Source organism: Amia ocellicauda, unplaced genomic scaffold (genome assembly GCF_036373705.1).
Source record: "Amia ocellicauda isolate fAmiCal2 unplaced genomic scaffold, fAmiCal2.hap1 HAP1_SCAFFOLD_36, whole genome shotgun sequence".
In the NCBI taxonomy this organism is placed as follows: Eukaryota; Metazoa; Chordata; class Actinopteri; order Amiiformes; family Amiidae; genus Amia; species Amia ocellicauda.
Window position 1 is genome coordinate 755,033 of NW_027102931.1, and position 134,708 is coordinate 889,740.

The window sequence follows — 134,708 nt, forward strand, 5'->3', positions numbered from 1 at the left end:
TGGTTGGAAACGTTTTAAGATTATTTATGAAGTGTAAAGTGGATTTGTCTCAGTTCTCCGTAGTTTTCAATGTATGTGCCATTCAGTAGCGTTCATGTTACAGATGTGCCCTATGCAGTGGTAGGGTCAATAAAATGTCAGTAAAACTTTATTTTAGCAATTATGGAGGGGAAGAACTGCAAATAGAGGGTCCCCACTAATTATCTAACTTACCAACAACGTTTCAAATTAGGTCTTGCGAAGCTGCCAAATAATGCTGTATAATCGTATGTGTCTTCATACACCGGCTGCTATAGTCTGATAGCTTTGATTATATATACATATTTTCTCGTGAACCACAAATGCTATTTGCTTGATTTTTACAGAGTATGTTATAAATACCATTGTTATGAAGCCTGACAAATTGTATGCTGTAATTATGAATATTTTCAAATCATTTGTTTGTTTTTCCTAACATGTTACAAATGTTCCCTATGTGAAAGATGCATTATATCTTAATAACGTCTAAACAATTAAAGATATACAGATTATTATTTTTGGTAAAGTTATAATACATTGCTATTAACTATGTGTGTCAGTAAAAGTTTAAATTTCCTAAAGGATTTTTATTGATCTTGCAAAATAGGTGTTTAGGGAACATTTGTAACATAGAGGTGGGTTAGCCACCGGCTAAGGGCAGCGGCTCCGGCTCCAGCACCGTCACCATGTCGCTGGAAAAGCGCTAAGTGAGCTCACAGTGAGCTCAGTGTAATGTCTGCTCTGGTGAGCTCACAGTGTGACCTAGTCGTGAGTTCACGTCTTCACTGGGTAGTCCTTGACAACTTAATTGACTCAAATCTTGGGCTTAATTGGTCAAAATGACCATTGGTTGAAGGTACTCAGGGACTGATGTGTAGAGAGACTTATTAAACCTGCAGGATTGTGGTTTTCCCAGATCAGAATTAACCAGATCACCACAAAGGAACATGGTAGGTGCTATTGCAACACAGATTACACAAATACATTGAAATCCAAGTTTGCAGTGGTCCTTGGGCCATTGGGTGGTGATCCAGATCACTTCAGCAGGAATTTTGCAGTGGTCTGGACTACAACTCTCTCTCTCTCTCTCTCTCTCTCTCTCTCTCTCTCTCTCTCTCTCTCTCTCTCTCTCTCTCTCAATTCAATGCATTTGAATTGTCAAAGCAATTGGACATGCATACATACATACATACATATACACTCACCTAAAGGATTATTAGGAACACCTGTTCAATTTCTCATTAATGCAATTATCTAACCAACCAATCACATGGCAGTTGCTTCAATGCATTTAGGGGTGTGGTCCTGGTCAAGACAATCTCCTGAACTCCAAACTGAATGTCTGAATGGGAATGAAAGGTGATTTAAGCAATTTTGAGCGTGGCATGGTTGTTGGTGCCAGACGGGCCGGTCTGAGTATTTCACAATCTGCTCAGTTACTGGGATTTTCACGCACAACCATTTCTAGGGTTTACAAAGAATGGTGTGAAAAGGGAAAAACATCCAGTATGCGGCAGTCCTGTGGGCGAAAATGCCTTGTTGATGCTAGAGCTCAGAGGAGAATGGGCCGACTCGATTCAAGCTGATAGAAGAGCAACTTTGACTGAAATAACCACTCGTTACAACCGAGGTATGCAGCAAAGCATTTGTGATGCCACAACACGTACAACCTTGAGGCGGATGGGCTACAACAGCAGAAGACCCCACTGGGTACCACTCATCTCCACTACAAATAGGAAAAAGAGGCTACAATTTGCACAAGCTCACCAAAATTGGACAGTTGAAGACTGGAAAAATGTTGCCTGGTCTGATGAGTCTCGATTTCAGAGTCAGAATTTGGCGTAAACAGAATGAGAACATGGATCCATCATGCCTTGTTACCACTGTGCAGGCTGGTGGTGGTGGATGTAATGGTGTGGGGGATGTTTTCTTGGCACACTTTAGGCCCCTTAGTGCCAATTGGGCATCGTTTAAATGCCACGGCCCGTTGTTTCTGACCATGTCCATCCCTTTATGACCACCATGTACCCATCCTCTGATGGCTACTTCCAGCAGGATAATGTACCATGTCACAAAGGTCGAATCATTTCAAATTGGTTTCTTGAACATGACAATGAGTTCACTGTACTAAACTGGCCCCCACAGTCACCAGATCTCAACCCAATAGAGCATCTTTGGGATGTGGTGTGTAGCGTTATGTTGGGTGTATTTGGATAAGAGTATTTGGGCTCTGAGCTGAAGCACGGATCTAAAGAAGACCTCTCCCCCCCAAAGTTATCAGATTTCCTTAGCTCATCAGCTTGGAACTGGTTTGCATCAAAGTGACAGTTTTGGGGAGGATGGCACCGAGAAGAGGCCAAATAGTTTGGAATTCTGCTATGAGATGTCTGGAGAAAGGGGCCTGTAGGTGATAAAAACTCTTTGAAGTGGATGAGAGCCGAAATCCCGACATAGAGCTACGAACCCAGGCCAACCGGCATTTCCAAAAGATGGCATGGATTGACATCAGTCATAAATCCAAAGTCACAAAAGATTAAGTCTGTTTTAGTTACTTGTGATAAATTGTTGATATCCTAAGCGTTGGCATTAGAGTCATTAGGTGATTAATCGAGTACTGTTCTGTTGGGTTGTTACTGAATAGCCAAAACAATGATTACCCAAATGTCCCCATGTGAAGCATTGATTGTTAAGGTACCAGGAACAGAGATTCCTGAATTCCTTGGACGCCTAGGCAGTTTGGACTTTGAAGTAGAGTCGCGTCGAACTCAGTTGGTAAACGACACTACGACGCAACTCGAAAAAGAGTCGATAGAGGTGATGAAAGTTATGGCTAGCTTAGCACTTGCGAGCTCAAGGGTAGTGAACTGGATCATAAGCAAGTTTGAAAAACTGAAAAAGCTAGGAGAAAAGTATGCTAAAGCGAAAGAAGAAAGAGCCAAACGGCATGGAATGGTTTTAGAATTTGAAGGAAAGCTAGATACTTGTGGAAAACAAGTCATTGTGTTGAATGCTGAAAAAGAGGACTTAATTGAACAGAGAGAGCAATTAGGAAATGATTTAAGACAATGTCAAGTTGAATTGGAAACAACTCTGATCCAAGTAAAAGGTCTGCAAAATGACAGATGTAAAGCGGTTGAAAATGAAAGGATAGTTTTGAAGGACCGGGATGTTTTGGAAATGCGTCTTTGCAAAACAGTCAGGGAGAAAGATTTGGGCACTGTAAAAATGGAGATACTCGAAGGCGAGGTCATACATTTAAAAAGGGACAGTGAAGAAATGAGGAGAGTAAATCAGGTGCTTAGGGGAGAACTCAAATCAACTGAAGTTGAAAATGAGCGTCTCAAGCAACAAATAGGGGCCCTGAAAGCTGCCTCTTGGTGGGCTGCAAAGCTGACACCTGACAGCATAAAGGAACAGCCGGAACCGGCCAATGCACGGAGTCGCACACCGTCTCCACATTTAGGCCTCGGGTTGCCTCGTCCTGATCGTACCCCTCCCTGTAGTCTTTCTCCATCCAGGGTAAGAAGCTCGTCGCACAGACGAACTTCCTCTCCCGAGAGTCCAGACCGAAAGGTTAACATGCGCCAGTTGAGAGAACTGGCTAAAGATTGTGAAACCTTTAACCCAGCAGACAAGGAAGGAAATGTGGAAGCGTATATTAAGGACATTAAGTATGCTTTGAGTTTCTATCCTGAGGCTACGGAGAAGGAAAAGGTTCTCCTAATCCGCAAAACTACCTCTCGCCAAGTCCATTCTTGGATGGAGAGGCAAGGGTCCATGGTCTGCGATAGGTTTCAACGCTTGTGCAGAGCATTAGTTAGGGACTATTCCAGGTTCATTGATCCAGTGGCAGCAGTGACTGCCGCACACCAGATCAAACAGGGTAAGCATGAGTCCCCCCGTGATTACTATGAAAAGCTTAGGAAAACCTATTTTGCGGGTCAAGATCGACCCGGGGCCGAGGAAGAGGTGAGCTTTAAAGGGTTGTTTGTTGCTAATTTGTTCCCAACGATTAAGGAAATGATCATATTACATGCAGACGCAACGTATATGAACATAGCTGAAATTCGAAAAAATGGCACAGAAAGCTTGGGAAAGCAAGTACAATAGCATTTCTGATCGTAAAGATTCAAGCACCCAAGTACTGGCAAGGCGCTCTGAGAGCCCTATTTCTCCACTGGAGTTAGAGGGGACAGAGATTCAAAGAAGGAAAGAACCTCCCAAGGATGGAATCCAAGACACCCAGGCTTACAATAAAAAAAAGAAATCTGCTCCTAGCCTAGGTGGGTTAACTCAGTCTCTGAGCAATGTTGCAGTTTCTGAGCTACTGCTACGCTTAGCTCTGCTCCCTTTGCCCCCTCTTCCCAAACTGGAAGTTAGTAGCCAGGGTAAAGGGCCGGACTCGCCACCTAAGGAATGACTAGCTCTGGAACCACCCCCTGTCCCCGCCTCTGTGTTTTTGATTGGATGTGAGGAACAGCAGGGGGGTTTCTCTGACACATCAGCCCACTGGGACCTCCCAGTGGGGGAAGTTGCCTGCAGGCAAGCTGAACCTTTGGTGATGTTACTGGGTGATCTGACACAGAGAGGCAGAGCCAAGCAAGTTTACATAGAAGTGACCATTGAGAATGTGTGGGAGTGAGGAGCCTTGTTGGACACTGGGGCTGAAATTTGTTTAATGTCTGCCACCACAATGGGCAACCTGAAACAAATTATGGAAACCTCAGACCAACGACTGAAAGTGGAAGCTTGTAGTGTGAACATTACAAGTTACACAGAGACTAAGGCACAGCTCACTCAAAAGGCATTGTTAGAGTTCACCTTTGGGAAGATTAAGTTGGTTCATCCAGTTTATATTTCCAAATTTGAAACAGAGAAGTTGATCATTGGTCAGGACCTATTGAACAGGTTGTGGGCTCAAGTTGAATCACCAAAGCCTGTGGAATTGAATGACAGATATGATACAGCCACCAAGGTACAACTTCCCAATGAGACCATTTTTTGTGCATGTCCCTAAAGGGGGCACCGGCTTACCATGTAAGCCAACCATTCGAACCCAGGTCCCTACCAACTATTATAGACATAGTGAAGGTCAGGTGCCTGAATAACACCTGAATTCCCAGTCACCTCCCTCTGTTAATCAACTTCCACCTATTGGTTACCGTCAGTAACCATACTCAATACTGAGTAATACCAATTGTTTTTTTGTTTTAATGTACTTGTGTTATAATATGTAACCTGTATATGTGCTAGTATAGGATTGTCAATTTGATTGGAATACATTCTGCTTAAATAATGAACTATTAGTTTGTTTTCTTTGATTTCTCGGGGTCATGAATGGTGAAGTCCACTGTTGAATTCTGTTACATAACTTTGAGATAAATGCTTAACGTCTTATTTTGTCTTGAAGGGGATAACGCCCTAGTCGACCTCAGTCCCATTCAAGAAAGGGGGTATGTAGCGTTATGTTGGGTGTATTTGGATAAGAGTATTTGGGCTCTGAGCTGAAGCACGGATCTAAAGAAGACCTCTCCCCCCCAAAGTTATCAGATTTCCTTAGCTCATCAGCTTGGAACTGGTTTGCATCAAAGTGACAGTTTTGGGGAGGATGGCACCGAGAAGAGGCCAAATAGTTTGTTATTCTGCTATGAGATGTCTGGAGAAAGGGGCCTGTAGGTGATAAAAACTCTTTGAAGTGGATGAGAGCCGAAATCCCGACATAGAGCTACGAACCCAGGCCAACCGGCATTTCCAAAAGATGGCATGGATTGACATCAGTCATAAATCAAGCCCCCCTCCAATAGGACACTGGGGGCTGAAACCGAAATCCAATCTCAAGAACTCAGGAACCAATCACCTATTGATCTGACAGACTATAAAGGACAAACACGGCCTTTCTTTCTCTCTCTCTCTCACCTGAACCAGTAACTCGCTGCCACAGCTCAACCTGTAGCTCTGTTGCCCGAACCGGAACCAGAAACCAACCAAGTCTTTGCCGGCAACAGAAGAGTTAAACTGGGAGAAGGAGATTGAGCCGTACAAAGAATTCTTTTAAAGGACTTTATTAAATAAAGAACTTTACAGACTGCGCTGCCCGCCTGTGCCCACCTGATCAGTGGAGTTTTACAGCTGGACAAATGACTAAGTCGACTGAATACGAAAGTGTCAGTCATTTAAATAGCTATTTGAGTTTTAAGAAACTTGACCCTTGGAACAAACAGGGCCCTGCTTTCCTCAAAGACTTTGTCTTCAAGTAACTACGGGGGAAACCTGCTTACAAAGAAGATTTTGTGCACAACCTTGGAGCCTTCAAACCAGTGGAAAATCTGTTTGGAAACGACTCTACTTTCGCGAAACCCCAACTTCCAGGTGCATCGACTGAGTGGAAGTTCTTGGACAAAGCCGAACCGGACTGCCTTTGTTCCAAACCACACGGACCTTGTGCCGTGTGCTGTTATCTGAGCCCGAAGCCAGAGAGGCCTCTCTGCGACGAAGTTCAGATAAGTTTAACAGTTTGGAGTTCATGATTCATGACATTTGAGAAATCAATTAGAAATGTTAATCTGTGATTCATAACTCTAGAATGTGTAATATCATTTAGTTTTCTTAAATATAAATGTGTGTTGCATTAAACTGTTTTGTTGATAATTTTAGAAATAAAATCTGTCAACGCCGAGAAATATCTTCTCATTCCTGTTTAACTGTTTAGTCTGAAATTGACACAAGTTAATAGACACCAGATTATAGGTGGCCCTGCCTATCCTTAATCATTGAATAATAATCAGTTAAGGGAAATTGTGGTAACAAGTAATGATAGGGTCTTTCTCTCCACCTAAACGTTAATGAGACTGATATATATATAACGAGAAGTTACCTGACATAAATACTAACCTGCGTAGTTATTTAATGTCTGACTAATAATACTAACAAGAGACTCACCTTCATCTTACTAACTGGTATTGTAGTCAATGTGTTTATAACCTCTTTTGTTTAACGATTTGTGTTATCATATGCGATCCCATGGTCTTTGATTTGGTCACGGAAGTGATTTGTCTTTGATTTGTTGATATAGAGTTGAATTTTAATTAGTTTTTCCCTTTTGTATAATTAGTGTAGTGCTACATTTAGTCTTTGTTTTGAATAAATTTGACAATTTATATCTTTGGAATTGGTGTCTGTGTCCAATTATTACAGAAATTGAGTTCTACAAGATTCCAGGATTCGTGATTCGTGATACTATAAATTCACTTCTTTAATTGAAATTTATAAGTGTACCTTACGCTACAGGTGGAACGGGAGCTTCGTGCCCTGGATGTGCATCCCACAAATCTCCATCAACTGCAAGATGCTATCCTATCAATATGGGCCAACATTTCTAAAGAATGCTTTCAGCACCTTGTTGAATCAATGCCACGTAGAATTAAGGCAGTTCTGAAGGCGAAAGGGGGTCAAACACAGTATTAGTATGGTGTTCCTAATAATCCTTTAGGTGAGTGTATATGGAAAAGGAACAATATGTGTACATCTCTGCATATGGTGCCCTAACAGATGTGCAAGTTACATGACAGACAGACACTCACACACACTTTCAAAGACAGACAGACAGACAGACACTCACACACACTTTCACACACTCACTTTCACAGACAGACAGACACAGACACAGACACACTCACTTTCACACAGAGACAGGCACATTTTCACACAGAGACAGACACACAAACACACACAAACAGACACAGACACATACTTTGACAGACAGACAGACAGACAGACACATGCATATTATGGGTCTTTGTTGGGTAGTGAAATGGGTAGCATCAGTCGCAGTGTGGGTAATGTCAGGGAGCCAATCATAGTTATTTGCATATCGTGGCGCAAAGCATTCTGGGAAAAGCAACTAAACACGTTTAGTCATGTATTTGTCCATAGTTTACACATGAGATGAACGAGACAGTATGACGTATTGAGCACCTAGGATTCCTCATGTGTATGTGAGGGGCAGAGGAACCGGATCCCAAGTGTGCGTCCCAGGTGCTATAGGTTTCAAAGCATGCAGGGGAATAGGCACCCCACCCTGACACGTATATAAGATTGGATAGGGAGATATAAATAGCAATGGGGAGACTCTTGTACTAGGTGTGGCTCTATCCATATAGTGGGGCCAGCAGCCACTTAGCAGGTGCAGCAATAGAAGCTCAGCCTGGGGAGACTGGATTTAGCATTTCCTCTCCATTTTGATAACTATCCATAATCATTTCTGCAAAATACTTCTATGATACCTATGTATGTTTTTTACTTGTACTATATTATACTATCAAGTATCAGTGTACACATACAATGTGACCTGTTACATTAATACAGAGGCCACGGAAGGCCAGATCACTAATAGCCACTGTCCCCTGATATTACACTTTTTTACAATCACTTTGGCACTCATTTCAGAACCTTGATGTCATTTTTCAAAACTCTAGACACTAAACTCACACCCGATGATCAAAATGCACATTTTTCAAAACTCTAACACTTTTTTACAATTGCTTGGATACAATACACATCAACCTCAGATCATTTGTTCATTGAACTAAAATGACACAACTTACATCAAAGTATTACCATTTCAAAATGCAATTCACACATTACATCTGAGATCACTGTCTATTCATTTCATTACAAAGATCTAACTATCAATTGATACAGCTGCTCAAAATGATAAGTGACTGTTGCATTACTCTTAATGCATAGTTTTATGGAAACTGACAAACAGTATTCCATGTTTCGATCATGAAAGTTTCAGGATAATGAGATCCATTGACACCAATAACCGAGGAGCATGGTTTCTTAGGGTTACCATAGACTTGACTGTGTCTTCTTGTTTGTGAAGGAACAGGACTGTGTTTTCCTGTCTGGGTTCCCGCAGGCTTAAGTGGGTTTGACCTACTATTAGAAAAAAAAAAAAAAAGGAGCGCTAATTAATTGTTCAATATCTGATACGCCGGTGATAATATAAAATAACGTGTTTATAGTTTATAGAAGTTTATAGTGTTTATGGTAAATGAAGAAAAGTCATTAAGTTATATACAAGTTCTATAAATGCAAACATTGAAAAGCATGTTTGTTGTTATTCCTATATAGGATTTAGTATTATTTGTGTTTTCTTGTTTTTTGCTATGTTTTCTCCCCTGTCGTTTATTGTTATTTTGCGGGCTTGCACGCCTTGGTTGTTGTGTACAAAACGATACATAGAAAATGGGAAAACGTGTTACTGTGTGGGAACAGCTCTAGTAAGACGGGCGACCCGCCACTTAAAGGTACACATGTAAGGTACATGTATGATAACTATGGAGTGAAGCGGTGCGTTTGACTGGACAATAGGTGACAGAAAATTAAGGTTTCCAGAAGATGGGACTTTTGATTCAGATAGACTTGAGCACCTAAAAACGGTTTTGCAAAATAGGAATACAAAGCATTAAGAAATGAGAAACCAAAGCTAGCTATCTTAAAACATTTGTTAGAGAAAAGAAAGAAAAGACAACAGGCATAATTCAATCTGAATGCCCCGAAGACAAATTAAAAATATATATATATGTTTTTCAGTATAAATGACAGTCCTCAAGATACTGAAGGAAAATTACTAGATAAGTAATAAATAAGGGTAGTTTGAGACACTGCAGGTCAATATAACATGCCAACCAAAACCATGGTATCTGAATTTACTATGGATATAAATTAATATGTGTCTCTTTGTATGTTTGTACGTTTTCAGTTTGCGCAAGGTAAATGTCCATATTTTGACTTTTTCATGTACTGTATAGTCCAGAATATGACTAAGAGAGTCATAAGTCACAAATAGTTACAGAATGATAGCTAAAAAACGCCAGTTAAATATGTTGTAATAACAGACCTACAAGAAAGTCAGCATTTAACTGTACACAGAATGCTATTGCAAACAGAAATAATAATACAAAATTAAGTTATTTAAATAGGTCTTACGAATACAGAAGTTAAAAGTAACATGTTAGAAATGGAATTAGAGCCAAATTTAGAAATAGGAATCCGAGGCAACCACAAACATTCGGTGAAGGTTTCTTACATATTGATAAATAGATAACCAGATACTCCAGGAAATTAACGATGTGCTCATTTGGAAGCTATGAGTTCCACAATGAAGAGTTTTTAAATCCCTAGTAATAGATCCCTAAATACAATGTGTAGGTAAGAAATTAACTATTGATCAGTTCAATCTGGATTCGGGAACAGTTCTTCTGAACCTGTACTGGTGTAGATTGGACTTCAATAGGAGGAAGTGACACAATAAAGACATGAGCCACGCAGGAGGACAGTCTTAGTGCCCACGCAGGTTCTTAGTTGGGGAAATCATTGACTGGACACATTTTTTGAAAATGTGCTTTCCTGAAGTACCTGGACATCATTATTCAGATCAATGAAAAGGCTTATTTTCCAAAGATTAAATACATTCATTAACTACAATAATGTAGTGAAATGTATATAAATAGTAATAATACAAATCGATCAAATATAACTTGCATTTTCTTGTAAGAAATTAGGAATAGGAGAAAGAACAGCTGTTGGGATGCAGTGCGATGTTATCCAAAATTGAAAGCGGTTGAGAAAGGAGAGTTTGTTCTGTGTGAGACAAATGTACTGCCACGAGAGACTCTGATGGTGATTGACTGGAATATGAGGGAAAATAATGAAGTTACTACAGGTATAACTAAAGGTGTAACATAACTAATTTAATGAAACATAGTCATGGCAAGTTATAAAACTGTTTGGAAATAGTCCTTTCACAAACAGAAATACCCTATCAATTAGGAAGAGGGGGGCAGGGGGCAAGGGCCGTATGTGCTCCTCTGCTCCCCCTGTTCGCCTGAGCAGACAAGCAGCCTGAGATGAGAGAGAGAGAGAGAGAGAGAGAGAGAGAGAGAGAAGTCAGAGACAAGGCAGAGACTGTAAGTACGTGTAAGGGTTCATAACTTATTACAAACAGAGCAAGAGTGTAATGAATGGTAATTTACACTGCTTGTATTAATAATGATAATAATATTGATGTTGATACAGACGAATACGTCACATACTAGATGACAACCGCATAAAACTAATAATAATGAAAATAGGAATAATAGGAGTATGGAAATAATTTCAAATTATGGTTTATTGGTAAAAAATGAATTGAGAAACAAAGATTAATAACTGCCATCATTTACCCAACTACTATTAACTATGGTGTTGAAGGAGCTGCTGTAATAGTTATTGTAATGGTCTCAGGTATTTAAGTTAGATAAAAGGACAAAGATAAGCACATTGTTTTGAAACTTTGACAACTCCACACAAAAAGAGTATCTACACTAGGAAGTAAAGCTGATTCAATAAACACAGGAGATATGATGCTGCTGACGACAGCTGAGTGCTGTACTGAAATAATTTGATAAATGAGATAAATTGGAATCAAGATTATTATTATTTTGAATTGTCCCTTTACTAGAAACCTTATAGATTGTGCGAATGTCAACTAATGTGATAGAGATGCCTTTTATAAGGACGATCTCTGATGTTGTGTGAACCACACATTGTGTCTTCAGACTGATTTATTCCACATGGCAGATATGCATATTATGAATCGTGTCCTGAAGGAACCGATGTCTGACCCATATGGAGAAGATGCTGGTGTTCTTGTTGAGACACAGTAGGCCAAGGGCGCGGCTTTAAAGACAGCCTCACAGCAACTTGAACAGACCAATGCTGAGGTCCACTACGCTGAAGTGATGCTTGACTCAGTGGAGAAATAAGTTAAAATACTATAATTAAAGGTTTTCCAGATTATAGGAATCTACAATATATTGTGAAACTGCTCAGATGATGTCCGCAGTAGCACATATTCTTCTATTGATAGTTTAATTTATAATGTACTATTAGTGGAGATGTCACATTATTCAAATGAATAGAATGACAGCCATGAAGTCAGAATCAGTCCATTGCCCTTCACTTAAGATTTGTACAATGTATAATGTTTATAAATCAAAACGCAACAAATATATGTACAATACAGTTTACAAACTGAATTTGTAAAAAAGAATGTTTTGCTGACTTTTGTATTCTCTTTGAAGCAACAAAATGTATGTGTTATGTATGTCGTAACTAGGGTTTGACTTTTATGACCTGGGGCTGGATGAAATTTAATTTGAGATGCACTGTAAAAGCTCCAGGAAATTGCAACTGGCCACTGCACCTTCCATAAGAGAGCTCAAACATTTGCTAATGCATTGGTTGCCTCACAGGCACTCTTTCCCTGGTTTGCCCATGTGGCGCATGGTGTTGGCCACACGGGCAAAGGGGGGATGTGTGCATCAGTCTTTTAAATTGGTTTGCCCCAGGTTTTATAGTAACAGCTTAGCAATATTGTAGAACTTGCCACATTTGTCAAGCTCATAATCCTGCAATATGCAAATAGATTGTGTTCAAGAGCTTAAATGTTGTGGATATGAATATATACTTGTAATAATATATAGGTGTTCTAAATGGGTTGAAGCCTATCCCGTAGGAAGGCTGAAGTAGTAAAAGTAGCAAAAATACAGTTAAGGGATGTTATATGTAGATTTCGCATTCCAGGGAAATTTCCAGTGATAGGAACACTCACTTCACTGGGACAATAGTGCAGGAACTATGCAAAGCCCTGCGAGGTAAACAACATTTTCACTGCCCCATCAGGCTCAGTCAGCTGGAGCAGTGGAGAAACAAAATGGGATATTAAAGAATAAGCTGTCTAATATATGCAAACAAACAGGACTCAAACGTCCAGATCCCCTTCCTATAGTCCTAATGACAATGAAATCGTCAGCAAATTGAGAAAAACAGGTCTTTCTCCGTGTGAGATTATTATGGGATGACTTATGAGACTCTCCATCACTCCTCCATTGTCTGTAAGGGAAATGGACATCCACTTGATGGATGATGCTATGTTGTCTTTTTGTATGGGACTAACACGTGCTTTCGAAGCTGTCCATTCACAGATGAAAGCCGCCCAGACTGAACCATCCCAGCAGGTTTACCACCCCTTCCAGCAAGATGACTGTGTATATCAAAGCACACAAGAGAAAGTCCTCCCAACAGCCCAGGTGGACAGGGCCCTACCAGGTGCTCCTGACCACCCACACAGCTGTGAAGTGCCTAGGAACGACGACATGGATCCACTCCTCACACTGCAAACTTGCCAATCGAGGCGATCAGCACAACCCTGGTGGAGAACAGAGGGATAAAGGAATTGTTCTTCCACATCAGATTTGACATTACTGTATGTATGCAGGCCCTTGTAATTGCTTTTCCAATACTGCCAACTGGTTATTGATGATTGATTTCACATTGTGGTACGAGTATCGAGTGAAATGCGTGCTATCCACCTCAACAACACAGCGATAACATGGAGCCGGCAGGTGATCCAGGTCACAATAGAGGTCAAGCAGTGGGAGGAGGAAGACGTGGTGGTCAAAGGTGTAGCGTAAGGTACACTTATAAAATTCAATTAAAGAAGTGAATTTATAGTATCACCTTATCACGAATCCTGGAATCTTGTAGAACTCATTTTCTGTAATAATTGGATGCAGACACCAATTCCAAAGATATAAATTGTCAAATTTATTCAAAAACAAAGACTAAATGTAGCACTACACTAATTATACAAAAGGGAAAAACTAATTAAAATTCAACTCTAGATCAACAAATCAAAGACAAATCACTTCCGTGACCAAATCAAAGACCATGGGATCGCATATGATAACACACAAATCATTAAACAAAAAAGGTTATAAACACATTGACTACAATACCGGTTAGTAAGACGAAGGTGAGTCTCTCGTTAGTATTATTAGTCAGACATTAAATAACTACGCAGGTTAGTATTTATGTCAGGTAACTTCTCGTTATATATATATCAGTCTCATTTACGTTTAGGTGCCGAGAAAGATCCTATTTGTTACCACAATTTCCCTTAACTGATTATTATTCAATGATTAAGGATAGGCAGGGCCACCAATAATCTAATGTCTATTAACTTGTGTCAATTTCAGACTAAACAGTTAAACAGGAATGAGAAGATATTTCTCGGCGTTGACAGATTTTATTTCTAAAATTATCAACAAAACAGTTTAATGCAACTCACATTTATATTTAAGAAAACTAAATGATATTACACATTCTAGAGTTATGAATCACAGATTAACATTTCTAATTGATTTCTCAAATGTCATGAATCACAAACTCCAAACTGTTAAACTTATGTGAACTTCGTCGCAGAGAGGCCTCTCTGGCTTCGGGCTCAGATAACAGCACACGGCACGAGGTCCGTGTGGTTTGGAACAAAGGCAGTCCGGTTCGGCTTTGTCCAAGAACTTCCACTCAGTCGATGCACCTGGAAGTTGGGGTTTCGCGAATGTAGAGTCTTTTCCAAACAGATTTTCCATTGGTTTGAAGGCTCCAAGGTTGTGCACAAAATCTTCTTTGTAAGCATGGTTCCACCGTAGTTACTTGAAGACGAAGTCTTTGAGGAAAGCAGGGCCCTGTTTGTTCCAAGGGTCAAGTTTCTTAAGACTCAAATAGCTATTTAAGTGACTGACACTTTCGTATTCAGTCGACTTAGTCAATTGTCCAGCTGTAAAACTCCACTGATCAGGTGGGTCTGTGAAGTTATTTATTTAATAAAGTCCTTTAAAATAATTATTCGCTCAATCTCCTTCTCCCAGTTTAACTCTTCTGTTGCCGGCAAAGACTTGGTTGGTTTCTGATTCCGGTTCTGGCAACAGAGCTACAGGTTGAGCTGTGGCAGCGAGTTTCTGGTTCAGGTGAGAGAGAGAGAGAGAGAAAGACTGTCCGCTGTTCCTTATAGTCTGTCAGATCAGTAGGTGATTGGTCCCTGAGTTCTTGAGATTGGATTTCGGTTTCAGCCCCCAGTGTCCTATTGGAGGGAGGCTTTATTTATGACTGATGTCAATCCATGCCATCTTTTGGAAATGCCGGTTGGCCTGGGTTCGTAGCTCTATGTCGGGATTTCGGCTCTCATCCACTTCAAAGAGTTTTTATCACCTACAGGCCCCTTTCTCCAGACATCTCATAGCAGAATTCCAAACTATTTGGCCTCTTCTCGGTGCCATCCTCCCCAAAACTGTCACTTTGATGCAAACCAGTTCCAAGCTGATGAGCTAAGGAAATCTGATAACTTTGGGGGGGGAGAGGTCTTCTTTAGATCAGTGCTTCAGCTCAGAGCCCAAATGCTCTTATCCAAATACACCCAACATAACGCTACATATGTATGTATGTATGTATATATGTGTAGAAGGAAAATTAGAAATTATTTTCTTACACCTGTTTTTCTCTCTTGTATACTTAAGAAAGATACGGTCAAGCTAGAAGGTCAGCCCAGAAGATAGTTTGATTTCTGTTTGTTATTTACGATGAGAACCTTGGAGACATTGTCAAACGGTATGACCTACGTGCCTGTTCCCTAAAACCATGTGTTGACCTATGAACTCTGTTCTATAATGATATATGTTCTGCTTAGTTAGCCTTTAAGATAACATTGTAATGACTTTCTAGCATGTATGGATGTATGTATGTATGTATATATATATATATATATATATATATATATATATATATATATATATATATATATATGTATGTATGTATGTCCAATTGCTTTGACAATACAAATGAATTGAATTGAGAGGAAGAGAGAGAGAGAGAGAGAGAGAAAGAGAGAGAGAGAGAGACAGACAGACAGACAGACAGACAGACAGCTCAGTGATGACATCACGAGCCTCTCTCAGCTGACTGCTATGACATCACAGAGCACGTACATTCCATTGCTTGTCGTCTGTCAACCACTCAGTCACTGCTAGCCAGACTGTCCCTAAGACAAAGTGTACAATACTTCAATTATATCTCCTCCAGACAGATAAAGAGTATTAAGAGCTACGATGAAGTTACCCAGGAGACGTAAAAAGCTTGCATCACCTGGTATTTCCTGGAGGTCACCCATCCAAGTACTAACCAGGCCCTGGCCCGTTTAGTTTCCAAGGTCTGACGAGATCGGGCACGTTCAGGACGGTGTGGCCGCAAGCCGAGATGCCTGGCTGCATGATGTCTCTTAAAGGCTGGCGGGTATTGACGGAATTTCCAGCAAAAAATAAAAAATAAAAAAATAAAAAAATGGAGGGAAAAATAACAGTGCAGGAAAGGGTGTTGAAAGTAGCCGGGAACGTGTACAATTCTTCAATTATATCTCCTCCAGACAGAAAGAGAGTATTAAGAGCTACGATGAAGTTACCCAGGAGACGTAAAAAGCTTGCAGCACCTGGTATTTCTAGGAGATCTCCCATCCAAGTACTGACCAGGCCATGCCCCGTTTAGCTTCCGAGATCTGACGAGACGGGGTGGGTCCAGGACGGTGTAGCCGCAAGCCGAGAGGCCTGGCTGCATGATGTCTCTTAAAGGCTGACGGGTGTTGACGGAACTTCCAGCAAATAAAAAAAGAAAAATGGAGGGAAAAATATCAGTTCAGCAAAGGGTGTTGAAAGTAGCCGGGTACGTGTACATTTCTTCAATTATATCTCCTCCAGACAGAAAGAGAGTATTAAGATCTACGATGATGTTACCCAGGAGACGTATAAAGCTTGCAGTACCTGGTATTTCCAGGAGGTCACCCATCCAAGTACTGACCAGGCCCTGCCCTGTTTAGCTTCCGAGATCTGATGAGATCGGTCGTGTTCAGGACGGCATGGCCGCAAGCCGAGAGGCCTGGCAGCATGATGTCTCTTAAAGGCGGGCGGGTTTTGACGGACCTTCCAGCAAAAAAAAAAAGAAAAAAGAAAAATGGAGGGAAAAATATCAGTGCAGCAAAGGGTGTTGAAAGTTGCCGGGTACGTGTACATTTTTTCAATTGTATCTTCTCCTGACAGAAAGAGAGTATTAAGAGCTACGATGAAGTTACCCAGGAGACGTAAAAAGCTTGCAGTACCTAGTTTTTCCAGGAGGTCACCAATCCAAATACTGACCAGGTCCTGCCATGTTTTGCTTCCTAGATCTGACAAGATCGGGCGCGTTCAGGACGGTGTGGCCGCAAGCCAAAAAGCCTGGCTGCATGATGTCTCTTAAAGGCTGGAGGGTATTGACGGAACTTCCGGCAAAAAAAAAAGAAAAAAGAAAAATGGAGGGAAAAATATCAGTGCAGCAAAGGGTGTTGAAAGTAGCCGGGTACGGGTACAATTCTTCAATTATATCTCCTCCAGACTGAAAGAGAGTATTACGAGCTACGATGAAGTTACCCAAGAGACGTATAAAGCTTGCAGCACCTGGTATTTCCAGGAGGTCACCCATCCAAGTACTGACCAGGACCTGCCCCGTTCAGCTTACGCGATCTGACGAGATCAAGCGCGTTCAGGACGGTGTGGACACAAGCCGAGAGGCCTGGCTGCATGATGTCTCTTAATGGTTGGCGGGTATTGACGGAACTTCCAGCAAAAAAAAAAAAAAAGAAAAACGGAGGGAAAAATATCAGTGCAGCAAAGGATGTTGAAAGTAGCCAGGTACGTGTACAATACTTCAATTATATCTCCTCCAGACAGAAAGAGAGTATTAAGAGCTACAATAAAGTTACCAAGGAGACGTAAAAAGCTTGCAGAACCAGGTATTTCCAGGAGGTCCCACATTCAAGTAATGACCAGGCCCTGGCCCGTTTAGTTTCCAAGGTCTGACGAGATCGGGCGCGTTCAGGACGGTGTGGCCGCAAGCCAAGAGGCCTGGCTGCATGATGTCTCTAAATGGCTGGAGGGTATTGACAGAACTTCCAGCAAAAAAAAATGAAAAAAGAAAAATGGAGGGAAAAATATCAGTGCAGCAAAGGGTGTTAAAAGTAGCCGGGTACGTGTACAATACTTCAATTATATCTCCTCCAGACAGAAAGAGAGTATAAAGAGCTACGATGAAGTTACCCAGGAGACGTAAAAGCTTGCAGCACCAGGTTTTTGTAGGAGGTCTCACATTCAAGTACTGACCAGGTCCTGCCCCGTTTAGCTTCCGAGATCTGATGAGTTCGGGCGCGTTCAGGACAATGTGTCCGCATGCCAAGAGGCCTGGCTGCATGATGTCTCTTAAAGGCTGGAGGGTATTGACGGAACTTCCAGCAAAATAAAAAAGAAAAAAGAAAAATGGAGGGAAAAATACCACTGCAGCAAAGGGTGTTGAAAGTAGTCGGGTACGTGTACAATTCTTCAATTATTTCTCCTCCAGACAGAAAAAGAGAATGAAGAGCTATGATAAAGTTACCCAGGAGACGTAAAAAGCTTGCAGCACCAGGTATTTCCACGAGTTCTCACATTCAAGTACTGACCAGGCCCTGCCCCGTTTAGCTTCCGAGATCTGATGAGATCGGGCACATTCAGGACAATGTGTCCGCATGCCAAGAGGCCTGGCTGCATGATGTCTCTTAAAGGCTGGAGGATATTGACGGAACTTCCAGCTAAATAATGAAGAAAAAAGAAAAATGGAGGGAAAAATATCAGTGCAGCAAAGGGTGTTGAAAGTAACCGGGTACGTGTACAATACTTCAATTATATCTCCTCCAGACTGAAAGAGAGTATCAAGAGCTACGATAAAGTTACCCAGCAGACGTAAAAAGCTGGCAGCACCTGGTATTTCCAGGAGTTCTCCCATCCAAGTACTGACCAGGTCCTGCCCCGTTTCGTTTCCGAGATCTGACGAGATCAAGCGCGTTCAGGTCTGTGTGTCCGCAAGCCGAGATGCCTGGTTGCATGATGTCTCTTAAAGGCTGGCGGATATTGATGGAACTTCCAGAAAAAATAAAAAATAAAAATAAAAATGGCGGGAAAAATATCAGTGCAGCAAAGGGTGTTGAAAGTAGCCGGGTACGTGTACAATTCTTCAATTATATCTCCTCCAGACAGAAATAGAGTATTAAGAGCTACGATGAAGTTACCCAGGAGACGAAAAAGCTTGCAGCACCTGGTATTTCCAGGAGGTCACCCATCCAAGTACTGACGAGGCCCTGCACCGTTTAGCTTCCGAGATCTGATGAGATCGACCGCGTTCAGGACGGTGTGGCCGCAAGCCAAGCAGCCTGGCTGCATGATGTCTCTTAAAGGCTGGCTGGTATTGACGGAATTTCCAGCATAAAAAAAAAAAAAAAAAATAGAAAAATGGAGGGAAAAATATCAGTGCAGGAAAGGGTGTTGAAAGTAGCCGGGTACGTGTACAATTCTTCAATTATATCTCCTCCAGACTGAAAGAGAGTATTAAGAGCTACGATAAAGTTACCCAGGAGACGTAAAAGCTTGCAGCACCAGGTATTTCCAGGAGGTCTCACATTCAAGTACTGACCAGGTCCTGCCCCGTTTAGCTTCCGAGATCTGACGAGATCGGGCGCGTTCAGGATGGTGTGGCAGCAAGCCGAGATGCCTGGCTGCATGATGTCTCTTAAAGGCTGGCGGGTATTGACGGAATTTCCAGAAAAAAAAAAGAAAAAAAAAAAAAAAAAGAAAAACGGAGGCAAAAATATCAGTGCAGCAAAGGGTGTTGAAAGTTGCCGGGTACGTGTACAATACTTCAATTATATCTCCTCCAGACAGAAAGAGTGTATTAAGAGCTACGATAAAGTTTCCCAGGATAAGTAAAAAGCTAGCAGCACCTGGTATTTCCAGGAGGTCTCCCATCTAAGTACTGACCAGGCCCTGCCCCGTTTAGCTTCCGAGATCTGACGAGATCGGGCGCGTTCAGGACGGTGTGGCCGCAAACCTAGAGGCCCGGCTGCATGATGTCTCTTTAGGCTGGTGGGTATTGACGGAACTTCCAGCAAAAAAAAAAAAAAAAAAAAAAAAATGGAGGGAGAAATATCAGTGCAGCAAAGGCTGTTGAAAGTAGCCGGGTACGTGTACAATTCTTCAATAATATCTCCTCCAGACTGAAAGAGAGTATTAAGAGCTACGATGAAGTTACCCAGGAGACGTAAAAAGCTTGCAGCACCAGGTATTTCCAGGAGGTCACCCAACCAAGTACTGGCCAGACCCTGCCCCGTTTAGTTTCCGAGATATGATGAGATCAGGCGCGTTCAGGACGGTGTGGCCGCAAGCCAAGAGACCTGGCTGCATGATGTCTCTTAAAGGCTGGCAAGTATTGACGGAACTTCCAGCAAAAAAAAAAAAAAAAAAAAATAGAAAAAGGGAGGGAAAAATATCAGTGCAGCAAAGGGTGTTGAAAGTAGCCGGGTACATGTACAATTCTTCAATTATATCTCCTCCAGACAGATAGAGAGTATTAAGAGCTTCGATAAAGTTACCCAGGAGACGTAAAAGCTTGCAGCACGAGGTATTTCAAGGAGGTCTCACATTCATGTACTGACCAGGTCCTGCCCCGTTTAGCTTCCGAGATCTGACGAGATCGGGCGCGTTCAGGATGGTGTGGCCGCAAGCCGAGATGCCTGGCTGCATGATGTCTCTTAAAGGCTGGCGGGTATTGACGGAACTGCCAGCAAAAAAAAAAAAGAAAAATAGAGGGAAATATACCAGTGCAGCAAAGGGTGTTGAAAGTAGCCGGGTACGTGTACAATTCTTCAATTATATCTCCTGTAGAGAGAAAGAGAGTTTTAAGAGCTACGATGAAGTTACCCAGGAGACGTAAAAAGCTTGCAGCACCTGGTATTTCCAGGAGGTCACACTTCCAAGTACTGACCAGGCCCTGCCCCGTTTAGCTTCCGAGATCTGACAAGATCGGGCGCATTCAGGACGGTGTGGCCGCAAGCCGAGAGGCCTGGCTGCATGATGTCTCTTAAAGGTTGGCGGGTATTGACGGAACTTCCAGCAAAAAAAAAAAAAAAAAAGAAAAATGGATGGAAAAATATCAGTGCAGCAAAGGGTGTTGAAAGTAGCCGGGTACGTGTACAATTCTTCAATTATATCTCCTGGAGACAGAAAGAGAGTATTAAGAGCTACGATGAAGTTACCCAGGAGACGTAAAAAGCTTGCAGCACCTGGCATTTCCAGGAGGTCACCCATCCAAGTACTGACCAGGCCCTGCCCCTTTTACCTTCCGAGATATGATGAGATCAGGCGCGTTCAGGACGGTGTGGCCGCAAGCCAAGAGACCTGGCTGCATGATGTCTCTTAAAGGCTGGCAAGTATTGACGGAACTTCCAGCAAGAAAAAAAAAAAAAAAAAATAGAAAAAGGGAGGGAAAAATATCAGTGCAGCAAAGGGTGTTGAAAGTAGCCGGGTACATGTACAATTCTTCAATTATATCTCCTCCAGACAGATAGAGAGTATTAAGAGCTACGATAAAGTTACCCAGGAGACGTAAAAGCTTGCAGCACTAGGTATTTCCAGGCGGTCTCACATTCATGGACTAACCAGGTCCTGCCCCGTTTAGCTTCCGAGATCTGACGAGATCGGGCGCGTTCAGTATGGTGTGGCCGCAAGCCGAGATGCCTGGCTCCATGATGTCTCTTAAAGGATGGCGGGTATTGACGGAATTTCCAGCAAAAAAAAAAAAAAAAAAAAATAGAAAAATGGAGGGAAAAATATCAGTGCAGCAAAGGGTGTTGAAAGTAGCCGGGTACGTGTACAATTCTTCAATTATATCTCCTCCAGACAGATAGAGAGTATTAAGAGCTACGATAAAGTTACCCAGGAGACGTAAAAGCTTGCAGCACGAGGTATTTCAAGGAGGTCTCACATTCATGTACTGACCAGGTCCTGCCCCGTTTAGCTTCCGAGATCTGACGAGATCGGGCGCGTTCAGGATGGTGTGGCCGCAAGCCGAGATGCCTGGCTGCATGATGTCTCTTAAAGGCTGGCGGGTATTGACGGAACTGCCAGCAAAAAAAAAAAAGAAAAATAGAGGGAAATATACCAGTGCAGCAAAGGGTGTTGAAAGTAGCCGGGTACGTGTACAATTCTTCAATTATATCTCCTGTAGAGAGAAAGAGAGTTTTAAGAGCTACGATGAAGTTACCCAGGAGACGTAAAAAGCTTGCAGCACCTGGTATTTCCAGGAGGTCACACTTCCAAGTACTGACCAGGCCCTGCCCCGTTTAGCTTCCGAAATCTGATATGATCGGGCGCGTTCAGGACGGTGTGACTACAAGCCAAGAGGCCTGCCTGCATGATGTCTCTTAAAGGCTGGCGGATATTGACGGAACTTCCAGCAAAAAAATAAAATAAAAAGAAAAATGGAGGGAAAAATATCAGTGCAGCAAAGGGTGTTGAAAGTAGCCTAGTACGTGTACAATTCTTCAATTATATCTCCTGGAGACAGAAAGAGAGTATTAAGAGCTACGATGAAGTTACCCAGGAGACGTAAAAGGCTTGCAGCACCTGGTATTTCTAGGAGGTCTCCCATCCAAGTACTGACCAGGTCCTGCCCCGTTTAGTTTTCGAGATCTTACGAGATCGGGCGCGTTCAGGACGGTGTGGCCACAAGCCGAGAGGCCTGGCTGCATGATGTCTCTTAAAGGTTGGCGGGTATTGACGGAACTTCCAGCAAAAAAAAAAAAAAAAAGAAAAATGGATGGAAAAATATCAGTGCAGCAAAGGGTGTTGACAGTAGCCGGGTACGTGTACAATTCTTCAATTATATCTCCTCCAGACAGAAATAGAGTATTAAGAGCTACGATGAAGTTACCCAGGAGACGAAAAAGCTTGCAGCACCTGGTATTTCCAGGAGGTCACCCATCCAAGTACTGACGAGGCCCTGCACCGTTTAGCTTCCGAGATCTGATGAGATCGACCGCGTTCAGGACGGTGTGGCCGCAAGCCAAGCAGCCTGGCTGCATGATGTCTCTTAAAGGCTGGCGGGTATTGACGGAATTTCCAGCATAAAAAAAAAAAAAAAAAATAGAAAAATGGAGGGAAAAATATCAGTGCAGGAAAGGGTGTTGAAAGTAGCCGGGTACGTGTACAATTCTTCAATTATATCTCCTCCAGACTGAAAGGGAGTATTAAGAGCTACGATAAAGTTACCCAGGAGACGTAAAAGCTTGCAGCACCAGGTATTTCCAGGAGGTCTCACATTCAAGTACTGACCAGGTCCTGCCCCGTTTAGCTTCCGAGATCTGACGAGATCGGGCGCGTTCAGGATGGTGTGGCAGCAAGCCGAGATGCCTGGCTGCATGATGTCTCTTAAAGGCTGGCGGGTATTGACGGAATTTCCAGAAAAAAAAAAGAAAAAAAAAAAAAAAAGAAAAACGGAGGCAAAAATATCAGTGCAGCAAAGGGTGTTGAAAGTTGCCGGGTACATGTACAATACTTCAATTATATCTCCTCCAGACAGAAAGAGTGTATTAAGAGCTACGATAAAGTTTCCCAGGAGAAGTAAAAAGCTAGCAGCACCTGGTATTTCCAGGAGGTCTCCCATCTAAGTACTGACCAGGCCCTGCCCCGTTTAGCTTCCGAGATCTGACGAGATCGGGCGCGTTCAGGACGGTGTGGCCGCAAACCTAGAGGCCTGGCTGCATGATGTCTCTAAAAGGCTGGCGGGTATTGACGGAACATCAAAGAAAAAAAAAAAAAAAAAAATAGAAAAATGGAGGGAAAAAAATCAGTGCCGCAAAGGGTGTTGAAAGTAGCCAGGTACGTGTACAATTCTTCAATTAAATCTCCTCCAGACATAAAGAGAGTATTAAAAGCTACGACGAAGTTCCCCAGGTGACGAAAAAAGCTTGCAGCGCCTGGAATTTCCAGAAGGTCTCACATTCAAGTAATGACCAGGCCCTGCCCAGTTTAGCTTCCGAGAGCTGACGAGATGGGGCGCGTTCAGGACGGTGTGGCCGCAAGCCAAGACGCCTGGCTGCATGATGTCTCTTAAAGGTTGGCGGGTATTGACGGAACTTCCAGCAGAAAAAATAAATAATAATAAAATTTAAAAAATTGATGGAAAAATATCAGTGCAGCAAAGGGTGTTGACAGTAGCTGGGTACGTGTACAATACTTCAATTATATCTCCTCCAGACAGAAAGAGAGTATTAAGAGCTACGATAAAGTTACCCAGGAGACGTAAAAGCTTGCAGCACCAGGTATTTCCAGGAGGTCTCACATTCAAGTACTGACCAGGTCTTGCCCTGTTTAGCTTCCGAGATCTGATGAGATCGGGCGCGTTCAGGACGGTGTGGCCGCAAACCTAGAGGCCTGGCTGCATGATGTCTCTAAAAGGCTGGCGGGTATTGACGGAACATCCAAGAAAAAAAAATAAAAAAAAAATAGAAAAATGGAGGGAAAAATATCAGTGCAGCAATGGGTGTTGAAAGTAGCCGGGTACGTGTAAAATACTTCAATTATATCTCCTCCAGACAGAAAGAGAGTATTAAGAGCTACGATAAACTTACCCAGCAGACGTAAAAAGCTTGCAGCACCTGGTATTTCCAGGAGGTCTCCCATCCAAGTACTGACCAGGCCCTGCCCCTTTTAGTTTCCGAGATCTTACGAGAGCGGACGCGTTCAGGACGGTGTGGCCGCAAGCCGAGATGCCTGCCTGCATGATGTCTCTTAAAGGCTGGCGGGTATTGACGGAACTGCCAGCAATAAAAAAAAATAGAAATGAAGGGAGAAATACCAGTGCAGCAAAGGGTGTTGAAAGTAGCCGGGTACGTGTACAATACTTGAATTATATCTCCTCCAGACAGACAGAGAGTATTAAGAGCTACGATGAAGTTACCCAGGAGACGTAAAAGCTTGCAGCACCAGGTATTTCCAGGAGGTCTCACATTCAAGTACTGACCAGGTCCTGCCCCGTTTAGCTTCCGAGATCTGACGAGATCGGGCGCGTTCAGGATGGTGTGGCCGCAAGCCGAGACGCCTGGCTGCATGATGTCTCTTAATGGCTGGCGGGTATTGACGGAACTTCCAGCAAAAAAAAAAAAAAAAAAAAAGAAAAAGAAAAATGGAGGGAAAAATATCAGTGCAGTAATGGGTTTTGAAAGTAGCCGGGTACGTGTACAATTCTTCAATTATATCTCCTCCAGACAGAAAGAGAGTATTAAGAGCTACGATGAAGTTACCCAGGAGACGTAAAAAGCTTGCAGCACCTGGCATTTCCAGGAGGTCACCCATCCAAGTACTGACCAGGCCCTGCCCCGCTTAAATTCCAAGATCTGATGAGATCGGGGGCGTTCAGGACGGTGTGGCTGCAAGCCAAGAGGCCGGGATGCATGATGTCTCTTAATGGTTGGCGGGTATTGACGGAACTTCCAGCAAAAAAAAAAAAAAAAAAATGGATGGAAAAATATCAGTGCAGCAAAGGGTGTTGACAGTAGCTGGGTACGTGTACAATACTTCAATTATGTCTCCTCCAGACAGAAAGAGAGTATTAAGAGCTACGATGAAGTTACCCAGGAGACAAAAAAGCTTGCAGCACCAGGTATTTCCAGGAGGTCACCCATCCAAGTACTGACCAGGCCCTGCCCCTTTTACCTTCCGAGATCTTACGAGATCGGGCGCATTCAGGACGGTGTGGCCACAAGCCGAGCGGCCTGGCTGCATGATGTCTCTTAAAGGTTGGCGGATATTGACGAACTTCCAGCAAAAAAAAAAAAGAAAAATGGAGGGAAAAATATCAGTGCAGCAAAGGCTGTTGAAAGTAGCCGTGTACGTGTACAATACTTCAATTATATCTCCTCCAGACAGAAAGAGAGTATTAAGAGCTACGATAAAGTTACCCAGGAGACAAAAAAGCTTGCAGCACCAGGTATTTCCAGGAGGTCACCCATCCAAGTACTGACCAGGCCCTGCCCCTTTTACCTTCCAAGATCTGACGATATCGGGCGCGTTCAGGACGGTGTGGCCGAAAGCCAAGAGGTCCGGCTGCATGATGTCTCTTTAGGCTGGTGGGTATTGACGGAACTTCCAGCAAAAAAAAAAAAAAAAAAAAAAAATGGAGGGAGAAATATCAGTGCAGCAAAGGCTGTTGAAAGTAGCCGGGTACGTGTACAATTCTTCAATAATATCTCCTCCAGACTGAAAGAGAGTATTAAGAGCTACGATAAAGTTACCCAGGAGACGTAAAAGCTTGCAGCACTAGGTATTTCAAGGAGGTCTCACATTCATGTACTGGCCAGGTCCTGCCCCGTTTAGCTTCCGAGATCTGACGAGATCGGGCGCATTCAGGATGGTGTGGCCGCAAGCCGAGATGCCTGGCTGCATGATGTCTCTTAAAGGCTGGCGGGTATTGACGGAACTGCCAGCAAAAAAAAAAAAGAAAAATAGAGGGAAATATACCAGTGCAGCAAAGGGTGTTGAAAGTAGCCGGGTACGTGTACAATTCTTCAATTATATCTCCTGGAGACAGAAAGAGAGTTTTAAGAGCTACGATGAAGTTACCCAGGAGACGTAAAAAGCTTGCAGCACCTGGTATTTCCAGGAGGTCACACTTCCAAGTACTGACCAGGCCCTGCCCCGTTTAGCTTCCGAAATCTGATATGATCGGGCACGTTCAGGACGGTGTGACTACAAGCCAAGAGGCCTGCCTGCATGATGTCTCTTAAAGGCTGGCGGATATTGACGGAACTTCCAGCAAAAAAATAAAATAAAAAGAAAAATGGAGGGAAAAATATCAGTGCAGCAAAGGGTGTTGAAAGTAGCCTAGTACGTGTACAATTCTTCAATTATATCTCCTGGAGACAGAAAGAGAGTATTAAGAGCTACGATGAAGTTACCCAGGAGACGTAAAAGGCTTGCAGCACCTGGTATTTCTAGGAGGTCTCCCATCCAAGTACTGACCAGGCCCTGCCCCGTTTAGCTTCCGAGATCTGACGAGATCGGGCGCATTCAGGACGGTGTGGCCGCAAGCCGAGAGGCCTGGCTGCATGATGTCTCTTAAAGGTTGGCGGGTATTGACGGAACTTCCAGCAAAAAAAAAAAAAAAAAAGAAAAATGGATGGAAAAATATCAGTGCAGCAAAGGGTGTTGAAAGTAGCCGGGTACGTGTACAATTCTTCAATTATATCTCCTGGAGACAGAAAGAGAGTATTAAGAGCTACGATGAAGTTACCCAGGAGACGTAAAAAGCTTGCAGCACCTGGCATTTCCAGGAGGTCACCCATCCAAGTACTGACCAGGCCCTGCCCCGTTTAAATTCCAAGATCTGATGAGATCGGGGGCGTTCAGGACGGTGTGGCTGCAAGCCAAGAGGCCGGGCTGCATGATGTCTCTTAATGGTTGGCGGGTTTTGACGGAACATCCAGCAAAAAAAAAAAAGAGAAATGGAGGGAGAAATACCAGTGCAGCAAAGGGTGTTGAAAGTAGCCGGGTACGTGTACAATTCTTCAATTATATCTCCTGCAGACAGAAAGAGAGTATTAAGAGCTACGATGAAGTTACCCAGGAGACGTAAAAAGCTTGCAGCACCTGGTATTTCTAGGAGGTCACCCATCCAAGTACTGACGAGGCCCTGCACCGTTTAGCTTCCGAGATCTGATGAGATCGACCGCGTTCAGGACGGTGTGGCCGCAAGCCAAGCAGCCTGGCTGCATGATGTCTCTTAAAGGCTGGCGGGTATTGACGGAACTTCCAGCAAAAAAAAAAAAAAAAAGAAAAATGGATGGAAAAATATCAGTGCAGCAAAGGGTGTTGACAGTAGCCGGGTACGTGTACAATTCTTCAATTATATCTCCTCCAGACAGAAATAGAGTATTAAGAGCTACGATGAAGTTACCCAGGAGACGAAAAAGCTTGCAGCACCTGGTATTTCCAGGAGGTCACCCATCCAAGTACTGACGAGGCCCTGCACCGTTTAGCTTCCGAGATCTGATGAGATCGACAGCGTTCAGGACGGTGTGGCCGCAAGCCAAGCAGCCTGGCTGCATGATGTCTCTTAAAGGCTGGCGGGTATTGACGGAATTTCCAGCATAAAAAAAAAAAAAAAAAATAGAAAAATGGAGGGAAAAATATCAGTGCAGGAAAGGGTGTTGAAAGTAGCCGGGTACGTGTACAATTCTTCAATTATATCTCCTCCAGACTGAAAGAGAGTATTAAGAGCTACGATAAAGTTACCCAGGAGACGTAAAAGCTTGCAGCACCAGGTATTTCCAGGAGGTCTCACATTCAAGTACTGACCAGGTCCTGCCCCGTTTAGCTTCCGAGATCTGACGAGATCGGGCGCGTTCAGGACGGTGTGGCCGCAAACCTAGAGGCCTGGCTGCATGATGTCTCTAAAAGGCTGGCGGGTATTGACGGAACATCAAAGAAAAAAAAAAAAAAAAAAATAGAAAAATGGAGGGAAAAATATCAGTGCAGCAATGGGTGTTGAAAGTAGCCGGGTACGTGTACAATACTTCAATTATATCTCCTCCAGACAGAAAGAGAGTATTAAGAGCTACGATAAACTTACCCAGCAGACGTAAAAAGCTTGCAGCACCTGGTATTTCCAGGAGGTCTCCCATCCAAGTACTGACCAGGCCCTGCCCCACTCAGTTTCCGAGATCTTACGAGATCGGACGCGTTCAGGACGGTGTGGCCGCAAGCCGAGATGCCTGGCTGCATGATGTCTCTTAAAGGCTGGCGGGTATTGACGGAACTGCCAGCAATAAAAAAAAATAGAAATGGAGGGAGAAATACCAGTGCAGCAAAGGGTGTTGAAAGTAGCCGGGTACGTGTACAATACTTGAATTATATCTCCTCCAGACAGAAAGAGAGTATTAAGAGCTACGATGAAGTTACCCAGGAGACGTAAAAGCTTGCAGCACCAGGTATTTCCAGGAGGTCTCACATTCAAGTACTGACCAGGTCCTGCCCCGTTTAGTTTCCGAGATCTGACGAGATCGGGCGCGTTCAGGATGGTGTGGCCGCAAGCCGAGTCGCCTGGCTGCATGATGTCTCTTAAAGGCTGGCGGGTATTGACGGAACTTCCAGCAAAAATAAAAAAAGAAAAAAGAAAAACGGAGGGAAAAAAATCAGTGCCGCAAAGGGTGTTGAAAGTAGCCAGGTACGTGTACAATTCTTCAATTAAATCTCCTCCAGACATAAAGAGAGTATTAAAAGCTACGACGAAGTTCCCCAGGTGACGAAAAAAGCTTGCAGCGCCTGGAATTTCCAGAAGGTCTCACATTCAAGTAATGACCAGGCCCTGCCCAGTTTAGCTTCCGAGAGCTGACGAGATGGGGCGCGTTCAGGACGGTGTGGCCGCAAGCCAAGACGCCTGGCTGCATGATGTCTCTTAAAGGTTGGCGGGTATTGACGGAACTTCCAGCAGAAAAAATAAATAATAATAAAATTAAAAAAATTGATGGAAAAATATCAGTGCAGCAAAGGGTGTTGACAGTAGCTGGGTACGTGTACAATACTTCAATTATATCTCCTCCAGACAGAAAGAGAGTATTAAGAGCTACGATAAAGTTACCCAGGAGACGTAAAAGCTTGCAGCACCAGGTATTTCCAGGAGGTCTCACATTCAAGTACTGACCAGGTCTTGCCCCGTTTAGCTTCCGAGATCTGATGAGATCGGGCGCGTTCAGGACGGTGTGGCCGCAAACCTAGAGGCCTGGCTGCATGATGTCTCTAAAAGGCTGGCGGGTATTGACGGAACATCCAAGAAAAAAAAATAAAAAAAAAATAGAAAAATGGAGGGAAAAATATCAGTGCAGCAATGGGTGTTGAAAGTAGCCGGGTACGTGTAAAATACTTCAATTATATCTCCTCCAGACAGAAAGAGAGTATTAAGAGCTACGATAAACTTACCCAGCAGACGTAAAAAGCTTGCAGCACCTGGTATTTCCAGGAGGTCTCCCATCCAAGTACTGACCAGGCCCTGCCCCTTTTAGTTTCCGAGATCTTACGAGAGCGGACGCGTTCAGGACGGTGTGGCCGCAAGCCGAGATGCCTGGCTGCATGATGTCTCTTAAAGGCTGGCGGGTATTGACGGAACTGCCAGCAATAAAAAAAAATAGAAATGAAGGGAGAGATACCAGTGCAGCAAAGGGTGTTGAAAGTAGCCGGGTACGTGTACAATACTTGAATTATATCTCCTCCAGACAGACAGAGAGTATTAAGAGCTACGATGAAGTTACCCAGGAGACGTAAAAGCTTGCAGCACCAGGTATTTCCAGGAGGTCTCACATTCAAGTACTGACCAGGTCCTGCCCCGTTTAGCTTCCGAGATCTGACGAGATCGGGCGCGTTCAGGATGGTGTGGCCGCAAGCCGAGACGCCTGGCTGCATGATGTCTCTTAATGGCTGGCGGGTATTGACGGAACTTCCAGCAAAAAAAAAAAAAAAAAAAAAGAAAAAGAAAAATGGAGGGAAAAATATCAGTGCAGTAATGGGTTTTGAAAGTAGCCGGGTACGTGTACAATTCTTCAATTATATCTCCTCCAGACAGAAAGAGAGTATTAAGAGCTACGATGAAGTTACCCAGGAGACGTAAAAAGCTTGCAGCACCTGGCATTTCCAGGAGGTCACCCATCCAAGTACTGACCAGGCCCTGCCCCGCTTAAATTCCAAGATCTGATGAGATCGGGGGCGTTCAGGACGGTGTGGCTGCAAGCCAAGAGGCCGGGCTGCATGATGTCTCTTAATGGTTGGCGGGTATTGACGGAACTTCCAGCAAAAAAAAAAAAAAAAAAATGGATGGAAAAATATCAGTGCAGCAAAGGGTGTTGACAGTAGCTGGGTACGTGTACAATACTTCAATTATGTCTCCTCCAGACAGAAAGAGAGTATTAAGAGCTACGATGAAGTTACCCAGGAGACAAAAAAGCTTGCAGCACCAGGTATTTCCAGGAGGTCACCCATCCAAGTACTGACCAGGCCCTGCCCCTTTTACCTTCCGAGATCTTACGAGATCGGGCGCATTCAGGACGGTGTGGCCACAAGCCGAGCGGCCTGGCTGCATGATGTCTCTTAAAGGTTGGCGGATATTGACGAACTTCCAGCAAAAAAAAAAAAGAAAAATGGAGGGAAAAATATCAGTGCAGCAAAGGCTGTTGAAAGTAGCCGTGTACGTGTACAATACTTCAATTATATCTCCTCCAGACAGAAAGAGAGTATTAAGAGCTACGATAAAGTTACCCAGGAGACAAAAAAGCTTGCAGCACCAGGTATTTCCAGGAGGTCACCCATCCAAGTACTGACCAGGCCCTGCCCCTTTTACCTTCCAAGATCTGACGATATCGGGCGCGTTCAGGACGGTGTGGCCGAAAGCCAAGAGGTACGGCTGCATGATGTCTCTTTAGGCTGGTGGGTATTGACGGAACTTCCAGCAAAAAAAAAAAAAAAAAAAAAAAATGGAGGGAGAAATATCAGTGCAGCAAAGGCTGTTGAAAGTAGCCGGGTACGTGTACAATTCTTCAATAATATCTCCTCCAGACTGAAAGAGAGTATTAAGAGCTACGATAAAGTTACCCAGGAGACGTAAAAGCTTGCAGCACGAGGTATTTCAAGGAGGTCTCACATTCATGTACTGGCCAGGTCCTGCCCCGTTTAGCTTCCGAGATCTGACGAGATCGGGCGCGTTCAGGATGATGTGGCCGCAAGCCGAGATGCCTGGCTGCATGATGTCTCTTAAAGGCTGGCGGGTATTGACGGAACTGCCAGCAAAAAAAAAAAAGAAAAATAGAGGGAAATATACCAGTGCAGCAAAGGGTGTTGAAAGTAGCCGGGTACGTGTACAATTCTTCAATTATATCTCCTGGAGACAGAAAGAGAGTTTTAAGAGCTACGATGAAGTTACCCAGGAGACGTAAAAAGCTTGCAGCACCTGGTATTTCCAGGAGGTCACACTTCCAAGTACTGACCAGGCCCTGCCCCGTTTAGCTTCCGAAATCTGATATGATCGGGCGCGTTCAGGACGGTGTGACTACAAGCCAAGAGGCCTGCCTGCATGATGTCTCTTAAAGGCTGGCGGATATTGACGGAACTTCCAGCAAAAAAATAAAATAAAAAGAAAAATGGAGGGAAAAATATCAGTGCAGCAAAGGGTGTTGACAGTAGCCTAGTACGTGTACAATTCTTCAATTATATCTCCTGGAGACAGAAAGAGAGTATTAAGAGCTACGATGAAGTTACCCAGGAGACGTAAAAGGCTTGCAGCACCTGGTATTTCTAGGAGGTCTCCCATCCAAGTACTGACCAGGCCCTGCCCCGTTTAGCTTCCGAGATCTGACGAGATCGGGCGCATTCAGGACGGTGTGGCCGCAAGCCGAGAGGCCTGGCTGCATGATGTCTCTTAAAGGTTGGCGGGTATTGACGGAACTTCCAGCAAAAAAAAAAAAAAAAAAGAAAAATGGATGGAAAAATATCAGTGCAGCAAAGGGTGTTGAAAGTAGCCGGGTACGTGTACAATTCTTCAATTATATCTCCTGGAGACAGAAAGAGAGTATTAAGAGCTACGATGAAGTTACCCAGGAGACGTAAAAAGCTTGCAGCACCTGGCATTTCCAGGAGGTCACCCATCCAAGTACTGACCAGGCCCTGCCCCGTTTAAATTCCAAGATCTGATGAGATCGGGGGCATTCAGGACGGTGTGGCCACAAGCCAAGAGGCCAGGCTGCATGGTGTCTCTTAAAGGTTGGCGGGTATTGACGAACTTCCAGCAAAAAAAATAAAGAAAAATGGTGGGAAAAATATCAGTGCAGCAAAGGCTGTTGAAAGTAGCCGTGTACATGTACAATACTTCAATTATATCTCCTCCAGACAGAAAGAGAGTACTAAGAGCTACGATGAAGTTACCCAGGAGACAAAAAAGCTTGCAGCACCAGATATTTCCAGGAGGTCACCCATCCAAGTACTAACCAGGCCCTGCCCCTTTTACCTTCCGAGATCTGATGATATCAGGCGCGTTCAGGACGGTGTGGCCGAAAGCCAAGAGGCCCGGCTGCATGATGTCTCTTTAGGCTGGTGGGTATTGACGGAACTTCCAGCAAAAAAAAAAAAAAAAAAAAATAGAAAAAGGGAGGGAAAAATATCAGTGCAGCAAAGGGTGTTGAAAGTAGCCGGGTACATGTACAATTCTTCAATTATATCTCCTCCAGACAGATAGAGAGTATTAAGAGCTACGATAAAGTTACCCAGGAGACGTAAAAGCTTGCAGCACTAGGTATTTCCAGGCGGTCTCACATTCATGTACTAACCAGGTCCTGCCCCGTTTAGCTTCCGAGATCTGACGAGATCGGGCGCGTTCAGTATGGTGTGGCCGCAAGCCGAGATGCCTGGCTGCATGATGTCTCTTAAAGGATGGCGGGTATTGACGGAATTTCCAGCAAAAAAAAAAAAAAAAAAAAATAGAAAAATGGAGGGAAAAATATCAGTGCAGCAAAGGGTGTTGGAAGTAGCCGGGTACGTGTACAATTCTTCAATTATATCTCCTGCAGACAGAAAGAGAGAATTAAGAGCTACGATAAAGTTACCCAGGAGACATAAAACCTTGCAGCACCTGGTATTTCCAGGAGGTCTCCCATCCAAGTACTGACCAGGTCCTGCCCCGTTTAGTTTTCGAGATCTTACGAGATCGGGCGCGTTCAGGACGGTGTGGCCACAAGCCGAAAGGCCTGGCTGCATGATGTCTCTTAAAGGTTGGCGGGTATTGACGGAACTTCCAGCAAAAAAAAAAAAAAAATAGAAAAATGGAGGGAAAAATATCAGTGCAGGAAAGGGTGTTGAAAGTAGCCGGGTACGTGTACAATTCTTCAATTATATCTCCTGGAGACAGAAAGAGAGTATTAAGAGCTACGATGAAGTTACCCAGGAGACGTAAAAAGCTTGCAGCACCTGGCATTTCCTGGAGGTCACCCATCCAAGTACAGACCAGGCCCTGCCCCGTTTAAATTCCAAGATCTGATGAGATCGGGGGCGTTCAGGACGGTGTGGCTGCAAGCCAAGAGGCCGGGCTGCATGATGTCTCTTAATGACTGGCGGGTTTTGACGGAACATCCAGCAAAAAAAAAAAAGAGAAATGGAGGGAGAAATACCAGTGCAGCAAAGGGTGTTGAAAGTAGCCGGGTACGTGTACAATTCTTCAATTATATCTCCTACAGACAGAAAGAGAGTATTAAGAGCTACGATGAAGTTACCCAGGAGACGTAAAAAGCTTGCAGCACCTGGTATTTCTAGGAGGTCTCCCATCCAAGTACTGACCAGGCCCTGCCCCGTTTAGCTTCCGAGATCTGACGAGATCGGGCGCATTCAGGACGGTGTGGCCACAAGCCGAAAGGCCTGGCTGCATGATGTCTCTTAAAGGTTGGCGGGTATTGACGGAACTTCCAGCAAAAATAAAAAAGAAAAAAAGAAAAAAGAAAAATGGATGGAAAAATATCAGTGCAGCAAAGGGTGCTGACAGTAGCTGGATACGTGTACAATACTTCAATTATATCTCCTCCAGACAGAGAGAGAGTATTAAGAGCTACGATAAAGTTACCCAGGAGACGTAAAAGCTTGCAGAACTAGGTATTTCCAGGAGGTCTCACTTTCATGTACTGACCAGGTCCTGCCCCGTTTAGCTTCCGAGATCTGACGAGATCGGGCGCGTTCAGGATGGTGTGGCCGCAAGCCAAGATGCCTGGCTGCATGATGTCTCTTAAAGGCTGGCGGGTATTGACGGAACTGCCAGCAAAAAAAAAAAAGAAAAATAGAGGGAAATATACCAGTGCAGCAAAGGGTGTTGAAAGTAGCCGGGTACGTGTACAATTCTTCAATTATATCTCCTCCAGACAGATAGAGAGTATTAAGAGCTACGATGAAGTTACCCAGGAGACGTAATAAGCTTGCAGCACCTGGTATTTCTAGGAAGTATCCCATCCAAGTACTGACCACGCCGTGCCCCGTTTAGTTTCCGAGATCTGACGAGATCGGGCGCATTCAGGACGGTGTGGCCACAAGCCGAAAAGCCTGGCTGCATGATGTCTCTTAAAGGTTGGCGGGTATTGACGGAACTTCCAGCAAAAAAATAAAATAGAAAGAAAAATGGAGGGAAAAATATCAGTGCAGCAAAGGGTGTTGAAAGTAGCCTAGTACGTGTACAATTCTTCAATTATATCTCCTGGAGACAGAAAGAGAGTATTAAGAGCTACGATGAAGTTACCCAGGAGACGTAAAAAGCTTGCAGCACCTGGTATTTCTAGAAGGTCTCCCATCCAAGTACTGACCAGGCCCTGCCCCGTTAGCTTCCGAGATCTGACGAGATCGGGCGCGTTCAGGATGGTGTGGCCGCAAGCCAAGATGCCTGGCTGCATGACGTCTCTTAAAGGCTGGCGGGTATTGACGGAACTGCCAGCAAAAAAAAAAAAGAAAAATAGAGGGAAATATACCAGTGCAGCAAAGGGTGTTGAAAGTAGCCGGGTACGTGTACAATTCTTCAATTATATCTCCTGGAGAAAAAAAGAGAGTATTAAGAGCTACGATGAAGTTTCCCAGGAGACGTAAAAAGCTTGCAGCACCTGGTATTTCTAGGAGGTCTCCCATCCAAGTACTGACCAGGCCCTGCCCCGTTTAGCTTCCGAGATCTGACGAGATCGGGCGCATTCAGGACGGTGTGGCCACAAGCCGAAAGGCCTGGCTGCATGATGTCTCTTAAAGGTTGGCGGGTATTGACGGAACTTCCAGCAAAAAAAAAAAAGAAAAAAAGAAAAAAGTAAAATGGATGGAAAAATATCAGTGCAGCAAAGGGTGCTGACAGTAGCTGGATACGTGTACAATACTTCAATTATATCTCCTCCAGACAGAGAGAGAGTATTAAGAGCTACGATAAAGTTACCCAGGAGACGTAAAAGCTTGCAGAACTAGGTATTTCCAGGAGTTCTCACTTTCATGTACTGACCAGGCCGTGCCCCGTTTAGCTTCCGAGATCTGACGAGATCGGGCGCATTCAGGACGGTGTGGCCACAAGCCGAAAGGCTTGGCTGCATGATGTCTCTTAAAGGTTGGCGGGTATTGACGGAACTTCCAGCAAAAAAATAAAATAAAAAGAAAAATGGAGGGAAAAATATCAGTGCAGCAAAGGGTGTTGAAAGTAGCCTAGTACGTGTACAATTCTTCAATTATATCTCCTGGAGACAGAAAGAGAGTATTAAGAGCTACGATGAAGTTACCCAGGAGACATAAAAGCTTGCAGCACCAGGTATTTCCAGGAGGTCTCACATTCATGTACCGACCAGGTCCTGCCCCGTTTAGCTTCCAAGATCTGACGAGATCGGGCGAGTTCAGGATGGTGTGGCCGCAAGCCGAGATGCCTGGCTGCATGATGTCTCTTAAAGGCTGGCGGGTATTGACGGAATTTCCAGCAAAAAAAAAAAAAAAAATAGAAAAATGGAGGGAAAAATATCAGTGCAGGAAAGGGTGTTGAAAGTAGCCGGGTACGTGTACAATTCTTCAATTATATCTCCTGGAGACAGAAAGAGAGTATTAAGAGCTACGATGAAGTTACCCAGGAGACGTAAAACGCTTGCAGCACCTGGTATTTCTAGGAGGTCTCCCATCCAAGTACTGACCAGGCCCTGCCCCGTTTAGCTTCCGAGATCTGACGAGATCGGGCGCATTCAGGACGGTGTGGCCGCAAGCCAAGATGCCTGGCTGCATGATGTCTCTTAAAGGCTGGCGGGTATTGACGGAATTTCCAGCAAAAAAAAATAGAAAAATGGAGGGAAAAATGTCAGTGCAGGAAAGGGTGTTGAAAGTAGCCGGGTACGTGTACAATTCTTCAATTATATCTCCTGGAGACAGAAAGAGAGTATTAAGAGCTACGATGAAGTTACCCAGGAGACGTAAAAAGCTTGCAGCACCTGGTATTTCTAGGAGGTCAGCCATCCAAGTACTGACCAGGCCCTGCCCCGTTTAGCTTCCGAGATCTGACGAGATCGGGCGCATTCAGGACGGTGTGGCCACAAGCCGAAAGGCCTGGCTGCATGATGTCTCTTAAAGGTTGGCGGGTATTAACGGAACTTCCAGCAAAAAAAAAAAAAAAAAAAGAAAAATGGATGGAAAAATATCAGTGCAGCAAAGGGTGTTGACAGTAGCTGGGTACGTGTACAATACTTCAATTATATCTCCTGGAGACAGAAAGAGAGTATTAAGAGCTACGATGAAGTTACCCAGGAGACGTAAAAAGCTTGCAGCACCTGGTATTTCTAGGAGGTCTCTCATCCAAGTACTGACCAGGCCCTGCCCCGTTTAGCTTCCGAGATCTGACGAGATCGGGCGCAATCAGGACGGTGTGGCCACAAGCCGAAAGGCCTGGCTGCATGATGTCTCCTAAAGGTTGGCGGGTATTGACGGAACTTCCAGCAAAAAAAAAAAAAAAAAAAAATAGAAAGATGGAGGGAAAAATATCAGTGCAGGAAAGGGTGTTGAAAGTAGCCGGGTACGTGTACAATTCTTCAATTATATCTCCTGCAGACTGAAAGAGAGTATTAAGAGCAACGATAAAGTTACCCAGGAGACGTAAAAGCTTGCAGCACCTGGTATTTCCAGGAGGTCTCACATTCAAGTACTGACCAGGTCCTGCCCCGTTAAGCTTCCGAGATCTGACGATATCATGCGCGTTCAGGACGGTGTGGCTGGAAGCCGAGAGGCCCGGCTGCATGATGTCTCTTTAAGGCTGGCGGGTATTGACGGAACTTCCAGCAAAAAAATAAAATAAAAAGAAAAATGGAGGGAAAAATATCAGTGCAGCAAAGGGTGTTGAAAGTAGCCTAGTACGTGTACAATTCTTCAATTATATCTCCTGGAGACAGAAAGAGAGTATTAAGAGCTACGATAAAGTTACCCAGGAGACGTAAAAGCTTGCAGCACCAGGTATTTCCAGGAGGTCTCACATTCATGTACCGACCAGGTCCTGCCCCGTTTAGCTTCCAAGATCTGACGAGATCGGGCGAGTTCAGGATGGTGTGGCCGCAAGCCGAGATGCCTGGCTGCATGATGTCTCTTAAAGGCTGGCGGGTATTGACGGACTTTCCAGCAAAAAAAAAAAAAAAAAAAAAACGAAAAATGGAGGGAAAAATATCAGTGCAGGAAAGGGTGTTGAAAGTAGCCGGGTACGTGTACAACTCTTCAATTATATCTCCTGGAGACAGAAAGAGAATATTAAGAGCTACGATGAAGTTACCCAGGAGACGTAAAAAGCTTGCAGCACCTGGTATTTCTAGGAGGTCACCCATCCAAGTACTGACCAGGCCCTGCCCCGTTTAGCTTCCGAGATCTGACGAGATCGGGCGCATTCAGCACGGTGTGGCCACAAGCCGAAAGGCCTGGCTGCATGATGTCTCCTAAAGGTTGGCGGGTATTTACGGAACTTCCAGCAAAAAAAAAAAAAAATGGATGGAAAAATATCAGTGCAGCAAAGGGTGTTGACAGTAGCTGGGTACGTGTACAATACTTCAATTATATCTCCTCCAGACAGATAGAGAGTATTAAGAGCTACGATAAAGTTACCCAGGAGACGTAAAAGCTTGCAGCACGAGGTATTTCCAGGAGGTCTCACATTCATGTACTGACCAGATCCTGCCCCGTTTAGCTTCCGAGATCTGACAAGATCGGGCGCGTTCAGGACGGTGTGGCCGCAAGCCGAGATGTCTGGCTGCATGATGTCTCTTAAAGGTTGGCGGGTATTGACGGAACTTCCAGCAAAAAAAAAAAAAAATGGATGGAAAAATATCAGTGCAGCAAAGGGTGTTGAAAGTAGCCTAGTACGTGTACAATTCTTCAATTATATCTCCTCCAGACAGAAAGAGAGTATTAAGAGCTACGATGAAGTTACCCAGGAGACGTAAAAGGCTTGCAGCACCTGGTATTTCTAGGAGGTCTCCTATCCAACTACTGACCAGGCCCTGCCCCGTTTAGCTTCCGAGATCCGACGAGATCGGGCGCATTCAGGACGGTGTGGCCGCAAGCCGAGAGGCCCAGCTGCATGATGTCTCTTTAAGGCTGGCGGGTATTGACGGAACTGCCAGCAAAAAAAAAAAAGAAAAATAGAGGGAAATATACCAGTGCAGCAAAGGGTGTTGAAAGTAGCCCGGTACGTGTACAATTCTTCAATTATATCTCCTGGAGAAAAAAAGAGAGTATTAAGAGCTACGATGAAGTTACCCAGGAGACGTAAAAAGCTTGCAGCACCTGGTATTTCTAGGAGGTCTCCCATCCAAGTACTGACCAGGCCCTGCCCCGTTTAGCTTCCGAGATCCGACGAGATCGGGCGCATTCAGGACGGTGTGGCCACAAGCCGAAAGGCCTGGCTGCATGATGTCTCTTAAAGGTTGGCGGGTATTGACGGAACTTCCAGCAAAAAAAAAAAATAAAGAAAGAAAAAAGAAAAATGGATGGAAAAATATCAGTGCAGGACAGGGTGTTGAAAGTAGCCGGGTACATGTACAATTCTTCAATTATATCTCCTCCAGACTGAATGAGAGTATTAAGAGCTACGATAAAGTTACCCAGGAGACGTAAAAGCTCGCAGCACCAGGTATTTCCAGGAGGTCTCACATTCAAGTACTGACCAGGTCCTGCCCCGTTTAGCTTCCGAGATCTGACGAGATCGGGCGCGTTCAGGACGGTGTGGCCGCAAGCCGAGATGTCTGGCTGCATGATGTCTCTTAAAGGCTGGCGGGTATTGACAGAATTTCCAGCAAAAAAAAAAAAAAAAAAATAGAAAAATGGAGGGAAAAATATCAGTGCAGCAAAGGGTGTTGACAGTAGCTGGGTACGTGTACAATACTTCAATTATATCTCCTCCAGACAGATAGAGAGTATTAAGAGCTACGATAAAGTTACCCAGGAGACGTAAAAGCTTGCAGCACCAGGTATTTCCAGGAGGTCTCACATTCATGTACTGACCAGGTCTTGCCCCGTTTAGCTTCCAAGATCTGACGAGATCGGGCGAGTTCAGGATGGTGTGGCCGCAAGCCAAGATGCCTGGCTGCATGATGTCTCTTAAAGGATGGCGGGTATTGACGGAACAGCCAGCAAAAAAAAAAAGAGAAATGGAGGGAAAAATATCAGTGCAGCAAAGGCTGTTGAAAGTAGCCGGGTACGTGTACAATTCTTCAATTATATCTCCTCCAGACAGAAAGAGAGAATTAAGAGCTACGATGAAGTTACCCAGGAGACGTAAAAAGCTTGCAGCACCTGGTATTTCTAGGAGGTCTCCCATCCAAGTACTGACCAGGCCCTGCCCCGTTTAGCTTCCGAGATCTGACGAGATCGGGCGCATTCAGGACGGTGTGGCCACAAGCCGAAAGGCCTGGCTGCATGATGTCTCTTAAAGGTTGGCGGGTATTGACGGAACTTCCAGCAAAAAAAAAAAAAAAAAAGAAAAATGGATGGAAAAATATCAGTGCAGCAAAGGGTGTTGACAGTAGCTGGGTACGTGTACAATACTTCAATTATATCTCCTCCAGACAGATAGAGAGTATTAAGAGCTACGATAAAGTTACCCAGGAGACGTAAAAGCTTGCAGCACCAGGTATTTCCAGGAGGTCTCACATTCATGTACCGACCAGGTCCTGCCCCGTTTAGCTTCCAAGATCTGACGAGATCGGGCGAGTTCAGGATGGTGTGGCCGCAAGCCAAGATGCCTGGCTGCATGATGTCTCTTAAAGGCTGGCGGGTATTGACGGACTTTCCAGCAAAAAAAAAAAAAAAAAAAAAACGAAAAATGGAGGGAAAAATATCAGTGCAGGAAAGGGTGTTGAAAGTAGCCGGGTACGTGTACAATTCTTCAATTATATCTCCTGGAGACAGAAAGAGAATATTAAGAGCTACGATGAAGTTACCCAGGAGACGTAAAAAGCTTGCAGCACCTGGTATTTCTAGGAGGTCACCCATCCAAGTACTGACCAGGCCCTGCCCCGTTTAGCTTCCGAGATCTGACGAGATCGGGCGCATTCAGCACGGTGTTGCCACAAGCCGAAAGGCCTGGCTGCATGATGTCTCCTAAAGGTTGGCGGGTATTTACGGAACTTCCAGCAAAAAAAAAAAAAAATGGATGGAAAAATATCAGTGCAGCAAAGGGTGTTGACAGTAGCTGGGTACGTGTACAATACTTCAATTATATCTCCTCCAGACAGATAGAGAGTATTAAGAGCTACGATAAAGTTACCCAGGAGACGTAAAAGCTTGCAGCACGAGGTATTTCCAGGAGGTCTCACATTCATGTACTGACCAGATCCTGCCCCGTTTAGCTTCCGAGATCTGACAAGATCGGGCGCGTTCAGGACGGTGTGGCCGCAAGCCGAGATGTCTGGCTGCATGATGTCTCTTAAAGGTTGGCGGGTATTGACGGAACTTCCAGCAAAAAAAAAAAAAAATGGATGGAAAAATATCAGTGCAGCAAAGGGTGTTGAAAGTAGCCTAGTACGTGTACAATTCTTCAATTATATCTCCTCCAGACAGAAAGAGAGTATTAAGAGCTACGATGAAGTTACCCAGGAGACGTAAAAGGCTTGCAGCACCTGGTATTTCTAGGAGGTCTCCTATCCAACTACTGACCAGGCCCTGCCCCGTTTAGCTTCCGAGATCCGACGAGATCGGGCGCATTCAGGACGGTGTGGCCGCAAGCCGAGAGGCCCAGCTGCATGATGTCTCTTTAAGGCTGGCGGGTATTGACGGAACTGCCAGCAAAAAAAAAAAAGAAAAATAGAGGGAAATATACCAGTGCAGCAAAGGGTGTTGAAAGTAGCCGGGTACGTGTACAATTCTTCAATTATATCTCCTGGAGAAAAAAAGAGAGTATTAAGAGCTACGATGAAGTTACCCAGGAGACGTAAAAAGCTTGCAGCACCTGGTATTTCTAGGAGGTCTCCCATCCAAGTACTGACCAGGCCCTGCCCCGTTTAGCTTCCGAGATCTGACGAGATCGGGCGCATTCAGGACGGTGTGGCCACAAGCCGAAAGGCCTGGCTGCATGATGTCTCTTAAAGGTTGGCGGGTATTGACGGAACTTCCAGCAAAAAAAAAAAATAAAGAAAGAAAAAAGAAAAATGGATGGAAAAATATCAGTGCAGGACAGGGTGTTGAAAGTAGCCGGGTACATGTACAATTCTTCAATTATATCTCCTCCAGACTGAATGAGAGTATTAAGAGCTACGATAAAGTTACCCAGGAGACGTAAAAGCTTGCAGCACCAGGTATTTCCAGGAGGTCTCACATTCATGTACTGACCAGGTCTTGCCCCGTTTAGCTTCCAAGATCTGACGAGATCGGGCGAGTTCAGGATGGTGTGGCCGCAAGCCAAGATGCCTGGCTGCATGATGTCTCTTAAAGGCTGGCGGGTATTGACGGAACAGCCAGCAAAAAAAAAAAGAGAAATGGAGGGAAAAATATCAGTGCAGCAAAGGCTGTTGAAAGTAGCCGGGTACGTGTACAATTCTTCAATTATATCTCCTCCAGACAGAAAGAGAGAATTAAGAGCTACGATGAAGTTACCCAGGAGACGTAAAAAGCTTGCAGCACCTGGTATTTCTAGGAGGTCTCCCATCCAAGTACTGACCAGGCCCTGCCCCGTTTAGCTTCCGAGATCTGACGAGATCGGGCGCATTCAGGACGGTGTGGCCACAAGCCGAAAGGCCTGGCTGCATGATGTCTCTTAAAGGTTGGCGGGTATTGACGGAACTTCCAGCAAAAAAAAAAAAAAAAAAGAAAAATGGATGGAAAAATATCAGTGCAGCAAAGGGTGTTGACAGTAGCTGGGTACGTGTACAATACTTCAATTATATCTCCTCCAGACAGATAGAGAGTATTAAGAGCTACGATAAAGTTACCCAGGAGACGTAAAAGCTTGCAGCACCAGGTATTTCCAGGAGGTCTCACATTCATGTACTGACCAGGTCCTGCCCCGTTTAGCTTTCAAGATCTGACGAGATCGGGCGAGTTCAAGATGGTGTGGCCGCAAGCCGAGATGCCTGGCTGCATGATGTCTCTTAAAGGCTGGCGGGTATTGACGGAATTTCCAGCAAAAAAAAAAAAAAAAAATATAGAAAAATGGAGGGAAAAATATCAGTGCAGGAAAGGGTGTTGAAAGTAGCCGGGTACGTGTACAATTCTTCAATTATATCTCCTGGAGACAGAAAGAGAGTATTAAGAGCTACGATGAAGTTACCCAGGAGACGTAAAAGGCTTGCAGCACCTGGTATTTCTAGGAGGTCTCCCACCCAAGTACTGACCAGGCTCTGCCCCGTTTAGCTTCCGAGATCTGACGAGATCGGGCGCATTCAGGACGGTGTGGCCACAAGCCGAAAGGCCTGGCTGCATGATGTCTCTTAAAGGTTGGCGGGTATTGACGGAACTTCCAGCAAAAAAAAAAAAAAAAAAGAAAAATGGATGGAAAAATATCAGTGCAGCAAAGGGTGTTGACAGTAGCTGGATACGTGTACAATACTTCAATTATATCTCCTCCAGACAGAGAGAGAGAGTATTAAGAGCTACGATAAAGTTACCCAGGAGACGTAAAAGCTTGCAGCACTAGGTATTTCCAGGAGGTCTCACATTCATGTACTGACCAGGTCCTGCCCCGTTTAGCTTCCGAGATCTGACGAGATCGGGCGCGTTAAGGATGGTGTGGCCGCAAGCCGAGATGCCTGGCTGCATGATGTCTCTTAAAGGCTGGCGGATATTGACGGAACTTCCAGCAAAAAAAAAAAAATGGAGGGAAACATATCAGTGCAGCAAAGGGTGTTGTATGTAGCCGGGTACGTGTACAATACTTCAATTATATCTCCTCCAGACAGATAGAGAGAATGAAGAGCTACGATAAAGTTACCCAGGAGACGTAAAAAGCTTGCAGCACAAGGTATTTCCAGGAGTTCTCACATTCAAGTACTGACCAGGCCCTGGCCCGTTTAGCTTCCGAGATCTGATGAGATCGGGCGCGTTCAGGACAATGTGTCCGCAAGCCAAGAGGCCTGGCTGCATGATGTCTTTTAAAGGCTGGACGGTATTGACGGAACTTCCAGCAAAAAAAAAAGAAAAAAGAAAAATGGATGGAAAAATATCAGTGCAGCAAAGGGTGTTGACAGTAGCTGGATACGTGTACAATACTTCAATTATATCTCCTCCAGACAGAAAGAGAGTATTAAGAGCTACGGTGAAGTTACTCAGGAGACGTAAGATGCTTGCAGCACCTTTTATTTCCAGCAGGTCTCCCATGCAAGTACTGAACAGGCCCTGCCCCGTTCAGCTTCCGAGGTCTGACGAGATCGGGGGTGTTCACGACGGTGTGGCTGCAAGCCAAGAGGCCGGGCTGCATGATGTCTCTTAAAGGCTGGCGGGTATCGACGGAACTTCCAGCAAAGAAAAAAAAAAAAAAAAAAGAAAAATGGAGGGAAAAATATCAGTGCAGCAAAGGCTGTTGAAAGTAGCCGGGTACGTGTACAATTCTTCAATTATATCTCCTCCAGACAGAAAGAGAGAATTAAGAGCTACGATGAAGTTACCCAGGAGACGTAAAAAGCTTGCAGCACCTGGCATTTCCAGGAGGTCACCCATCCAAGTACTGACCAGGCCCTGCCCCGTTTAAATTCCAAGATCTGATGAGATCGGGGGCGTTCAGGACGGTGTGGCTGCAAGCCAAGAGGCCGGGCTGCATGATGTCTCTTAATGGTTGGCGGGTTTTGACGAACATCCAGCAAAAAAAAAAAAGAGAAATGGAGGGAGAAATACCAGTGCAGCAAAGGGTGTTGAAAGTAGCCGGGTACGTGTACAATTCTTCAATTATATCTCCTGCAGACAGAAAGAGAGTATTAAGAGCTACGATGAAGTTACCCAGGAGACGTAAAAAGCTTGCAGCACCTAGTATTTCTAGGAGGTCAACCATCCAAGTACTGACCAGGCCCTGCCCCGTTTAGCTTCCGAGATCTTACGAGATCGGGCGCATTCAGGACGGTGTGGCCGCAAGCCAAGAGGCCTGGCTGCATGATGTCTCTTAAAGGCTGGTGGGTATTGATGGAACTTCCATCAAAAAAAAAAAAAAAATAAGATAAATGGAAGGAAAATTATCAGTGCAGCAAAGGCTGTTGAAAGTAGCCGTGTACGTGTACAATACTTCAATTATATCTGCTCCAGACAGATAGAGAGTATTAAGAGCTACGATGAAGTTTCACAGGAGACGTAAAAAGCTTGCAGCACCAGGTATTTCCAGGAGGTCTCCCATCTAAGTACTGACCAGGCCCTGCCCCGTTTAGCTTCAGAGATCTGACGATATCGTGCGCGTTCAGGACGGTGTGGCCGAAAGCCAAGAGGGCCGGCTGCATGATGTCTCTTAAAGGCTGGCGGGTATTGACGGAACAGCCAGCAAAAAAAAAAAGAGAAATGGAGGGAAAAATATCAGTGCAGCAAAGGCTGTTGAAAGTAGCCGGGTACGTGTACAATTCTTCAATTATATCTCCTCCAGACAGAAAGAGAGAATTAAGAGCTACGATGAAGTTACCCAGGAGACGTAAAAAGCTTGCAGCACCTGGTATTTCTAGGAGGTCTCCCATCCAAGTACTGACCAGGCCCTGCCCCGTTTAGCTTCCGAGATCTGACGAGATCGGGCGCATTCAGGACGGTGTGGCCACAAGCCGAAAGGCCTGGCTGCATGATGTCTCTTAAAGGTTGGCGGGTATTGACGGAACTTCCAGCAAAAAAAAAAAAAAAAAAGAAAAATGGATGGAAAAATATCAGTGCAGCAAAGGGTGTTGACAGTAGCTGGGTACGTGTACAATACTTCAATTATATCTCCTCCAGACAGATAGAGAGTATTAAGAGCTACGATAAAGTTACCCAGGAGACGTAAAAGCTTGCAGCACCAGGTATTTCCAGGAGGTCTCACATTCATGTACTGACCAGGTCCTGCCCCGTTTAGCTTCCAAGATCTGACGAGATCGGGCGAGTTCAAGATGGTGTGGCCGCAAGCCGAGATGCCTGGCTGCATGATGTCTCTTAAAGGCTGGCGGGTATTGACGGAATTTCCAGCAAAAAAAAAAAAAAAAAATATAGAAAAATGGAGGGAAAAATATCAGTGCAGGAAAGGGTGTTGAAAGTAGCCGGGTACGTGTACAATTCTTCAATTATATCTCCTCCAGACAGAGAGAGAGTATTAAGAGCTACGATAAAGTTACCCAGGAGACGTAAAAGCTTGCAGCACTAGGTATTTCCAGGAGGTCTCACATTCATGTACTGACCAGGTCCTGCCCCGTTTAGCTTCCGAGATCTGATGAGATCGGGCGCATTCAGGACGGTGTGGCCACAAGCCGAAAGGCCTGGCTGCATGATGTCTCTTAAAGGTTGGCGGGTATTGACGGAACTTCCAGCAAAAAAAAAAAAAAAAAAGAAAAATGGATGGAAAAATAACAGTGCAGCAAAGGGTGTTGACAGTAGCCGGGTACGTGTACAATTCTTCAATTATATCTCCTCCAGACAGAGAGAGAGTATTAAGAGCTACGATAAAGTTACCCAGGAGACGTAAAAGCTTGCAGCACTAGGTATTTCCAGGAGGTCTCCCATCCAAGTACTGACCAGGCCCTGCCCCGTTTAGCTTCCGAGATCTGACGAGATCGGGCGCATTCAGGACGGTGTGGCCACAAGCCGAAAGGCCTGGCTGCATGATGTCTCTTAAAGGTTGGCGGGTATTGACGGAACTTCCAGCAAAAAAAAAAAAAAAAAAGAAAAATGGATGGAAAAATATCAGTGCAGCAAAGGGTGTTGACAGTAGCTGGGTACGTGTACAATACTTCAATTATATCTCCTCCAGACAGATAGAGAGTATTAAGAGCTACGATAAAGTTACCCAGGAGACGTAAAAGCTTGCAGCACCAGGTATTTCCAGGAGGTCTCACATTCATGTACTGACCAGGTCCTGCCACGTTTAGCTTCCAAGATCTGACGAGATCGGGCGAGTTCAAGATGGTGTGGCCGCAAGCCGAGATGCCTGGCTGCATGATGTCTCTTAAAGGCTGGCGGGTATTGACGGAATTTCCAGCAAAAAAAAAAAAAAAAATATAGAAAAATGGAGGGAAAAATATCAGTGCAGCAAAGGGTGTTGACAGTAGCTGGATACGTGTACAATACTTCAATTATATCTCCTCCAGACAGAGAGAGAGTATTAAGAGCTACGATAAAGTTACCCAGGAGACGTAAAAGCTTGCAGCACTAGGTATTTCCAGGAGGTCTCACATTCATGTACTGACCAGGTCCTGCCCCGTTTAGCTTCCGAGATCTGACGAGATCGGGCGCGTTAAGGATGGTGTGGCCGCAAGCCGAGATGCCTGGCTGCATGATGTCTCTTAAAGGCTGGCGGATATTGACGGAACTTCCAGCAAAAAAAAAAAAATGGAGGGAAACATATCAGTGCAGCAAAGGGTGTTGTATGTAGCCGGGTACGTGTACAATACTTCAATTATATCTCCTCCAGACAGATAGAGAGAATGAAGAGCTACGATGAAGTTACCCAGGAGACGTAAAAAGCTTGCAGCACCTGGTATTTCTAGCAGGTCTCCCATCCAAGTACTGACCAGGCCCTGCCCCGTTTAGCTTCCGAGATCTGACGAGATCGGGCGCATTCAGGACGGTGTGGCCACAAGCCGAAAGGCCTGGCTGCATGATGTCTCTTAAAGGTTGGCGGGTATTGACGGAACTTCCAGCAAAAAAAAAAAAAAAAAAGAAAAATGGATGGAAAAATATCAGTGCAGCAAAGGGTGTTGACAGTAGCTGGGTACGTGTACAATACTTCAATTATATCTCCTCCAGACAGATAGAGAGTATTAAGAGCTACGATTAAGTTACCCAGGAGACGTAAAAGCTTGCAGCACCAGGTATTTCCAGGAGGTCTCACATTCATGTACTGACCAGGTCCTGCCCCGTTTAGCTTCCAAGATCTGACGAGATCGGGCGAGTTCAAGATGGTGTGGCCGCAAGCCGAGATGCCTGGCTGCATGATGTCTCTTAAAGGCTGGCGGGTATTGACGGAATTTCCAGCAAAAAAAAAAAAAAAAAATATAGAAAAATGGAGGGAAAAATATCAGTGCAGGAAAGGGTGTTGAAAGTAGCCGGGTACGTGTACAATCCTTCAATTATATCTCCTCCAGACAGATAGAGAGTATTAAGAGCTACAATAAAGTTACCCAGGAGACGTAAAAGCTTGCAGCACCAGGTATTTCCAGGAGGTCTCACATTCAAGTACTGACCAGGTCCTGCCCCGTTTAGCTTCCGAGATCTGACGAGATCGGGCGTGTTCAGGACGGTGTGGCCGCAAGCCAAGATGTCTGGCTGCATGATGTCTCTTAAAGGCTGGCGGGTGTTGACGGAATTTCCAGCAAAAAAAAAAAAAAGAAAAATGGATGGAAAAATATCAGTGCAGCAATGGGTGTTGAAAGTAGCCGGGTACATGTACAATTCTTCAATTATATCTCCTGCAGACTGAAAGAGAGTATTAAGAGCTACGATGAAGTTACCCAGGAGACGTAAAAAGCTGGCAGCACCTGGTATTTCTAGGAGGTCTCCCATCAAAGTACTGACCAGGCCCTGCCCCGTTTAGCTTCCGAGATCAGACGAGATCGGGCGCATTCAGGACAGTGTGGCCACAAGCCGAGAGGCCTGGCTGCATGATGTCTCTTAAAGGCTGGAGGGTATTGATGGAACTTCCAGCAAAATAAAAAAGAAAAAAGAAAAATGGAGGGAAAAATATCAGTGCAGCAAAAGGTGTTGAAAGTAGCCGGGTACGTGTAGAATTCTTCAATAATATCTCCTCCATACTGAAAGAGAGTACTAAGAGCTACGATGAAGTTACCCAGGAGACGAAAGAGCTTGCTGCACCTGGTATTTCCAGGAGGTCACCCATCCAAGTACTGACCAGGCCCTGCCCCGTTTAGCTTCCGATATCTGACGAGATCGGGCGCGTTCAGGACGGTGTGGCTGCAAGCCAAAAAGCCTGGCTGCATGATGTCTCTTAAAGGCTGGTGGGTATTGACGGAACTTCCAGCAAAAAAAAAAAAAAAAAAAAAAAAAATGGAGGGAAAAATATCAGTGCAGCAAAGGGTGTTGATAGTAGCCGGGTACGTGTACAATACTTCAATTATATCTCCTCCAGACAGAAAGAGAGTATTAAGTGCTACGATGAACTCACCTAAAGGATTATTAGGAACACCATACTAATACTGTGTTTGACCCCCTTTCGCCTTCAGAACTGCTTTAATTCTACGTGGCATTGATTCAACAAGGTGCTGAAAGCATTCTTTAGAAATGTTGGCCCATATTGATAGGATAGCATCTTGCAGTTGATGGAGATTTGTGGGATGCACATCCAGGGCACGAAGCTCCCGTTCCACCACATCCCAAAGATGCTCTATTGGGTTGAGATCTGGTGACTGTGGGGGCCAGTTTAGTACAGTGAACTCATTGTCATGTTCAAGAAACCAATTTGAAATGATTCGACCTTTGTGACATGGTGCATTATCCTGCTGGAAGTAGCCATCAGAGGATGGGTACATGGTGGTCAAAAAGGGATGGACATGGTCAGAAACAATGCTCAGGTAGGCCGTAGCATTTAAACGATGCCCAATTGGCACTAAGGGGCCTAAAGTGTGCCAAGAAGACATCCCCCACACCATTACACCACCATCACCAGCCTGCACAGTGGTAACAAGACATGATGGATCCATGTTCTCATTCTGTTTACGCCAAATTCTGACTCTACCATCTGAATGTCTCACCTCTTTTTCCTATTTGTAGTGGAGATGAGTGGTACCCAGTGGGGTCTTCTGCTGTTGTAGCCCATCCGCCTCAAGGTTGTACGTGTTGTGGCATCACAAATGCTTTGCTGCATACCTCGGTTGTAGCGAGTGGTTATTTCAGTCAAAGTTGCTCTTCTATCAGCTTGAATCGAGTCGGCCCATTCTCCTCTGAGCTCTAGCATCAACAAGGCATTGTCGCCCACAGGACTGCCGCATACTGGATGTTTTTCCCTTTTCACACCATTCTTTGTAAACCCTAGAAATGGTTGTGCGTGAAAATCCCAGTAACTGAGCAGATTGTGAAATACTCAGACCGGCCCGTCTGGCACCAACAACCATGCCACGCTCAAAATTGCTTAAATCACCTTTCATTCCCATTCAGACATTCAGTTTGGAATTCAGGAGATTGTCTTGACCAGGACCACACCCCTAAATGCATTGAAGCAACTGCCATGTGATTGGTTGATTAGATAATTGCATTAATGAGAAATTGAACAGGTGTTCCTAATAATCCTTTAGGTGAGTGTATATGTATGTATGTGTATGTATGTCCAATTGCTTTGACAATACAAATGAAATGAATTGAGAGAGAGAGAGAGAGAGAGAGAGAGAGAGGGAGGAATATGAGCTCCTAAAAAACATTTGTTTTTATACATAAGCGGATTTAATTTGTGATTTACAAATGAATATATAGCACTATAAACATACACAGAAGACATGGAATAGAAATTCAGAAGAAAAAGTATTCAAAAAATAATAATTTTAAGAGAAACACAAAAAGAAGAAAGCAGAGAGACAGTTCAGGAAGAAAAGTCAGAAAAGAAAAGCTGAAGACAAGAATTGGAGGTAAGAGACAAATAATTAAACAAAAAAATATGTATTAATAAAATAAATAAGCATTCTCAGTAGTTGACTCAGCAAATGAAAATGCAGAGCTCCGATTTGAATAGAGTGACAGTAGGAGAGAGCCCAACTGCCACTGAGACTGATAGAAATCTATCGAACAGCAGTCTGACTGCAGAGCTGCCTTTTGAAATCCGATACCCTGAAGACATTCGCTCTGCACAGGCTAAGAAGGACTACAAACAAGCTGTGATGAGAGCATCTCCTGAGACCCTCATCCTAGACTACACCGGTAAAGGAGAAAACAGGGTCAAGAACAATCTACTGTTCTACACCGCCTTTCACAAAACCCTGTGCCAGACATACCCCAATAACAACAAGAGGGGCATTAGCAGAGGCAGGCAGATCTCAGTGCTGGTAGAGAAAGACACAGACAGTGTGATGCTCACTTTTAATGTATACCACAACGGGACCATCATGGTGCAGGGCAGCGAGAGCAGCCTGGACCAATTAGCTCTCGGCTTCCACACCTCAAAGCAGCAGACTGAGGTAGAGAAACAAGAGCCAGAGCCGGCCACCCTGCAGTCTGCCCCCAGCCACACGGAGCCAGACAGTGCCCCATCTCCCACAGACTGCCCCCCTGTCTCCCCAAAACTCTCCAGCAACATTAAAACACTAAAGGAATGCCTATCAGTGCTGGAGCTGGAGTTTGCGGAGTTCAGGGAGCAGACCTTGAGCACCCTGGCCCAGACCTCCTTGTGCGATCAGCTCCGGGATGAGATGCACAGACTAAAGATGCAGCACAAGGCTGAGATCCATGAGCTGAGAGCAGCAGTGAGAGACCTGGAGGAGCAGAGCCAAACCCTGAGGACGGAGCTGCGCAGAGCGAGGGAGGAGCTGACCAGGACACCCCAGCACAGCCAGCTAAGGAGCCTGCAGAGCCAGCTGGAGGAGCTAAGAGAGGAGCTACACATCACTGGAGCACAGAGACTGCACTGCACTGACCCCACAACACCTCCAACCCCTGACGCACCCACTGATCCACCCACACTCCCCACCACTCCTGACACACCCACTATCACCAGACCTGCCACTAATACACAACCCCCTGAAACGCCACTCCCCCAAAACACACCCGCTGCCCCCACCACTCCCGACGCAAACCCGGAGTGGCAGGTCAACGCAGAGGTGGTCATTCTGAGCGAATCCAATGGGAAGTTCCTGGTTGAGAGGCGCCTCTTCCCTGGGCGAAAAGTGAAAAAGCTTTGGTGCTCCACAGCACAGAGAGCCCTGGAGCTGCTCTCCAAGAGGAGGCTTTGCCAAGTCAAACACATCCTCATCCACACCGGCACTAACGACCTGAGTGCCCGCAGGGGCGATGTGGCCTCAGCCCTGAGACAGGTGGCAACGAAAGCCACAGAGGAATTCCCAACTGCCAAAATTTCCATCTCCACACTGCTGCCCCGCACAGACGTGCCCCTGCACATCATCCAGGCCATCAACGCAGAAGTGTCCCGAAGATGTGCCCTCCTCCCCAACGTCCACCTGGCACACCACTGAGACATCCAGCCACATCACCTGTATGACCACGTCCACCTCAACAAGACGGGTGTGAGGATCATCTCAAAGGTCCTCAAGGACACAACCCTGGGCCGAAACCCCACACACCCCCACCTCGAGACCAGGAGCAAACCCCCCAGCCCCCGGCCACATCCCCAGCCACCGGCTCCACCCCAGCCCCAGCCCCTGAGACCCCGCGGCCCCATTCCCCACCCCCCCATCCCCAGAGGGCCCGTCCAGCACAGCAGAGCGGACAGCCGGGGACCAGCACAGCCACACAGCCACGCAGCAGCGGCTTCCAGAGCCTGGAGGCCCGATGCTGCCCAGCTGGCCCAGATAAGGCAACTCCTCAGTGTCATCTGTACCACACTGCTGAGTTAACTGAGCCTCAACACACATATATATGGTTGTGGAGATGGAGAGTAAGAAAAAATGTGATTTAATTATTCTGATATTTTGATGCAAAGATAAAATCTTTGAGTGATTATTATGTATATCCATATATAATTATTAATAGTAATATAATATCAGTTGTAGACCACAAATTAAACTTTCTTATGTAGAAGAGACAAGTATAATAAAATATATGAACATGTCCTTTAAAATAAGCAGTTGGAATATGCAGGGTTTACGCTCCTCAACTTTTGGAATGAAGAGCACAGGCCCTGAACTGATCAACACTGTAAATAGTTCAGATGTTTTCATTCTTGTAGAGACTTGGTGCTGTGCAGATATGTCTATACACTGGATGGATACAATGGATACAGGGAGCTGATTGTGCCCTCCTATAAAAAACCCAAAGTCAGGTGTGGCAGGGCCTCGTGGGGGATTATCGTGTGGTACAGGGAGGAGCTCCGAGCAGCCCTATGCCCAGTACAGAGAGGAGACACACACCTGTGGATGAAAATCAGAAAAGACACCCTACAAAATAACACAGATATATACCTATGTGCAATTTATATGCCACCCGCAGACTCCCCCTACTATAATGAGGAAGGCTTTCATGAGCTTCAAAACGAAATCTGCCACTTCCAGACCCTGGGCTCTGTACTGCTGTGTGGCGATCTCAATGCCAGGACTGGCAGAGAGATGGACTACATCAATACAGAGGGGAACACACACCTGTTCGGAGACTCCCCGCTGTGCCACACACACACCTCCACACTGACACAGCCACGACAGCGTGGTAAACAAGAGCAGGAAGCAGGTAGTGCGCCTATGTAAAAGCCTGGGTCTATATATCATCAATGGCAGGACCAGGGGGTACTCTCTGGGGAGATTCACATACTGCTCGGCTCTGGGCAGCAGTGTGGTGGACTACGCCATAACTGACCTGGACCCACAAGCCAACAATGCGTTTATAGTCAGACAACAATCTCCACTATCAGACCACAGCCAAATAACACTTTACCTAAAAAGATCAGCGCAGCCACAAGTCAGAGCCAAACTTCCCACAAAACTGGTCTCCCTGCCACCCAGTTAGAGATGGTCAGAGCCCAGCACAGAGAACTACACAAGAGCCCTGAATAGTGATGAGATTGAAAACATGTTAGACAGATATCAATCCTCACACTATCAAATAAACCAAAACGGAATAAACTCAGCCACCAAAACACTGAATGAAATATTTGAGAGACTGGCTTTAAAATCAAACATTAAAACAATTAAAAACCAAAATATGAAATCGTCTAAAAGAAAAAAAGAACAGTGGTGTGACCAGGAGTGTGAAACTTCTAGGAAACACCTGAGACATCTCTCCAACACTAAACACAGAGAGCCCGACAACCAGGAGGCTCGCCTCAGCTACTGCCAGGCCCTGCGGCACTACAAGCAACTCCTCAGTAAGAAAAAAGACCACTATATGGGCAGAATAAATACCCCAAAAACAAAAAATGAAATACCAATTCAAAATGGAGAAATCTGGAAAACACACTTTGAAAAATTTTACCAAAATGTTGAAAACAATCCAAAGCCAGAACAGGTTAAAATATTAAAAAACCTAAATAAATTGGAAGAAATCATTAAGAATAACCAAAATCCCTTAGATAACCCATTTACAATACAGGAACTAAAACATCAACTCAAAATCCTCAAACCCAGGAAAGCCAGCGGCCCCGACAGCATCAGCCCTGAGATGCTGAAGCACAGCAGCCCGCAGCTGCAGGAGGCTCTGCTCAAACTCTTTAACCTGGTGCTGAGAGCCGGGTGTTTCCCTGAGGTCGGGAATCAAGGATTGATCACCCCGATTTTTAAAAGTGGAGACAAATTAGACCCCAATAACTACTGGGGCAGCTGTGTGAGAAGTAACCTGGGGAAGGTGTTCTGCAGTATCATCAACGCCCAGATACTGGCCTTCCTTACCAAGCACAGTGTCCTGAATAAGAGTCAGATTGGCTTCCTACCAAAACACAGCACAACCGATCATATTTACACTCTACACACCCTCATAAATAAATATACCCAAAACAATAAAGGAAAAATATTTGCCTGTTTTGTAGACTTTAGAAAGGCATTTGACTCAATCTGGCACAAGGGATTATTTTATAAACTTCTACAGAGTGGTGTAGGGGGTAAAGTTTATGACATCATTAAATCAATGTATTCTGAAAACAAATGCGGAGTTCAAATTGGCAACTCAAGAACAGAGTTCTTCACTCAGGGGCGGGGAGTGAGACAGGGCTGCAGTCTGAGTCCAACACTGTTCAACATCTACATCATCGAGTTGGCCACAGTGTTGGAGCAGTCTGACGCCCGCAGCCTAACTCTCCATGACACAGAGATCAAGTTCCTGCTCTATGCAGACGACCTGGTGCTGCTGTCGCCCACAGAGCAGGGGCTTCAGCAGAACCTGGCGCTGCTAGAGCAGTACTGTCAGAAATGGGCCCTGGCAGTCAATCTGGACAAGACCAGAGTTATGGTTTTCCAGAAAAAAGCCCCATCTCAGGGAAACAGGTACCGCTTCACTCTGGGCAGCACTGGATTAGAGCACTGCACCAGATACAACTACCTTGGCCTGACCATCAGTGCGTCAGGGAGCTTCAGCCTGGCTATAAACGCATTAATAGACAAGGCACGCCGGGCATTTTATGCCATAAAGACACAATTTGGGAAAACAACAATACCAATAACTATTTGGATTAAAATATTAAACTCCATCATCCAACCAATCCTGCTATATGGGAGCGAAGTGTGGGGTCCCCTCATGAACCTCAATAACAACAATTGGGACAAAAGCCCCATGGAAATATTCCACCTAGAATTTAATAAAAACATCTTACACGTACACAGAAACGCCCCCACGGCTCTGAGGCTCACAGAGCCCGAACACACAATGACCAAAACAACAACAATTGGGAAAATTGACATGTACCTGAAAAGCAAATACACAAAAGATTAGAGACACGAATTAGAATTACAAAACAAATTGGAATGCTACCGGGCCCTGAATAGAAACATTACATTGGCTGAATACTTAAAAATCCAAAATATAAAAGAGAGACAAAATCTAACTAAATACAGGCTCAGTGACCACAGCCTCGCCATTGAAAAAGGCCGCTACAGAAAATTCTGGGTTGCCAGAGAAGAGCGGCTGTGCAGCTAGTGTGACCTAGGGGAGGTCGAAACACAGGCGCATTTCCTGCTGTCCTGCCCTAAATACACAAAAATCAGGGAGACATACTTTAAAATATTAAAAATGCATATCCCTGAGTTCAGCATGATCCCCGATTGCTGCAAACTCCCCGTCCTGCTGGGAGAGGAGGAGCGCACTGCCTTCTTAGCAGCGCAATATGTATCCACCTGCCACAGCCTGCGAGACAGTGTGTAGACACCAGCCTGTGGCACTCCATTTGCAAAACAAAATAAAAACAGTGATTTTTCTGATGTCATGACACAAATTTTGATACAAACAACAAATATGGTTTATATCCTACTTAATTTTATTTCAATGTGTACTATATTTGTTCCACTGAATCTTGTATTGCAATGTTTTGTCTTGATTGATAGAACATTTGTATCTGCTTTGGCAATATTGTGATAGATCATGCCAATAAAGCACCTTTGAATTGAATTGAAATGAATTGACAGACAGACAGACACACGCACACACACACACACACACACACACACACACAGAGCCAGCCAGCCAGACAGCCAGCCAGCTCAGCGATGACATCACGAGCCTCTCTCAGCTGACTGCTTTGACATCACAGAGCACGTACATTCCGTTGCTTGCCGTCTGTCAACCACTCAGTCACTGCCAGCCAGACTGGCTGGCTGGCTGGATGGGGGGGCTGCTTGCTGCTGCTGCGTACCTTAGCAAGCTTATTTGCTTGACCGGCCTTCCTACTCCTCTGCCCACATGCCCACCTATGCCCGATCTGCTGTTCACCTGGATCACAGCTCCGCCCCAACAAGGCAGAGCCCCCCAAGAATGGTACAAACTCACCCACGTTCCCCTCCACAGAAAGCTTTAGCCCAAAATAAGGGACACATTCTGCCCAATATGTCAGCGCCAACCACAGCCTGAGGGACACAGTGACACACGAGCACCGGCTGTAAATATAATGTAAATACTCGTTTGTAATGCATGTCATTGTATTTCAAAAAAGGAATCTGGAAATGGTATACCTATTTTCTTTATTTGTATGTATTAAAGATCACATTTTATTACATTTTCTTTTTCTGTACTTCATTACATCTTATTGTGATTCATAATTCTATTATTTATTTTCCGTGTATATGTATGTATGTATGTATTGTGACAAACCAAGGGGCAGGGTCATACATGGCAGATATGTCAGGCCAGGTCTGCTGCAAGGTGTGTACTCTAGGGTAGAATACCGACCCTAGGCAACTACACTCCCCAGAAACCCTCAGGCAGCCATTCTAGCACCTAATGTGGTCACTTGGTGTTACTTCCTCAATTATTCACCAGGTATATAAGGCGGGCCTGAGAGAGAGAGAAGTGAGAGACAATAGGGTGAGTTATCTGGAAAACAGAGGTAGCTCATAAGGAGAAAGCCAAGACTTATTTATTCCAGACTTTGTTTAAAATAGAATGATTATGTAAGATTAGTTACAACTCCAGTGTGAGTTAGGTTTTGTTTTCAGATTTGTTTTGTTTGAAGTAAACATACAGGCACAGCCCTGTATTTGCAACCTCCTCCCTGGGTCATGACTGGTTTTTACTCCTAAGAAGATCACAGAGAAGACCCGCACATGTGTACAGCCAAGGCGTTTTGTCACATTTGGTGTAGAATGCGGGCAGCACCTCATGAAACCCAGACTGGCTGAGTGAATTTTTTTATCCAAAAAAAAAAAAACTACAGGCTGTAATAGCCCAACAGGAAGCGACCAGGGTGCAGCAGGTGGCTCACCAGGATGCTATGCGGATGCATCAGGAAGCACTGCAGGTCCAGCATGATACAAATAAAATGTTTAGAGAAGAGCAGGAAAAGGTGACTAAAGAGCTGAAAGAGAGTGTTGAAGCACTTGCAACCAGGATTTGGCCACAGGGGGCTGCAACCCATTCCACTCCCCGCACCAATCACTTTCTGCAGAAAATGACAAAACAGGACGATGTTGAGGCCTTCCTTATGACCTTTGAGAGGACAGCAGGGAGAGGGATGGCCAAAAGATTCCTGGGCAGGGCTTGTGGCACCTTATCTGGCAGGGGATGCACAGAAAGCGTACTTTGATCTGGAGCTGAAGGACGCCCAGGTCTATGATAAATTGAAAGCGGAGATAATGACCCGATTGGGCGTGACCACCGCAGTGAGGGCACATCGGTTTCAGCAGTGGGCCTACCAACCAGGACAACCAATCCGAACGCAGATGTTTGATCTGATCCATCTGGCCAGGAAATGGCTACAGCCAGAGGTCCATTCATCAGCCGAGGTGGTGGAGGCCATAGTCCTTGACAACTACCAACGCTGTTTGCCCAAGGACGTTCGACGCTGGGTTGGCCAGAATGAGGTGCTGTCCGCTGACACCTTGGTGGCCATTGTAGAGCGGTTCTATACAGCCGGAGCAGCAGAGCATGTACCGGAGGTTAAAAACTCGTTCCCCAGGCCATGACGAACCAGCGGACCGGGTAAGATGGTTCCAAAGTACTCTGGGAAACATGACGCGCTGGATTGGAAGAAAAGAGCAAGACTGGGGGGGGCAAAGGTGGGGCCTAAAGCCGAGACTAAGGGTTATAGGGGGTCACCATCACAACCAATTGTCTGCTACAATTGTGACAAAGTAGGACATATTGCGGCCCACTGCCCAGGTAGAGAGGAACCAATGCAATGTAATGTGTGTGATATGGGGAAAGAGAAACCGGTATTTTATGCCTGCCCTGTTGGGACGGATGTTTTCATAGGCGGAGTACCTAATCCAAAACACATGTGTACAGTGATAGTCGATGAGAAAGAAGTGGCTGCTCTACTCGACTCTGGCAGTATGGTTACACTGGTCACAGAAAAATTAGTAGCGACCAACAAGCTGGATAGACATCAGGAGCTCAGTATCACATGCACACATGGTGACACACGCCCCTATCCCACAGCCCTTGTAAACATACAGACAGAGGCCGGGAAACTAGATTACGAAGTCGGTGTGGTACCCAACATGCCATATGATGTGATACTGGGACGATATTTTCCTAATTTTGGAAAACTAGATAGAAAACATAGTAAATTGGAAATGCACACTGAAAACTGTAAGCCAGAAGTTGCCTCGATCCCACAACTAGAGCTAAAAGTAGACCTGGTTCCAGTTGAGTCGACAGTGAAGGTTTTGGTTGGGGAAAATTAAACTGAAAACATAGGGGTGGAATGTAGTGACGTAGATGACCCTATGGAGGGTGAGGAACCCAGCACTAGCAGGGTGGGTGAGAATCCATTCATAGAGACCCCTGAAGCTGACAATGTAGAAGTGTCAGTGTTAGAGGGACTCCCCACTGATTTTGGCAGCGCACAGGTGCGAGATCTCACTCTACACTATGCTAAAGAAAATGTGAAGGTAGTAAATGGGACCCCTATGACTACTGCAGACCCGCCAACAGCTTATCCTTATTTTATGGTAAAAAATGACCTATTGTACCGTGTAAATAAGATAGGGGTGGACATTGTGGAGCAATTGCTAGTTCCCACCCCATTCAGACGAACAGTTCTCAATCTGGCACATGGGCATATCCTGGGGGGACATCTGGGGATGGACAAAACCAAGGATAGACTCCTGAGGAGGTTTTACTGGCCAGGCGTACATGCAGACGTGACAGAACATTGTAGCTCATGTCCTGAATGTCAACTACATGCTCCTAAACCAGCCTTCAGAAGCCCACTGGTCCCTTTGCCCATCATAGAGACCCCCTTTGCTAGGATAGCTATGGATGTGGTGGGACCTCTCCCGAAATCAGCCAGAGGGCATCAGTATATACTGGTTATTTTGGATTATGCCACCAGGTACCCAGAAGCCATTCCACTGCGGACCATGGCTTCAAAAGGTATTGCAAAAGAGCTAATGTTGATGTGTAGTAGGGTGGGGATACCGAGGGAGATATTAACAGATCAGGGCACACCCTTTATGTCTAAGGTTATGACCGATCTGTGTAAATTGTTGCAGGTTAAGCAGTTGAGAACATCAGTCTACCACCCACAAACAGATGGGTTGGTTGAGAGATTTAATAGGACCCTGAAGTCCATGCTAAGAAAGGTAATCGATAAGGATGGGAAAAATTGGGAATTCATGCTGCCCTACTTGATGTCTGCCATTAGGGAAGTCCCACAGGCTTCCCTGGGCTTTTCGCCTTTTGAACTGTTATATGGGAGGCACCCCAGGGGGATATTAGACATAGCCCGTGAAACGTGGGAACACGAGTCCACTCCTTTCCGGAGTGTAGTCGAGCACATCAATGCTATGCAAGAGAGAATAGCCACAGTCACTCCCATTGTGAGAGAGCACCTAAGGCAGGCACAGGAACACCAACAATTCGCCTATAATCGTCAGGCTACACTGAGGGTGTTCCAGCCTGGTGATAGGGTGTTGGTGTTGGTTCCCACTGTAGAATGTAAATTTCTGGCTACGTGGATGGGACCTTATGAGATTATAGAGCGAATACGGGAAGTGAACTATAAGGTTCAGCAACCCGGCCGCCGACCCCCAGAACAAATATATCATGTCAACTTAATAAAAGCCTGGAAGGACAGGGAAGTGTTGATGTTGACTTACCCCCCTCAGCCACTAGGGACACCGAAGGTGAATATTGCAGCTGCCTTGTCACCTGACCAGTTGAAGGAGGTGAACGACTTGATAATACGTAATAGGGAAGTTTTCTCAGGCATACCGGGGCGTACCCATTTAGTCTCTCACAACATTGTGTCTCTCCCAGGAAAGAAGGTAAATATGAGGCCTTACAGGGTACCAGAAGCTCGCAGGAACACTATTAGAAATGAGGTTAAGGAAATGCTGGAGGCAGGGGTTATTGAAGAATCCCACAGTGAGTGGTCCAGCCCTATAGTCATGGTTTCCAAACCTGATGGCTCCTGGAGATTCTGTAATGATTTTAGAAAGGTTAATGAAATTTCAAAGTTTGATGCATACCCAATGCCCCGAGTAGATGAATTGTTAGAGAATATTGGGAATGCTCGCTATATTTCAACTATTGACTTAGCCAAGGGCTACTGGCAGATTCCCTTGACCCCGGGTGCCAAAGAAAAAACAGCCTTTGCAACCCCAGATGGTCTGTTTCACTACACAGTGATGCCCTTTGGCCTGCATGGTGCTCCTGCCACCTTTCAAAGGTTGATGGACCACATACTTAGACCACACAGGACGTATGCGGCAGCATATTTAGATGATGTGGTCATTCACAGTCCAGATTGGGAATCACATTTGTCTCAGCTCCAAGCGGTATTGGATTCAATACATGCAGCAGGCCTGATGGCTAATCCAACCAAATGCAATTTGGGGTTGGAAGAGGCCAAATACTTGGGCTATACAGTAGGGAGGGGTATGGTGAAACCCCAAATATCCAAGGTTGAAGCCATAAACTCTTGGCCTAGGCCTGTCAATAAAAAGCAGGTTAGGGCATTTTTAGGGTTAACTGGGTATTACCGGAGGTTTATTCCCAACTATGCTACCTTAGCGGCCCCTCTGACTGATATGACTAAGGCTACAGAACCCAATATGGTTAGATGGGGTGATACAGCAAACCGGGCTTTCCGGAGCCTACAGGAGGCGCTCTGCCGCAACCCCGTTTTAATGGTACCAGACTTTCAGAAAGAATTTATAGTCCAGACGGACGCCTCTGAGGTGGGGATCGGAGTGGTTTTGTCCCAAAGAATGGGTGATCACGAACACCCGGTGTTGTTCCTTAGCAGAAAGTTGGAATCCAATGAAATAAATTATTTGGTAGTTGAAGAAGAATGTTTGGCAGTGAAGTGGGCTTTGGACAGTCTTCGATACTATTTGTTGGGCAGGCACTTCACCCTGATCACTGACCATGCCCCCCTCACTTGGATGCATCGTTCGAAAGACAGGAATGCCCGTGTGATGAGGTGGTTTTTGAGTCTCCAACATTTTCATTTCACACTGCAGCACAGGCCAGGGAAGGCCATGGGGAATGTTGATGGGCTGTCCCGGGTGCATGCTTTTTTGCGGCTGTCGCTCGACCTATGGGGTCGCAGCTGGGGGGGAGGATGTGGGACAAACCAAGGGGCAGGGTCATACATGGCAGACATGTCAGGCCAGGTCTGCTGCAAGGTCTGCACTCTAGGGAAGAAAACCGACCCTAGACAACTACACTCCCCAGAAACCCTCAGGCAGCCTAATGTGGTCACTTGGTGCTACTTCCTCAATTATTCACCAAGTATATAAGGCGGAAAGATAGAGTCAAGCTAGAAGGTCAGGCCAGAAGCTAGTTTGATTTCTGTTTGTTATTTACGATGAGAACCTTGGAAACAATGTCAAACGGTATGACCTACGTGCCTGTTCCCTAAAACCATGTGTAGACCTATGGACTCTGTTCTATAATGATATATGTTCTGCTTAGTTAGCCTTTAAGATAACATAGTAATGACTTTCTAGCATGTATGCATGTATGTATGTCCAATTGCTTTGACAATACAAATGAATTGAATTGAGAGGGAGAGAGAGAGAGAGAGAGAGAGAGAGAGAGAGAGAGAGAGAGAGAGACAGACAGACTGAAAAACAGACAAACAGACACACACACACACACACAGACATACACACACACACACAGAGCCAGCCAGCCAGCCAGCTCAGCGATGACATCACGAGCCTCTCTCAGCTGACTGCTATGACATCACAGAGCACGTACATTCCGTTGCTTGCCGTCTGACAACCACTCAGTCACTGCCAGCCAGACTGGCTGGCTGGCTGGATGTGGGGGATGCTTGCTGCTGCTGCGTACCTTAGCAAGCTTATTTGCTTGACCGGCCTTCCAACTCCTCTGCCCACATGCCCACCTATGCCCGATCTGCTGTTCACCTGGTCACAGCTCCGCCCCAACAAGGCAGATTCTCCCAAAAATGGTACAAACTGATCCACGTTCCCCTCCACGGAAAGCTTTAGCCCAAAATAAGGGACAAATTCTGTAACAACATAATGGATGCCCACCCAACCTGTGACAAAACTGAGAAAAAAGAAAAACGCCAGTCCTCCTGGGGGAGGGACACACAGCCACCCTGGCTGCCCAATATGTCAGCGCCTACCACAGCCTGAGGGACACAGTGACACACGAGCACCGGCTGTAAATATAATGTAAATACTTGTTTGTTATGCATGTCATTGTATTTCAAAAAAGGAATCTGGAAATAGTAAACCTATTTTCTTTATTTGTATGTATTAAAGATCACATTTTTTTACATTTTCATTTTCTGTACTTCATTACATCTTATTGTGATTCATAATTCTATTATTTATTTTCCGTGTAGATGTATGTATGTATGTATGTATGTATGTATGTATGTATATGTATGTATGTCCAATTGCTTTGACAATACAAATGAATTGAATTGAGAGGGAGAGAGAGAAAGAGAGAGAGAGAGAGAGAGAGAGAGAGAGAGAGAGAGAGGAATATGAGCTCCTAAAAAACATTTGTTTTTATACATAAGCGGATTTAATTTGTCATTTACAAATGAATATATAGCACTATAAACATACACAGAAGACATGGAATAGAAATTCAGAAGAAAAAGTATTCAAAAAATAATAATTTTAAGAGAAACACAAAAAGAAGAAAGCAGAGAGACAGTTCAGGAAGAAAAGTCAGAAAAGAAAAGCTGAAGACAAGAATTGGAGGTAAGACCTTTCACCTATAGAGACAAATAATTAAACAAAAAAATATGTATTAATAAAATAAATAAGCATTCTCAGTAGTTGACTCAGCCAATGAAAATGCAGAGCTCCAATTTGAATAGAGTGACAGTAGGAGAGAGCCCAACTGCCACTGAGACTGATACAAATCTATCGAACAGCAGTCTGACTGCAGAGCTGCCTTTTGAAATCCGATACCCTGAAGACATTCGCTCTGCACAGGCTATAAGGACTACAAACAAGCTGTGATGAGAGCATCTCCTGAGACCCTCATCCTAGACTACACCGGTAAAGGAGAAAACAGGGTCAAGAACAATCTACTGTTCTACACTCAGTACCCCACCGCCTTTCACAAAACCCTGTGCCAGACATACCCCAATAACAACAAGAGGGGCATTAGCAGAGGCAGGCAGATCTCAGTGCTGGTAGAGAAAGACACAGACAGTGTGATGCTCACTTTTAATGTATACCACAACGGGACCATCATGGTGCAGGACAGCGAGAGCAGCCTGGACCAATTATCTCTCGGCTTCCACACCTCAAAGCAGCAGACTGAGGTAGAGAAACACGAGCCAGAGCCGACCACCCTGCAGTCTGCCCCCAGCCACACGGAGCCAGACAGTGCCCCATCTCCCACAGACTGCCCCCCTGTCTCCCCAAAACTCTCCAGCAACATTAAAACACTAAAGGAATGCCTATCAGTGCTGGAGCTGAAGTTTGCGGAGTTCAGGGACTAAAGATGCACCACAAGGCTGAGATCCATAAGCTGAGAGCAGCAGTGAGAGACCAGGAGGAGCAGAGCCAAACCCTGAGGACGGAGCTGCACAGAGCGAGGGAGGAGCTGACCAGGACACCCCAGCACAGCCAGCTGAGGAGCCTGCAGAGCCAGCTGGAGAAGCTAAGAGAGGAGCACAGAGACTGCACTGCACTGACCCCACAACACCTACAACCCCTGACGCACCCACTGACGCACCCACTGATCCACCCACACTCCCCACCACTCCTGACACCCCCACTATCACCAGACCTGCCACTAATACACAAACCCCTGAAACGCCACTCCCCTAAAACACACCCGCTGCCCCCACCACTCCCGACGCAAAACCCGGAGTGGCAGGTCAACACAGAGGTGGTCATTCTGAGCGACTCCAATGGGAAGTTCCTGGATGAGAGGCGCCTCTTCCCTGGGCGAAAAGTGAAAAAGCTTTGGTGCCCGACAGCACAGAGAGCCCTGGAGCTGCTCTCCAAGAGGAGGCTGTGCCAGGTCAAACACATCCTCATCCACACCGGCACTAACGACCTGAGTGCCCGCAGGGGCGATGTGGCCTCAGCCCTGAGACAGGTGGCAAAGAAAGCCACAGAGGAATTCCAAACTGCCAAAATCACCATCTCCACACTGCTGCCCCGCACAGACGTGCCCCTGCACATCATCCAGGCCATCAACGCAGAAGTATCCCGAAGATGTGCCCTCCTCCCCAACGTCCACCTGGCACACCACTGAGACATCCAGCCACATCACCTGTATGACCACGTCCACCTCAACAAGACGGGTGTGAGGAAGGTCCGTTTTTAGTGTTTCTCTGAACACATCCAGGCGCTACATATTATTTTCAATTACCCGTAATTCTGATCTGTATTTTGGCTTGTTAATAGAAGTTATTGAAGTTGGACTCCTAATTCAAAATAACCAATATTTATCTCAACGTAATTTACTGACAGACATCACTCTTTATCACTTTCACTTTTGAAGGAACTGCTTTGTATTCTGTGTATTGTTTTATTGTAGTGCTGCTTCCTTTCTTGGCCAGGTTTTACTTGCAAAAGTGATTTTATTCTCAATGTAAGCTCAAAGTCAAATAGTTTAAATAAGAAAACAATGTATTGAAATGAGAACATCATGAACCTGTGTAATTGTGCTGAAGGACAAGCACTGAAAGCAGAGAGAATTTTGTGTTTGGCATTGAATAGCCTTAAAGAAAACTATGCCGTTTTTGGAAACTTTCATATTTAAGTTGAATGTAGGCAAAAACATTCCAGTCACTCTGAAGAGAGAATACAGTTTACTGTTCGAATAAGTAGCCCCTGAATTGAAGATAAAAATCAAAAGTGCTGTTCGTAATTAGTTTACACTTTTACATCAGATGTCTTGTTTTTGCGTTCCAAATTGAGGAGTTGTGGCATATAATGTAAATGAAGTTACTTCACTAGTAGTGCGATTTTTACGTTGTGTATGTGTGTTTGTATATATGAACTCATACATTTTTTAAAGATTGTATTTGGAAAACAAATTCAGGTATAGCACGTGTCCCCCTTTTGAATGGGTTCTATATATAACATTTTAAAACGAATGGTTCTGTGTAGAACGCTATGTTTGGGGGTTCTTCATGTAACCCCTTTGAAGGGGTTCTACATAGAACCATAAAGGGATCCACCAGAGCGATTACTCGAGGAACCCTTTATGGTTCTGTGCAGAACAATTTCTTCTAAGAGTGTGGAGTGTCGCCACACAATTTCTCTCAGAGGGCTTTTGACCAATGGCAATCCAATCCTGAATGACGTCACCACTATCCTGTTGTACTTTATGGGAGAGATGTATTAAGTAGTTTATAATGAGAAGAATAACAATAATCACCTGTTTTTCATAGGTTTTGTATCCATGGTCTCCTTCATATTAGGAAAGGAAGTTGATCCATAGCCTACTCAGAGACAACTGAGAGTTGGTCTCTGAGCAGCAGCACAAAGGGGTCGAGTCTCTCAATGTCCGTGTGTTGGAGATATTCCACCATATTGGTCCCAGCCTTTAAAACAATGTTAAAGAAGATGTTAAAGATATTGTAGAAATATATTGCAGAAGAGCAGAACTACAATCACACTTTTTCAATGCTATTGCTGTTTTCTACCTCCCTGGTGAGGTACCAATGCGGGAAGTTTGAGAGAGTATTTCTAAAATGTGTATGATCCAATACACACAGTTATTTAAAAAGCTGACGTCTTGTACATGCTCACCAGAACCAAGCCTAATTAAATAACACATTTAATATTAAATAAGTACATGTGCAGTAGCCACTTGGACAATTACAGATCCCCAGGTCAAAACACAACAGAAAGACATGGAAGATCGTATTTTCAAATCACATCTGTGGCCCCCATAACTGTAATTTGGTATTAGTGGGTCAAAGGATTTATTTGGTTCAAGTGATAATAAGATCATATTTTGAAAACAAACACTACAGGATGTCATATTTAAAATGACTGTGAGTACCTTTCTTTAGTGACGGTTCTGAGGGGGGCAGGGATTAGTTGAGTGTGCTAATTGGAGCTGTGAAGTGTGCAGAGAAAATACAAATGTTTTCTTTTAATATGAAAACAAAGAACTTTTTTTTAACACCGACCTGGGATTGTGTTTCTTTCCAAGTTTCCTTATTGTTTCTGAGAAGAGACTGTTCACTTGCAAAGTGAACTGGACCCGTGTGACTCGCAGGTAAGGAGAGCCCGTGTTGAACTAAGATGGCTACAGTGAGTTTTCCTGGACAAAGCTCGGGCAAAGGATAGCGCAGAGTGCACCTGCACCTGAGATTGTGTTGAGAAGCTTTGTGATAAGAGCAGGTAAAGAGGGAAAAGAAACACAAGTATTTTCTTTGTTTGAAGAACACATTTTGTTTTAACTGAAACGGGACTACAACTTTTGAAAGGGAAATAGTTGCTAGTGCACTGTATTTTTATTGAGTTTATTAGAAGAAAAAAGCTTATATTTTGGACAGAACGAACTCGTTTGGCATGCAACTAGCAGCAAACGATGTGAAGCAAACAAAACAGTTAGCAAGTTAGCAAGTTACAGTCTGTCCTAGGTCCGGGGGTGCTTATGGTTGTTTATGGGTTCCCTTACCTTAGCCAGTGTCATGTACGGGTGTCCGTACCTTACTGGAGTGTTTGTTTTTATTATAATATATATACATAATATAATATATAATAATGTAATATTTCAGATAAATCGTCACAGTGAGTGACACCAGCATTATTGGTTTTTTGAGAAATAAAAAAACAGAATGTAGAGAAGAAAATGTTGGAAGGAAGTTGGGAGAAAGACTGGTCTCCGAAGGAGCACCGGGACTGGTGGAAGCAACAACAACCAGATAAGACAGAGAAAGGAATTGTGATATTGTGTCAGGTTGGTGAGAATCAAGAAAAGAAAATAACAGAAATGGAAGATCATCATAAACAGTAATGTGAATTGAGAGCAGAAGTTGTGAAAAATACGATAGAATTAATAGAACTACAAGGCAAATTAGAAGGGCAAGAAAAGTGGTCAGAAAAGGTGAAGGTGTAGGTGCGCGATGTGCTGCCGTGTTAGGAGCGCGTCGCGACACAGATCACTCCGAGGACGACGGGCCCGATTGGGATGATTTAGATCGCAAAGCATGGGAATATGAAAAAGGAGGTTTTGCTAGCACTCCTCCCCCATATAATCCGGAATATAAATCAATCACTGATTTTGGTTATAATAATACATTGTATCCAGATCTGACCGCTCTGAAAACGGTCCCAGCTGCACCCATGCAAGTCAAAACTAGACAGAGTAAAGAGGAAGGTCAATCAATAGTCTATACGACTAAAACCCATGTCCCCTTCTCCCCAGGAGAAAAAGAAATGATATGGGCGTCCCTCCCAAAATTAAAACCAAACCAGGGTAACACAACTTTTTGGGATATTCTAGATGAAAAGATGGTTATTCACCTCCTTCACCCGCACGATGTACACATCATCGTGAAGGCTAAATGTCCGCCCAACATTTGGATACAGTTACTACGAGAATATCAGACCGGGGAGTGGGCTAATGTAGCCTCTACAGATGAGGAGGAAATAACAGAACTTTTTCACAATGGATCAAGAAAACTGAGATAGTGAAATAATGAAATAATCGAGTGGGATTATTTGACATTTTATTCTAAATAATCATAAGCTTAAATAATAAGTTATAAGGGCTGTTTGAGACACTGCAGGGTCAATAAAACATGCCACAGATCGGATATCTGAATTATCTTTAGATATCAATGTGTATGTGCTTTGTGTGTTTATGAATATGTATAGTTTGAAGGTGATATAAGGTAAATGTCTATGTTTTGGCAATCATTTTAGAATTATATTTAAAAATGTAACAACAGATTTATCATATTCATGAGGATCTTTGGCTCTATACAGAGTGCCTCAAGCATCAGAAATCAGAAAGAAAGACTATTATAAGAAAAGTAATCCAAAATATACATTGAATAAACAGATGGATAATAATAGTAATACATAAATAGTCATGGTGTCTCCACAAGAAGAACCAGAATTTGTTTGTTAAACATCATGTTATGGACAAGCTCTGTCAAAAGTCAAATTCAAGGAAACGAAAGGCTAGAAGAGAGCCTGGTGCAGCCCTGACAGCCTGTGAAAGCAGGAGAATGTAAACAGTCTGGTGACATGTTACAGTCTTTCAGAAAATGTTTGGTTATTGGTGCCTAGCATATAATACCTGAAATGAAAGTCAAAGTAGACCATGGTTTTAAGATGAGTGATGTAGGAAAAGGGTAAGATACCGCAGAAGTATAAGATTACAACTATAGAATAAGTAAGCTCAAGTAATATAAAATGCTTTACAGGAGAAAAGTAAGAATGGAAAGGAAGAGTAAAAGAGAAGGTGTCCTAGGATTATGGGAATCATTATTGAGATCAATGGCCTATTGGCTAATATTTTGTTAGGTACATATATGACTTCAATAAACGAATAATGGAGTGACATCTGTATAAATATAAATAAAACATATTGATAAAAAAACCTGAATACATTTCTTGTAAGAAATTAAGAATAGGAGAAAGAATAGCTGTTAGAATGCAGAGCAATGTTGACCAAAGTTGAAGAGGGTTTGAGTAAGTTGACGAGGGTCTGAGTAAGTTGATAAGGCTTGGGAAGCAGGAAAAGGCGAGTTTGATGTGTGTGAGACAAATGTGCTGCCACTTTTAGCACAGAGAGCTTCTGATGGTGATTGAATGAAACGTGGGAAAATAAATAAACTTGATGTAGGATAAATGAATAAATAATTGAATGAGATATGAGCCGCAGAGACCTCCCACATTGGAAAGTGGACTACAGCAGATAATCCTCTCCTCTCCCAGGGCAGGGTGATTAAGTGGGGACGCGTGTGAAGAGTGCAGGTGGACCCAGGTGAGTTGTGTAAGAAAGAAGAAACAAAAATAATAAGGCACGCGTGCAAACAATCAAAATAATACTAAGTGAATAACAAATTAAACAATAAAGTGAAAGATAATCAACACACAAAATAATGGCAATATAGAACCAAACAAAATACACAAGCCATATTGCATAAAGTGAAGTGAAATATAAATATAATAAGTAATGGTGATTAAGGAGCTAATTAACACCGTCCGTGACATTTACATTGGTTGGGTGTGTGGATACCAGTAATAATTTTTGTTTTATTGAAATACAAAATAATTCTATTTTTCCGAAGTGCTGAACTTTAATACAGTCTAGAAAGATTAATATTTTTTGTCTTGGGCTATATTATTATTACCATAGTTTTTCTATTGTATAAGTATCTTGGAGTATCTTGGACAATGTCAAACAGTATGATTGAAGTGCCTGCTCCCTAATCCATGTGTTGATCTATGAACTCTGTCCTATAATGATATAAATTCTGCTTAGCTAACTTTTAAGATAACATAGTAATGACTTTCTGATTATAACCAGCTCTTTGATTTTTGTGTATAAAAGCTCTGACTGTTAAAATGAAGGCAGAGCGACTTTGGGATCTTCTTGAGTCACTGTTCCTCTCCACGCTGCGTGTATTAAAGGCATTGCAACTAACGCTCCAACCTGGTTGAAGATGATTGTTCTTCCACATCAGATTTGACATTACTGTATGTATGCAGGCCCTTGTAATTGCTTTTCCAATACTGCCAACTGGTTATTGATGATTGATTTCACATTGTGGTACGAGTATCGAGTGAAATGAGTGCTATCCACCCCAGCAACACAGTGATAACATGGAGCCGGCAAGTCATCCAGGTCACAATAGAGGTCAAGCAGTGGGAGGAGGAAGACGTGGTGGTCAAAGGAATGGAAGGGGACATGCACCCCTTCTGAGAGGTGGTCGTGGGCCTCGTCATAGAGGAGGGCTTAGGCCTCACCAGAGAGGCAGCCATGGGCCTCATTTGAGAGGTGTTGGGGGAACGTGGTAGAGGACAAGGCCACGGACCAGACAGCGGCAGCAACAGCAAATAGTGTCCAGTGAAATCCGAGAAATAGTTGTAGAACATGTTGTAAATCATGGCATGACCATGACTGAGGCAGCTACAATGATTCAATCAAACCTCAGAATCAACTCAGGATCAACTGTGGCCTCAATCATCAGAAATGTCCGTACTGTGAAGCGGCAAGTCTTCAGCATGCACTAAACATTAGGCTACTCTCAATTGTCAAATGACTGTATACTGCATACCAATGTGTAGCACAGAGTATAGTGTGCCTTTTGAAAGAAATGCAGACAGAGTGAAGCAGCTGATGACTGAGTATGTTCAGGTATGTTCAGTTTCAAGATGCCTCTTGTGAAAAATGGTTGTGAGAACCTGAACCTGAACACAGGGCTGATGGAAATTTAGAAGTACAGTAATCAATCCTTTGTTTTGCTTTTTACACTAAGCCAGGTGAGGAACACTGCAGTTGACATTTTACTGTAGTTTTGTTCTTTTTTGTAGCTAATTATTGTTGCATGGATTCAAAGAAACCTATGGTGTGATTTGATTGTATTGCATCAATACATTTCAGATTTTGTTCAATGATTCCACTGTGTCTGTAGTATTCTCTCTACTAGTCCTACAGTGATGTATTTATGTGTAGTACCATAATGAAACATGTATCACATATTTTGTACTACAATATTTAATGATTGTACGAACAACTACACAGTGAAACTATCGGTATCTTCTGTGTTACTATGTTACTATGGTATTTCATGATAAATGAGTTATTTGAACCAACAAGTCTGCAAGTGCTAGGTTTCTTTAAAGATATGAATGCACAATGCAATGTTTTGAACATTGGACAGCCTGTGTTACAAGTGATGACCGTTTTGAGTTTTGTGTCTAGTTTTGAAAAATGACATCAAGGTTCTGAAATGAGTGACAAAGTGATTGTAAAAAACTGTATATTCATCCTATTTAATGTGCTCTTTTAAAATGTACTTTTCTTTTTTATGTTGCCATTTCTGTTCTACCAATGTTTCAGTTGTTAGCCAAAGATTGACAGAGTACATCTCATACACACAGGCCAGACAGCAAGGATTTCTTTTTGAAATTCAATTACAAATGCTGCATGAACTCATCAATACGATTAGAGCTCCTGAAAGCAATATAACTAACTCACTCTACAGCATCTCATTAGCAGTGAAAAGAAACCAAGAAAGTTGGGACAGTCGACTGTTTACCACTATGTAACATCACCTTTTCTTTTAATAACACTTATTAAGCACTTGGGCACTGAAGACACCACTTGGTTAAGTTTAGCAAGCGGGATTTTCCCCCATTCATCCATTATGCATTTCCTCAGCTGCGCAACTGCACAGGGCCTTCGTTGTCTTAATTTGCACTTCATAGTGCGCCACACATTCTCAATTCGGAGACAGGTCAGGACTGCAGGCAGGCCATGCTAGCACCCGCACTCTCTGCCTATGCAACCATGCGCTTGAAATCTGGGCAGAATGTGGTTTGGCGTTATCCTGCTGAAAAATGCAGGTACGTCCCTGGAAAAGACGATGTCTGGATGGCAGCATATGTTGCTCCAAAATGTGTACATCTCTTTCTGCAAAAATGGTGCCCTCACAGATGTGCGAGTTACATGACAGACAGACACTCATACACACTGTCACACCCACACACACACACACACTTTCACAGACAGACACACGCACACACACTCACTTTCACACAGAGACAGACACACAAACACAGAGACAGACACACACACACTCACTTTCACACAGAGACACACAAACACATACACTTTCACACAGACACACACACACATACATACATACATACATACATATATAAGGAAAAGAAACAATACATTTAAAAATCACAAAAAGATGTAAATGTAAATGTAGATGTAAAGATGTTAATGATCTCAAGGTAGCTGGGACCATAGTCACCAAGAAAACAATTGGTAACACACTATGCCGTGAAGGACTGAAATCCTGCAGCGCCCGCAAGGTCCCCCTGCTCAAGAAAGCACATGTACAGGCCCGTCTGAAGTTTGCCAATGAACATCTGAATGATTCAGAGGAGAACTGGGTGAAAGTGGTCTCAGATGAGACCAAAATCAAGCTCTTTGCCATCAACTCAACTCGCCGTGTTTGGAGGAGGAGAATTGACCCCAAGAACACCATTCCCACCATCAAACATGGAGGTGGAAACATTATGCTTTGGGGCTGTTTTTCTGCTAAGGGGACAGGACAACTGCACCGCATCAAAGGGACGATGGACGGGGCCATGTACCGTCAAATCATGGGTGAGAACCTCCTTCCCTAAGCCAGGGCATTGAAAATGGGTCAAATACTTATTTCCCTCATTAACATGCAAATCAATTTATAACTTTTTTGAAATGCATTTTTCTGGATTTTCTTGTTGTTATTCTGTCTCTCACTGCTAAAATACACCTACCATTAAAATTATAGACTGATCATTTCTTTGTCAGTGGGCAAACGTACAAAATCAGCAGGGGATCAATTACTTTTTTCCCCCACTGTACATACATATATATGGAAAAGAAACATTACAAGTATAAATCACAATAAGATGTAATAAGGTACAGATAAACAAAGTGTAATAAAATGTGATCTGTTTGAAAATGCAGGGACGTCACTGGAAAAGATGATGTCTGGATGGCAGCATATGTTGCTCCAAAATGTGTACATCTCTTCTGCAAAAATGGTGCCCTCACAGATGTGCGAGTTACATGACAGACAGACAGACAGACACTCACACACACTGTCACACCCACACACACACTTTCACAGAGAGACATATACACACACACACACACACACACACACACTTTCACACAGAGACAGGCACACACACACACACACACACACACATACATACATACATATGGAAAAGAAACAATACTTTTATAAATCACAATAAGATGTAATAAAGTACAGAAAAACTAAATGTAAGAAAATGTGATCTTTAATACACACAAATATGTATGGCTGGTCGGATGCGTCTTGGACTCGGGTTCCTCTTCATTACGTATAACGCTTTTGCCTTTTGCTAAAGCTTTCCGTGGAGGGGATCGTGGGTGAGTTTGTACCATTCTTGGGGGGCTCTGCCTTGTTGGGGCGGAGCTGTGATCCAGGTGAACAGCAGATCGGGCATAGGTGGGCATGTGGGCAGAGGAGTAGGAAGGCCGGTCAAGCAAATAAGCTTGCTAAGGTACGCAGCAGCAGCAAGCAGCCCCCACATCCAGCCAGCCAGCCAGTCTGGCTGGCAGTGACTGAGTGGTTGACAGACGGCAAGCAACGGAATGTACGTGCTCTGTGATGTCATAGCAGTCAGCTGAGAGAGGCTCGTGATGTCATCGCTGAGCTGGCTGGCTGGCTGGCTGGCTGGCTGGCTGGCGGACTGGCTGGCTCTGTGTGTGTGTGTGTTTGTGTGTGTGTCTGTTTTTCTGTTTGTCAGTCTGTCTGTCTGTCTCTCTCTCTCTCTCTCTCCCTCTCAATTCATTTGTATTGTCAAAGCAATTGGACATACATACATACATACATACATATATGTAGCGTAAGGTACACTTATACATTTCAATTAAAGAAGTGAATTCATAGTATCACCTTATCACGAATCCTGGAGTCTTGTAGAACTCAATTTCTGTAATAATTGGACGCAGACACCAATTCCAAAGATATAAATTGTCAAATTTATTTAAAAACAAAGACTAAATGTAGCACTACACTAATTATACAAAAGGGAAAAACTAATTAAAATTCAACTCTAGATCAACAAATCAAAGACAAATCACTTCCGTGACCAAATCAAAGACCATGGGATCCCATAGGATAACACACAAATCGTTAAACAAAAAAGGTTATAAACACATTGACTACAATACCGGTTAGTAATTCTAGGAATCACTAAGAAACAGTTGAAAGTGCTAAATTGCAGTTTCAGAAGATGAAAAAAAACTGTAACTGATGGGATATGTAGTACTTTATACTCGAGTGGTCTATGCGATTACACCCTGTTGGTGTTATTAAGAACGCCAAGTACCAGAATGCAGAGCGGGACTGTTTTTTGTGCCGTGACTTGTCGGGGGAAAAAGGCGCAGAAAAAACGGACGAGAAGGTGAAGGTAGTATGGCGGTGATGCACGCGTTGGTGAAGTGGGAAAGCGGGGTCGACAAAGACTCTTACAGCGTGATTCCCACTGCTTGCTTTCGCAATTTTGATTTATTCAGCATTGCTGATGATGACGAAGAGACGACTCGAAACTTCAGAGCAGAGTGGAGAGACACGAACAAACCTCCAAAAGGTGGATGGCCTGTCCATGAAGCGCAGATCATTATGACTGGTAACAATGTTTATTTAAAAAAAAAACATTAAAGTCTTTACATGCTATTTGATATATACAATCACAGTATATTTGAAATGAATGTTTAAGTTATTAATGTGTTGTACTTCTAACATACTCTTATAACATGGTAGGTGGTGGTGAGGGCGCTAAAAACTCGTCATACTTGACTGGCATTTGTAAGAACGATTTATTGTGTGTTGTGCTTTACAATAAAATCCCCCAAATCACAAAATAAATTAAACCAGATATAATTTAACTTCAGTTTTGATTCAGTGTTGGCTGTTCATCTTAATTTGTATGGTCAAAGCACAGTATTTTTATGACAAATAAATATAATCCCCAAATATCTGTGGACATAATGCAGGGTTTTATTTATTTTATTTTTATTTTAGGAAAAGAAGGCGAACTAAGAAGAAAACTTAATGACCTAACAAAAATGCCCTGTCCTAAAATGAAGAGAGTACCTAAACCAAACAAAAAACTTCAAATTTCAGATGATAGTGACCTTGATGAACCACAGTTACCGGTGAGATAATTACTGCAAATATTAAATAAATGTATTGCAGGATTGTTTTTTTTAAATCATATTCATATATATATATATATATTTTCATTTTAAACTCTCTTCCTCTCTGAATACAGCACAAAATAAGAAAGAAAACCGATGGAGCTTCAAGAATTAGATCCCGTCATATTCTACAGACATTTAAAGAGTCCAGTGAAGTTGAGCTACAGCAAAAAGTTAAGCAGCTCGAAAAGGAAAACACAAGACTTAAAAATGAAAACCAATGTCTTCGAAACCGTATGGTTGATGGTAAGTTTTTTTATTTATAGCAAATAATTCCTTACCTTGATAAATGTTATTCTTCAGTAATTTAGATTCCAGAGTAATGTATTATAGTTGATCATACTGAAGTAATCTAGAACCACAATACAGACTCTTAATGTGCACTGTCTAATAGTTTAATAATACTGATTATTAAATAAAGTTTTTCAACATAACTTCATAATCCTACATTAATGACTATATGCATTACATTAGACCTGGTAATTCTTGTATTTTATCTTTTTTATTTTTTTCGTAGCTAATGTTAATGACCCACAAAAAGGTCAGTTTCCCAATAACATAGAGCAAGTCTCTCAAGTATAATTGCAGGCATTGATGGTTTTGTTTTCACTTTGTATTAAATATATTACTAGAAATGATTATCATTTAATACTAAGGTTTTTTTCTCCAGAGATTCCAGACCTTTTGGACAATCTGAAAAAAATTGTAACAAAAGCCACATTTATCAGCAATGAAGACAAAAGTGTGTCACCATCAAGTGGTTCTGACAGCCCCACAGCAAATTGTTCTGAATCTGACAAAGAATCACCAAAACAGGTATAACACTCTTAGTCTACAATATTACAAAGACAAGGTAAAAATATATATATTGAAAACAAATATTGGTTGTAAACAATCTAATGATGCTACATTATTAGTTATATTCATAGTTATAGTTGATAATAAGAATGTAATTGAATTATGGGTGTCACAGATTCACTGACTTTATTATGTCTGTAAATTAATAAACTTAGAATTGAGACATACTGTGGTCTTTAATAACACATTTCTGTAACAAAATCACAGCCTTACTGATAATGTATTCCACTTAACATAATATAAGAATAGTTTGGGGATAAACTTGTTTTTTATTTACCATTGTCTTTTAGGTGGAAATATTCCCAGGCACTGGAGTTTACATTGACAAACTGTCCTGGATCCTTGCAGAGAGGTGCAGCACGAATACGTCATATGCAAGAACCCTGACGGTTGCTGTCTTTGACTTTCCAACATTACTAAAGAGCAATCTTCGTGGTGGTGGCAGCAAGAGAGATCCAACTTCGGAGACATTAAGATCCTCATTGATGTTATTGAGGATCATATACAGCTGCCTTCGGAAGGACACGACGTGTTTCAGTTGCGGGGCTTTGCAGCCCAGCGGGACCCTCTTAATGCCGGACATCAGCTGCCCGAGCCGGTGCGGATGAACGGAGGGACGTTAGACAGCGTTACCTTCCGGGCAGGAGCAGCGAGCGGCAACACCGGGGTGAAAGTGTCGTCTAACACTGTGCCATTAGCCACTAGCTGATTGAGCAGATCAGTGGTTTTTAAGAAGATAACAATGGCAGCAGACTTGATATTTTCACACCCTGCTACCTCCCCAACCGCTAACACACACTGCTCTAGGGGGCAGAACTGCACCGGAGCGATCTTGACTCCATGGCGTCGGGTCAGTTTTTCAAAAGACGCATTCAGGGGGTCCGACCCCCAGACCCGGGAAGAACTACCGGTACTCCCCCCTCCCCTCCCCTGTTCCCCCACAATAAGAAAAGCACTGAAAACAGAAGACAAAATAAACAAACTGAAAAAAGTAAAGCAACAAAAAAACGCAGCCAAAGGACAGAGCTCTCAGCAGCACTCCCGCTCACTGCAGACCCCTCCCACACACTCCCAGCTGAGAGAGAGAGAGAGAGAGAGAGAGAGAGAGAGAGAGTTAGTGTCTGTCTGTCTCTCTCTCTCTGTAGATGCATCATAGGGAACATATGTAACAATCTCTCTTTTTGTTTACCAAAAATGAGAATGAACGTATTTCAAGTGGGTGTTGCCTTGGTTGGAAACGTTTTAAGATTATTTATGAAGTGTAAAGTGGATTTGTCTCAGTTCTCCGTAGTTTTCAATGTATGTGCCATTCAGTAGCGTTCATGTTACAGATGTGCCCTATGCAGTGGTAGGGTCAATAAAATGTCAGTAAAACTTTATTTTAGCAATTATGGAGGGGAAGAACTGCAAATAGAGGGTCCCCACTAATTATCTAACTTACCAACAACGTTTCAAATTAGGTCTTGCGAAGCTGCCAAATAATGCTGTATAATCGTATGTGTCTTCATACACCGGCTGCTATAGTCTGATAGCTTTGATTATATATATATATTTTCTCGTGAACCACAAATGCTATTTGCTTGATTTTTACAGAGTATGTTATAAATACCATTCTTATGAAGCCTGACAAATTGTATGCTGTAATTATGAATATTTTCAAATCATTTGTTTGTTTTTCCTAACATGTTACAAATGTTCCCTATGTGAAAGATGCATTATATCTTAATAACGTCTAAACAATTAAAGATATACAGATTATTATTTTCGGTAAAGTTATAACACATTGCTATTAACTATGTGTGTCAGTAAAAGTTTAAAAAATCCTAACAATTTTTTATTGATCCTGCAAAATAAGTGTTTAGGGAACATTTGTAACATAGTTAGGGTTAGCCACTGGGTAAGGGTTACATCTTCAGCAGTAAGTTTATTCATGTTAATTATTCTCATCAATGTTAAAGAACAATAAGTTCTATCATGTGTGTCGATAAAATGCTGATATTCCATAACGTTTGCTTGTGTATTCTGCAAAACACATATTTAGGGAACATTTGTAACATTAGGGTTACGATTTGCCATAGACGCGGAATGAGTTTGATTGTGATGTTAAATGGGGTTTAAAGACGCAGTCGCCTCGGTGCTGATTACTATTGCTGTGTTTCTCCACTTCTACTCCATGCTTGGGAACGCCCACATCCAGTGACGTCAAAACCGGTGGAAAAGCGGGCCGGTTCAAAAAAGATCAGCTGGATCCCAGGCCGAGCAGCAGCTCCGGCTCCAGCACCGGCACCATGTCGCTGGAAAAGCGCTAAGTGAGCTCACAGTGAGCTCAGTGTAATGTCTGCTCTGGTGAGCTCACAGTGTGACCTAGTCGTGAGTTCACGTCTTCACTGGGTAGTCCTTGACAACTTAATTGACTCAATTCTTGGGCTTAATTGGTCAAAATGACCATTGGTTGAAGGTACTCAGGGACTGATGTGTAGAGAGACTTATTAAACCTGCAGGATTGTGGTTTTCCCAGAACAGAATTAACCAGTGTAGCGTTATGTTGGGTGTATTCTGATAAGAGCATTTTAGCTCTGAGCTGAAGCACTGATCTAAAGAAGACCTCTCCCCCCCAAATTTATCAGATTTCCTTAACTCATCAGCATGTGAACTGGTTTACATCAAAGTGACAGTCTTGGGAGGATGGCACCGAGAATGGGCCAAATAGCTTGGAATCCCTGCTGTGAGATGTCTGGGGAAAGGGGCCTGTAGGAAATAAAAACTCTTTGAAATGGACGAGAGCCGAAATCCCGACACAGAGCTACGAACCCGTGCCAACCGGCATTTCCAAAAGATGGCATGGATTGACATCAGTCATAAATCAAGCCCCCCTCCAATAGGACACTGGGGGCTGAAGCCGAAATCCAATCTCACAAACTAAAGAACCAATCACCTATTGATCTGACAGGCGTATAAAGGGTAACGCACGGCATCTCTCTCTCTCTCTCACCTAAACCAGTAACTCGCTGCCACAGCTCAACTTGTATCTCTGTTGCCAGAACCGGAACCAGAAACCAACTAAGTCTTTACCAGCAACAGAAGGGTTAAACTGGGAGAAGGAGATTGAGCCGTACGAAGAATTCTTTTAAAGGACTTTATTAAATAAATAACTTTACAGACTGCGCTGCCCGCCTGTGCCCAGCCATCCAGCTGGACAATTGACTAAGTCGACTGAATACGAAAGTGTCAGTCATTTAAATAGCTATTTGAGTCTTAAGAAACTTGACCCTTGGAACAAACAGGGCCCTGCTTTCCTCAAAGACTTTGTCTTCAAGTAACTACGGTGGAACCCTGCTTACAAAGAAGATTTTGTGCACAACCTTGGAGCCTTCAAACCAGTGGAAAATCTGTTTGGAAAAGACTCTACATTCGCGAAACCCCAACTTCCAGGTGCATCGACTGAGTGGAAGTTCTTGGACAAAGCCGAACCGGACTGCCTTTGTTCCAAACCACACGGACCTCGTGCCGTGTGCTGTTATCTGAGCCCGAAGCCAGAGAGGCCTCTCTGCGACGAAGTTCACATAAGTTTAACAGTTTGGAGTTTGTGATTCATGACATTTGAGAAATCAATTAGAAATGTTAATCTGTGATTCATAACTCTAGAATGTGTAATATCATTTAGTTTTCTTAAATATAAATGTGTGTTGCATTCAACTGTTTTGTTGATAATTTTAGAAATAAAATCTGTCAACGCCGAGAAATATCTTCTCATTCCTGTTTAACTGTTTAGTCTGAAATTGACACAAGTTAATAGACACCAGATTATAGGTGGCCCTGCCTATCCTTAATCATTGAATAATAATCAGTTAAGGGAAATTGTGGTAACAAGTAATGATAGGATCTTTCTCTCCACCTAAACGTTAATGAGACTGATATATATATAACGAGAAGTTACCTGACATAAATACTAACCTGCATAGTTATTGAATGTCTGACTAACAATACTAATGAGAGACTCACCTTCGTCTTACTAACCGGTATTGTAGTCAATGTGTTTATAACCTTTTTTGTTTAATGATTTGTGTGTTATCATATGCGATCCCATGGTCTTTGATTTGGTCACGGAAGTGATTTGTCTTTGATTTGTTGATCTAGAGTTGAATTTTAATTAGTTTTTCCCTTTTGTATAATTAGTGTAGTGCTACATTTAGTCTTTGTTTTTGAATAAATTTGACAATTTATATCTTTGGAATTGGTGTCTGCATCCAATTATTACAGAAAATGAGTTCTACAAGATTCCAGGATTCGTGATAAGGTGATACTATAAATTCACTTCTTTAATTGAATTTTATAAGTGTACCTTACGCTACACCTTTGACCACCACGTCTTCCTCCTCCCACTGCTTGACCTCTATTGTGACCTGGATCACCTGCCGGCTCCATGTTATCGCTGTGTTGTTGAGGTGGATAGCACGCATTTCACTCGATACTCGTACCACAATGTGAAATCAATCATCAATAACCAGTTGGCAGTATTGGAAAAGCAATTACAAGGGCCTGCATACATACAGTAATGTCAAATCTGATGTGGAAGAACAATTCCTTTATCCCTCTGTTCTCCACCAGGGTTGTGCTGATCGCCTCGATTGGCAAGTTTGCAGTGTGAGGAGTGGATCCATGTCGTCGTTCCTAGGCACTTCACAGCTGTGTGGGTGGTCAGGAGCACCTGGTAGGGCCCTGTCCACCTGGGCTGTTGGGAGGACTTTCTCTTGTGTGCTTTGATATACACAGTCATCTTGCTGGAAGGGGTGGTAAACCTGCTGGGATGGTTCAGTCTGGGCGGCTTTCATCTGTGAATGGACAGCTTCGAAAGCACGTGTTAGTCCCATACAAAGAGACAACATAGCATCATCCATCAAGTGGATGTCCATTTCCCTTACAGACAATGGAGGAGTGATGGAGAGTCTCATAAGTCATCCCATAATAATCTCACACGGAGAAAGACCTGTTTTTCTCAATTTGCTGACGATTTCATTGTCATTAGGACTATAGGAAGGGGATCTGGACGTTTGAGTCCTGTTTGTTTGCATATATTAGACAGCTTATTCTTTAATATCCCATTTTGTTTCTCCACTGCTCCAGCTGACTGAGCCTGATGGGGCAGTGAAAATGTTGTTTACCTCGCAGGGCTTTGCATAGTTCCTGCACTATTGTCCCAGTGAAGTGAGTGTTCCTATCACTGGAAATTTCCCTGGAATGCGAAATCTACATATAACATCCCTTAACTGTATTTTTGCTACTTTTACTACTTCAGCCTTCCTACGGGATAGGCTTCAACCCATTTAGAACACCTATATATTATTACAAGTATATATTCATATCCACAACATTTAAGCTTTTGAACACAATCTATTTGCATATTGCAGGATTATGAGCTTGACAAATGTGGCAAGTTCTACAATATTGCTAAGCTGTTACTATAAAACCTGGGGCAAACCAATTTAAAAGACTGATGCACACATCCCCCCTTTGCCCGTGTGGCCAACACCATGCGCCACATGGGCAAACCAGGGAAAGAGTGCCTGTGAGGCAACCAATGCATTAGCAAATGTTTGAGCTCTCTTATGGAAGGTGCAGTGGCCAGTTGCAATTTCCTGGAGCTTTTACAGTGCATCTCAAATTAAATTTCATCCAGCCCCAGGTCATAAAAGTCAAACCCTAGTTACGACATACATAACACATACATTTTGTTGCTTCAAAGAGAATACAAAAGTCAGCAAAACATTCTTTTTTACAAATTCAGTTTGTAAACTGTATTGTACATATATTTGTTGCGTTTTGATTTATAAACATTATACATTGTACAAATCTTAAGTGAAGGGCAATGGACTGATTCTGACTTCATGGCTGTCATTCTATTCATTTGAATAATGTGACATCTCCACTAATAGTACATTATAAATTAAACTATCAATAGAAGAATATGTGCTACTGCGGACGTCATCTGAGCAGTTTCACAATATATTGTAGATTCCTATAATCTGGAAAACCTTTAATTATAGTATTTTAACTTATTTCTCCACTGAGTCAAGCATCACTTCAGCGTAGTGGACCTCAGCATTGGTCTGTTCAAGTTGCTGTGAGGCTGTCTTTAAAGCCGCGCCCTCGGCCTACTGTGTCTCAACAAGAACACCAGCATCTTCTCCATATGGGTCAGACATCGGTTCCTTCAGGACACGATTCATAATATGCATATCTGCCATGTGGAATAAATCAGTCTGAAGACACAATGTGTGGTTCACACAACATCAGAGATCGTCCTTATAAAAGGCATCTCTATCACATTAGTTGACATTCGCACAATCTATAAGGTTTCTAGTAAAGGGACAATTCAAAATAATAATAATCTTGATTCCAATTTATCTCATTTATCAAATTATTTCAGTACAGCACTCAGCTGTCGTCAGCAGCATCATATCTCCTGTGTTTATTGAATCAGCTTTACTTCCTAGTGTAGATACTCTTTTTGTGTGGAGTTGTCAAAGTTTCAAAACAATGTGCTTATCTTTGTCCTTTTATCTAACTTAAATACCTGAGAACATTACAATAACTATTACAGCAGCTCCTTCAACACCATAGTTAATAGTAGTTGGGTAAATGATGGCAGTTATTAATCTTTGTTTCTCAATTCATTTTTTACCAATAAACCATAATTTGAAATTATTTCCATACTCCTATTATTCCTATTTTCATTATTATTAGTTTTATGCGGTTGTCATCTAGTATGTGATGTATTCGTCTGTATCAACATCAATATTATTATCATTATTAATACAAGCAGTGTAAATTACCATTCATTACACTCTTGCTCTGTTTGTAATAAGTTATGAACCCTTACACGTACTTACAGTCTCTGCCTTGTCTCTGACTTCTCTCTCTCTCTCTCTCTCTCTCTCTCTCTCTCTCTCTCTCTCTCTCTCATCTCAGGCTGCTTGTCTGCTCAGGCGAACAGGGGGAGCAGAGGAGCACATACGGCCCTTGCCCCCTGCCCCCCTCTTCCTAATTGATAGGGTATTTCTGTTTGTGAAAGGACTATTTCCAAACAGTTTTATAACTTGCCATGACTATGTTTCATTAAATTAGTTATGTTACACCTTTAGTTATACCTGTAGTAACTTCATTATTTTCCCTCATATTCCAGTCAATCACCATCAGAGTCTCTCGTGGCAGTACATTTGTCTCACACAGAACAAACTCTCCTTTCTCAACCGCTTTCAATTTTGGATAACATCGCACTGCATCCCAACAGCTGTTCTTTCTCCTATTCCTAATTTCTTACAAGAAAATGCAAGTTATATTTGATCGATTTGTATTATTACTATTTATATACATTTCACTACATTATTGTAGTTAATGAATGTATTTAATCTTTGGAAAATAAGCCTTTTCATTGATCTCAATAATGATGTCCAGGTACTTCAGGAAAGCACATTTTCAAAAAATGTGTCCAGTCAATGATTTCCCCAACTAAGAACCTGAGTGGGCACTAAGACTGTCCTCCTGCGCGGCTCATGTCTTTATTGTGTCACTTCCTCCTATTGAAGTCCAATCTACACCAGTACAGGTTCAGAAGAACTGTTCCCGAATCCAGATTGAACTGATCAATAGTTAATTTCTTACCTACACATTGTATTTAGGGATCTATTACTAGGGATTTAAAAACTCTTCATTGTGGAACTCATAGCTTCCAAATGAGCACATCGTTAATTTCCTGGAGTATCTGGTTATCTATTTATCAATATGTAATAAACCTTCACCGAATGTTTGTGGTTGCCTCGGATTCCTATTTCTAAATTTGGCTCTAATTCCATTTCTAACATGTTACTTTTAACTTCTGTATTCGTAAGACCTATTTAAATAACTTAATTTTGTATTATTATTTCTGTTTGCAATAGCATTCTGTGTACAGTTAAATGCTGACTTTCTTGTAGGTCTGTTATTACAACATATTTAACTGGCGTTTTTTAGCTATCATTCTGTAACTATTTGTGACTTATGACTCTCTTAGTCATATTCTGGACTATACAGTACATGAAAAAGTCAAAATATGGACATTTACCTTGCGCAAACTGAAAACGTACAAACATACAAAGAGACACATATTAATTTATATCCATAGTAAATTCAGATACCATGGTTTTGGTTGGCATGTTATATTGACCTGCAGTGTCTCAAACTACCCTTATTTATTACTTATCTAGTAATTTTCCTTCAGTATCTTGAGGACTGTCATTTATACTGAAAAACATATATATATATTTTTAATTTGTCTTCGGGGCATTCAGATTGAATTATGCCTGTTGTCTTTTCTTTCTTTTCTCTAACAAATGTTTTAAGATAGCTAGCTTTGGTTTCTCATTTCTTAATGCTTTGTATTCCTATTTTGCAAAACCGTTTTTAGGTGCTCAAGTCTATCTGAATCAAAAGTCCCATCTTCTGGAAACCTTAATTTTCTGTCACCTATTGTCCAGTCAAACGCACCGCTTCACTCCATAGTTATCATACATGTACCTTACATGTGTACCTTTAAGTGGCGGGTCGCCCATCTTACTAGAGCTGTTCCCACACAGTAACACGTTTTCCCATTTTCTATGTATCGTTTTGTACACAACAACCAAGGCGTGCAAGCCCGCAAAATAACAATAAACGACAGGGGAGAAAACATAGCAAAAAACAAGAAAACACAAATAATACTAAATCCTATATAGGAATAACAACAAACATGCTTTTCAATGTTTGCATTTATAGAACTTGTATATAACTTAATGACTTTTCTTCATTTACCATAAACACTATAAACTTCTATAAACTATAAACATGTTATTTTATATTATCACCGGCGTATCAGATATTGAACAATTAATTAGCGCTCCTTTTTTTTTTTTTTTCTAATAGTAGGTCAAACCTACGCTGCAGTTTACAAACACACTTAAGCCTGCGGGAACCCAGACAGGAAAACACAGTCCTGTTCCTTCACAAACAAGAAGACACAGTCAAGTCTATGGTAACCCTAAGAAACCATGCTCCTCGGTTATTGGTGTCAATGGATCTCATTATCCTGAAACTTTCATGATCGAAACATGGAATACTGTTTGTCAGTTTCCATAAAACTATGCATTAAGAGTAATGCAACAGTCACTTATCATTTTGAGCAGCTGTATCAATTGATAGTTAGATCTTTGTAATGAAATGAATAGACAGTGATCTCAGATGTAATGTGTGAATTGCATTTTGAAATGGTAATACTTTGATGTTAAGTTGTGTCATTTTAGTTCAATGAACAAATGATCTGAGGTTGATGTGTATTGTATCCAAGCAATTGTAAAAAAGTGTTAGAGTTTTGAAAAATGTGCATTTTGATCATCGGGTGTGAGTTTAGTGTCTAGAGTTTTGAAAAATGACATCAAGGTTCTGAAATGAGTGCCAAAGTGATTGTAAAAAAGTGTAATATCAGGGGACAGTGGCTATTAGTGATCTGGCCTTCCGTGGCCTCTGTATTAATGTAACAGGTCACATTGTATGTGTACACTGATACTTGATAGTATAATATAGTACAAGTAAAAAACATACATAGGTATCATAGAAGTATTTTGCAGAAATGATTATGGATACTTATCAAAATGGAGAGGAAATGCTAAATCCAGTCTCCCCAGGCTGAGCTTCTATTGCTACACCTGCTAAGTGGCTGCTGGCCCCACTATATGGATAGAGCCACACCAAGTACAAGAGTCTCCCCATTGCTATTTATATCTCCCTATCCAGTCTTCTATACGTGTCAGGTATACAAGTGTGTGTGTGTGTGTGTGTGTGTGTCTGTCTGTCTGTCTGTCTGTGAAAGTGTGTGTGTGTGTGTGTGTGTGTGAAAGTGTGTGTGAGTGTCTGTCTGTCTGTCTGTCATGTAACTTGCACATCTGTTAGGGCACCATTAATGCAGAGATGTACACATATTGTTTATTTTCCATATATATGTATGTATGTATGTATGCATGTCCAATTGCTTTGACAATACAAATGCACTGAATTGAGACAGAGAGAGAGAGAGAGAGAGAGAGAGAGAGGTGCTAAGGCACATTTGTAACATAAATTAGGGAACATTTGAAACATGCTTAGGGAACATTCATAAGAACATAAGAACATAAGAAAGTTTACACACGAGAGGAGGCCATTCGACCCATCATGCTCGTTTGGTGTCCATTAATATCTAAGTGATCCATGGATCCTATCCAGTCTATTTTTAAATGTTCCCAAACTTTCAGCTTCTACCACTTTCCATCTTGAATGCCTTGAAGCCCAATTTCCATTTGTTGTCCCCTGGTGCGTGTGTCCCTGCTGATCTGGAAAAGCTCCTCTGGTTTGAGGAACCTTTCATGATTTTGAAGACTTGGATCAAGTCCCCACGTAATCTCCTCTGTTCCAGGGTGAAAAGGTTCAGTTCCCTCAGTCTCTCCGAGTAGGACTTTCCCTTCAGACCTGGAATAAGTCTGGTTGCTCTCCTCTGAACTGTCTCTAAAGCAGCAATATCCTTCTTGAAGTGTGGTGCCCAGAACTGTACACAGTATTCCAGATGAGGTCTAGTGCATTGTACAGTCTTAACATTACTTAAATTCTACACTTTTGACGATATACCCTAGCATTCTGTATGCCTTTTGTATTGCTTCCCCACATTGTTTGGATGGAGAAAGTGAATCCACATAGATTCCTAGGTCTTTCTCATGCATTACTTCATCTAGATCTGTACCTCCCATAGTGTAATTATAGTGGACATTTTTGTTTTACTGCATGTATTACCTTGCACTTGTCCACATTGAATTTCATTTGCCAGGTGTCAGCCCACAACTGAATTTATCTAAGTTCCTCTGAATAGCATGTGCTGCCAAGATTGTATCTGCTAAGCCACCTATTTTAGTATCATCTGCAAATTTGACAAGGTTGCTAAGTATCCCAGAGTCCAGATCATTAATATAGATTAGAAAAAGCAAAGGCCCTAGTACTGATCCCTGTGGAACTCCACTAACAACCTCACTCCAGTTAGAAGTGACTCCTCTAATCTGTTTCCTATACATCAACCAGTTCATAATCCATCTACTTACATGACCCTGAATGCCTACAGCTTCCAATTTGAGGATCAGTCTTTGGTGTGGAACCTTATCAAAAGCTTTTTGGAAATCTAAGTATATCATATCATATGCTTTCACGTGATCTACAGCTGCAGTTGTATGTTCAAAAAAATGTATTAAGTTAGTAAGACATGATCTGCCTCGTCTAAACCCATGTTGACTATCTCCAAGAATATGGTTTTCATTGAGATGCTCCTCTATTTTCTGTCTAATCATTTTTTCCAACATTTTACAGGTGATGCAGGTGAGACTGATTGGTCTGTAATTTCCTGGCTCAGTTTTGTCCCCTTTCTTGTGGATTGGTATGAAATTTGCTGTCTTCCAGTCAGTGGGAACATCCCCTGTTCTAAGTGTCATTTGAAATAATCGAGTTAACGGCCTATACATAATTTCCCTCATTTCTTTAAGTACTGTTGGAAATATCCCATCTGGCCCAGGTGATTTGTTTGATTTTAATTCTGCTAGTCCCTTTAGTACCTCCTCCTCATTTATCCTGATCTCTCTTAGGGTTTGACTGGATTGATTGTCAACCTGTGGCATGTCATCTGTTTTTTCTTTTGTACAAACCTCTGTGAAATACTCATTTAGAATATTTGCCACATCTTGTTCGTTTTCCAAGATACCTCCATTTTTGCCCTTTATCTGTTTCACCTCCTCCTTAATTGACTGCTTGCTGTTGTAATTTTGAAAAAAGCTCATTGCATTGGTTGTAGCTCCAAGAGCTATGTTTCTTTCTATTTCCCTCTTTGCTTTCCTGATCCCTTTCTTAAGATCTCTTTGCAGCTCAACATATTCTATGTATTTTGTTTCATCACCATCCCTTTTGTATGTGCTATACAACATTTTCTTCCTCTTTATATTTTTTTGCATGCCTCTGGTTTGTATGTATGTATGTATGTATGTATGTATGTATGTGTGGAAGGAAAGTTAGAAATTCTTTTCTCACAACTGTTTTTCTCTCTTGTATACTTAAGAAAGATAAGGTCAAGCTAGAAGGTCAGGAGGCCATAAGGTAGTTTGATTTCTCTTTGTTATTTACAATGAGAACCTTGGAGACAATGTCAAACAGAATGACCTACGTGCCTGTTCCCTAATACCATGTATAGACCTATGAACTCTGTTCGATAATGATATATGTTCTGCTTAGTTAGCCTTTAAGATAACATAGTAATGACTTTCTAGCATGTATGTATGTATGTATATATATATATATATATATGTATGAATGTATGTATGTCCAATTGCTTTTGACAATACAAATGAATTGAGAGGGAGAGAGAGAGAGAGAGAGACAGACAGACAGACTGACAAACAGAAAAACAGACACACACACAAACACACACACACACAGAGCCAGCCAGTCCGCCAGCCAGCCAGCCAGCCAGCCAGCCAGCCAGCCAGCCAGCTCAGCGATGACATCACGAGCCTCTCTCAGCTGACTGCTATGACATCACAGAGCACGTACATTCCGTTGCTTGCCGTCTGTCAACCACTCAGTCACTGCCAGCCAGACTGGCTGGCTGGCTGGATGTGGGGGCTGCTTGCTGCTGCTGCGTACCTTAGCAAGCTTATTTGCTTGACCGGCCTTCCTACTCCTCTGCCCACATGCCCACCTATGCCTCTACTCCAAGATACTTATACAATAGAAAAACTATGGTAATAATAATATAGCCCAAGACAAAAAATATTAATCTTTCTAGACTGTATTAAAGTTCAGCACTTCGGAAAAATAGAATTATTTTGTATTTCAATAAAACAAAAATTATTACTGGTATCCACACACCCAACCAATGTAAATGTCACGGACGGTGTTAATTAGCTCCTTAATCACCATTACTTATTATATTTATATTTCACTTCACTTTATGCAATATGGCTTGTGTATTTTGTTTGGTTCTATATTGCCATTATTTTGTGTGTTGATTATCTTTCACTTTATTGTTTAATTTGTTATTCACTTAGTATTATTTTGATTGTTTGCACGCGTGCCTTATTATTTTTGTTTCTTCTTTCTTACACAACTCACCTGGGTCCACCTGCACTCTTCACACGCGTCCCCACTTAATCACCCTGCCCTGGGTGAGGAGAGGATTATCTGCTGTAGTCCACTTTCCAATGTGGGAGGTCTCTGCGGCTCATATCTCATTCAATTATTTATTCATTTATCCTACATCAAGTTTATTTATTTTCCCACGTTTCATTCAATCACCATCAGAAGCTCTCTGTGCTAAAAGTGGCAGCACATTTGTCTCACACACATCAAACTCGCCTTTTCCTGCTTCCCAAGCCTTATCAACTTACTCAGACCCTCGTCAACTTACTCAAACCCTCTTCAACTTTGGTTAACATTGCTCTGCATTCTAACAGCTATTCTTTCTCCTATTCTTAATTTCTTACAAGAAATGTATTCAGGTTTTTTTATCAATATGTTTTATTTATATTTATACAGATGTCACTCCATTATTCGTTTATTGAAGTCATATATGTACCTAACAAAATATTAGCCAATAGGCCATTGATCTCAATAATGATTCCCATAATCCTAGGACACCTTCTCTTTTACTCTTCCTTTCCATTCTTACTTTTCTCCTGTAAAGCATTTTATATTACTTGAGCTTACTTATTCTATAGTTGTAATCTTATACTTCTGCGGTATCTTACCCTTTTCCTACATCACTCATCTTAAAACCATGGTCTACTTTGACTTTCATTTCAGGTATTATATGCTAGGCACCAATAACCAAACATTTTCTGAAAGACTGTAACATGTCACCAGACTGTTTACATTCTCCTGCTTTCACAGGCTGTCAGGGCTGCACCAGGCTCTCTTCTAGCCTTTCGTTTCCTTGAATTTGACTTTTGACAGAGCTTGTCCATAACATGATGTTTAACAAACAAATTCTGGTTCTTCTTGTGGAGACACCATGACTATTTATGTATTACTATTATTATCCATCTGTTTATTCAATGTATATTTTGGATTACTTTTCTTATAATAGTCTTTCTTTCTGATTTCTGATGCTTGAGGCACTCTGTATAGAGCCAAAGATCCTCATGAATATGATAAATCTGTTGTTACATTTTTAAATATAATTCTAAAATGATTGCCAAAACATAGACATTTACCTTATATCACCTTCAAACTATACATATTCATAAACACACAAAGCACATACACATTGATATCTAAAGATAATTCAGATATCCGATCTGTGGCATGTTTTATTGACCCTGCAGTGTCTCAAACAGCCCTTATAACTTATTATTTAAGCTTATGATTATTTAGAATAAAATGTCAAATAATCCCACTCGATTATTTCATTATTTCACTATCTCAGTTTTCTTGATCCATTGTGAAAAAGTTCTGTTATTTCCTCCTCATCTGTAGAGGCTACATTAGCCCACTCCCCGGTCTGATATTCTCGTAGTAACTGTATCCAAATGTTGGGCGGACATTTAGCCTTCACGATGATGTGTACATCGTGCGGGTGAAGGAGGTGAATAACCATCTTTTCATCTATAATATCCCAAAAAGTTGTGTTACCCTGGTTTGGTTTTAATTTTGGGAGGGACGCCCATATCATTTCTTTTTCTCCTGGGGAGAAGGGGACATGGGTTTTAGTCGTATAGACTATTGATTGACCTTCCTCTTTACTCTGTCTAGTTTTGACTTGCATGGGTGCAGCTGGGACCGTTTTCAGAGCGGTCAGATCTGGATACAATGTATTATTATAACCAAAATCAGTGATTGATTTATATTCCGGATTATATGGGGGAGGAGTGCTAGCAAAACCTCCTTTTTCATATTCCCATGCTTTGCGATCTAAATCATCCCAATCGGGCCCGTCGTCCTCGGAGTGATCTGTGTCGCGACGCGCTCCTAACACGGCAGCACATCGCGCACCTACACCTTCACCTTTTCTGACCACTTTTCTTGCCCTTCTAATTTGCCTTGTAGTTCTATTAATTCTATCGTATTTTTCACAACTTCTGCTCTCAATTCACATTACTGTTTATGATGATCTTCCATTTCTGTTATTTTCTTTTCTTGATTCTCACCAACCTGACACAATATCACAATTCCTTTCTCTGTCTTATCTGGTTGTTGTTGCTTCCACCAGTCCCGGTGCTCCTTCGGAGACCAGTCTTTCTCCCAACTTCCTTCCAACATTTTCTTCTCTACATTCTGTTTTTTTATTTCTCAAAAAACCAATAATGCTGGTGTCACTCACTGTGACGATTTATCTGAAATATTACATTATTATATATTATATTATGTATATATATTATAATAAAAACAAACACTCCAGTAAGGTACGGACACCCGTACATGACACTGGCTAAGGTAAGGGAACCCATAAACAACCATAAGCACCCCCGGACCTAGGACAGACTGTAACTTGCTAACTTGCTAACTGTTTTGTTTGCTTCACATCGTTTGCTGCTAGTTGCATGCCAAACGAGTTCGTTCTGTCCAAAATATAAGCTTTTTTCTTCTAATAAACTCAATAAAAATACAGTGCACTAGCAACTATTTCCCTTTCAAAAGTTGTAGTCCCGTTTCAGTTAAAACAAAATGTGTTCTTCAAACAAAGAAAATACTTGTGTTTCTTTTCCCTCTTTACCTGCTCTTATCACAAAGCTTCTCAACACAATCTCAGGTGCAGGTGCACTCTGCGCTATCCTTTGCCCGAGCTTTGTCCAGGAAAACTCACTGTAGCCATCTTAGTTCAACACGGGCTCTCCTTACCTGCGAGTCACACGGGTCCAGTTCACTTTGCAAGTGAACAGTCTCTTCTCAGAAACAATAAGGAAACTTGGAAAGAAACACAATCCCAGGTCGGTGTTAAAAAAAAGTTCTTTGTTTTCATATTAAAAGAAAACATTTGTATTTTCTCTGCACACTTCACAGCTCCAATTAGCACACTCAACTAATCCCTGCCCCCCTCAGAACCGTCACTAAAGAAAGGTACTCACAGTCATTTTAAATATGACATCCTGTAGTGTTTGTTTTCAAAATATGATCTTATTATCACTTGAACCAAATAAATCCTTTGACCCACTAATACCAAATTACAGTTATGGGGGCCACAGATGTGATTTGAAAATACGATCTTCCATGTCTTTCTGTTGTGTTTTGACCTGGGGATCTGTAATTGTCCAAGTGGCTACTGCACATGTACTTATTTAATATTAAATGTGTTATTTAATTAGGCTTGGTTCTGGTGAGCATGTACAAGACGTCAGCTTTTTAAATAACTGTGTGTATTGGATCATACACATTTTAGAAATACTCTCTCAAACTTCCCGCATTGGTACCTCACCAGGGAGGTAGAAAACAGCAATAGCATTGAAAAAGTGTGATTGTAGTTCTGCTCTTCTGCAATATATTTCTACAATATCTTTAACATCTTCTTTAACATTGTTTTAAAGGCTGGGACCAATATGGTGGAATATCTCCAACACACGGACATTGAGAGACTCGACCCCTTTGTGCTGCTGCTCAGAGACCAACTCTCAGTTGTCTCTGAGTAGGCTATGGATCAACTTCCTTTCCTAATATGAAGGAGACCATGGATACAAAACCTATGAAAAACAGGTGATTATTGTTATTCTTCTCATTATAAACTACTTAATACATCTCTCCCATAAAGTACAACAGGATAGTGGTGACGTCATTCAGGATTGGATTGCCATTGGTCAAAAGCCCTCTGAGAGAAATTGTGTGGTGACACTCCACACTCTTAGAAGAAATTGTTCTGCACAGAACCATAAAGGGTTCCTCGAGTAATCGCTCTGGTGGATCCCTTTATGGTTCTATGTAGAACCCCTTCAAAGGGGTTACATGAAGAACCCCCAAACATAGCGTTCTACACAGAACCATTCGTTTTAAAATGTTATATATAGAACCCATTCAAAAGGGGGACACGTGCTATACCTGAATTTGTTTTCCAAATACAATCTTTAAAAAATGTATGAGTTCATATATACAAACACACATACACAACGTAAAAATCGCACTACTAGTGAAGTAACTTCATTTACATTATATGCCACAACTCCTCAATTTGGAACGCAAAAACAAGACATCTGATGTAAAAGTGTAAACTAATTACGAACAGCACTTTTGATTTTTATCTTCAATTCAGGGGCTACTTATTCGAACAGTAAACTGTATTCTCTCTTCAGAGTGACTGGAATGTTTTTGCCTACATTCAACTTAAATATGAAAGTTTCCAAAAACGGCATAGTTTTCTTTAAGGCTATTCAATGCCAAACACAAAATTCTCTCTGCTTTCAGTGCTTGTCCTTCAGCACAATTACACAGGTTCATGATGTTCTCATTTCAATACATTGTTTTCTTATTTAAACTATTTGACTTTGAGCTTACATTGAGAATAAAATCACTTTTGCAAGTAAAACCTGGCCAAGAAAGGAAGCAGCACTACAATAAAACAATACACAGAATACAAAGCAGTTCCTTCAAAAGTGAAAGTGATAAAGAGTGATGTCTGTCAGTAAATTACGTTGAGATACATATTGGTTATTTTGAATTAGGAGTCCAACTTCAATAACTTCTATTAACAAGCCAAAATACAGATCAGAATTACGGGTAATTGAAAATAATATGTAGCGCCTAGGTAAGCTTGGATGTGTTCAGAGAAACACTAAAAACGGACCTTCCTCACACCCGTCTTGTTGAGGTGGACGTGGTCATACAGGTGATGTGGCTGGATGTCTCAGTGGTGTGCCAGGTGGACGTTGGGGAGGAGGGCACATCTTCGGGATACTTCTGCGTTGATGGCCTGGATGATGTGCAGGGGCACGTCTGTGCGGGGCAGCAGTGTGGAGATGGTGATTTTGGCAGTTTGGAATTCCTCTGTGGCTTTCTTTGCCACCTGTCTCAGGGCTGAGGCCACATCGCCCCTGCGGGCACTCAGGTCGTTAGTGCCGGTGTGGATGAGGATGTGTTTGACCTGGCACAGCCTCCTCTTGGAGAGCAGCTCCAGGGCTCTCTGTGCTGTCGGGCACCAAAGCTTTTTCACTTTTCGCCCAGGGAAGAGGCGCCTCTCATCCAGGAACTTCCCATTGGAGTCGCTCAGAATGACCACCTCTGTGTTGACCTGCCACTCCGGGTTTTGCGTCGGGAGTGGTGGGGGCAGCGGGTGTGTTTTAGGGGAGTGGCGTTTCAGGGGTTTGTGTATTAGTGGCAGGTCTGGTGATAGTGGGGGTGTCAGGAGTGGTGTGGAGTGTGGGTGGATCAGTGGGTGCGTCAGTGGGTGCGTCAGGGGTTGTAGGTGTTGTGGGGTCAGTGCAGTGCAGTCTCTGTGCTCCTCTCTTAGCTTCTCCAGCTGGCTGTGCTGGGGTGTCCTGGTCAGCTCCTCCCTCGCTCTGTGCAGCTCCGTCCTCAGGGTTTGGCTCTGCTCCTCCTGGTCTCTCACTGCTGCTCTCAGCTTATGGATCTCAGCCTTGTGGTGCATCTTTAGTCCCTGAACTCCGCAAACTTCAGCTCCAGCACTGATAGGCATTCCTTTAGTGTTTTAATGTTGCTGGAGAGTTTTGGGGAGACAGGGGGGCAGTCTGTGGGAGATGGGGCACTGTCTGGCTCCGTGTGGCTGGGGGCAGACTGCAGGGTGGCCGGCTCTGGCTCGTGTTTCTCTACCTCAGTCTGCTGCTTTGAGGTGTGGAAGCCGAGAGATAATTGGTCCAGGCTGCTCTCGCTGTCCTGCACCATGATGGTCCCGTTGTGGTATACATTAAAAGTGAGCATCACACTGTCTGTGTCTTTCTCTACCAGCACTGAGATCTGCCTGCCTCTGCTAATGCCCCTCTTGTTGTTATTGGGGTATGTCTGGCACAGGGTTTTGTGAAAGGCGGTGGGGTACTGAGTGTAGAACAGTAGATTGTTCTTGACCCTGTTTTCTCCTTTACCGGTGTAGTCTAGGATGAGGGTCTCAGGAGATGCTCTCATCACAGCTTGTTTGTAGTCCTTCTTAGCCTGTGCAGAGCGAATGTCTTCAGGGTATCGGATTTCAAAAGGCAGCTCTGCAGTCAGACTGCTGTTCGATAGATTTGTATCAGTCTCAGTGGCAGTTGGGCTCTCTCCTACTGTCACTCTATTCAAATTGGAGCTCTGCATTTTCATTGGCTGAGTCAACTACTGAGAATGCTTATTTATTTTATTAATACATTTTTTTTTGTTTAATTATTTGTCTCTATAGGTGAAAGGTCTTACCTCCAATTCTTGTCTTCAGCTTTTCTTTTCTGACTTTTCTTCCTGAACTGTCTCTCTGCTTTCTTCTTTTTGTGTTTCTCTTAAAATTATTATTTTTTGAATACTTTTTCTTCTGAATTTCTATTCCATGTCTTCTGTGTATGTTTATAGTGCTATATATTCATTTGTAAATGACAAATTAAATCCGCTTATGTATAAAAACAAATGTTTTTTAGGAGCTCATATTCCTCTCTCTCTCTCTCTCTCTCTCTCTCTCTCTCTCTCTCTCTTTCTCTCTCTCCCTCTCAATTCAATTCATTTGTATTGTCAAAGCAATTGGACATACATACATACATATACATACATACATACATACATACATACATACATACATCTACACGGAAAATAAATAATAGAATTATGAATCACAATAAGATGTAATGAAGTACAGAAAATGAAAATGTAAAAAAATGTGATCTTTAATACATACAAATAAAGAAAATAGGTTTACTATTTCCAGATTCCTTTTTTGAAATACAATGACATGCATAACAAACAAGTATTTACATTATATTTACAGCCGGTGCTCCTGTGTCACTGTGTCCCTCAGGCTGTGGTAGGCGCTGACATATTGGGCAGCCAGGGTGGCTGTGTGTCCCTCCACCAGGAGGACTGAGCGTTTTTCTTTTTTATCAGTTTTGTCACAGGTTGGGTGGGCATCCATTATGTTGTTACAGAATTTGTCCCTTATTTTGGGCTAAAGCTTTCCGTGGAGGGGAACGTGGATCAGTTTGTACCATTTTTGGGAGAATCTGCCTTGTTGGGGCGGAGCTGTGACCAGGTGAACAGCAGATCGGGCATAGGTGGGCATGTGGGCAGAGGAGTTGGAAGGCCGGTCAAGCAAATAAGCTTGCTAAGGTACGCAGCAGCAGCAAGCATCCCCCACATCCAGCCAGCCAGCCAGTCTGGCTGGCAGTGACTGAGTGGTTGTCAGACGGCAAGCAACGGAATGTACGTGCTCTGTGATGTCATAGCAGTCAGCTGAGAGAGGCTCGTGATGTCATCGCTGAGCTGGCTGGCTGGCTGGCTCTGTGTGTGTGTGTGTATGTCTGTGTGTGTGTGTGTGTGTCTGTTTGTCTGTTTTTCAGTCTGTCTGTCTCTCTCTCTCTCTCTCTCTCTCTCTCTCTCCCTCTCAATTCAATTCATTTGTATTGTCAAAGCAATTGGACATACATACATGCATACATGCTAGAAAGTCATTACTATGTTATCTTAAAGGCTAACTAAGCAGAACATATATCATTATAGAACAGAGTCCATAGGTCTACACATGGTTTTAGGGAACAGGCACGTAGGTCATACCGTTTGACATTGTTTCCAAGGTTCTCATCGTAAATAACAAACAGAAATCAAACTAGCTTCTGGCCTGACCTTCTAGCTTGACTCTATCTTTCCGCCTTATATACTTGGTGAATAATTGAGGAAGTAGCACCAATTGACCACATTAGGCTGCCTGAGGCTTTCTGGGGAGTGTAGTTGTCTAGGGTCGGTTTTCTTCCCTAGAGTGCAGACCTTGCAGCAGACCTGGCCTGACATGTCTGCCATGTATGACCCTGCCCCTTGGTTTGTCCCACATCCTCCCCCCCAGCTGCGACCCCATAGGTCGAGCGACAGCCGCAAAAAAGCATGCACCCGGGACAGCCCATCAACATTCCCCATGGCCTTCCCTGGCCTGTGCTGCAGGGTGAAATGAAAATGTTGGAGACTCAAAAACCACCTCATCACACGGGCATTCCTGTCTTTCGAACGATGCATCCAAGTGAGGGGGGCATGGTCAGTGATCAGGGTGAAGTGCCTGCCCAACAAATAGTATCGAAGACTGTCCAAAGCCCACTTCACTGCCAAACATTCTTCTTCAACTACCAAATAATTTATTTCATTGGATTCCAACTTTCTGCTAAGGAACAACACCGGGTGTTCGTGATCACCCATTCTTTGGGACAAAACCACTCCGATCCCCACCTCAGAGGCGTCCGTCTGGACTATAAATTCTTTCTGAAAGTCAGGTACCATTAAAACGGGGTTGCGGCAGAGCGCCTCCTGTAGGCTCCGGAAAGCCCGGTTTGCTGTATCACCCCATCTAACCATATTGGGTTCTGTAGCCTTAGTCATATCAGTCAGAGGGGCCGCTAAGGTAGCATAGTTGGGAATAAACCTCCGGTAATACCCAGTTAACCCTAAAAATGCCCTAACCTGCTTTTTATTGACAGGCCTAGGCCAAGAGTTTATGGCTTCAACCTTGGATATTTGGGGTTTCACCATACCCCTCCCTACTGTATAGCCCAAGTATTTGGCCTCTTCCAACCCCAAATTGCATTTGGTTGGATTAGCCATCAGGCCTGCTGCATGTATTGAATCCAATACCGCTTGGAGCTGAGACAAATGTGATTCCCAATCTGGACTGTGAATGACCACATCATCTAAATATGCTGCCGCATACGTCCTGTGTGGTCTAAGTATGTGGTCCATCAACCTTTGAAAGGTGGCAGGAGCACCATGCAGGCCAAAGGGCATCACTGTGTAGTGAAACAGACCATCTGGGGTTGCAAAGGCTGTTTTTTCTTTGGCACCCGGGGTCAAGGGAATCTGCCAGTAGCCCTTGGCTAAGTCAATAGTTGAAATATAGCGAGCATTCCCAATATTCTCTAACAATTCATCTACTCGGGGCATTGGGTATGCATCAAACTTTGAAATTTCATTAACCTTTCTAAAATCATTACAGAATCTCCAGGAGCCATCAGGTTTGGAAACCATGACTATAGGGCTGGACCACTCACTGTGGGATTCTTCAATAACCCCTGCCTCCAGCATTTCCTTAACCTCATTTCTAATAGTGTTCCTGCGAGCTTCTGGTACCCTGTAAGGCCTCATATTTACCTTCTTTCCTGGGAGAGACACAATGTTGTGAGAGACTAAATGGGTACGCCCCGGTATGCCGGAGAAAACTTCCCTATTACGTATTATCAAGTCGTTCACCTCCTTCAACTGGTCAGGTGACAAGGCAGCTGCAATATTCACCTTCGGTGTCCCTAGTGGCTGAGGGGGGTAAGTCAACATCAACACTTCCCTGTCCTTCCAGGCTTTTATTAAGTTGACATGATATATTTGTTCTGGGGGTCGGCGGCCGGGTTGCTGAACCTTATAGTTCACTTCCCGTATTCGCTCTATAATCTCATAAGGTCCCATCCACGTAGCCAGAAATTTACATTCTACAGTGGGAACCAACACCAACACCCTATCACCAGGCTGGAACACCCTCAGTGTAGCCTGACGATTATAGGCGAATTGTTGGTGTTCCTGTGCCTGCCTTAGGTGCTCTCTCACAATGGGAGTGACTGTGGCTATTCTCTCTTGCATAGCATTGATGTGCTCGACTACACTCCGGAAAGGAGTGGACTCGTGTTCCCACGTTTCACGGGCTATGTCTAATATCCCCCTGGGGTGCCTCCCATTTAACAGTTCAAAAGGCGAAAAGCCCAGGGAAGCCTGTGGGACTTCCCTAATGGCAGACATCAAGTAGGGCAGCATGAATTCCCAATTTTTCCCATCCTTATCGATTACCTTTCTTAGCATGGACTTCAAGGTCCTATTAAATCTCTCAACCAACCCATCTGTTTGTGGGTGGTAGACTGATGTTCTCAACTGCTTAACCTGCAACAATTTACACAGATCGGTCATAACCTTAGACATAAAGGGTGTGCCCTGATCTGTTAATATCTCCCTCGGTATCCCCACCCTACTACACATCAACATTAGCTCTTTTGCAATACCTTTTGAAGCCATGGTCCGCAGTGGAATGGCTTCTGGGTACCTGGTGGCATAATCCAAAATAACCAGTATATACTGATGCCCTCTGGCTGATTTTGGGAGAGGTCCCACCACATCCATAGCTATCCTAGCAAAGGGGGTCTCTATGATGGGCAAAGGGACCAGTGGGCTTCTGAAGGCTGGTTTAGGAGCATGTAGTTGAAATTAATGACATGAGCTACAATGTTCTGTCACGTCTGCATGTACGCCTGGCCAGTAAAACCTCCTCAGGAGTCTATCCTTGGTTTTGTCCATCCCCAGATGTCCCCCCAGGATATGCCCATGTGCCAGATTGAGAACTGTTCGTCTGAATGGGGTGGGAACTAGCAATTGCTCCACAATGTCCACCCCTATCTTATTTACACGGTACAATAGGTCATTTTTTACCATAAAATAAGGATAAGCTGTTGGCGGGTCTGCAGTAGTCATAGGGGTCCCATTTACTACCTTCACATTTTCTTTAGCATAGTGTAGAGTGAGATCTCGCACCTGTGCGCTGCCAAAATCAGTGGGGAGTCCCTCTAACACTGACACTTCTACATTGTCAGCTTCAGGGGTCTCTATGAATGGATTCTCACCCACCCTGCTAGTGCTGGGTTCCTCACCCTCCATAGGGTCATCTACGTCACTACATTCCACCCCTATGTTTTCAGTTTAATTTTCCCCAACCAAAACCTTCACTGTCGACTCAATATATACATACATACATACATACATGCTAGAAAATCATTACTATGTTATCTTAAAGGCTAACTAAGCAGAACATATTTCATTATAGAACAGAGTTCATAGATCTACACATGGTTTTAAGGAACAGGCACGTAGGTCATACCGTTTGACATTGTCTCCAAGGTTCTCATCGTAAATAACAAACAGAAATCAAACTACCTTATGGCCTCCTGACCTTCTAGCTTGACCTTATCTTTCTTAAGTATACAAGAGAGAAAAACAGGTTTGAGAAAATCATTTCTAACTTTCCTTCCATACAATAATACATACATACATACATACGGAAAATAAATAATAGAATTATGAATCTCAATATAATGTAATGAAGTACAGAAAAAGAAAATGTAATAAAATGTGATCTTTAATACATTCAAATAAAGAAAATAGGTTTACTATTTCCAGATTCCTTTTTGAAATACAATGACATGCATTACAAACGAGGCTTAGGTGGGCATTTGGGCATAGGAGTAGGAAGGCCGGTCAGGCAAATTAGCTTGCTAAGATACGCAGCAGCAGCAAGCAGCCCCCCCATCCAGCCAGCCAGCCAGTCTGGCTGGCAGTGACTGAGTGGTTGACAGACGGCAAGCAACGGAATGTACGTGCTCTGTGATGTCATAGCAGTCAGCTGAGAGAGGCTCGTGATGTCATGGCTGAGCTGGCTGGCTGTCTGGCTGGCTGGCTCTGTGTGTGTGTGTGTGTGTGTGTGTGTGTGTGTGCGTGTGTCTGTCTGTCTGTCAATTCATTTCAATTCAATTCAAAGGTGCTTTATTGGCATGATCTATCACAATATTGCCAAAGCAGATACAAATGTTCTATCAATCAAGACAAAACATTGCAATACAAGATTCAGTGGAACAAATATAGTACACATTGAAATAAAATTAAGTAGGATATAAACCATATTTGTTGTTTGTATCAAAATTTGTGTCATGACATCAGAAAAATCACTGTTTTTATTTTGTTTTGCAAATGGAGTGCCACAGGCTGGTGTCTACACACTGTCTCGCAGGCTGTGGCAGGTGGATACATATTGCGCTGCTAAGAAGGCAGTGCGCTCCTCCTCTCCCAGCAGGACGGGGAGTTTGCAGCAATCGGGGATCATGCTGAACTCAGGGATATGCATTTTTAATATTTTAAAGTATGTCTCCCTGATTTTTGTGTATTTAGGGCAGGACAGCAGGAAATGCGCCTGTGTTTCGACCTCCCCTAGGTCACACTGGCTGCACAGCCGCTCTTCTCTGGCAACCCAGAATTTTCTGTAGCGGCCTTTTTCAATGGCGAGGCTGTGGTCACTGAGCCTGTATTTAGTTAGATTTTGTCTCTCTTTTATATTTTGGATTTTTAAGTATTCAGCCAATGTAATGTTTCTATTCAGGGCCCGGTAGCATTCCAATTTGTTTTGTAATTCTAATTCGTGTGTCTAATCTTTTGTGTATTTGCTTTTCAGGTACATGTCAATTTTCCCAATTGTTGTTGTTTTGGTCATTGTGTGTTCGGGCTCTGTGAGCCTCAGAGCCGTGGGGGCGTTTCTGTGTACGTGTAAGATGTTTTTATTAAATTCTAGGTGGAATATTTCCATGGGGCTTTTGTCCCAATTGTTGTTATTGAGGTTCATGAGGGGACCCCACACTTCGCTCCCATATAGCAGGATTGGTTGGATGATGGAGTTTAATATTTTAATCCAAATAGTTATTGGTATTGTTGTTTTCCCAAATTGTGTCTTTATGGCATAAAATGCCCGGCGTGCCTTGTCTTTTAATGCGTTTATAGCCAGGCTGAAGCTCCCTGACGCACTGATGGTCAGGCCAAGGTAGTTGTATCTGGTGCAGTGCTCTAATCCAGTGCTGCCCAGAGTGAAGCGGTACCTGTTTCCCTGAGATGGGGCTTTTTTCTGGAAAACCATAACTCTGGTCTTGTCCAGATTGACTGCCAGGGCCCATTTCTGACAGTACTGCTCTAGCAGCGCCAGGTTCTGCTGAAGCCCCTGCTCTGTGGGCGACAGCAGCACCAGGTCGTCTGCATAGAGCAGGAACTTGATCTCTGTGTCATGGAGAGTTAGGCTGCGGGCGTCAGACTGCTCCAACACTGTGGCCAACTCGATGATGTAGATGTTGAACAGTGTTGGACTCAGACTGCAGCCCTGTCTCACTCCCCGCCCCTGAGTGAAGAACTCTGTTCTTGAGTTGCCAATTTGAACTCCGCATTTGTTTTCAGAATACATTGATTTAATGATGTCATAAACTTTACCCCCTACACCACTCTGTAGAAGTTTATAAAATAATCCCTTGTGCCAGATTGAGTCAAATGCCTTTCTAAAGTCTACAAAACAGGCAAATATTTTTCCTTTATTGTTTTGGGTATATTTATTTATGAGGGTGTGTAGAGTGTAAATATGATCGGTTGTGCTGTGTTTTGGTAGGAAGCCAATCTGACTCTTATTCAGGACACTGTGCTTGGTAAGGAAGGCCAGTATCTGGGCGTTGATGATACTGCAGAACACCTTCCCCAGGTTACTTCTCACACAGCTGCCCCAGTAGTTATTGGGGTCTAATTTGTCTCCACTTTTAAAAATCGGGGTGATCAATCCTTGATTCCCGACCTCAGGGAAACACCCGGCTCTCAGCACCAGGTTAAAGAGTTTGAGCAGAGCCTCCTGCAGCTGCGGGCTGCTGTGCTTCAGCATCTCAGGGCTGATGCTGTCGGGGCCGCTGGCTTTCCTGGGTTTGAGGATTTTGAGTTGATGTTTTAGTTCCTGTATTGTAAATGGGTTATCTAAGGGATTTTGGTTATTCTTAATGATTTCTTCCAATTTATTTAGGTTTTTTAATATTTTAACCTGTTCTGGCTTTGGATTGTTTTCAACATTTTGGTAAAATTTTTCAAAGTGTGTTTTCCAGATTTCTCCATTTTGAATTGGTATTTCATTTTTTGTTTTTGGGGTATTTATTCTGCCCATATAGTGGTCTTTTTTCTTACTGAGGAGTTGCTTGTAGTGCCGCAGGGCCTGGCAGTAGCTGAGGCGAGCCTCCTGGTTGTCGGGCTCTCTGTGTTTAGTGTTGGAGAGATGTCTCAGGTGTTTCCTAGAAGTTTCACACTCCTGGTCACACCACTGTTCTTTTTTTCTTTTAGACGATTTCATATTTTGGTTTTTAATTGTTTTAATGTTTGATTTTAAAGCCAGTCTCTCAAATATTTCATTCAGTGTTTTGGTGGCTGAGTTTATTCCGTTTTGGTTTATTTGATAGTGTGAGGATTGATATCTGTCTAACATGTTTTCAATCTCATCACTATTCAGGGCTCTTGTGTAGTTCTCTGTGCTGGGCTCTGACCATCTCTAACTGGGTGGCAGGGAGACCAGTTTTGTGGGAAGTTTGGCTCTGACTTGTGGCTGCGCTGATCTTTTTAGGTAAAGTGTTATTTGGCTGTGGTCTGATAGTGGAGATTGTTGTCTGACTATAAACGCATTGTTGGCTTGTGGGTCCAGGTCAGTTATGGCGTAGTCCACCACACTGCTGCCCAGAGCCGAGCAGTATGTGAATCTCCCCAGAGAGTACCCCCTGGTCCTGCCATTGATGATATATAGACCCAGGCTTTTACATAGGCGCACTACCTGCTTCCTGCTCTTGTTTACCACGCTGTCGTGGCTGTGTCAGTGTGGAGGTGTGTGTGTGGCACAGCGGGGAGTCTCCGAACAGGTGTGTGTTCCCCTCTGTATTGATGTAGTCCATCTCTCTGCCAGTCCTGGCATTGAGATCGCCACACAGCAGTACAGAGCCCAGGGTCTGGAAGTGGCAGATTTCGTTTTGAAGCTCATGAAAGCCTTCCTCATTATAGTAGGGGGAGTCTGCGGGTGGCATATAAATTGCACATAGGTATATATCTGTGTTATTTTGTAGGGTGTCTTTTCTGATTTTCATCCACAGGTGTGTGTCTCCTCTCTGTACTGGGCATAGGGCTGCTCGGAGCTCCTCCCTGTACCACACGATAATCCCCCACGAGGCCCTGCCACACCTGACTTTGGGTTTTTTATAGGAGGGCACAATCAGCTCCCTGTATCCATTGTATCCATCCAGTGTATAGACATATCTGCACAGCACCAAGTCTCTACAAGAATGAAAACATCTGAACTATTTACAGTGTTGATCAGTTCAGGGCCTGTGCTCTTCATTCCAAAAGTTGAGGAGCGTAAACCCTGCATATTCCAACTGCTTATTTTAAAGGACATGTTCATATATTTTATTATACTTGTCTCTTCTACATAAGAAAGTTTAATTTGTGGTCTACAACTGATATTATATTACTATTAATAATTATATATGGATATACATAATAATCACTCAAAGATTTTATCTTTGCATCAAAATATCAGAATAATTAAATCACATTTTTTCTTACTCTCCATCTCCACAACCATATATATGTGTGTTGAGGCTCAGTTAACTCAGCAGTGTGGTACAGATGACACTGAGGAGTTGCCTTATCTGGGCCAGCTGGGCAGCATCGGGCCTCCAGGCTCTGGAAGCCGCTGCTGCGTGGCTGTGTGGCTGTGCTGGTCCCCGGCTGTCCGCTCTGCTGTGCTGGACGGGCCCTCTGGGGATGGGGGGGTGGGGAATGGGGCCGCGGGGTCTCAGGGGCTGGGGCTGGGGTGGAGCCGGTGGCTGGGGATGTGGCCGGGGGCTGGGGGGTTTGCTCCTGGTCTCGAGGTGGGGGTGTGTGGGGTTTCGGCCCAGGGTTGTGTCCTTGAGGACCTTTGAGATGATCCTCACACCCGTCTTGTTGAGGTGGACGTGGTCATACAGGTGATGTGGCTGGATGTCTCAGTGGTGTGCCAGGTGGACGTTGGGGAGGAGGGCACATCTTCGGGACACTTCTGCGTTGATGGCCTGGATGATGTGCAGGGGCACGTCTGTGCGGGGCAGCAGTGTGGAGATGGAAATTTTGGCAGTTGGGAATTCCTCTGTGGCTTTCGTTGCCACCTGTCTCAGGGCTGAGGCCACATCGCCCCTGCGGGCACTCAGGTCGTTAGTGCCGGTGTGGATGAGGATGTGTTTGACTTGGCAAAGCCTCCTCTTGGAGAGCAGCTCCAGGGCTCTCTGTGCTGTGGAGCACCAAAGCTTTTTCACTTTTCGCCCAGGGAAGAGGCGCCTCTCAACCAGGAACTTCCCATTGGATTCGCTCAGAATGACCACCTCTGCGTTGACCTGCCACTCCGGGTTTGCGTCGGGAGTGGTGGGGGCAGCGGGTGTGTTTTGGGGGAGTGGCGTTTCAGGGGGTTGTGTATTAGTGGCAGGTCTGGTGATAGTGGGTGTGTCAGGAGTGGTGGGGAGTGTGGGTGGATCAGTGGGTGCGTCAGGGGTTGGAGGTGTTGTGGGGTCAGTGCAGTGCAGTCTCTGTGCTCCAGTGATGTGTAGCTCCTCTCTTAGCTCCTCCAGCTGGCTCTGCAGGCTCCTTAGCTGGCTGTGCTGGGGTGTCCTGGTCAGCTCCTCCCTCGCTCTGCGCAGCTCCGTCCTCAGGGTTTGGCTCTGCTCCTCCAGGTCTCTCACTGCTGCTCTCAGCTCATGGATCTCAGCCTTGTGCTGCATCTTTAGTCTGTGCATCTCATCCCGGAGCTGATCGCACAAGGAGGTCTGGGCCAGGGTGCTCAAGGTCTGCTCCCTGAACTCCGCAAACTCCAGCTCCAGCACTGATAGGCATTCCTTTAGTGTTTTAATGTTGCTGGAGAGTTTTGGGGAGACAGGGGGGCAGTCTGTGGGAGATGGGGCACTGTCTGGCTCCGTGTGGCTGGGGGCAGACTGCAGGGTGGCCGGCTCTGGCTCTTGTTTCTCTACCTCAGTCTGCTGCTTTGAGGTGTGGAAGCCGAGAGCTAATTGGTCCAGGCTGCTCTCGCTGCCCTGCACCATGATGGTCCCGTTGTGGTATACATTAAAAGTGAGCATCACACTGTCTGTGTCTTTCTCTACCAGCACTGAGATCTGCCTGCCTCTGCTAATGCCCCTCTTGTTGTTATTGGGGTATGTCTGGCACAGGGTTTTGTGAAAGGCGGTGTAGAACAGTAGATTGTTCTTGACCCTGTTTTCTCCTTTACCGGTGTAGTCTAGGATGAGGGTCTCAGGAGATGCTCTCATCACAGCTTGTTTGTAGTCCTTCTTAGCCTGTGCAGAGCGAATGTCTTCAGGGTATCGGATTTCAAAAGGCAGCTCTGCAGTCAGACTGCTGTTCGATAGATTTCTATCAGTCTCAGTGGCAGTTGGGCTCTCTCCTACTGTCACTCTATTCAAATCGGAGCTCTGCATTTTCATTTGCTGAGTCAACTACTGAGAATGCTTATTTATTTTATTAATACATATTTTTTTGTTTAATTATTTGTCTCTTACCTCCAATTCTTGTCTTCAGCTTTTCTTTTCTGACTTTTCTTCCTGAACTGTCTCTCTGCTTTCTTCTTTTTGTGTTTCTCTTAAAATTATTATTTTTTGAATACTTTTTCTTCTGAATTTCTATTCCATGTCTTCTGTGTATGTTTATAGTGCTATATATTCATTTGTAAATCACAAATTAAATCCGCTTATGTATAAAAACAAATGTTTTTTAGGAGCTCATATTCCTCCCTCTCTCTCTCTCTCTCTCTCTCTCTCTCTCAATTCATTTCATTTGTATTGTCAAAGCAATTGGACATACATACACATACATACATATACACTCACCTAAAGGATTATTAGGAACACCTGTTCAATTTCTCATTAATGCAATTATCTAATCAACCAATCACATGGCAGTTGCTTCAATGCATTTAGGGGTGTGGTCCTGGTCAAGACAATCTCCTGAATTCCAAACTGAATGTCTGAATGGGAATGAAAGGTGATTTAAGCAATTTTGAGCGTGGCATGGTTGTTGGTGCCAGACGGGCCGGTCTGAGTATTTCACAATCTGCTCAGTTACTGGGATTTTCACGCACAACCATTTCTAGGGTTTACAAAGAATGGTGTGAAAAGGGAAAAACATCCAGTATGCGGCAGTCCTGTGGGCGACAATGCCTTGTTGATGCTAGAGCTCAGAGGAGAATGGGCCGACTCGATTCAAGCTGATAGAAGAGCAACTTTGACTGAAATAACCACTCGCTACAACCGAGGTATGCAGCAAAGCATTTGTGATGCCACAACACGTACAACCTTGAGGCGGATGGGCTACAACAGCAGAAGACCCCACTGGGTACCACTCATCTCCACTACAAATAGGAAAAAGAGGTGAGACATTCAGATGGTAGAGTCAGAATTTGGCGTAAACAGAATGAGAACATGGATCCATCATGTCTTGTTACCACTGTGCAGGCTGGTGATGGTGGTGTAATGGTGTGGGGGATGTCTTCTTGGCACACTTTAGGCCCCTTAGTGCCAATTGGGCATCGTTTAAATGCTACGGCCTACCTGAGCATTGTTTCTGACCATGTCCATCCCTTTTTGACCACCATGTACCCATCCTCTGATGGCTACTTCCAGCAGGATAATGCACCATGTCACAAAGGTCGAATCATTTCAAATTGGTTTCTTGAACATGACAATGAGTTCACTGTACTAAACTGGCCCCCACAGTCACCAGATCTCAACCCAATAGAGCATCTTTGGGATGTGGTGGAACGGGAGCTTCGTGCCCTGGATGTGCATCCCACAAATCTCCATCAACTGCAAGATGCTATCCTATCAATATGGGCCAACATTTCTAAAGAATGCTTTCAGCACCTTGTTGAATCAATGCCACGTAGAATTAAAGCAGTTCTGAAGGCGAAAGGGGGTCAAACACAGTATTAGTATGGTGTTCCTAATAATCCTTTAGGTGAGTTCATCGTAGCACTTAATACTCTCTTTCTGTCTGGAGGAGATATAATTGAAGTATTGTACACGTACCCGGCTACTATCAACACCCTTTGCTGCACTGATATTTTTCCCTCCATTTTTTTTTTTTTTTTTTTTTTTTTGCTGGAAGTTCCGTCAATACCCACCAGCCTTTAAGAGACATCATGCAGCCAGGCTTTTTGGCTTGCAGCCACACCGTCCTGAACGCGCCCGATCTCGTCAGATATCGGAAGCTAAACGGGGCAGGGCCTGGTCAGTACTTGGATGGGTGACCTCCTGGAAATACCAGGTGCAGCAAGCTCTTTCGTCTCCTGGGTAACTTCATCGTAGCTCTTAGTACTCTCTTTCAGTATGGAGGAGATATTATTGAAGAATTCTACACGTACCCGGCTACTTTCAACACCTTTTGCTGCACTGATATTTTTCCCTCCATTTTTCTTTTTTCTTTTTTATTTTGCTGGAAGTTCCATCAATACCCTCCAGCCTTTAAGAGACATCATGCAGCCAGGCCTCTCGGCTTGTGGCCACACTGTCCTGAATGCGCCCGATCTCGTCTGATCTCGGAAGCTAAACGGGGCAGGGCCTGGTCAGTACTTTGATGGGAGACCTCCTAGAAATACCAGGTGCTGCCAGCTTTTTACGTCTCCTGGGTAACTTCATCGTAGCTCTTAATACTCTCTTTCAGTCTGCAGGAGATATAATTGAAGAATTGTACATGTACCCGGCTACTTTCAACACCCATTGCTGCACTGATATTTTTCCATCCATTTTTCTTTTTTTTTTTTTTGCTGGAAATTCCGTCAACACCCGCCAGCCTTTAAGAGACATCATGCAGCCAGACATCTTGGCTTGCGGCCACACCGTCCTGAACACGCCCGATCTCGTCAGATCTCGGAAGCTAAACGGGGCAGGACCTGGTCAGTACTTGAATGTGAGACCTCCTGGAAATACCTGGTGCTGCAAGCTTTTACGTCTCCTGGGTAACTTTATTGTAGCTCTTAATACTCTCTATCTGTCTGGAGGAGATATAATTGAAGGATTGTACACGTACCCGGCTACTTTCAACACCCTTTCCTGCACTGATATTTTTCCCTCCATTTTTCTATATTTTTTTTTTTTTTTTTTGCTGGAAATTCCGTCAATACCCGCCAGCCTTTAAGAGACATCATGCAGCCAGGCATCTCGGCTTGCGGCCACACCATCTTGAACTCGCCCGATCTCGTCAGATCTTGGAAGCTAAACGGGGCAGGACCTGGTCAGTACATGAATGTGAGACCTCCTGGAAATACCTGGTGCTGCAAGCTTTTACGTCTCCTGGGTAACTTAATCGTAGCTCTTAATACTCTCTATCTGTCTGGAGGAGATATAATTGAAGTATTGTACACGTACCCAGCTACTGTCAACACCCTTTGCTGCACTGATATTTTTCCATCCATTTTTCTTTTTTTTTTTTTTTTTTGCTGGAAGTTCCGTCAATACCCGCCAATCTTTAAGAGACATCATGCAGCCAGGCCTTTCGGCTTGTGGCCACACCGTCCTGAATGCGCCCGATCTCGTCAGATCTCGGAAGCTAAACGGGGCAGGACCTGGTCAGTACTTGGATGGGAGACCTCCTAGAAATACCAGGTGCTGCAAGCTTTTTACGTCTCCTGGGTAACTTCATCGTAGCTCTTAATACTCTCTTTCTGTCTCCAGGAGATATAATTGAAGAATTGTACACGTACCCGGCTACTTTCAACACCCTTTGCTGCACTGGTATATTTCCCTCTATTTTTCTTTTTTTTTTGCTGGCAGTTCCGTCAATACCCGCCAGCCTTAAAGAGACATCATGCAGCTGGGCCTCTCGGCTTTCGGCCACACCGTCCTGAATGCGCATGATATCGTCAGATCTCGGAAGCTAAACGGGGCAGGACCTGGTCAGTACTTGAATGTGAGACCTCCTGGAAATACCAGGTGCTGCAAGCTTTTACGTCTCCTGGGTAACTTTATCGTAGCTCTTAATACTCTCTTTCAGTCTGCAGGACATATAATTGAAGAATTGTACACGTACCCGGCTACTTTCAACACCCTTTCCTGCACTGATATTTTTCCTTCCATTTTTCTATTTTTTTTTTTTTTGATTTTGCTGGAAGTTCCGTCAATACCCGCCAACCTTTAAGAGACATCATGCAGCCAGGCCTTTCGGCTTGTGGCCACACCGTCCTGAATGCGCCCGATCTCGTCAGATCTCGGAAGCTAAACGGGGCAGGGCCTGGTCAGTACTTGGATGGGAGACCTCCTAGAAATACCAGGTGCTGCAAGCTTTTTACGTCTCCTGGGTAACTTCATCGTAGCTCTTAATACTCTCTTTCTGTCTCCAGGAGATATAATTGAAGAATTGTACACGTACCCGGCTACTTTCAACACCGTTTGCTGCACTGGTATATTTCCCTCTATTTTTCTTTTTTTTTTTTGCTGGCAGTTCCGTCAATACCCGCCAGCCTTTAAGAGACATCATGCAGCCACGCATCTCGGCTTGAGACCACACCATCCTAAACGCGCCCGATCTCGTCAGATCTCGGAAGCTAAACGGGGCAGGACCTGGTCAGTACATGAATGTGAGACCTGCTGGAAATACCTAGTGCTGCAAGCTTTTGCGTCTCCTGGGTAACTTTATCGTAGCTCTTAATACTCTCTCTCTGTCTGGAGGAGATATAATTGAAGTATTGTACACGTATCCAGCTACTGTCAACACCCTTTGCTGCACTGATATTTTTCCATCCATTTTTCTTTTTTCTTTTTTTATATTTTTTTTTTGCTGGAAGTTCCGTCAAAACCCGCCAACCTTTAAGAGACATCATGCAGCCAGGCATCTCGGCTTGCGGCCACACCGTCCTGAAGACGCAAGATCTCGTCAGATCTCGGAAGAAAAACTGGGCAGGGCCTCGTCAGTACTTGGATGAGTGACCTCCTGGAAATACCAGGTGCTGAAAGCTTTTTACATCTCCTGGGTAACTTCAGCGTAGCTCTTAATACTCTCATTCAGTCTGGAGGAGATATAATTGAAGAATTGTACATGTACCCGGCTACTTTCAACACCCTGTCCTGCACTGATATTTTTCCCTCCATTTTTCTATTTATTTATTTTTTATTTTTTGCTGGAAGTTCTGTCAATACCCGCCAGCCTTTAAGAGACATCATGCAGCCCGGCCTCTTGGCTTGTGGCCACACCGTCCTGAACACGCCCGATCTCGTCAGATCTCGGAAGCTAAACGGGGCAGGGCCTCGTCAGTACTTGGATGGGAGACCTCCTGGAAATTCCTGGTGCTGCAAGCGTTTTACGTCTCCTGGGTAACTTCATCGTAGCTCTTAATACTCTCTTTCTGTCTCCAGGAGATATAATTGAAGAATTGTACACGTACCCGGCTGCTTTCAACACCCTTTGCTGCACTGGTATATTTCCCTCTATTTTTCTTTTTTTTTTGCTGGCAGTTCCGTCAATACCCGCCAGCCTTTAAGAGACGTCATGCAGCCAGGCATCTTGGCTTGCGGCCACACCATCCTGAACGCGCCCGATCTCGTCAGATCTCGGAAGTTAACGGGGCAGGGCCTGGTCAGTACTTGGATGGGAGACCTCCTAGAAATACCAGGTGCTGGAAGCTTTTTACGTCTCCTGGGTAACTTCATCATAGCTCTTAATACTCTCTTTCAGTCTGTAGGAGATATTATTGAAGAATTGTACACGTACCCGGCTACTTTCAAAACCCATTGCTGCACTGATATTTTTCCCTCCATTTCTCTTTTTTCTTTTTTTTTTTGCTGGAAGTTCCGTCAATACCCGCCAGCCTTAAAGAGACATCATGCAGCTGGGCCTCTCGGCTTTCGGCCACACCGTCCTGAATGCGCATGATATCGTCAGATCTCGGAAGCTAAACGGGGCAGGACCTGGTCAGTACTTGAATGTGAGACCTCCTGGAAATACCAGGTGCTGCAAGCTTTTACGTCTCCTGGGTAACTTTATCGTAGCTCTTAATACTCTCTTTCAGTCTGCAGGAGATATAATTGAAGAATTGTACACGTACCCGGCTACTTTCAACACCCTTTCCTGCACTGATATTTTTCCTTCCATTTTTCTATTTTTTTTTTTTTTTCTTTTTGCTGGAAGTTCCGTCAATACTCGCCAACCTTTAAGAGACATCATGCAGCCAGGCCTTTCGGCTTGTGGCCACACCGTCCTGAATGCGCCCGATCTCGTCAGATCTCGGAAGCTAAACGGGGCAGGGCCTGGTCAGTACTTGGATGGGAGACCTCCTAGAAATACAAGGTGCTGCAAGCTTTTTACGTCTCCTGGGTAACTTCATCGTAGCTCTTAATACTCTCTTTCTGTCTCCAGGAGATATAATTGAAGAATTGTACACCTACCCGGCTACTTTCAACACCCTTTGCTGCACTGGTATATTTCCCTCTATTTTTCTTTTTTTTTTTTGCTGGCAGTTCCGTCAATACCCGCCAGCCTTTAAGAGACATCATGCAGCCACGCATCTCGGCTTGCGGCCACACCATCCTGAACGTGCCCGATCTCGTCAGATCTCGGAAGCTAAACGGGGCAGGAACTGGTCAGTACATGAATGTGAGACCTCCTGGAAATACCTGGTGCTGCAAGCTTTTACGTCTCCTGGGTAACTTTATCGTAGCTCTTAATACTCTCTCTCTGTCTGGAGGAGATATAATTGAAGTATTGTACACGTATCCAGCTACTGTCAACACCCTTTGCTGCACTGATATTTTTCCATCCATTTTTCTTTTTTCTTTTTTTATATTTTTTTTTTGCTGGAAGTTCCGTCAAAACCCGCCAGCCTTTAAGAGACATCATGCAGCCCGGCCTCTTGGCTTGTGGCCACACCGTCCTGAACACGCCCGATCTCGTCAGATCTCGGAAGCTAAACGGGGCAGGGCCTCGTCAGTACTTGGATGGGAGACCTCCTGGAAATACCTGGTGCTGCAAGCATTTTACGTCTCCTGGGAAACTTCATCGTAGCTCTTAATACTCTCTATCTGTCTGGAGGAGATATAATTGAAGTATTGTACACGTACCCGGCTACTTTCAACAGCCTTTGCTGCACTGATATTTTTCCCTCCATTTTCCATTTTTTTTTTTTTTTTTTTTGCTGGAAGTTCCGTCAATACCCGCCAGCCTTTAAGAGACATCATGCAGCCAGGCCTCTTGGCTTGCGGCCACACCGTCCTGAACGCGCCTGATCTCGGAGGCTAACGGGGCAGGGCCTGGTTAGTACTTGGATGGGTGACGTCCTGGAAATACCAGGTGCTGCAAGCTTTTTACGTCTCCTGGGTAACTTCATCATAGCTCTTAATACTCTCTTTCAGTCTGTAGGAGATATTATTGAAGAATTGTACACGTACCCGGCTACTTTCAAAACCCTTTGCTGCACTGATATTTTTCCCTCCATTTTTCTTTTTTCTTTTTTTTTTTGCTGGAAGTTCCGTCAATACCCGCCAGCCTTAAAGAGACATCATGCAGCCGGGCCTCTCGGCTTTCGGCCACACCGTCCTGAATGCGCATGATATCGTCAGATCTCGGAAGCTAAACGGGGCAGGACCTGGTCAGTACTTGAATGTGAGACCTCCTGGAAATACCAGGTGCTGCAAGCTTTTTACGTCTCCTGGGTAACTTTATCGTAGCTCTTAATGCTCTCTCTCAGTCTGCAGGAGATATAATTGAAGAATTGTACACGTACCCGGCTACTTTCAACACCCTTTCCTGCACTGATATTTTTCCCTCCATTTTTCTATTTTTTTTTTTTTTTTTTTTTGCTGGAAGTTCCGTCAATACCCGCCAGCCATTAAGAGACATCATGCAGCCAGGCCTTTCGGCTTGTGGCCACACCGTCCTGAATGCGCCCGATCTCGTCAGATCTCGGAAGCTAAACGGGGCAGGGCCTGGTCAGTACTTGGATGGGAGACCTCCTAGAAATATCAGGTGCTGCAAGCTTTTTACGTCTCCTGGGTAACTTCATCGTAGCTCTTAATACTCTCTTTCTGTCTCCAGGAGATATAATTGAAGAATTGTACACGTACCCGGCTACTTTCAACACCCTTTCCTGCACTGATATTTTTCCCTCCATTTTTCTATTTTTTTTTTTTTTTTTTTTTTGCTGGAAGTTCCGTCAATACCCGCCAACCTTTAAGAGACATCATGCAGCCAGGCCTTTCGGCTTGTGGCCACACTGTCCTGAATGTGCCCGATCTCGTCAGATCTCGGAAGCTAAACGGGGCAGGGCCTGGTCAGTACTTGGATGGGAGACCTCCTAGAAATATCAGGTGCTGCAAGCTTTTTACGTCTCCTGGGTAACTTCATCGTAGCTCTTAATACTCTCTTTCTGTCTCCAGGAGATATAATTGAAGAATTGTACACGTACCCGGCTACTTTCAACACCCTTTCCTGCACTGATATTTTTCCCTCCATTTTTCTATTTTTTTTTTTTTTTTTTTTTTGCTGGAAGTTCCGTCAATACCCGCCAACCTTTAAGAGACATCATGCAGCCAGGCCTTTCGGCTTGTGGCCACACTGTCCTGAATGTGCCCGATCTCGTCAGATCTCGGAAGCTAAACGGGGCAGGGCCTGGTCAGTACTTGGATGGGAGACCTCCTAGAAATACCAGGTGCTGCAAGCTTTTTACGTCTCCTGGGTAACTTCATCGTAGCTCTTAATACTCTCTTTCTGTCTCCAGGAGATATAATTGAAGAATTGTACACGTATCCGGCTACTTTCAACACCCTTTGCTGCACTGGTATATTTCCCTCTATTTTTCTTTTTTTTTTTGCTGGCAGTTCCGTCAATACCCGCCAACCTTTAAGAGACATCATGCAGCCAGGCCTTTCGGCTTGTGGCCACACTGTCCTGAATGTGCCCGATCTCAACAGATCTTGGAATTTAAACGGGGCAGGGCCTGGTCAGTACTTGGATGGGTGACCTCCTGGAATGCCAGGTGCTGCAAGCTTTTTACGTCTCCTGGGTAACTTCATCGTAGCTCTTAATACTCTCTTTCTGTCTGGAGGAGATATAATTGAAGAATTGTACACGTACCCGGCTACTTTCAACACCCTTTCCTGCACTGATATTTTTCCCTCCATTTTTCTATTTTTTTTTTTTTTTTTTTGCTGGAAATTCCGTCAATACCCGCCAGCCTTTAAGAGACATCATGCAGCCAGGCATCTCGGCTTGCGGCCACACCATCCTGAACTCGCCCGATCTTGTCAGATCTTGGAAGCTAAACGTGGCAGGACCTGGTCGGTACATGAATGTGAGACCTCCTGGAAATACCTGGTGCTGCAAGCTTTTACGTCTCCTGGGTAACTTTATCGTAGCTCTTAATACTCTCTATCTGTCTGGAGGAGATATAATTGAAGTATTGTACACGTACCCAGCTACTGTCAACACCCTTTGCTGCACTGATATTTTTCCTTCCATTTTTTTTTTTTTTTTTTTTTTTGCTGGAAGTTCCGTCAATACCCGCCAACCTTTAAGAGACATCATGCAGCCAGGCCTCTTGGCTTGTGGCCACACCGTCCTGAACGCGCCCGATCTCGTAAGATCTCGAAAGCTAAACGGGGCAGGACCTGGTCAGTACTTGGATGGGAGACCTCCTGGAAATACCTGGTGCTGCAAGGTTTTACGTCTCCTGGGTAACTTTATCGTAACTCTTAATTCTCTCTTTCTGTCTGGAGGAGATATAATTGAAGAATTGTACACGTACCCGGCTATTTTCAACACCCTTTGCTGCACTGATATTTTTCCCTCCATTTTTCTATTTTTTTTTTTTTTTTTTTGCTGGAAATTCCGTCAATACCCGCCATCCTTTAAGAGATATCATGCAGCCAGGCATCTCGGCTTGCGGCCACACCATACTGAACGCGCCCGATCTCGTCAGATCTCGGAAGCTAAACGGGGCAGGACCTGGTTAGTACATGAATGTGAGACCGCCTGGAAATACCTAGTGCTGCAAGCTTTTACGTCTCCTGGGTAACTTTATCGTAGCTCTTAATACTCTCTATCTGTCTGGAGGAGATATAATTGAAGATATGTACATGTACCCGGCTACTTTCAACACCCTTTGCTGCACTGATATTTTTCCCTCCCTTTTTCTATTTTTTTTTTTTTTTTTTTTGCTGGAAGTTCCGTCAATACTTGCCAGCCTTTAAGAGACATCATGCAGCCAGGCATCTTGGCTTGCGGCCACACCGTCCTGAACGTGCCCGATCTTGTCAGATCTCGGAAACTAAACAGGGCAGGGCCTGGTCAGTACTTGGATGGGTAATCTCCTGGAAATACCAGGTGCTGCAAGCTTTTTCGTCTCCTGGGTAACTTCATCGTAGCTCTTAATACTCTCTTTCTGTCTGGAGGAGATATAATTGAAGTATTGTACACGTACCCGGCTACTTTCAACACCCTTTGCTGCACTGATATTTTTCCCTTCATTTTTCTTTTTTCTTTTGTTCTTTGCTGGAAGTTCCGTCAATACCCTCCAGCCTTTAAGAGACATCATGCAGCCAGACCTCTTGGCTTGCAGCCACACCGTCCTGAACGCGCCCGATCTCATCAGATCTCAAAAGCTAAACGGGACAGGGCCTGGTCAGTACTTGGATGGGTGACCTCCTGGAAATACCAGGTGCTGCAAGCTTTTTACGTCTCCTGGGTAACTTCATCGTAGCTCTTAATACTCTCTTTCTGTCTGGAGGAGATAAATTTGAAGAATTGTACAAGTACCCGAATACTTTCAACTCCCTTTGCTGCACTGATATTTTTCCCTCCATTTTTCTTTTACTTTTTTATTTTTTCTGGAAGTTCGTCAATACCCGCCAGCCTTTAAGAGACATCATGCAGCCAGGCCTCTTGGCTTGCGGCCACACCGTCCTGAATGCGCCCGATCTTGTCAGATCTTAGAAGCAAAACGTGGCAGGGCCTGGTCATTATTTGGATGGGTGACATCCAGGAAATACCAGGTGCTGCAAGCTTCTTACGTCTCCTGGGTAACTTCATCGTAGCTCTTAATACTCTCTTTCTGTCTGGAGGAGATATAATTTAAGTATTGTACACGTACCCAGCTACTGTCAACACCCTTTGCTGCACTGATATTTTTCCATCCATTTTTCTTTTTTTTTTTTTTTTTTTTTTTGCTGGAAGTTTCATCAATACCCGCCAACCTTTAAGAGACATCATGCTGCCAGGCCTCTCGGCTTGTGGCCACACTGTCCTGAATGCGCCCGATCTCGTCAGATCTCGGTAGCTAAACGGGGCAGGGCCTGGTCAGTACTTGGATGGGAGACCTCCTAGAAATACCAGGTGCTGCAAGCTTTTAACGTTTCCTGGGTAACTTCATCGTAGCTCTTAATACTCTCTTTCTGTCTGGAGGAGATATAATTGAAGTATTGTACACGTACCCGGCTACTTTCAACACCCTTTGCTGCACTGATATTTTTCCCTCCATTTTTCATTTTTCTTTTTTTTTCTGCTGGAAGTTCCGTCAATACCCGCCAGCCTTTAAGAGACATCATGCAGCCAGGCCTCTTGGCTTGCTGCCACACCGTCCTTAACGCGCCCGATCTCGTCAGATCTCGGAAACTAAACGGGGCAGGGCCTGGTCAGTACTTGGATGGGAGACCTCCTGGAAATACCAGGTGCTGCAAGCTTTTTCGTCTCCTGGGTAACTTCATCGTAGCTCTTAATACTCTCTTTCTGTCTGGAGGAGATATAATTGAAGTATTGTACACGAACCCGGCTACTTTCAACACCCTTTGCTGCACTGATATTTTTCCCTCCGTTTTTCTTTTTTTTTTTTTGATGGAAGTTCCGTCAATACCCGCCAGCCTTTAAGAGACATCATGCAGCCAGGCCTCTTGGTTTGCGGCCACACCGTCCTGAACGCGCCTGATCTCGTCATATCTCAGATTCTAAACGGGGCAGGGCCTGGTCAGTACTTGGATGGGAGACCTCCTGGAAATACCAGGTGCTGCAAGCTTTTTACGTCTCCTGGGTAACTTCATCGTAGCTCTTAATACTCTCTTTCAGTCTGGAGGATATATAATTGGAGAATTGTACACGTACCCGGCTACTTTCAACACCCTTTGCTGCACTGATATTTTTCCCTCCATTTTTCTATTTTTTTTTTTTTTTTTTTAAGGTGGAAATTCCGTCAATACCCGCCAGCCTTTAAGAGACATCATGCAGCCAGGCCTTTTGGTTTGCGGCCACACCGTCCTGAACGCGCCCAATCTCATCAGATCTCGGAAGCTAAACGGGACAGGGTCTGGTCAGTATTTGGATGGGTGACCTCCTGGAAATACCAGGTGCTGCAAGCTTTTTACATCTCCTGGGTAACTTCATCGTAGCTCTTAATACTCTCTTTCAGTCTGAAGGAGATATAATTGAAGTATTGCACACGTACCCGGCTACTTTCAACACCCTTTGCTGCACTGATATTTTTCCATCCATTTTTCTTTTTCTTTTTTTTTTTTTCTGCTGGAAGTTCCGTCAATACCCGCCAACCTTTAAGAGACATCATGCAGCCAGGCGTCTCGGCTTGTGGCTTCACCGTCCTGAATGCGCCCGATCTCGTCAGATCTCGGAAGCTAAACGGGGCAGGGCCTGGTCAGTATTTAAATGGGAGACCTCCTGGAAATACCAGGTGCTGCAAGCTTTTTACTTCTCCTGGGTAACTTTATCGTAGCTCTTAATACTCTCTTTCTGTCTGGAGGAGATATAATTGAAGTATTGTACACGTACCCGGCAACTTTCAACACCCTTTGCTGCACTGATATTTTTGCCTCCGTTTTTCTTTTTTTTTTTTTTTTTTTGCTAGAAGTTCCGTCAATACCCGCCAGCCTTAAAGAGACATCATGCAGCCAGGCCTCTTGGCTTGCGGCCACACCGTCCTAAACGCCCCCAATCTCGTCAGATCTCGGAAGCTAAACGGGGCAGGGCCTGGTCAGTACTTGGATTGTTGACCTCCTGGAAATACCAGGTGCTGCAAGCTTTTTACGTCTCCTGGGTAACTTCATCGTAGCTCTTAATACTCTCTTTCAGTCTGGAGGAGATATAATTGAAGAATTGTACACGTACCCGGCTACTTTCAACACCCTTTCCTGCACTGATATTTTTCCCTCCATTTTTCTATTTTTTTTTTTTTTTTTTTTCTGCTGGAAGTTCCGTCAATACCCTCCAGCCTTTTAGAGACATCATGCAGCCAGGCCTCTTGGCTTGCGGCCACACCGTCCTGAACGTGCCCGATCTCGTCAGACCTTGGAAACTAAACGGGCCAGGGCCTGGTTAGTACTTGGATGGGTGACCTCCAGGAAATACCAGGTGATGCAAGCTTTTTACGTCTCCTGGGTAACTTCATCGTAGCTCTTAATACTCTTTATCTGTCTGGTGGAGATATAATTGAAGTATTGTACACTTTGTCTTAGGGACAGTCTGGCTAGCAGTGACTGAGTGGTTGACAGACGACAAGCAACGGAATGTACGTGCTCTGTGATGTCATAGCAGTCAGCTGAGAGAGGCTCGTGATGTCATCGCTGAGCTGTCTGTCTGTCTGTCTGTCTCTCTCTCTCTCTTTCTCTCTCTCTCTCTCTCTCTCTTCCTCTCAATTCAATTCATTTGTATTGTCAAAGCAATTGGACATACATACATATATATATATATATATATATATATATATATACATACATACATACATCCATACATGCTAGAAAGTCATTACTATGTTATCTTAAAGGCTAACTAAGCAGAACATATATCATTATAGAACAGAGTTCATAGGTCAACACATGGTTTTAGGGAACAGGCACGTAGGTCATACCGTTTGACATTGTCTCCAAGGTTCTCATCGTAAATAACAAACAGAAATCAAACTATCTTCTGGGCTGACCTTCTAGCTTGACCGTATCTTTCTTAAGTATACAAGAGAGAAAAACAGGTGTAAGAAAATAATTTCTAATTTTCCTTCTACACATATATACATACATACATACATATGTAGCGTTATGTTGGGTGTATTTGGATAAGAGCATTTGGGCTCTGAGCTGAAGCACTGTTCTAAAGAAGACCTCTCCCCCCCCAAAGTTATCAGATTTCCTTAGCTCATCAGCTTGGAACTGGTTTGCATCAAAGTGACAGTTTTGGGGAGGATGGCACCGAGAAGAGGCCAAATAGTTTGGAATTCTGCTATGAGATGTCTGGAGAAAGGGGCCTGTAGGTGATAAAAACTCTTTGAAGTGGATGAGAGCCGAAATCCCGACATAGAGCTACGAACCCAGGCCAACCGGCATTTCCAAAAGATGGCATGGATTGACATCAGTCATAAATAAAGCCTCCCTCCAATAGGACACTGGGGGCTGAAACCGAAATCCAATCTCAAGAACTCAGGGACCAATCACCTACTGATCTGACAGACTATAAGGAACAGCGGACAGTCTTTCTCTCTCTCTCTCTCTCACCTGAACCAGAAACTCGCTGCCACAGCTCAACCTGTAGCTCTGTTGCCAGAACCGGAATCAGAAACCAACCAAGTCTTTGCCGGCAACAGAAGAGTTAAACTGGGAGAAGGAGATTGAGCGAAGAATTATTTTAAAGGACTTTATTAAATAAATAACTTTACAGACCCACCTGATCAGTGGAGTTTTACAGCTGGACAATTGACTAAGTCGACTGAATATGAAAGTGTCAGTCACTTAAATAGCTATTTGAGTCTTAAGAAACTTGACCCTTGGAACAAACAGGGCCCTGCTTTCCTCAAAGACTTTGTCTTCAAGTAACTACGGTGGAACCCTGCTTACAAAGAAGATTTTGTGCACAACCTTGGAGCCTTCAAACCAATGGAAAATCTGTTTGGAAAAGACTCTACATTCGCGAAACCCCAACTTCCAGGTGCATCGACTGAGTGGAAGTTCTTGGACAAAGCCGAACCGGACTGCCTTTGTTCCAAACCACACGGACCTCGTGCCGTGTGCTGTTATCTGAGCCCGAAGCCAGAGAGGCCTCTCTGCGACGAAGTTCACATAAGTTTAACAGTTTGGAGTTTGTGATTCATGACATTTGAGAAATCAATTACAAATGTTAATCTGTGATTCATAACTCTAGAATGTGTAATATCATTTAGTTTTCTTAAATATAAATGTGTGTTGCATTAAACTGTTTTGTTGATAATTTTAGAAATAAAATCTGTCAACGCCGAGAAATATCTTCTCATTCCTGTTTAACTGTTTAGTCTGAAATTGACACAAGTTAATAGACATTAGATTATTGGTGGCCCTGCCTATCCTTAATCATTGAATAATAATCAGTTAAGGGAAATTGTGGTAACAAATAGGATCTTTCTCGGCACCTAAACGTAAATGAGACTGATATATATATAACGAGAAGTTACCTGACATAAATACTAACCTGCGTAGTTATTGAATGTCTGACTAACAATACTAATGAGAGACTCACCTTCGTCTTACTAACCGGTATTGTAGTCAATGTGTTTATAACCTTTTTTGTTTAATGATTTGTGTGTTATCATATGCGATCCCATGGTCTTTGATTTGGTCACGGAAGTGATTTGTCTTTGATTTGTTGATCTAGAGTTGAATTTTAATTAGTTTTTCCCTTTTGTATAATTAGTGTAGTGCTACATTTAGTCTTTGTTTTTAAATAAATTTGACAATTTATATCTTTGGAATTGGTGTCTGCGTCCAATTATTACAGAAATTGAGTTCTACAAGACTCCAGGATTCGTGATAAGGTGATACTATGAATTCACTTCTTTAATTGAAATTTAAAAGTGTACCTTACGCTACATATATATATATATATATATATATATATATATATATATATATATGTATGTATGTATGTATGTCCAATTGCTTTGACAATACAAATGAATAGAATTGAGAGGGAGAGAGAGAGAGACAGACAGACAGACTGACAAACAGAAAAACAGACAGACATAGACACACACACACACACACACACACACAGAGCCAGCCAGCCAGCCAGCTCAGCGATGACATCACGAGCCTCTCTCAGCTGACTGCTATGACATCACAGAGCACGTACATTCCGTTGCTTGCCGTCTGACAACCACTCAGTCACTGCCAGCCAGACTGGCTGGCTGGCTGGATGTGGGGGATGCTTGCTGCTGCTGCGTACCTTAGCAAGCTTATTTGCTTGACCGGCCTTCCAACTCCTCTGCCCACATGCCCACCTATGCCCGATCTGCTGTTCACCTGGTCACAGCTCCGCCCCAACAAGGCAGATTCTCCCAAAAATGGTACAAACTGATCCACGTTCCCCTCCACGGAAAGCTTTAGCCCAAAATAAGGGACAAATTCTGTAACAACATAATGGATGCCCACCCAACCTGTGACAAAACTGAGAAAAAAGAAAAACACCAGTCCTCCTGGGGGAGGGACACACAGCCACCCTGGCTGCCCAATATGTCAGCGCCTACCACAGCCTGAGGGACACAGTGACACACGAGCACCGGCTGTAAATATAATGTAAATACTTGTTTGTTATGCATGTCATTGTATTTCAAAAAAGGAATCTGGAAATTTTTTTACATTTTCATTTTCTGTACTTCATTACATCTTATTGTGATTCATAATTCTATTATTTATTTTCCGTGTAGATGTATGTATGTATGTATGTATGTATGTATATGTATGTATGTCCAATTGCTTTGACAATACAAATGAATTGAATTGAGAGGGAGAGAGAGAAAGAGAGCGAGAGAGAGAGAGAGAGAGAGAGAGAGAGAGCGAGAGAGAGAGGAATATGAGCTCCTAAAAAACATTTGTTTTTATACATAAGCGGATTTAATTTGTGATTTACAAATGAATATATAGCACTATAAACATACACAGAAGACATGGAATAGAAATTCAGAAGAAAAAGTATTCAAAAAATAATAATTTTAAGAGAAACACAAAAAGAAGAAAGCAGAGAGACAGTTCAGGAAGAAAAGTCAGAAAAGAAAAGCTGAAGACAAGAATTGGAGATAAGAGACAAATAATTAAACAAAAAAATATGTATTAATAAAATAAATAAGCATTCTCAGTAGTTGACTCAGCCAATGAAAATGCAGAGCTCCGATTTGAATAGAGTGACAGTAGGAGAGAGCCCAATTGCCACTGAGACTGATAGAAATCTATCGAACAGCAGTCTGACTGCAGAGCTGCCTTTTGAAATCCGATACCCTGAAGACATTCGCTCTGCACAGGCTAAGAAGGACTACAAACAAGCTGTGATGAGAGCATCTCCTGAGACCCTCATCCTAGACTACACCGGTAAAGGAGAAAACAGGGTCAAGAACAATCTACTGTTCTACACCGCCTTTCACAAAACCCTGTGCCAGACATACCCCAATAACAACAAGAGGGGCATTAGCAGAGGCAGGCAGATCTCAGTGCTGGTAGAGAAAGACACAGACAGTGTGATGCTCACTTTTAATGTATACCACAACGGGACCATCATGGTGCAGGGCAGCGAGAGCAGCCTGGACCAATTAGCTCTCGGCTTCCACACCTCAAAGCAGCAGACTGAGGTAGAGAAACAAGAGCCAGAGCCGGCCACCCTGCAGTCTGCCCCCAGCCACACGGAGCCAGACAGTGCCCCATCTCCCACAGACTGCCCCCCTGTCTCCCCAAAACTCTCCAGCAACATTAAAACACTAAAGGAATGCCTATCAGTGCTGGAGCTGGAGTTTGCGGAGTTCAGGGAGCAGACCTTGAGCACCCTGGCCCAGACCTCCTTGTGCAATCAGCTCCGGGATGAGATGCACAGACTAAAGATGCAGCACAAGGCTGAGATCCATGAGCTGAGAGCAGCAGTGAGAGACCTGGAGGAGCAGAGCCAAACCCTGAGGACGGAGCTGCGCAGAGCGAGGGAGGAGCTGACCAGGACACCCCAGCACAGCTAGCTGAGGAGCCTGCAGAGCCAGCTGGAGGAGCTAAGAGAGGAGCTACACATCACTGGAGCACAGAGACTGCACTGCACTGACCCCACAACACCTCCAACCCCTGACGCACCCACTGATCCACCCACACTCCCCACCACTCCTGACACACCCACTATCACCAGACCTGCCACTAATACACAACCCCCTGAAACGCCACTCCCCCAAAACACACCCGCTGCCCCCACCACTCCCGACGCAAACCCGGAGTGGCAGGTCAACGCAGAGGTGGTCATTCTGAGCGAATCCAATGGGAAGTTCCTGGTTGAGAGGCGCCTCTTCCCTGGGCGAAAAGTGAAAAAGCTTTGGTGCTCCACAGCACAGAGAGCCCTGGAGCTGCTCTCCAAGAGGAGGCTTTGCCAAGTCAAACACATCCTCATCCACACCGGCACTAATGACCTGAGTGCCCGCAGGGGCGATGTGGCCTCAGCCCTGAGACAGGTAGCAACGAAAGCCACAGAGGAATTCCCAACTGCCAAAATTTCCATCTCCACACTGCTGCCCCGCACAGACGTGCCCCTGCACATCATCCAGGCCATCAACGCAGAAGTGTCCCGAAGATGTGCCCTCCTCCCCAACGTCCACCTGGCACACCACTGAGACATCCAGCCACATCACCTGTATGACCACGTCCACCTCAACAAGACGGGTGTGAGGATCATCTCAAAGGTCCTCAAGGACACAACCCTGGGCCGAAACCCCACACACCCCCACCTCGAGACCAGGAGCAACCCCCCCAGCCCCCGGCCACATCCCCAGCCACCGGCTCCACCCCAGCCCCAGCCCCTGAGACCCCGCGGCCCCATTCCCCACCCCCCCATCCCCAGAGGGCCCGTCCAGCACAGCAGAGCGGACAGCCGGGGACCAGCACAGCCACACAGCCACGCAGCAGCGGCTTCCAGAGCCTGGAGGCCCGATGCTGCCCAGCTGGCCCAGATAAGGCAACTCCTCAGTGTCATCTGTACCACACTGCTGAGTTAACTGAGCCTCAACACACATATATATGGTTGTGGAGATGGAGAGTAAGAAAAAATGTGATTTAATTATTCTGATATTTTGATGCAAAGATAAAATCTTTGTGTGATTATTATGTATATCCATATATAATTATTAATAGTAATATAATATCAGTTGTAGACCACAAATTAAACTTTCTTATGTAGAAGAGACAAGTATAATAAAATATATTAACATGTCCTTTAAAATAAGCAGTTGGAATATGCAGGGTTTACGCTCCTCAACTTTTGGAATGAAGAGCACAGGCCCTGAACTGATCAACACTGTAAATAGTTCAGATGTTTTCATTCTTGTAGAGACTTGGTGCTGTGCAGATATGTCTATACACTGGATGGATACAATGGATACAGGGAGCTGATTGTGCCCTCCTATAAAAAACCCAAAGTCAGGTGTGGCAGGGCCTCGTGGGGGATTATCGTGTGGTACAGGGAGGAGCTCCGAGCAGCCCTATGCCCAGTACAGAGAGGAGACACACACCTGTGGATGAAAATCAGAAAAGACACCCTACAAAATAACACAGATATATACCTATGTGCAATTTATATGCCACCCGCAGACTCCCCCTACTATAATGAGGAAGGCTTTCATGAGCTTCAAAACGAAATCTGCCACTTCCAGACCCTGGGCTCTGTACTGCTGTGTGGCGATCTCAATGCCAGGACTGGCAGAGAGATGGACTACATCAATACAGAGGGGAACACACACCTGTTCGGAGACTCCCCGCTGTGCCACACACACACCTCCACACTGACACAGCCACGACAGCGTGGTAAACAAGAGCAGGAAGCAGGTAGTGCGCCTATGTAAAAGCCTGGGTCTATATATCATCAATGGCAGGACCAGGGGGTACTCTCTGGGGAGATTCACATACTGCTCGGCTCTGGGCAGCAGTGTGGTGGACTACGCCATAACTGACCTGGACCCACAAGCCAACAATGCGTTTATAGTCAGACAACAATCTCCACTATCAGACCACAGCCAAATAACACTTTACCTAAAAAGATCAGCGCAGCCACAAGTCAGAGCCAAACTTCCCACAAAACTGGTCTCCCTGCCACCCAGTTAGAGATGGTCAGAGCCCAGCACAGAGAACTACACAAGAGCCCTGAATAGTGATGAGATTGAAAACATGTTAGACAGATATCAATCCTCACACTATCAAATAAACCAAAACGGAATAAACTCAGCCACCAAAACACTGAATGAAATATTTGAGAGACTGGCTTTAAAATCAAACATTAAAACAATTAAAAACCAAAATATGAAATCGTCTAAAAGAAAAAAAGAACAGTGGTGTGACCAGGAGTGTGAAACTTCTAGGAAACACCTGAGACATCTCTCCAACACTAAACACAGAGAGCCCGACAACCAGGAGGCTCGCCTCAGCTACTGCCAGGCCCTGCGGCACTACAAGCAACTCCTCAGTAAGAAAAAAGACCACTATATGGGCAGAATAAATACCCCAAAAACAAAAAATGAAATACCAATTCAAAATGGAGAAATCTGGAAAACACACTTTGAAAAACTTTACCAAAATGTTGAAAACAATCCAAAGCCAGAACAGGTTAAAATATTAAAAAACCTAAATAAATTGGAAGAAATCATTAAGAATAACCAAAATCCCTTAGATAACCCATTTACAATACAGGAACTAAAACATCAACTCAAAATCCTCAAACCCAGGAAAGCCAGCGGCCCCGACAGCATCAGCCCTGAGATGCTGAAGCACAGCAGCCCGCAGCTGCAGGAGGCTCTGCTCAAACTCTTTAACCTGGTGCTGAGAGCCGGGTGTTTCCCTGAGGTCGGGAATCAAGGATTGATCACCCCGATTTTTAAAAGTGGAGACAAATTAGACCCCAATAACTACTGGGGCAGCTGTGTGAGCAGTAACCTGGGGAAGGTGTTCTGCAGTATCATGAACGCCCAGATACTGGCCTTCCTTACCAAGCACAGTGTCCTGAATAAGAGTCAGATTGGCTTCCTACCAAAACACCGCACAACCGATCATATTTACACTCTACACACCCTCATAAATAAATATACCCAAAACAATAAAGGAAAAATATTTGCCTGTTTTGTAGACTTTAGAAAGGCATTTGACTCAATCTGGCACAAGGGATTATTTTATAAACTTCTACAGAGTGGTGTAGGGGGTAAAGTTTATGACATCATTAAATCAATGTATTCTGAAAACAAATGCGGAGTTCAAATTGGCAACTCAAGAACAGAGTTCTTCACTCAGGGGCGGGGAGTGAGACAGGGCTGCAGTCTGAGTCCAACACTGTTCAACATCTACATCATCGAGTTGGCCACAGTGTTGGAGCAGTCTGACGCCCGCAGCCTAACTCTCCATGACACAGAGATCAAGTTCCTGCTCTACGCAGACGACCTGGTGCTGCTGTCGCCCACAGAGCAGGGGCTTCAGCAGAACCTGGCGCTGCTAGAGCAGTACTGTCAGAAATGGGCCCTGGCAGTCAATCTGGACAAGACCAGAGTTATGGTTTTCCAGAAAAAAGCCCCATCTCAGGGAAACAGGTACCGCTTCACTCTGGGCAGCACTGGATTAGAGCACTGCACCAGATACAACTACCTTGGCCTGACCATCAGTGCGTCAGGGAGCTTCAGCCTGGCTATAAACGCATTAAAAGACAAGGCACGCCGGGCATTTTATGCCATAAAGACACAATTTGGGAAAACAACAATACCAATAACTATTTGGATTAAAATATTAAACTCCATCATCCAACCAATCCTGCTATATGGGAGCGAAGTGTGGGGTCCCCTCATGAACCTCAATAACAACAATTGGGACAAAAGCCCCATGGAAATATTCCACCTAGAATTTAATAAAAACATCTTACACGTACACAGAAACGCCCCCACGGCTCTGAGGCTCACAGAGCCCGAACACACAATGACCAAAACAACAACAATTGGGAAAATTGACATGTACCTGAAAAGCAAATACACAAAAGATTAGACACACGAATTAGAATTACAAAACAAATTGGAATGCTACCGGGCCCTGAATAGAAACATTACATTGGCTGAATACTTAAAAATCCAAAATATAAAAGAGAGACAAAATCTAACTAAATACAGGCTCAGTGACCACAGCCTCGCCATTGAAAAAGGCCGCTACAGAAAATTCTGGGTTGCCAGAGAAGAGCGGCTGTGCAGCCAGTGTGACCTAGGGGAGGTCGAAACACAGGCGCATTTCCTGCTGTCCTGCCCTAAATACACAAAAATCAGGGAGACATACTTTAAAATATTAAAAATGCATATCCCTGAGTTCAGCATGATCCCCGATTGCTGCAAACTCCCCGTCCTGCTGGGAGAGGAGGAGCGCACTGCCTTCTTAGCAGCGCAATATGTATCCACCTGCCACAGCCTGCGAGACAGTGTGTAGACACCAGCCTGTGGCACTCCATTTGCAAAACAAAATAAAAACAGTGATTTTTCTGATGTCATGACACAAATTTTGATACAAACAACAAATATGGTTTATATCCTACTTAATTTTATTTCAATGTGTACTATATTTGTTCCACTGAATCTTGTATTGCAATGTTTTGTCTTGATTGATAGAACATTTGTATCTGCTTTGGCAATATTGTGATAGATCATGCCAATAAAGCACCTTTGAATTGAATTGAAATGAATTGACAGACAGACAGACACACGCACACACACACACACACACACACACACACACACACAGAGCCAGCCAGCCAGACAGCCAGCCAGCTCAGCCATGACATCACGAGCCTCTCTCAGCTGACTGCTATGACATCACAGAGCACGTACATTCCGTTGCTTGCCGTCTGTCAACCACTCAGTCACTGCCAGCCAGACTGGCTGGCTGGCTGGATGGGGGGGCTGCTTGCTGCTGCTGCGTATCTTAGCAAGCTAATTTGCCTGACCGGCCTTCCTACTCCTATGCCCAAATGCCCACCTAAGCCTCGTTTGTAATGCATGTCATTGTATTTCAAAAAGGAATCTGGAAATAGTAAACCTATTTTCTTTATTTGAATGTATTAAAGATCACATTTTATTACATTTTCTTTTTCTGTACTTCATTACATTATATTGAGATTCATAATTCTATTATTTATTTTCCGTATGTATGTATGTATGTATTATTGTATGGAAGGAAAGTTAGAAATGATTTTCTCAAACCTGTTTTTCTCTCTTGTATACTTAAGAAAGATAAGGTCAAGCTAGAAGGTCAGGAGGCCATAAGGTAGTTTGATTTCTGTTTGTTATTTACGATGAGAACCTTGGAGACAATGTCAAACGGTATGACCTACGTGCCTGTTCCTTAAAACCATGTGTAGATCTATGAACTCCGTTCTATAATGAAATATGTTCTGCTTAGTTAGCCTTTAAGATAACATAGTAATGATTTTCTAGCATGTATGTATGTATGTATGTATGTCCAATTGCTTTGACAATACAAATGAATTGAATTGAGAGGGAGAGAGAGAGAGAGAGAGACAGACAGACAGACAGACTGACAAACACAAACAGACACACACACACACACACACACACACACACAGACACACACACAGCCAGCCAGCCAGCCAGCCAGCCAGCTCAGCGATGACATCACAAGCCTCTCTCAGCTGACTGCTATGACATCACAGAGCATGAACATTCCGTTGCTTGCCGTCTGTCAACCACTCAGTCACTGCCAGCCAGACTGGCTGGCTGGCTGGATGGGGGGGCTGCTTGCTGCTGCTGTGTACCTTAGCAAGCTTATTTGCTTGACCGGCCTTCCTACTCCTCTGCCCACATGCCCACCTATGCCCGATCTGCTGTTCACCTGGATCACAGCTCCGCCCCAACAAGGCAGATCCTCCCAAAAATGGTACAAACTGATCCACGTTCCCCTCCACAGAAAGCTTTAGCCCAAAATAAGGGACACATTCTGCCCAATATGTCAGCGCCAACCACAGCCTGAGGGACACAGTGACACACGAGCACCGGCTGTAAATATAATGTAAATACTCATTTGTAATGCATGTCATTGTATTTCAAAAAAGGAATCTGGAAATGGTATACCTATTTTCTTTATTTGTATGTATTAAAGATCACATTTTATTACATTTTCTTTTTCTGTACTTCATTACATCTTATTGTGATTCATAATTCTATTATTTATTTTCCGTGTATATGTATGTATGTATGTATTGTGACAAACCAAGGGGCAGGGTCATACATGGCAGATATGTCAGGCCAGGTCTGCTGCAAGGTGTGTACTCTAGGGTAGAATACCGACCCTAGGCAACTACACTCCCCAGAAACCCTCAGGCAGCCATTCTAGCACCTAATGTGGTCACTTGGTGTTACTTCCTCAATTATTCACCAGGTATATAAGGCGGGCCTGAGAGAGAGAGAAGTGAGAGACAATAGGGTGAGTTATCTGGAAAACAGAGGTAGCTCATAAGGAGAAAACCAAGACTTATTTATTCCAGACTTTGTTTAAAATAGAATGATTATGTAAGATTAGTTACAACTCCAGTGTGAGTTAGGTTTTGTTTTCAGATTTGTTTTGTTTGAAGTAAACATACAGGCACAGCCCTGTATTTGCAACCTCCTCCCTGGGTCATGACTGGTTTTTACTCCTAAGAAGATCACAGAGAAGACCCGCACATGTGTACAGCCAAGGCGTTTTGTCACATTTGGTGTAGAATGCGGGCAGCACCTCATGAAACCCAGACTGGCTGAGTGAATTTTTTTATCCAAAAAAAAAAAAACTACAGGCTGTAATAGCCCAACAGGAAGCGACCAGGGTGCAGCAGGTGGCTCACCAGGATGCTATGCGGATGCATCAGGAAGCACTGCAGGTCCAGCATGATACAAATAAAATGTTTAGAGAAGAGCAGGAAAAGGTGACTAAAGAGCTGAAAGAGAGTGTTGAAGCACTTGCAACCAGGATTGGGCCACAGGGGGCTGCAACCCATTCCACTCCCCGCACCAATCACTTTCTGCAGAAAATGACAAAACAGGACGATGTTGAGGCCTTCCTTATGACCTTTGAGAGGACAGCGGAGAGAGGGATGGCCAAAAGATTCCTGGGCAGGGCTTGTGGCACCTTATCTGGCAGGGGATGCACAGAAAGCGTACTTTGATCTGGAGCTGAAGGACGCCCAGGACTATGATAAATTGAAAGCGGAGATAATGACCCGATTGGGCGTGACCACCGCAGTGAGGGCACATCGGTTTCAGCAGTGGGCCTACCAACCAGGACAACCAATCCGAACGCAGATGTTTGATCTGATCCATCTGGCCAGGAAATGGCTACAGCCAGAGGTCCATTCATCAGCCGAGGTGGTGGAGGCCATAGTCCTTGACAACTACCAACGCTGTTTGCCCAAGGACGTTCGACGCTGGGTTGGCCAGAATGAGGTGCTGTCCGCTGACACCTTGGTGGCCATTGTAGAGCGGTTCTATACAGCCGGAGCAGCAGAGCATGTACCGGAGGTTAAAAACTCGTTCCCCAGGCCATGACGAGCCAGCGGACCGGGTAAGATGGTTCCAAAGTACTCTGGGAAACATGACGCGCTGGGTTGGAAGAAAAGAGCAAGACTGGGGGGGGCAAAGGTGGGGCCTAAAGCCGAGACTAAGGGTTATAGGGGGTCACCATCACAACCAATTGTCTGCTACAGTTGTGACAAAGTAGGACATATTGCGGCCCACTGCCCAGGTAGAGAGGAACCAATGCAATGTAATGTGTGTGATATGGGGAAAGAGAAACCGGTATTTTATGCCTGCCCTGTTGGGACGGATGTTTTCATAGGCGGAGTACCTAATCCAAAACACATGTGTACAGTGATAGTCGATGAGAAAGAAGTGGCTGCTCTGCTCGACTCTGGCAGTATGGTTACACTGGTCACAGAAAAATTAGTAGCGACCAACAAGCTGGATAGACATCAGGAGCTCAGTATCACATGCACACATGGTGACACACGCCCCTATCCCACAGCCCTTGTAAACATACAGACAGAGGCCGGGAAACTAGATTACGAAGTCGGTGTGGTACCCAACATGCCATATGATGTGATACTGGGACGATATTTTCCTAATTTTGGAAAACTAGATAGAAAACATAGTAAATTGGAAATGCACACTGAAAACTGTAAGCCAGAAGTTGCCTCGATCCCACAACTAGAGCTAAAAGTAGACCTGGTTCCAGTTGAGTCGACAGTGAAGGTTTTGGTTGGGGAAAATTAAACTGAAAACATAGGGGTGGAATGTAGTGACGTAGATGACCCTATGGAGGGTGAGGAACCCAGCACTAGCAGGGTGGGTGAGAATCCATTCATAGAGACCCCTGAAGCTGACAATGTAGAAGTGTCAGTGTTAGAGGGACTCCCCACTGATTTTGGCAGCGCACAGGTGCGAGATCTCACTCTACACTATGCTAAAGAAAATGTGAAGGTAGTAAATGGGACCCCTATGACTACTGCAGACCCGCCAACAGCTTATCCTTATTTTATGGTAAAAAATGACCTATTGTACCGTGTAAATAAGATAGGGGTGGACATTGTGGAGCAATTGCTAGTTCCCACCCCATTCAGACGAACAGTTCTCAATCTGGCACATGGGCATATCCTGGGGGGACATCTAGGGATGGACAAAACCAAGGATAGACTCCTGAGGAGGTTTTACTGGCCAGGCGTACATGCAGACGTGACAGAACATTGTAGCTCATGTCCTGAATGTCAACTACATGCTCCTAAACCAGCCTTCAGAAGCCCACTGGTCCCTTTGCCCATCATAGAGACCCCCTTTGCTAGGATAGCTATGGATGTGGTGGGACCTCTCCCGAAATCAGCCAGAGGGCATCAGTATATACTGGTTATTTTGGATTATGCCACCAGGTACCCAGAAGCCATTCCACTGCGGACCATGGCTTCAAAAGGTATTGCAAAAGAGCTAATGTTGATGTGTAGTAGGGTGGGGATACCGAGGGAGATATTAACAGATCAGGGCACACCCTTTATGTCTAAGGTTATGACCGATCTGTGTAAATTGTTGCAGGTTAAGCAGTTGAGAACATCAGTCTACCACCCACAAACAGATGGGTTGGTTGAGAGATTTAATAGGACCCTGAAGTCCATGCTAAGAAAGGTAATCGATAAGGATGGGAAAAATTGGGAATTCATGCTGCCCTACTTGATGTCTGCCATTAGGGAAGTCCCACAGGCTTCCCTGGGCTTTTCGCCTTTTGAACTGTTATATGGGAGGCACCCCAGGGGGATATTAGACATAGCCCGTGAAACGTGGGAACACGAGTCCACTCCTTTCCGGAGTGTAGTCGAGCACATCAATGCTATGCAAGAGAGAATAGCCACAGTCACTCCCATTGTGAGAGAGCACCTAAGGCAGGCACAGGAACACCAACAATTCGCCTATAATCGTCAGGCTACACTGAGGGTGTTCCAGCCTGGTGATAGGGTGTTGGTGTTGGTTCCCACTGTAGAATGTAAATTTCTGGCTACGTGGATGGGACCTTATGAGATTATAGAGCGAATACGGGAAGTGAACTATAAGGTTCAGCAACCCGGCCGCCGACCCCCAGAACAAATATATCATGTCAACTTAATAAAAGCCTGGAAGGACAGGGAAGTGTTGATGTTGACTTACCCCCCTCAGCCACTAGGGACACCGAAGGTGAATATTGCAGCTGCCTTGTCACCTGACCAGTTGAAGGAGGTGAACGACTTGATAATACGTAATAGGGAAGTTTTCTCAGGCATACCGGGGCGTACCCATTTAGTCTCTCACAACATTGTGTCTCTCCCAGGAAAGAAGGTAAATATGAGGCCTTACAGGGTACCAGAAGCTCGCAGGAACACTATTAGAAATGAGGTTAAGGAAATGCTGGAGGCAGGGGTTATTGAAGAATCCCACAGTGAGTGGTCCAGCCCTATAGTCATGGTTTCCAAACCTGATGGCTCCTGGAGATTCTGTAATGATTTTAGAAAGGTTAATGAAATTTCAAAGTTTGATGCATACCCAATGCCCCGAGTAGATGAATTGTTAGAGAATATTGGGAATGCTCGCTATATTTCAACTATTGACTTAGCCAAGGGCTACTGGCAGATTCCCTTGACCCCGGGTGCCAAAGAAAAAACAGCCTTTGCAACCCCAGATGGTCTGTTTCACTACACAGTGATGCCCTTTGGCCTGCATGGTGCTCCTGCCACCTTTCAAAGGTTGATGGACCACATACTTAGACCACACAGGACGTATGCGGCAGCATATTTAGATGATGTGGTCATTCACAGTCCAGATTGGGAATCACATTTGTCTCAGCTCCAAGCGGTATTGGATTCAATACATGCAGCAGGCCTGATGGCTAATCCAACCAA

The 134,708-nt window shown here is 43.8% G+C and overlaps 30 non-coding genes and 100 pseudogenes across 30 annotated transcripts; 33 read left to right on the forward strand and 97 right to left on the reverse strand.

Annotated features, from left to right (window-relative positions):
• Positions 1-16,032: 16,032 nt before the first annotated feature.
• LOC136733436 (uncharacterized) lies at positions 16,033-16,151 on the reverse strand (annotated as a pseudogene).
• A 221-nt stretch (positions 16,152-16,372) lies between these two features.
• Positions 16,373-16,491, reverse strand: LOC136733686 (uncharacterized; annotated as a pseudogene).
• A 209-nt stretch (positions 16,492-16,700) lies between these two features.
• On the reverse strand, positions 16,701-16,819 carry LOC136733254 (5S ribosomal RNA). Its single transcript, XR_010810148.1, has one exon. It is a non-coding gene; the product is annotated as a 5S ribosomal RNA (ribosomal RNA).
• A 216-nt stretch (positions 16,820-17,035) lies between these two features.
• LOC136733731 (uncharacterized) lies at positions 17,036-17,154 on the reverse strand (annotated as a pseudogene).
• Positions 17,155-17,369: 215 nt separating this feature from the next.
• On the reverse strand, positions 17,370-17,488 carry LOC136733711 (uncharacterized; annotated as a pseudogene).
• Positions 17,489-17,701: 213 nt separating this feature from the next.
• On the reverse strand, positions 17,702-17,820 carry LOC136733751 (uncharacterized; annotated as a pseudogene).
• Positions 17,821-18,034: 214 nt separating this feature from the next.
• LOC136733775 (uncharacterized) lies at positions 18,035-18,153 on the reverse strand (annotated as a pseudogene).
• Positions 18,154-18,369: 216 nt separating this feature from the next.
• LOC136733584 (uncharacterized) lies at positions 18,370-18,488 on the reverse strand (annotated as a pseudogene).
• Positions 18,489-19,038: 550 nt separating this feature from the next.
• LOC136733510 (uncharacterized) lies at positions 19,039-19,157 on the reverse strand (annotated as a pseudogene).
• A 219-nt stretch (positions 19,158-19,376) lies between these two features.
• Positions 19,377-19,495, reverse strand: LOC136733455 (uncharacterized; annotated as a pseudogene).
• A 225-nt stretch (positions 19,496-19,720) lies between these two features.
• Positions 19,721-19,839, reverse strand: LOC136733284 (5S ribosomal RNA). Its single transcript, XR_010810176.1, has one exon. It is a non-coding gene; the product is annotated as a 5S ribosomal RNA (ribosomal RNA).
• Positions 19,840-20,055: 216 nt separating this feature from the next.
• Positions 20,056-20,174, reverse strand: LOC136733561 (uncharacterized; annotated as a pseudogene).
• Positions 20,175-20,394: 220 nt separating this feature from the next.
• On the reverse strand, positions 20,395-20,513 carry LOC136733644 (uncharacterized; annotated as a pseudogene).
• Positions 20,514-20,723: 210 nt separating this feature from the next.
• Positions 20,724-20,842, reverse strand: LOC136733427 (uncharacterized; annotated as a pseudogene).
• A 216-nt stretch (positions 20,843-21,058) lies between these two features.
• Positions 21,059-21,177, reverse strand: LOC136733530 (uncharacterized; annotated as a pseudogene).
• A 220-nt stretch (positions 21,178-21,397) lies between these two features.
• On the reverse strand, positions 21,398-21,516 carry LOC136733705 (uncharacterized; annotated as a pseudogene).
• Positions 21,517-21,736: 220 nt separating this feature from the next.
• LOC136733645 (uncharacterized) lies at positions 21,737-21,855 on the reverse strand (annotated as a pseudogene).
• A 210-nt stretch (positions 21,856-22,065) lies between these two features.
• LOC136733579 (uncharacterized) lies at positions 22,066-22,184 on the reverse strand (annotated as a pseudogene).
• A 216-nt stretch (positions 22,185-22,400) lies between these two features.
• Positions 22,401-22,519, reverse strand: LOC136733502 (uncharacterized; annotated as a pseudogene).
• A 214-nt stretch (positions 22,520-22,733) lies between these two features.
• LOC136733511 (uncharacterized) lies at positions 22,734-22,852 on the reverse strand (annotated as a pseudogene).
• Positions 22,853-23,071: 219 nt separating this feature from the next.
• Positions 23,072-23,190, reverse strand: LOC136733456 (uncharacterized; annotated as a pseudogene).
• Positions 23,191-23,414: 224 nt separating this feature from the next.
• On the reverse strand, positions 23,415-23,533 carry LOC136733285 (5S ribosomal RNA). Its single transcript, XR_010810177.1, has one exon. It is a non-coding gene; the product is annotated as a 5S ribosomal RNA (ribosomal RNA).
• Positions 23,534-23,752: 219 nt separating this feature from the next.
• Positions 23,753-23,871, reverse strand: LOC136733756 (uncharacterized; annotated as a pseudogene).
• Positions 23,872-24,094: 223 nt separating this feature from the next.
• LOC136733463 (uncharacterized) lies at positions 24,095-24,213 on the reverse strand (annotated as a pseudogene).
• Positions 24,214-24,433: 220 nt separating this feature from the next.
• LOC136733607 (uncharacterized) lies at positions 24,434-24,552 on the reverse strand (annotated as a pseudogene).
• Positions 24,553-24,761: 209 nt separating this feature from the next.
• On the reverse strand, positions 24,762-24,880 carry LOC136733377 (uncharacterized; annotated as a pseudogene).
• A 225-nt stretch (positions 24,881-25,105) lies between these two features.
• LOC136733315 (5S ribosomal RNA) lies at positions 25,106-25,224 on the reverse strand. Its single transcript, XR_010810205.1, has one exon. It is a non-coding gene; the product is annotated as a 5S ribosomal RNA (ribosomal RNA).
• A 210-nt stretch (positions 25,225-25,434) lies between these two features.
• LOC136733363 (uncharacterized) lies at positions 25,435-25,553 on the reverse strand (annotated as a pseudogene).
• A 208-nt stretch (positions 25,554-25,761) lies between these two features.
• On the reverse strand, positions 25,762-25,880 carry LOC136733647 (uncharacterized; annotated as a pseudogene).
• A 214-nt stretch (positions 25,881-26,094) lies between these two features.
• LOC136733637 (uncharacterized) lies at positions 26,095-26,213 on the reverse strand (annotated as a pseudogene).
• Positions 26,214-26,423: 210 nt separating this feature from the next.
• On the reverse strand, positions 26,424-26,542 carry LOC136733614 (uncharacterized; annotated as a pseudogene).
• A 216-nt stretch (positions 26,543-26,758) lies between these two features.
• Positions 26,759-26,877, reverse strand: LOC136733282 (5S ribosomal RNA). Its single transcript, XR_010810174.1, has one exon. It is a non-coding gene; the product is annotated as a 5S ribosomal RNA (ribosomal RNA).
• A 216-nt stretch (positions 26,878-27,093) lies between these two features.
• Positions 27,094-27,212, reverse strand: LOC136733348 (uncharacterized; annotated as a pseudogene).
• Positions 27,213-27,422: 210 nt separating this feature from the next.
• Positions 27,423-27,541, reverse strand: LOC136733560 (uncharacterized; annotated as a pseudogene).
• A 214-nt stretch (positions 27,542-27,755) lies between these two features.
• LOC136733514 (uncharacterized) lies at positions 27,756-27,874 on the reverse strand (annotated as a pseudogene).
• Positions 27,875-28,093: 219 nt separating this feature from the next.
• LOC136733418 (uncharacterized) lies at positions 28,094-28,212 on the reverse strand (annotated as a pseudogene).
• A 219-nt stretch (positions 28,213-28,431) lies between these two features.
• On the reverse strand, positions 28,432-28,550 carry LOC136733521 (uncharacterized; annotated as a pseudogene).
• Positions 28,551-28,759: 209 nt separating this feature from the next.
• On the reverse strand, positions 28,760-28,878 carry LOC136733476 (uncharacterized; annotated as a pseudogene).
• Positions 28,879-29,096: 218 nt separating this feature from the next.
• LOC136733757 (uncharacterized) lies at positions 29,097-29,215 on the reverse strand (annotated as a pseudogene).
• A 223-nt stretch (positions 29,216-29,438) lies between these two features.
• LOC136733488 (uncharacterized) lies at positions 29,439-29,557 on the reverse strand (annotated as a pseudogene).
• Positions 29,558-29,777: 220 nt separating this feature from the next.
• LOC136733608 (uncharacterized) lies at positions 29,778-29,896 on the reverse strand (annotated as a pseudogene).
• A 209-nt stretch (positions 29,897-30,105) lies between these two features.
• LOC136733378 (uncharacterized) lies at positions 30,106-30,224 on the reverse strand (annotated as a pseudogene).
• A 225-nt stretch (positions 30,225-30,449) lies between these two features.
• On the reverse strand, positions 30,450-30,568 carry LOC136733316 (5S ribosomal RNA). The gene has a single exon (XR_010810206.1). It is a non-coding gene; the product is annotated as a 5S ribosomal RNA (ribosomal RNA).
• A 210-nt stretch (positions 30,569-30,778) lies between these two features.
• LOC136733364 (uncharacterized) lies at positions 30,779-30,897 on the reverse strand (annotated as a pseudogene).
• Positions 30,898-31,105: 208 nt separating this feature from the next.
• LOC136733648 (uncharacterized) lies at positions 31,106-31,224 on the reverse strand (annotated as a pseudogene).
• A 214-nt stretch (positions 31,225-31,438) lies between these two features.
• On the reverse strand, positions 31,439-31,557 carry LOC136733707 (uncharacterized; annotated as a pseudogene).
• A 210-nt stretch (positions 31,558-31,767) lies between these two features.
• Positions 31,768-31,886, reverse strand: LOC136733581 (uncharacterized; annotated as a pseudogene).
• A 216-nt stretch (positions 31,887-32,102) lies between these two features.
• Positions 32,103-32,221, reverse strand: LOC136733293 (5S ribosomal RNA). The gene has a single exon (XR_010810185.1). It is a non-coding gene; the product is annotated as a 5S ribosomal RNA (ribosomal RNA).
• A 216-nt stretch (positions 32,222-32,437) lies between these two features.
• Positions 32,438-32,556, reverse strand: LOC136733371 (uncharacterized; annotated as a pseudogene).
• A 208-nt stretch (positions 32,557-32,764) lies between these two features.
• Positions 32,765-32,883, reverse strand: LOC136733601 (uncharacterized; annotated as a pseudogene).
• Positions 32,884-33,102: 219 nt separating this feature from the next.
• On the reverse strand, positions 33,103-33,221 carry LOC136733619 (uncharacterized; annotated as a pseudogene).
• Positions 33,222-33,441: 220 nt separating this feature from the next.
• LOC136733548 (uncharacterized) lies at positions 33,442-33,560 on the reverse strand (annotated as a pseudogene).
• Positions 33,561-33,776: 216 nt separating this feature from the next.
• On the reverse strand, positions 33,777-33,895 carry LOC136733461 (uncharacterized; annotated as a pseudogene).
• A 210-nt stretch (positions 33,896-34,105) lies between these two features.
• LOC136733604 (5S ribosomal RNA) lies at positions 34,106-34,224 on the reverse strand. Its single transcript, XR_010810257.1, has one exon. It is a non-coding gene; the product is annotated as a 5S ribosomal RNA (ribosomal RNA).
• A 224-nt stretch (positions 34,225-34,448) lies between these two features.
• Positions 34,449-34,567, reverse strand: LOC136733712 (uncharacterized; annotated as a pseudogene).
• A 210-nt stretch (positions 34,568-34,777) lies between these two features.
• LOC136733703 (uncharacterized) lies at positions 34,778-34,896 on the reverse strand (annotated as a pseudogene).
• A 216-nt stretch (positions 34,897-35,112) lies between these two features.
• Positions 35,113-35,230, reverse strand: LOC136733383 (uncharacterized; annotated as a pseudogene).
• Positions 35,231-35,440: 210 nt separating this feature from the next.
• On the reverse strand, positions 35,441-35,559 carry LOC136733617 (5S ribosomal RNA). The gene has a single exon (XR_010810259.1). It is a non-coding gene; the product is annotated as a 5S ribosomal RNA (ribosomal RNA).
• A 224-nt stretch (positions 35,560-35,783) lies between these two features.
• Positions 35,784-35,902, reverse strand: LOC136733747 (uncharacterized; annotated as a pseudogene).
• A 215-nt stretch (positions 35,903-36,117) lies between these two features.
• LOC136733660 (uncharacterized) lies at positions 36,118-36,236 on the reverse strand (annotated as a pseudogene).
• A 217-nt stretch (positions 36,237-36,453) lies between these two features.
• Positions 36,454-36,572, reverse strand: LOC136733419 (5S ribosomal RNA). The gene has a single exon (XR_010810240.1). It is a non-coding gene; the product is annotated as a 5S ribosomal RNA (ribosomal RNA).
• Positions 36,573-36,781: 209 nt separating this feature from the next.
• Positions 36,782-36,900, reverse strand: LOC136733308 (5S ribosomal RNA). The gene has a single exon (XR_010810199.1). It is a non-coding gene; the product is annotated as a 5S ribosomal RNA (ribosomal RNA).
• Positions 36,901-37,117: 217 nt separating this feature from the next.
• On the reverse strand, positions 37,118-37,236 carry LOC136733394 (uncharacterized; annotated as a pseudogene).
• A 554-nt stretch (positions 37,237-37,790) lies between these two features.
• LOC136733661 (uncharacterized) lies at positions 37,791-37,909 on the reverse strand (annotated as a pseudogene).
• A 221-nt stretch (positions 37,910-38,130) lies between these two features.
• Positions 38,131-38,249, reverse strand: LOC136733301 (5S ribosomal RNA). The gene has a single exon (XR_010810192.1). It is a non-coding gene; the product is annotated as a 5S ribosomal RNA (ribosomal RNA).
• Positions 38,250-38,455: 206 nt separating this feature from the next.
• On the reverse strand, positions 38,456-38,574 carry LOC136733722 (uncharacterized; annotated as a pseudogene).
• A 207-nt stretch (positions 38,575-38,781) lies between these two features.
• On the reverse strand, positions 38,782-38,900 carry LOC136733352 (uncharacterized; annotated as a pseudogene).
• A 210-nt stretch (positions 38,901-39,110) lies between these two features.
• Positions 39,111-39,229, reverse strand: LOC136733288 (5S ribosomal RNA). Its single transcript, XR_010810180.1, has one exon. It is a non-coding gene; the product is annotated as a 5S ribosomal RNA (ribosomal RNA).
• Positions 39,230-39,453: 224 nt separating this feature from the next.
• Positions 39,454-39,572, reverse strand: LOC136733429 (uncharacterized; annotated as a pseudogene).
• A 218-nt stretch (positions 39,573-39,790) lies between these two features.
• Positions 39,791-39,909, reverse strand: LOC136733689 (uncharacterized; annotated as a pseudogene).
• A 209-nt stretch (positions 39,910-40,118) lies between these two features.
• LOC136733628 (5S ribosomal RNA) lies at positions 40,119-40,237 on the reverse strand. Its single transcript, XR_010810260.1, has one exon. It is a non-coding gene; the product is annotated as a 5S ribosomal RNA (ribosomal RNA).
• A 215-nt stretch (positions 40,238-40,452) lies between these two features.
• LOC136733662 (uncharacterized) lies at positions 40,453-40,571 on the reverse strand (annotated as a pseudogene).
• Positions 40,572-40,792: 221 nt separating this feature from the next.
• On the reverse strand, positions 40,793-40,911 carry LOC136733346 (uncharacterized; annotated as a pseudogene).
• Positions 40,912-41,117: 206 nt separating this feature from the next.
• LOC136733723 (uncharacterized) lies at positions 41,118-41,236 on the reverse strand (annotated as a pseudogene).
• Positions 41,237-41,443: 207 nt separating this feature from the next.
• On the reverse strand, positions 41,444-41,562 carry LOC136733353 (uncharacterized; annotated as a pseudogene).
• A 210-nt stretch (positions 41,563-41,772) lies between these two features.
• LOC136733640 (5S ribosomal RNA) lies at positions 41,773-41,891 on the reverse strand. Its single transcript, XR_010810261.1, has one exon. It is a non-coding gene; the product is annotated as a 5S ribosomal RNA (ribosomal RNA).
• A 224-nt stretch (positions 41,892-42,115) lies between these two features.
• LOC136733690 (uncharacterized) lies at positions 42,116-42,234 on the reverse strand (annotated as a pseudogene).
• Positions 42,235-42,443: 209 nt separating this feature from the next.
• On the reverse strand, positions 42,444-42,562 carry LOC136733651 (5S ribosomal RNA). Its single transcript, XR_010810262.1, has one exon. It is a non-coding gene; the product is annotated as a 5S ribosomal RNA (ribosomal RNA).
• A 215-nt stretch (positions 42,563-42,777) lies between these two features.
• On the reverse strand, positions 42,778-42,896 carry LOC136733692 (uncharacterized; annotated as a pseudogene).
• Positions 42,897-43,116: 220 nt separating this feature from the next.
• On the reverse strand, positions 43,117-43,235 carry LOC136733345 (uncharacterized; annotated as a pseudogene).
• Positions 43,236-43,452: 217 nt separating this feature from the next.
• On the reverse strand, positions 43,453-43,571 carry LOC136733609 (uncharacterized; annotated as a pseudogene).
• A 205-nt stretch (positions 43,572-43,776) lies between these two features.
• LOC136733606 (uncharacterized) lies at positions 43,777-43,895 on the reverse strand (annotated as a pseudogene).
• Positions 43,896-44,110: 215 nt separating this feature from the next.
• Positions 44,111-44,229, reverse strand: LOC136733704 (uncharacterized; annotated as a pseudogene).
• Positions 44,230-44,449: 220 nt separating this feature from the next.
• LOC136733349 (uncharacterized) lies at positions 44,450-44,568 on the reverse strand (annotated as a pseudogene).
• A 209-nt stretch (positions 44,569-44,777) lies between these two features.
• LOC136733365 (uncharacterized) lies at positions 44,778-44,896 on the reverse strand (annotated as a pseudogene).
• Positions 44,897-45,113: 217 nt separating this feature from the next.
• LOC136733666 (uncharacterized) lies at positions 45,114-45,232 on the reverse strand (annotated as a pseudogene).
• A 209-nt stretch (positions 45,233-45,441) lies between these two features.
• Positions 45,442-45,560, reverse strand: LOC136733663 (5S ribosomal RNA). Its single transcript, XR_010810263.1, has one exon. It is a non-coding gene; the product is annotated as a 5S ribosomal RNA (ribosomal RNA).
• Positions 45,561-45,775: 215 nt separating this feature from the next.
• On the reverse strand, positions 45,776-45,894 carry LOC136733638 (uncharacterized; annotated as a pseudogene).
• Positions 45,895-46,113: 219 nt separating this feature from the next.
• On the reverse strand, positions 46,114-46,232 carry LOC136733576 (uncharacterized; annotated as a pseudogene).
• Positions 46,233-46,447: 215 nt separating this feature from the next.
• Positions 46,448-46,566, reverse strand: LOC136733289 (5S ribosomal RNA). Its single transcript, XR_010810181.1, has one exon. It is a non-coding gene; the product is annotated as a 5S ribosomal RNA (ribosomal RNA).
• A 215-nt stretch (positions 46,567-46,781) lies between these two features.
• On the reverse strand, positions 46,782-46,900 carry LOC136733650 (uncharacterized; annotated as a pseudogene).
• A 218-nt stretch (positions 46,901-47,118) lies between these two features.
• Positions 47,119-47,237, reverse strand: LOC136733611 (uncharacterized; annotated as a pseudogene).
• A 205-nt stretch (positions 47,238-47,442) lies between these two features.
• Positions 47,443-47,561, reverse strand: LOC136733297 (5S ribosomal RNA). Its single transcript, XR_010810189.1, has one exon. It is a non-coding gene; the product is annotated as a 5S ribosomal RNA (ribosomal RNA).
• A 215-nt stretch (positions 47,562-47,776) lies between these two features.
• LOC136733639 (uncharacterized) lies at positions 47,777-47,895 on the reverse strand (annotated as a pseudogene).
• Positions 47,896-48,114: 219 nt separating this feature from the next.
• On the reverse strand, positions 48,115-48,233 carry LOC136733403 (uncharacterized; annotated as a pseudogene).
• Positions 48,234-48,445: 212 nt separating this feature from the next.
• On the reverse strand, positions 48,446-48,564 carry LOC136733399 (uncharacterized; annotated as a pseudogene).
• Positions 48,565-48,779: 215 nt separating this feature from the next.
• Positions 48,780-48,898, reverse strand: LOC136733331 (5S ribosomal RNA). The gene has a single exon (XR_010810220.1). It is a non-coding gene; the product is annotated as a 5S ribosomal RNA (ribosomal RNA).
• A 24,829-nt stretch (positions 48,899-73,727) lies between these two features.
• LOC136733259 (U5 spliceosomal RNA) lies at positions 73,728-73,842 on the forward strand. Its single transcript, XR_010810153.1, has one exon. It is a non-coding gene; the product is annotated as a U5 spliceosomal RNA (small nuclear RNA).
• A 34,650-nt stretch (positions 73,843-108,492) lies between these two features.
• On the forward strand, positions 108,493-108,611 carry LOC136733332 (5S ribosomal RNA). Its single transcript, XR_010810221.1, has one exon. It is a non-coding gene; the product is annotated as a 5S ribosomal RNA (ribosomal RNA).
• Positions 108,612-108,826: 215 nt separating this feature from the next.
• On the forward strand, positions 108,827-108,945 carry LOC136733400 (uncharacterized; annotated as a pseudogene).
• Positions 108,946-109,157: 212 nt separating this feature from the next.
• Positions 109,158-109,276, forward strand: LOC136733404 (uncharacterized; annotated as a pseudogene).
• A 219-nt stretch (positions 109,277-109,495) lies between these two features.
• LOC136733641 (uncharacterized) lies at positions 109,496-109,614 on the forward strand (annotated as a pseudogene).
• Positions 109,615-109,829: 215 nt separating this feature from the next.
• Positions 109,830-109,948, forward strand: LOC136733294 (5S ribosomal RNA). Its single transcript, XR_010810186.1, has one exon. It is a non-coding gene; the product is annotated as a 5S ribosomal RNA (ribosomal RNA).
• Positions 109,949-110,156: 208 nt separating this feature from the next.
• LOC136733760 (uncharacterized) lies at positions 110,157-110,275 on the forward strand (annotated as a pseudogene).
• Positions 110,276-110,494: 219 nt separating this feature from the next.
• LOC136733674 (5S ribosomal RNA) lies at positions 110,495-110,613 on the forward strand. The gene has a single exon (XR_010810264.1). It is a non-coding gene; the product is annotated as a 5S ribosomal RNA (ribosomal RNA).
• Positions 110,614-111,506: 893 nt separating this feature from the next.
• Positions 111,507-111,625, forward strand: LOC136733405 (uncharacterized; annotated as a pseudogene).
• Positions 111,626-111,833: 208 nt separating this feature from the next.
• Positions 111,834-111,951, forward strand: LOC136733484 (uncharacterized; annotated as a pseudogene).
• A 216-nt stretch (positions 111,952-112,167) lies between these two features.
• LOC136733761 (uncharacterized) lies at positions 112,168-112,286 on the forward strand (annotated as a pseudogene).
• Positions 112,287-112,506: 220 nt separating this feature from the next.
• LOC136733368 (uncharacterized) lies at positions 112,507-112,625 on the forward strand (annotated as a pseudogene).
• A 210-nt stretch (positions 112,626-112,835) lies between these two features.
• On the forward strand, positions 112,836-112,954 carry LOC136733643 (uncharacterized; annotated as a pseudogene).
• Positions 112,955-113,178: 224 nt separating this feature from the next.
• On the forward strand, positions 113,179-113,297 carry LOC136733372 (uncharacterized; annotated as a pseudogene).
• A 219-nt stretch (positions 113,298-113,516) lies between these two features.
• LOC136733251 (uncharacterized) lies at positions 113,517-113,624 on the forward strand (annotated as a pseudogene).
• A 216-nt stretch (positions 113,625-113,840) lies between these two features.
• On the forward strand, positions 113,841-113,959 carry LOC136733762 (uncharacterized; annotated as a pseudogene).
• Positions 113,960-114,180: 221 nt separating this feature from the next.
• On the forward strand, positions 114,181-114,299 carry LOC136733278 (5S ribosomal RNA). The gene has a single exon (XR_010810170.1). It is a non-coding gene; the product is annotated as a 5S ribosomal RNA (ribosomal RNA).
• A 222-nt stretch (positions 114,300-114,521) lies between these two features.
• Positions 114,522-114,640, forward strand: LOC136733393 (uncharacterized; annotated as a pseudogene).
• A 222-nt stretch (positions 114,641-114,862) lies between these two features.
• On the forward strand, positions 114,863-114,981 carry LOC136733341 (5S ribosomal RNA). The gene has a single exon (XR_010810230.1). It is a non-coding gene; the product is annotated as a 5S ribosomal RNA (ribosomal RNA).
• Positions 114,982-115,190: 209 nt separating this feature from the next.
• Positions 115,191-115,308, forward strand: LOC136733556 (uncharacterized; annotated as a pseudogene).
• A 219-nt stretch (positions 115,309-115,527) lies between these two features.
• LOC136733777 (uncharacterized) lies at positions 115,528-115,646 on the forward strand (annotated as a pseudogene).
• Positions 115,647-115,860: 214 nt separating this feature from the next.
• LOC136733452 (uncharacterized) lies at positions 115,861-115,979 on the forward strand (annotated as a pseudogene).
• Positions 115,980-116,197: 218 nt separating this feature from the next.
• Positions 116,198-116,316, forward strand: LOC136733620 (uncharacterized; annotated as a pseudogene).
• A 219-nt stretch (positions 116,317-116,535) lies between these two features.
• On the forward strand, positions 116,536-116,654 carry LOC136733347 (uncharacterized; annotated as a pseudogene).
• A 215-nt stretch (positions 116,655-116,869) lies between these two features.
• LOC136733767 (5S ribosomal RNA) lies at positions 116,870-116,988 on the forward strand. Its single transcript, XR_010810273.1, has one exon. It is a non-coding gene; the product is annotated as a 5S ribosomal RNA (ribosomal RNA).
• A 215-nt stretch (positions 116,989-117,203) lies between these two features.
• LOC136733749 (uncharacterized) lies at positions 117,204-117,322 on the forward strand (annotated as a pseudogene).
• A 221-nt stretch (positions 117,323-117,543) lies between these two features.
• LOC136733336 (5S ribosomal RNA) lies at positions 117,544-117,662 on the forward strand. Its single transcript, XR_010810225.1, has one exon. It is a non-coding gene; the product is annotated as a 5S ribosomal RNA (ribosomal RNA).
• A 216-nt stretch (positions 117,663-117,878) lies between these two features.
• LOC136733388 (uncharacterized) lies at positions 117,879-117,997 on the forward strand (annotated as a pseudogene).
• Positions 117,998-118,207: 210 nt separating this feature from the next.
• LOC136733559 (uncharacterized) lies at positions 118,208-118,326 on the forward strand (annotated as a pseudogene).
• Positions 118,327-118,547: 221 nt separating this feature from the next.
• LOC136733268 (5S ribosomal RNA) lies at positions 118,548-118,666 on the forward strand. The gene has a single exon (XR_010810161.1). It is a non-coding gene; the product is annotated as a 5S ribosomal RNA (ribosomal RNA).
• Positions 118,667-118,885: 219 nt separating this feature from the next.
• LOC136733306 (5S ribosomal RNA) lies at positions 118,886-119,004 on the forward strand. Its single transcript, XR_010810197.1, has one exon. It is a non-coding gene; the product is annotated as a 5S ribosomal RNA (ribosomal RNA).
• Positions 119,005-119,221: 217 nt separating this feature from the next.
• On the forward strand, positions 119,222-119,340 carry LOC136733577 (uncharacterized; annotated as a pseudogene).
• Positions 119,341-119,562: 222 nt separating this feature from the next.
• On the forward strand, positions 119,563-119,681 carry LOC136733437 (uncharacterized; annotated as a pseudogene).
• Positions 119,682-134,708: the final 15,027 nt, after the last annotated feature.